Source organism: Pieris napi, chromosome 15 (assembly GCF_905475465.1).
Source record: "Pieris napi chromosome 15, ilPieNapi1.2, whole genome shotgun sequence".
In the NCBI taxonomy this organism is placed as follows: Eukaryota; Metazoa; Arthropoda; class Insecta; order Lepidoptera; family Pieridae; genus Pieris; species Pieris napi.
In genome coordinates, this window is record NC_062248.1 from 1,882,390 (window position 1) to 2,026,568 (window position 144,179).

Here is a 144,179-nt window from a genome sequence, read left to right on the forward strand (position 1 = left end):
CAAGAAAAGAGCGTACCTATTCTTAAAAGGCCGGCAACGCACTCGCGAGCCCTCTGGCACTGAGAGTGTCCATGGGCGGCGGTATCACTTAACATCAGGTGAGCCTCCTGCCCGTTTGCCGCCCGTTCTATAAAAAAAAAAAAATAAAAATAAAAAAATAAAAATAAAAAAAAAAAATTACGAGGTTTTATAATAAATTCTCGTTTTTTTCAATATAAAAGTTTTTGAAACATAATTTTTACGTCTGTTTGAAAATATTATAATATATACATAACGAATTTATATCCAACACACTAAAAATTATTTACAATATTCTTAACCTAAATAATTAAAAATTTATAAAAATAAAATTAAAAAAAAATAATTTCATCAGTCTACTAAGAGTATCTACTCCAAAGGAACGAAAATCAAAGCTTAAGGAAAGACAACAAGTATATATTAGGTGTATACTTGTTGAATAAGGCAGTGAAATAAAGAAACAACAGTCTGCGAATGCAAATATGTCGTAAACTGAAACATACTTCAGCTGATACTTCATCCAAATCACTTAACGCTCAACGCATAATATTCCTTATTTATATAACAATATAGCATAATTTTAAACGTAACACAATTTTCGCATGAGTAAAATTTAATTAATGTCGCTACAATACAATCATAGAGCTGTGAAATTATCATTAACAATTATCACAAGTTCATTTTATGCTTTACAAATATGTTAAAAGCAAATGTTTAGAATCTTGTTATAAGAACTGCCAGGTCTAATCTATATATATATATAATGAAAATGGTCTTCGTTTGAGGCTCAATCACGCCTAAACCACTGATCGTATCGACATGAAACTACCACCATTCGATGCGAAATTTTTCCTAGATGGTTTATGGCTATTTATTTATTAAACTCGTTCCTTCATTTTTTGAAGTTGTACTTCTTTAGGCGCGTTATGAAAAATTGATGAGAGTGAAATTTTACGATGCGCGCGCACCTGTGACACAAAATAGGGAGTGTGATATAGCGTGCGCGAGCGAGATGGGAATAAGACAATCTACAAGTAAAAAGAAATAGAATATGCGTGAAGCTAACTTCACGCATATTCTATTTCTTAGCTTAGCAGCTTAACAAGAATTTTGAATGAACATGACATCTGACATGACAATGACATTTACCTTTTAAACAAATAAAGGATTTTTAATTATTGTTGCAAATTAAAACTTAAAAGATTATATACCTAGTTATTTTCATTATACAAGTGCGAATTTTATATGTGCGTCTGAATTATAATCAGAAGTAATTTAAATTGAATATTTAAATCAATACTAATTAATATTATTTTACGACCCTATATATCAATAATTGAGAACAAAGATTTAAGCATTCGACTAATAAGGAGAAAATGAAGGCTTGGAGCGATAAAACAGAGAAGTAAACATTTTAATAAGTCCCTGCATCTCATAAATGGCCACATTATTTAATCAAAACATTTTTCAGATTTTAGTTAGCAAATATAAGGACAAGAGACAAAAAACAATTGATGAATCAGTGGAAGTGCACTAAATTGAATACAAAAAAAGAGTTGTCATCTTATCGCCGTGAAACATCAAAAACTGGAGGTGGAACAAAGCCACCATCACAATGGACATGGCAGAGATGATACCGCAACGGTTTGAAGTAGATTTCAATGAATTTGATTGTGATGGTATCGAGGTAGGAATGTTAATTATAAATATGATGTATGGTGATGTTCAAGGTTCAACCTCTCAAGCATAGGCACATACTTTATTCCCCTACAGGGTAGTTAGAGATATTGTAATACCTCAAAACATCCATGTTGCACTTGTAGTACCTAAACTCTGTCCAGCCAGAAGTGAGCCTATTCCCACTTATAATGGACAGTGGGTATAATACACCTTAACACCTGAGTGCGAACCACTCACCATGATACTTAAATTAATAGATGTTATTTATACAAAATTAAACTAATATTACAATATCTATAGTAATATAGTTCCTCTCAACGCCTGTATTATCAACAAACTTAAATCTGACCACTCTGGTCAATTGTTTGAATTTGAAATACTACAATGTAAAGATCAAAAAAAGAAAATATGCACAATTCCTATAACAGAAGATCGGTTAGACAGATTTAGGAAAAATTTGATATTTAAAATGCCATTTTTGCGTAGTAACCAATGCCCTAATAATTTATATAGCACATTCTTTGATTCATTTATTGGTGAATTCAAAAATGTGTTCACTCCAAAGACTTTTTTGGTCTCGGAGAAACCTACCTTTTGTGACTGGGCAACTCCGGAGCTACACAAAAAAAGGCTAAAATTGTATGAGTTGTATGATGAAAAACAGTATAATGACAGTGAAGAATTTAAAACTTATGTTAGGATATTCTCAAAAAGTTTTAGGCAAGAGTGTAGAATCGCCAAGGCGAAACACTTAAGTCTTAGAATAAACAACAGCTCTGATAAGATAAAGGCTACTTGGAAAATTATAAACGAGGAGACTGGAAGAACCTCCAAAAAGGATACTGAATTTAAAGTGAACATAAACGGCAAAGTAATTAGTTCCGACCTCGAAGTAGCCTCTGCATCAGCCGCCCTTTTATTATTGAAAAAGAATGTTCCTGTATGCAATCATAAGTTTGTATTTAGCCGCATTAGCTGCAATGACATTATAAAAACATTTAAACAGCTAAAAATAAAAAAAACTAAAGATCTTTGGGGTGTATCTGTTTTCATTTTACAATCAGTAATCAATACTATCAGTTCAGAGTTGGCTATAATATTTAATGAATGTATAGATTGTGGAGTCTTTCCAGACCAGATGAAGATAAGTAAAATCACACCGTTATTCAAAACGGGCAGCACTTCGGACCCCACAAATTTTAGACCCATATCTGTGCTGCCGGCTTTGAATAAAATCTTTGAAAAAATCATTCTTGAACAATTATTGATACATTTTAATAATAATAAAATTATGCATAGCCAGCAGTATGGTTTTACAAGAGGTCGCTCCACAGCAGATGCTGGCATTCAATTAATTTCCGAGATTTTAAATGCTTGGGAAAATTCTCATGATGCCATTGGAGTTTTTTGCGACTTATCAAAGGCTTTTGACTGTGTCCATCAAATCCTAATCAAGAAACTTCAACACTATGGCATTGGCGAAAAAGCGCTAAATCTTGTGGAATCATACCTGAGCGATAGAATTCAAAAGGTAAATGTAAATGGAGCTATATCACAGGGATCCTCTGTTACTATGGGAGTACCGCAAGGCTCCATACTTGGTCCCTTCTTATTCCTCGTCTATATAAATGACCTGCCATTTCTTGTAAAGGAGCTTCACGAGATAGTACTGTTTGCTGATGACACTTCGCTTTTATTTAAAGTGAAACGACAAAATCCATCACTTGATAACGTAAACAGTGCCATCTCCAGTGTAGTTCACTGGTTTAATACAAATAATCTTAAGTTAAACGAAAAGAAGACAAAATGTGTTAAATTTGTAACTACAAATGTAAAAAGTAGTCATTCTCAAATAATAATTAAAGACGAGGAAATAGACTTTGTTGATAATGCGGTGTTCTTGGGAATTACTTTAGATAGTAAACTCCAGTGGGGCCGACACATAGAAGGTCTTTCGAATAGGCTAAGTTCCGCAGCGTTCGCAGTAAAAAAGATACGCGATCTTACGAATGAGAACACAGCAAAGCTTGTTTATATCAGCTATTTTCATAGTATTATGTCATATGGTGTTATTTTGTGGGGTAATGCAGCTGACATTAAATCGATATTTGTGGTGCAAAAGCGGGCTATAAGAGCGATCTGTGGGTTGTCCCCACGGGAGTCGGTCCGAAGCAAATTTAAGGAATTACATATTTTGACTCTGGCAAGTCAATACATTTATGAGAATATTTTGTATGTGCGGAAAAATATAGATATCTTTAAGAAGAATAGTAGCTTCCATAATTATAGTACTCGTAATAAAGACAAAATTAGCGCACCAACAAGAAGGCTGCATAAAACGAGTAATTCTTTCCAAGGCAATTGTATACGTTTTTTCAACAAAATCCCTAGTGAGATACAAGCGTTGTCAATAAATAAATTTAAATCGTACATTAAAGTAAAACTGCTTGCTAAGGCTTATTATAATATAAATGAATATTTAAACGATCCTAGTGCTTGGATATGAGTTGCTCCAGTATGTATTATAGGTAACACGACTGAATCTCTCGGCTGCATTTCCAGACTCCGGGGCGATCGTCAACATCCACGACTGTTTTAATGTAAAGTGGGAACAAACCGTGATCCATGTGGTATCCAATTATTTCAGTATTATTATTATTTTCTTATGTAGCCAAGTCCACATTTCAAGGATCGTCATGCTCGCTTAAATGTCATTGCTTGTGGCGGCGTCCATGCGTCGGGTTGTCTCTCTCCCTAAAATATGGCGAAGGGGCCGATGGCTGGCCATGCGTCATACTCGTGAACGGGTGCTACTTGTGGTGACTGGTCGTACTTGAATTCGTGTATGCGGTGATGTTAATTATTTCGACTATGTGTTTGCGTGTTGTTCCCACGAGAATGTAAGTGCGTGCTCCTATTTCACCATGCCTCCTGCTGATAGGGGACAAGTCTTTGTTTTTATTTATGTTATTATTATTAATTACTTAAAATGTCATGTGGAACATGGTGTAATGGTTGCAGCTCCTCACAAACGTTGTGTAAAAAAAAAAAAACATGGCGATTAAAAAGAGTGGCGGAGAGTTTATTGCCAGTTCTTCTCTTCCGTTCTACGCCCTTGATTTGAGAACTGGCAGTAAATGTAAAATTAGAAGCATTAATATTTATTTCTTTAATGACGAATCACAAGTGTACATTGTGTTACCTACGTGAATAAATGATTTTTGAATTTGAATTTGAATATATATTTCAGGATATTACAAATAAAATCATTTTGGAAACAATTGATATCCCAAAAGGAAATAAAGCCAACAATGACAAGGTAATAAATCAGTTTTGACATAACTTGAATACTAGAAAAGCCAGACAAAGGTGTGCACAACAGTGACAACATAACTTAACAATTTCATTATTTTGTAGGATTAAAGAAAGGTTAAAGAAAATCATGTCAAACTGAACAACAAGAATCCCCTAACAACTCCAAAGAAACCTACAAGGAAGACACCGGTATTATATTTAAATTATCTCTATCTCTAAATAGAATAAAAGAAAGTTGCTATCCAGGTCTGTAGCATGTGCTACAAATTATATTATTAACACATTTCTATAATTATATTAATATAAATATGTTAAAAAATTTATAATATGAATTATAAAAAAAATTTAAGTATGCATCGGCAGAGCTTAGATTAATATTCCCTTATTTGTTGCAGAAAGCAAGTAGTAGTTTAAGTTTTGGAGAAGCCTTGTAGATGCACAACCAAGTAATCATTAATTTAAAATTACAAACCGAAATTATGTTGAAGACATTAGTCACTTAAAAACAAATAGTATAATAAAATAAAAATGTTTAAAGATAAATAGTGTTTTATTTGTTTAAATAACTTAATTGTTAAAACAAACTAAATTAAGAACTATCAAAGTTAAAAGTTTTCATCAATAAATATGGCTCTCACTGCTGCTCCACGCAGTGTATTTTGAGATGAGGGTACTGTTGGTAGTGAGGGCAGGGTCTCTTCATCATCATCAAAGATAGGTTCCTCTTTTAAATCAATTGCTATATTGTACAATACTGCCAAAGCTACAACATACATCTTAGTGTTTGGAAGAGATGTTCTAAATATATAATAATAACAATAGAATTTATGTTACACTTAATGTAAGAGAATAATAATAAATATTTATTTATTTAATTTTTCAAATGTAAACTGAACTTTATTGACTTTAATGACTCCTTTTCCAGTCTTTGATTATTTAATTGTAATTAATTATTTGCATGCAATCAAAAACTCTTTTAATAATGCCAAAGAAGTATAACTTCTTACGCGCGTACAAAAGTACACGCACCTTATTTTTTTATTGCTGTTTTACTTTTATGAAAATTTATCCATACGGACTTAACCGCGGAAACATTCGGGGAGGCTTCCTAGAACCTCTAAACGTCAACATCTGTTAAAAACTCGATTTTCGAAATATTTCAATTTTCTTAGCGGGAAGTTAAAAAGAAGAATAATAAAAATATGAAAAAAAATAAAATAATGAAACATAAAATTTAATAATAAGTACAAAAATAGAGGAATAAAGGGTAATATGAACAACGCATGGGCCAATCATAGTATTAATTTGAGACAGAGGTGCGAAGATCTGATTGGCTGATGATTTCGGCCGAGGTGATCATTTCATTCCAAGAAGTCGAAACAGCCACGTCGCCACAATAATAGAAAAGACTGCTGGAGCCCACGAACATAGGCTCCACTATCACGTGAATAGCCTGAGAAGTAAGAAGATTGAAAAGGACAAAACCGTTTGAACTAGTGAATTAGGGTTAGTGCACGTTAGTATTAAGTGCTACACTAAAGAAAAAAATAGTGCAGAAAAAAATAGAACACAAGAATAGAGTGTCTTCCCCTTAATAGAGACTGTAAGTAGTGTTTGGACACTTTCTTATATTAAATATATTTATAGTAAATTAGGTTAGACTTAAATTACTTAGTCTTAAGTTAGGCTAGATCGTAATGTTCAAAGATGTCTTAGTAAAGAAACATGTATAAAAAAGACTCCATAACACATTCTTATGTTATTTTCATGATATCAAATCAAATAAAAAATGAATTATAAATTTTATTCATAACTTTCAAAAACACTTCAGTTCAATTAGTCAAGTTTTAATTACGATAAAGTTTAAAATTAAATTTTGATCCACAATGTTTTAACTTAAATTCCATATTATCAAAATAACGCTGGTTTATAAATTCTAGTAACCACGATTACCAAGTAATTAATTGGTACTCGGAACTCGTCAATATTCAAGTTCTTCAGACTTGGAAATATACAGAGAAGATAAAAAGAAAAATCAGAACTTTTCATAGGGGCATAGAACGGAGCATGGATTAGAAAAATGAATAAAATAAGACTCGTTACCAAAGCTACTGATGCCCTAAAATATACTCTAAAGCTTAAATGGAGATGGGCAGGGCATGTAGCAAGACTATCTGATGATCGACGGACCATAAGGGCGACCCGGTGGGGAGGCCCTATTGGGAAATGAAACAGAGGAAGACCGCTCACGAGAAAGTCAAGAGTCAAAAATCATTTATTCATGTACACGTATGAACATCAAAATACGAAAAAAAAGAGCGGATAACATTACTAAATATGGAGGAGGCTTTTACCCTAAAAGGGGCCATACAAAAACTAGACAACTAAAAAATTAAAAATAAATCTTACTTAATTTTGTTTAAAACTCATACTAACTTTACTAATACTAATTTCTAAGGAATGTAAACTAACCAATTGTTGTATGGATTATTAAAGCTTTAATAATAATAATAACATTACTAAAACAGCTGGGTCGAGCTGGATGCAACTCATCCAATTCACGAAGATACCTGGAGATCCTAAGAAGAGGTCTTCAGTTGCGGAAGGGTTCTTGCAAAATAATTAGCACATAGATATAAAGGGTTTTTCAACAAGAACTTTGTTTTCTAAAACAAAATAAAACAAAGAATTTAGAGGAAAATGAATAAAATTTTTATTGTATTACAAAGAGAAAAGTTTGGCAATTATGAATGAAAAATGATATCTGGCAAATGTCCACCACGACCACGCTGACAGATGTTGATTCTTTCATCAAAATTTTTAATCACTTTTTGGCAAAATGGAGGGTCTATTTCGTTAATGACATCACGGATTTTGAGTTTTAAGGCTGCAATCGATTCGATTGGCTCCGTATAGACTCTGTCTTTAACATAGCCCCACAAAAAATAATCCAGTGGTGTTAAATCACACGATCTGACTGGCCACTTAACAGCTGAATTTCGCGAAATTATGCGCTCAGGAAATTTGGTTTGCAATAAATTGATCGTTTCATTGGCTGTGTGACATGTGGCACCGTCCTGTTGAAACCACATTTCAGTGATATCCATGTCATCAATAATAGGCCAAAATTTAGTGGTTAACATCTCGCGATACCGTGATCCATTGACTGTTACCGCATTTCGAGCCTCATCTTCGAAAAAAAACGGCCCAATCACGCCTCCAGACCACATAGTGCACCACACAGTAACACGTTGAGTATGCAAAGCCTTCTCAATAATTGCTTTAGGATTTTCAGAAGCCCAAATGCGACAATTTTGCTTGTTGACGTACCCTGACAAATGAAAATGGGCTTCGTCTGAAAAAATGATTTTTTCAGAAAAACCAGCAGGTTGTTCCTGAATGAACTGAGCGAATCTGCGGCGATTTGAATGGTCGATCAGCTTTAATTCCTGCACCAGTTGAATTTTGTAAGGCTTCAAAGCCAAATCCTTTCGCAAAATTCGCCATGTTGTGCTTTTGGATAACCCCAATTGTTGAGAACGTCGTGAAATTGACAAATTTTGATCTTCTTCAACACTGTGGCTCACGGCGGCGATGTTTTCTGTTGAACGACCCGGTCGAACACGTGTTGGTGTTGGCACATTTTGTACCGAGCCTGTCGACTCAAATTTCGCGACCAAATTCTTAACAGCGGTCTCAGAAGGACGATTATGCTGGCCGAAAATATCACGAATTTTACGAAATGTAACTTTAACAGAACCACCATTTTTATAGTGGATTTGAATTATTTTAATGCGATTTTCGAGCGAAATTGAATTCATTGTAATAATTGCCAAAGCACCTGCTACGAATACCGCCAAAAACTAAATGTCAAAACTATCACGTTCTCGGTGTTGCCACAATTGAAAAACAAACTTCTTGTTGAAATACCCTATAGAAGAAAATTAAAATATATATATGTACACAGTTTCTGTTACAATACATAAGACCGTAACGTAGATCTGTATTAGACATTAATTTTTACATTTTTTTATACGTTGTATTGAAAGACGTGTCATATATAACATCAATATTTAACTGTAAAAATCCAACAGAAATTCGAAATGTTTATGTTCAATAAAACGATCGTTTACTAGATGATAAAATGTTCAAAATTGAGTTGAGAAGCGCATTTTGAAGAATATTACTCAATTACACGTTTAACCGCGATCTATAAAACCCTGTAAGACAATAGAAAATTATGGTTGTACACACATTTAGAGATAGCTTCAAAGGGTTTTAATTATTATTTTCATTAAACATAAACTTATCAAACACATTATTTACATTTTATGTTAATCCTTTGGCTGCGTATTTTAATAACACATGATCAAGACCTGCTTCGTCTTAATTATGAAAGCTTCCTTTTTCGGTTCATCAATCACTCCAGTTTAGGCATATCGTATGTAAACTACACGCAAGATCAAGCAGTAAGTTTAGAAGAATTAATGGCAATCAAATATTTACGGCGTTGGAAAAAAGAAACATAACTTATTTTTAAACAAAATTGACATAAATGTTTCATATTTGACTGTTAGTTTTACTTTAGTTGTTATTAACTATAAAAAAATATGAGCCGTCACGGGACGCCTGGCAGATGTGAAAAATTTACATTATTTTGTAAAAGTAATATGAAAAGCAGAAAAGAACAGATCGTGATAGGAACTAAATATGTCATAATGATAAAATAAAATATTACGATTTTTTTCCAGATAACGATGACTATTTACTGAATAAACATTTATTTTCATTAAATACAATCATTTACGAATTTATTTTATATCGTGACTACTTAATTCGTTTAATCAGTGACTTCGAAATACACACACCGTACACACTACTGCACATAGACTGTATATATATATAACTATATATAGCGTGGCGACGTGTCGCCACGGTAGAAATCGGTTTAACATGCGGTTATAGATGTTTCACATCAAAAATCAATGACGGTACAACCTGTGCCTCAAATTTCTGTAAGTGTTTATTGATATTTCTTTACTTGATATGCAAGTAGTATCATCCTTCTGTGCCTGACACGCTGTCAGTTTTTCTTCAAGGTACGAGGAAGTGTAACACACATAAAGAAACATTACTCATCATCACTGATGCTCGTCCGATAGCGTTGGAAACCGGCATCTTTCAGTAAAACAGACATAGAAATGTTTCTACTTACAAGTCGCATAAAGATGTATAATCTAGTATGTACATACATCCGAAAGTGCAACGACCTTTATTATTAATAGGGATCGCAAACTTTAACTGTTTGTGACAAAACATTTAATTTTTATTACAAAATTCCGGGTAATATAGTGACTTTTAAACTTCTAAACGATCTCAGTTGGCGATATTTCGTCCAACTTCGCTACGAACTTGGCAAGTTTGTGATATGACGTAAATTCCGTTAGAATCCTTAGTTTTCGTTGTTCATGATTGTTTGAAATTTTTCCTCAACAATAGTCTAATAATAATTCTAAACTAATATTGAGGAATATATGAATGCTTACAGTGGAGGATCATGTTATAAATATACAAAATATATCTAAATTCGTCTTGTAATCGTTTCAGTATCGATATACATACAAAAAGGTTGTTATGAACTTTAATTAAAGCAACCAGTAACTTTTTAGGTAATTAACATTATAGAGTTAACTATCTGTGAAGAATTAAATCAAGCAACAAAATAAAGTTTTCGGTGCTTTTCTGACTCCAAAATCTAATATTCTTATGTTCATTTTAAATTCATATAAAAAACGTATCATAATAATAGTCATAACTTGGCAACAATCAATAGATGACGAATGTCCGACGAAATCAATTTTATTCTTAAGATATTTTCATAAACTAGTGTTTTAATCTGAAAATAATACCTGAATCGGTCCGTAAGTCTTAATTATTATATGGATTGTCAAAAAGCCTTGGACTCGTTTAATTATAATATTTTTTATTACCAATAAAGAACGATATAACATTCATCAAAGGGTTCAAGTTATAACTTTGAAGTCACATTTTAATTGTATGTTCATTACTATGGCATTCCCTTAGACTTTAGGAATCGCGTATGTACTGATTAAAATTATGTATACTTAGAATTTAGGAATCGCGTATGAACTGTTAATGAATAAAATTATATGGTACAATGCAAACGACATTAAAAATAAATCGGTAGCATCTTTACATCTGGGCCTCAGTTTTCTGTATCTGTTTGATGCTCATTTGTCAATCTATTAGGCAAGTGCCTGATAACTAAATTAATATTTTTTTAATTAACTTTATTATTATTATTAAGTAATTTACTTACTTTACTGACAGGAAAAAGAATTAAAATATTGCCATTATCAATGGCTATTGATTATTATTGATTCTATTATCCATTTTATGTAGCATGCTATGAAAGCTATGATAGCACTTTCATGGTAAAAACTTTATTATTATGAAATAAAATGTAAATACATACCTATATCATACATATGTATGATAGATAAGTAAGTTTAAGGTATGTGTATACGTATATACGTATACACATACCTTAAACTTACTTTAATAAATTAAGTTTTACCAGTCAAAGTCCAGCTTCAAAATCTAAACTACATTGAATAACCTACAAATAACTGAGCGTGAACTGTATCGCAAGATTAAATTCTCAATGTTTTTACATAAATCTCCTTTATCTACGGAATTTATTCATTAGTCTTCTTTTAAACTATGACTCATGCAAAAAATATTATAAAGTAGTGATTTATTACAATATAATAATACAATAAATATAGACCTAGTTGTAAGTACAATATAGCAATTGTATAGACGGAGCTTTCGCGCGCATTGAGTTTTGTAGCGTCTTGTCGCACGCACGTCCGTAGCTCTGCGGTCTCACGAAGTTATATCGACTTGAGAGCTTTTGTGTTTGAACTTTGTGTGTAATTGATATGACTTTAGTATAGTGTATTTTTTTCTTATTAGGTAAGTTTAATTAAATTTACTTTTAAATGCATTGTCTAATTTAATTTGCGATAAAGTAGTGTAAAAATTTCGTTATTACCATACACATTTATTATTTTATATATATTTCCTTTTTAATTTTAAGGAATTCTAATTGCATGTTGGACTATTGTATTGGCTTAGTCAGATGTGGATGTTTTATGATATATTATATGATATTAATAAGAAATAAACAGTAATGTGCTTAATTCATTTATTATATAAAATATTTTACAATCGTATGAAAAATTATAACGAACAACTGAAAATTCTTAATCGCATGTATTTAAATTCCTAACTTCTCATTGTGAATGATTTGTCTCTGTATTAAAATGTAAACTTAAGTTAACTGTTAGATGCAAACAATTATTTGTTTAAGACCAAATTATGTCAAAAATATCAAAATTTATTAAATAATTAAATAATATCGAGAGGAAAAACATTTTATTCTAAAACGTGTCATACTTTTAATTAATGTTGCGTTAGACGATTTTGTGTCACTTGGAATGACACGTTGTACACTCATTTACATAGTAACACTTCTCGAACATACATATATACAGTCATAGAAAAAGCTTCTTTATAATATCATATTTACTTGCAATATCTGAAATTATGGTTGAAAAATATTTTCATTTTAGTTTTTCGTTCGATGTTTTGATTAACTTTTGTTCGGAGTTTTGAAATCTTGGGTGTACGCAGAGCTTTATAGTGTCGTTACTGGAATTAGATGGAATTGAAACCAAAGTCAGTGCTACACATATATTTATTCCTACAAAGGAAAGTTTTATATACGTATATTTCATACATTGTGCTTTGATTGTATATAATAAAGTGGTCAAACATAATCAAATAAATTTTCACATTGCTCGTCAGTAACGGTTGATCACTACATAGTACTCATTTGTTTCTGCAATTAATTTAAACTTTTATAGGGTTAAATAAGGATTTTCACATAAATATAAAATTTGAAATAGGAAATCTTTTCCGATATTTGTTTTAAATATAACACTGGCATGAAACAATGGGGTCCCTATTTATGCTCGTACCTTAAAGTCCTTAAGGACTCTTCGACCAATAGGTGCCTTGAGCTTGTTGCTTTATACCTTAAGACGTCACGGATGCTATAATTTTGTTAAATGCCAGCAACGCACTCGCGAGCGCTCTGGTATTGAGAGTGTCCATGGGCGGCGGTATCACTTGACATCAGGTGAGACTCCTGCCCGTTTGCCCCCTGTTCTATAAAAAAAATATTGGGGTAAATAGAAAATTTACCAATACTAACCTAAGACTGAATTTTTACTAACCCATTTACTCGTAATAAGTTCTGGATCAATTATCTGGAATAAATTAGTATTTTTATAAAAAAATAATCGGCCATATCGTTTTCGAGCGATTGCTCCTAGGCAACTAATGTGATTAAAAAAAATTTAGAAGATGAATAGACCAGATTAGGGAAACGGTGGTATATGGGAGAAAGTGGACATGTGGGGGTCTGACACATGGGGGTGGAACCGCTTGCACCTATTTAGAAAATTCATGGCATTTTTGATGTTTTTAAACATGTAATAAATAAAACTTATTGTCATACATTGATTGATTAGCCTTTATTGCTGACACCCAGTACAATGTTATAACAATTATTTAAGTTACATAAAAAAACACTTAATTCTAACACATAAATAAAACTTGATCTAATACATCATATGACCCGTTTTTGGTAATCAGCGTGTCCTGTGACACGTAGCCCTCTTCCAGCTGTTTCCATTCTTTTCTGTTATTAGCTCTTCTTGTCCAAGTTGTGCCTCCTATTATCTTAATATCGTCTGCCCATCTCTTGCTCGGTCTTCCTCTTTTCCTTTTTCCATCACGTGGTTGCCATTCTGTAATTATTTTTGGCCATTTCAACCTGCTATCTCTCGTCATGTGCCCAGTCCAGCGCCATTTCAACTGCCTTATTTTCTTTATAATGTCTTCTACTTTGGTCGTTGATCTGATCTCTTCTGCTCTTTTTCGATGTCTCAGTGTTACACCCACCATGCTTCTTTCCATTCCTCTTTGGCATGTTCTCAACTTTAGAAGATGTTTCTGAGATAAAGCCCAAGTCTCGCAGCCGTATGTAACACATGGTAGGATACATAGATTGAACACCTTTTTCTTAGCTACTATTGGGAAGTCTTTACTTTTAAGTACTTCCTTGAGTGACCAAAATCTCTCCCAGGCGCTAGACACTCTTCTTTCTATCTCAAGATCCATTTGGTCATGAAATGATATTATTTGCCCTAAATATACGTAGTGATCTACATATTCGATAGCATCTCCTCCTATTTGTATCATAATAGTTTCTCTATTTGTCATTATTTTCGTTTTAGATTTGTTCATAGAAAGCCCAACTATCTTGCTTGCTTCTGTCAGCTGTTGCAGCATAGTTTGAAGCGTCTTTGCGTTATCTGAAATGATCACTAAATCGTCTGCGAATCTTAGTGGTGGTTCAGTTGTCTGCCGTTTATGTTTATGCCGACATTGTCATACATACTTTGTATAAATCGATAAACCCATAGCTTTTCGTGTGAACAAAAAAAATACCTACACTATACTAGTACAGCATTAATCAGGTTTATTTTTTAATTTTTCACTATTTATTTGATATTTTTTATGACAACATAATTTCTATATTTATGTATATATATTTTGTTCTGCGGTGTTAGCGTAGCGTCAACCAGACATAAAAAAATATCAATGTAACAAATGTAATATAGGAAAATTAATTCAAATAATCAATATAATTAACACGAAGATTAGATAATTTTTGTGGTTAAAATATTTTTAAGTATGCTATGAATTGAAATAAATTATCAAATTAATAATATAATGACCACAAAATTATGATAAAGAACAAACACACGATACAACATACAAATTGACGTACAAACTAAAATATGAAAAGAGCCGTCCCTACATGAGGACACGACCAGTGAAGTATCCTATTACTTTTGGCATTATTTTTATAGAGAAACTCACTAAGTTACAGTCATTATTATATTGAAATGGATTTATTTAACCCTTAATTCAATAATTAACGAAATTACGGTAATTCTAAAGGTTCAATCAATACAGAACAGAAAATATTGTTTCGAATTTCGTTGATTTCTTCCATCAAGATCCTGTCGGCGCTGAAAGTATAAATCAAAGAAAGGTCATGGAATCGATTTGACATACATGTAGTGTAAGAGCTGAAGACCATTTTCATATGGAACTTTTATATTATTAATAAAAACAATCCATAACATTATTTACATATTGGTATAATATTATTATTGCCTAACAGTTACAATAGAAAAGCATAATTCTATTTTTATTTCTATAGTGTTATTCGTTACGAATAGCTTATATATTTTAATAGCTTATAAATATCGACCTGAATTATTAATAAATCTAATGAGTTTGTATATTACCACTCGTTGAGAAACTAAAAAAATATTTGATTGTTTACTTTAAAACACAAATATACAGTACATATTCTTAAACTACATAGTAATAATAATAATTGAAAAATACAAATTTAAAAAGTTTGGTCCCTGAGTGTACCTTTAAGCATAAATAAAACATTTTTTTTCACAACTCATTGTATTGTATTGTTTTTGTGGGACTGGAGCTACTCTCACTTTGAATAAAGTAAAATAAGTTCTTAACGTAGGCCATAAACACTTGCATCGCCGATGGACTTACTAGTGTGTTGCCGGCCTTTAAGAGTAAATAAAAGTATAACTAGCTCCTAGACTAACTGACCAACGTCATTATTCTCTATATATTTCGGATCAGATGTAACTCAGTGGAAAATTACGTATAATTCAAGGTCATTTATAAGTTTCTGCCCTTGACAGCGACCTTCAATCTTATCCTTCCCTATTTCCTTTTATTTACTAATCAATTAATTAATTACAATCAAGGGATATAGAATCTTTTCGTAAACGTATTATTAAGGTTTAAGGGTCGATAAAGAACATAATTAATGTTATTGCACAATAAAAAAGGTTGTCTGTAAAGTCGGTTTACGGACGTTAGTTTAACGTCATAACAAAAAATTGATGAAATGAGTGCATACTTTTTTGAATAAAATTTAATATTTTTTATTGAATTATCACTATTTTGTATGGATGCTTAGGCCAATCGAGTTAAAGAGAGATAGATTCGGCGCAAACGTACAATGAGTGTAACGGGACAATGAGCGTAACGGGACAATCATCCATGCTTTTTCGTGCGTGCAGCCGGCGTTCATCGATTTTTTGTCACATCAAAATCTTAAGAAAAATAACTAAACAGTTCCTTCAGATTAAGTCCGCAAAATTAAATACTCCAGAATTCGCTTAACATTTTAAACTATATTAATACATTATTGTCAAGTTGAAGAGTTAGACGGTGAATTTAAGTATTCATTGTATAGACTTCTAACCGATTTAATAGTATTTTATATAAATCAAATAGGTAATTTATAAACGATACCATTTATTAATAAATACCTCCACCATTTTAAACCGATCTACACCGACATGTCTCCACCACTATTTTTGGCAACTATGTTATTTTACACAATGTATGTACAACACGATACACCTACATAGTTGGGATGGCATAATAGGAGCACGCACTTATATTGTACGGAGAACTAAACTATAATAATTAATGATATAAATATGAATTCCTAAAATAGAATTAAAGGAAACATAAAATGATTGTATTAAATATATTTTGCTATGATAACACAATCTATTTACAGCAGAATCCATCCTTTGCCTGCATTGATAAGAACTTTGATAAAATAATTTAAAAGCTGACGTGATTTCAACGCGAAGATAATAACTTTATATAAAACTAACGTGACCAGACGTCCCGTTTTGAACGGGACTGTCTCTTTTTCCAATTACGAGTCCCGGTTTCCCCGAAATGAGCTGTGGAACGCAAAATTGTCCCGTTTTCAGAAAGCGCACAAAAATTTAAGCAACGGAATATAAAAAAAGTGCCAAAAGTTTCATTCTTATTTGAAATATAGCTATATTTAAACAAATTTGTTCTTCTGATAACTAAACATTTTGGGTACCTATATTTTGTGATTCGTAACTTTTTCCAAATAAATAACTTTAAAAAAAATTTCATTGACTACATGTTATTTGACCTAAATTAAACCAATGTCCCGTTTTGAGTCAAAGAATAAATGGTCACTTTATAGATAACGGTTCGCATGGCAAGTGATTAATTATTCCATTTTCAAAATATTTAGCTTTTATATTGAAACCCAGATTGGTAATTATAGCTCGATATGCACGATTACTGACAAATGCGTACACTGACTTGACAGGTCCACTCAATCTGTGTGGTTCTTTCCTCAAAAGACCATTTCAGACTGCAATCTACATGGTCTTCACATGATCTGACCAAGATTATGTCTGGACCTTAAAAGAGACTGAGACCTCTGAGTTTGTTTCGGCGTTTCTTCTCAGAGTAGTCAGATAGGAAACGTCGAACTCATCTAGTTTAAAAAAAAATATGCTTGACGTGTAAAAGTGTTTGTACAAACCTACTTAAAGAAAATAAATCATTTATCATTTAATACTGAAAAACTTTTAATAAGTTATTTTTTATATAAAACACGAGTTGTGTCTAACATTAGTTAAGTTACTAGAAGCCACTAGGCCAACACTGCGCGCTGAAATGTAAACAGAAATTTATAGTACTTACACAAGAGACAAAACAATTACAACAACGATTTTAAGAGGCGCTTGAAAGCATTAGGGGAGCAGGAAAACATATCAACTTTAAATAAGTGAGTATTAGAGGATCACATTCTATGTACGGGTATAAAGTTCACAATTCCTCAGGTCCACGTTTTATGATAAAACAGTCTTAATCTTCATATATAAGTATGTGTCCATTTAAATAGAAAATTATAATTAATTTTTTTTCTTGCGTCCCTTATTTTCAGGGATATATTCGTATTAAAGAAATATAGAAAGTGAATGAGATAAAGCTGTGAGAGATCTTCAACTGACCAAATAGTGTATCTGTCACCGTAAAATTGTAAAAACCGTTAGATTGTAATCTATCTCGCGAGATTGTAAACTGTCGAAAGATTGTGAACCTCAACGAACTGCTTACAAATTAACGTATTATTATTCGATAGTTATAAGAAATTGTTGGGAAGTAAAATTAATCTGTAATTGACCAAAGAAGTTTGAATGATAACTAAGTTAGTGTAGTAGAATCTACCGAATAATAATACGTTAAATTGTAAGCAGTACGCTGAGGTTCACAATCTTTCGACAGTTTGTAATCTCGCGAGATAGATTACAATCTAACGGTGTTTACAATTTTACGTTAACATATCCATTTATTGAGGACAGCTTTACATCTAATATATAAAATTCTCGTGTCACAATGTTCGTTCCCATACTCCTCCGAAACGGCTCGTCCGATTTTTATGATTTTTTTATTGCATATTCAGTAAGTCTGAGAATCGGCTACTATCTATCTTTCAAACCCCTAAGTGAGTGTGTGCACCCCAAAATTTTATTTTTATTTCTATAACAGCATACAAAAATACATACAACCCTTAATTTTCACCCTTATACGATCAACCCCTAATTTTTAAGTATAGTAGATAGTTATTTTTATTGAACTAAATTTTTCCTAGAAATAATATACACAGCAAAACACCGTTGACCGGGTCAGCTACTATAATAATAATAATTTATTCACTAAATTAGACAATCATAAGTCCATTTGGTTATTATTGTGTTAGTCACAGTTTTGTCCTAAATATTATATTAGTAGGTTAGGTTAGAGAGTATTTAATCATAAAAATGCATAGGGTACATGCAGTCCATTGCAATTACCCATGTAAGGGCAATCCAGCCTTCCCGCTATTGCCTCCAGTGACGGAAAAACAGTCCACAACTTAACATCGTAGACGCACTGAAGTAGCGTGGGAACCCCATCAGCTTCCTGAACGAATTATTGAACTGAACATCAAGGGTGTTGTTCATCAACTATAATTTTGTACACGAAAGTGTAAAAAAAGGAAAACACGTGCTGCGCCGGAAAACCATCGGCGCACGAAGGGGGGATCCTTTCGACACGTTACACAAAAAGCAGTATACCATCGAGATAAAGCAGAGGCATATTCATCACCATTCTAAAAGATGTGTGATGAAGGTAATGGTGCCTTTTTTACCATTAAAAAGAAAAAAACACAGTTCAGAGCTAGTTTAATATACTTGTTCGATACATATGACAATGGCTATAATAAATAGTTAAGGTCAAAGTTAATGAAACTTCGGTTCGTCGCTGTAATTCCTGTTAATTAACACATAAATTAACTGCCGCGCCACTGATTAAGTGTTGATTTTTATGTATTAAATGCAAGTTCAAGGTTCACATGTCGATAATATAATTGAAAAAATGCGATTTACTAAGAGGCTAAAAGATATTGTCTTTGGTTTATTATTATGTCTATTTAAATACATATATAGCGAATTTACATTATTTATGAATCACGATGTTTCCAGTGCTTTTCAGCTTCAGAACTAGTTTATATTTATGAAGCTGTCATATGTACAGATGCACTCCTTGGCAACCAATATTTACTACAATGCCTGACAAAAAAACAATGGCGCTACAACTTTTTGTACTGGGCCTCAGATTTCTGTATTTGTTTCGCGATCATTTGTTTTTTATTAATATGCAAGTAAAATCTTCTGTGCCTGACACACGCCATGTGGAACCAGCTGTCCACTGAAGTATTTCCGAACCAATTCGGCTTAGTATCCTTCAAGAAAAGAGCGTACAAATTCTTGAAAGGGCGGCAACGCACTTGCGAGCCTTCTGGCAATGTGAGTGTCCATGGGTGGCGGTATCACTTAACATCAGGTTTCTACCCGTTTGACTGATATTTCATAAAAAAAAATTCCCTCACCATACGAGCGAGTGTTAAATGCGCACTTAGACAGACTGTCCATTGGTGCACAGCCCGGTTTCGAACCTACGACCTCAAGGAAGAGAGTCGCACGCTGTAGCTAGGCCAACACTACTATATGTCAACTCGACTTGTAGTCAATGCCTGACGCATGTTACATTCTTTACCAGCATGTAAATGCACTAATAATCACGCATTATTTCGACATTACGTCTTTAAGACATTAAAACTATTTCATTTCAAACTTCCATTGTGTCACATAGATGTACATTTTTAATTTAAGTTTGTTCCAAAGAAATTGCATTAACATGTTTTTGAAGTTGTAGATACGCCACCGCATGTAATAAGTTTGTTTGTCGAGGTCACAGATCTCTTAATAGAGGGTTGGTTATATTAGACCTCATTCGGATGATATCTTCTTTTGTATGGCATTAGTTTGAGTTTAGAAATATATACTTTCCATTGTTAGTTATTTGTTTAAATTAAAAATGAATGGAAATACACAATTTACGGCGCACATCATTTCCCTACCTTTCGTACTAACTGATCTAAAATTGTCGTGATTCATGTGTTTTTTTTCTTTTTCATGTGTCCTTTTTTTAATATTGTCCTGATCACTGTTTACATAGTTTTAATTGTTTTGTTTTGTTCCATTAGTTTCATTTAATTATGTCAATTGTGTTATATTTCTGCATTTGTGCAATTTGTGTTAATAAAATTTATCAAATTTTGAAGATAAAGATTCTAAGCATAACCTAACAGAGCTCGTATCATTTGATTAAGTTACAGAATTTAAATAAAGAATCGCTATTTATTGTATGCAATATTTACTTAAATTATGGGCAACGATTGTCAATAGTCGCGGTACTTCTACAGCTAGGGGTCAAACACGCCATCTTCTCAACTCGTGAGAAATACCAGCTGGATGACTAGGCATCTAATGCGAGCAGTACTTCTTTGCCTTTAAGTCTTAGGTCTGGGCCTCAGATCTTTCTATCTGTTTCATTATTTTTCTTAAGTAGCACCTAGATGAGCCCTGTGTTTTCACGGCGGTTTCCTTCGTATGTGTTACTTTACCTTTAGGGTCTGTTTCACAATGTACGGATAAGTTCTACATAAGTTCCAAATTAGCTATTTAATACTTATTGGTAGGATAAACACTATTGTTGCGTTTCACGACTGTCAGATAGCGATATTCGTCACATAAAGTCCATCATAAGTTATGAGTCCGATGAATGTCAAATATCACAATTTATCTTCCAAATAATTTATGTGTTGCATAGCTATTTGGTACTTTATCCATACATTGTGAAACAGACCCTTAGTGATGTTAATTGTGTTTATTATGTAGAATTCCATTGGTGCACGCCCGTGATTCGAATATGCAACCTCAGCGTTGAGAGGCGATGCTCAAGCCACTAGTGACTGCCAGATGGACCAATGTTAACACTTTCTACACTTTAGTTGATAAAATGAATCAGGCAAGGTGCCCGCCTATTCAGACTACAATCTTTATGTCTTACGTAAGAACCACGTGGTCATTCATCTATAAATAAAATTGATTGGACCATAACATTGTTTACATAGCAGTAATAAAAACCCCACCGCACGCGTTCTGTAAAATCAGAATAATAAATCATTATAAACGTTCTTGAACTATTTTTCGATAAAAAATAATCATTTTTGTTATTTTAGTAGCCTATTAGATCCATAAATACATTTATGTATGATATATTATCAAACGTGCAAATTAAACTCGACATGCCAGCTTTATCAAAAATAATTGAAGTAAAATCTAAAACAAATGTTTCTTTTTAGTAGTGTTTTTTATTTGCATTCTAATACATATTTTAATTGATCTTGAATATAATAATCCTTCTAAATGAAATTTATGATTTGAATACTTGTCGCTTTAGGGTTACCTGTCTAGATATTTTTTCCTATCGATATAATCATGTGCAATAAATAAAACCATAGAGAAAATAATCAGAACTCCAGTTCCTTAAAGGCTATTGACCCCAATTATACTTTGTCGGTCGTAATCTAGGCTTTCAGTGTAAATCGGTTCATTGAATCGTTTTATTGGAACAAATTGAAGCCTTTGCTGCGTTTGACAGGAACTGATGACGCGTCCTTATTTTGTTTATCATTTGTTAGGACATACTGTTTCCTGTATTTCATTGCGATATTTAGCTTTATTTTTCTAAGGTGAAATTAAAATGCGAAGTCAAAATCATTGCTAAAACAGAAAATTAAATTTCGTGCAGCTAAAGTGGTTTGACACACTCGTCTTCAGATCCATATCAAAACGTCTAAACACACACAAAAGTTGTTGCATACAATTTTTTTATATACGAGCCTACGGGAAGCCCAAAACAGGCAGTCATCGCAGCCCACAGACACCCAGTTTTAATGGGTGCGTTGCCGGCCTTTGAGGGAGGAGTACACTCGAATTTTGAATAGTTGGAGTTCATATCTCTAAAGGAAGTCCCCCACCGGAAGTCGATTCTACAGTTCGCAAAAGAAAATGCCTTGTGAAACGGACTGTGAAAGGTAAAAGTAAAAGTGAAAAATCATTTAATCACATAGGTAACATAATGTACACTTATGACATGTCAGTAAAGAAATGATTGATGTTACTACTACTATAGTAACTGTCCGTATCCCGACAAGTAAATAGGTACATATCATTTCAATTCTATTGTACAATTACATATTTTATCAAATGCCGATAAGATGCGAAACAGTCGAGGTAGGATGAGATTAACATCTCATGTAAAGTATGACTATTAAAAAAAACGCATTTAAAATATATTTGCTATTCGTACTAAACATTGAAATAAACTTTATTAAATTTTTTAATGGGCATAAACATGAATCTATTACCTTCACTACAAAACCTCGCTAAAACTTTACAATGATTGCAATCAAATCTATTTAGATTTACATGTTACATGTATATTGGCTAACCTTCGCCGACCTTGGCCAAACAAACATAAGATTGAGTGACGCAAATGTATCAGGAAGTGTGTATATCAAATTTCTACTGACAAGACAAAGATTACATATGAGGTCGAAATATGCCAAGATTGCTGAAAAGCACTAAAACAAATTAGGTAAATAATGTACGTATATAAGCACCACAGTACATTATGTACATATCTTTGAGTTTGAGTTTGAAATAGTTTACATTTAACTGGAACTTACATACCTATTAAATAAATAAAATAATTAATAACCTGTTTCCTTGTTTCGAAGCACGCTCAGGAAATACCGGCTAGAATTAAAACAATTGTGTTATCCATTTGTCGAGAATGACTAAAGCCTATATAAAATAAAAATAATTATTTAATCAATTACCGTCTAAAATTAGTAATATTAGCGCGTTTAACCAATTCAAAAGGGCATTAAAGATACATATCAGAATGAGAGTAGACTAAAATTGGGACGTCTAATGGCGACGGTCTCGTTCGTATATACATATTAAGTCTCATGTAAATAAAATACATTATTTTTGTAAAGAGAAATAAAGTTCCAACTTCGATTTTGTTCCCATTGGAGTAGAGACTCTTGGGCCGTGGGGTTCATGTGCACAGGCGCTTGTTAAAGATTTAAGATGGCACCTAGTAGATAGTACCGGTGACCCCAGAGCTGGCACTTTCCTGGCTGAACGAAAAAGTATCGTAATACAGCGAGGAAATGCTGCCAGCGTTAAATACACAGCCACAAGGACCAAACATTTTAAATTTGTTTTGATTTTGATTTTAATTTTATTTTTTTTAATTATTTCTATTATTACTTAGTTGTTTAAACATTAAAATACTATGTAAAATATAACATAGCGTAACGATCGAACAACGCGATAAATAAAAACCACATATAGTATTCAAATCAAAACAGTAACTTAATTTGATTTAACAGTCGCGTTAATGAAAAGTATAATATTATATAACTGCGCGAACGAGACAACTTAAATCTTTTCTTTAATAAAATATTAGCGCAAAGTTCTTGCGGTTCACCTACAGTCTAAGTTATGGAGGCGACAAATTGAATTTTTCCCTGACCGTAAAATTCCTTTTGTCTGATTACTTTAACAAAATACGTAGATCGAGCTAGCCCAGAGATTTATCTTACATCGTGAGACTTATCAGACTTTTATTTCGAAATATACATATTTTTGTTTAGAATAATTCACTAAACTATGTGAAACTATTACTTAACTATACAGCAAAAGTAATATGTAATAATAATAAACCTCTAATTATGTGCTTTTAAATTAATTGGTTTAAAGCCGCAAATTGTGACTGTCACAGAAAAGTGTTAGTTTTTTTCCCAACAATAAAGTTCACAAAAGAGAGTGCGACTTTACATGAAATACAATCAGGCCTAAACAATTATTATGGCTAATTAGTGATATTATGTTGACTTAATTTTCTACAATACTAGTGAATAGCTTAAACTAAGGTAATGTTCATTAACAGTCTTAGTGTTCTATAATATTTTGATACATACGTGTGTCCGAGATACCGCACATGAGGAACTAACCTAAAGACGTGAATATAAGATTCACGTCTTTAGGTTAGTTCCTAGTTCCTGTTATATCAAGAAGTTGGATTGACTCAGTATTCACATGGTTATGGTCCGAGAGCTGGCACCAATTTTTGGGCAGGTATTTGAGGCAAGCTGAAAACTTGTCACATACCTCTCCTATTATATTCCAACACGGAATTGCAGACCTGGCTGGTGAGTAGCGGGGCTAAATCAACCCCTACATTTTTGAAAATATTAATTTTTTTTTCCCAAAAATATATTTGAGGCAATACGCAATTTATATATGTTGCAGTGTAATACTTAATAAATACGAAAAAAAATAAGCCAGACAATTTAATCGGGGCTTTAACATTACCAGACGCGTGCAAATATTTTTTCAAAAAATTATAAAAAATGTTTTTGAGGCAGCTTGAAATTTTAATGGAGTGTTATTTATAACTATAAAATAAAATTCCCAAAAAGACAGATCATTTCGGTAGGGCTTTCTACCTGCCAGGCGATCAAACAAATAATGGATGGGTACGGGCCTGTACTACTATAGACAAGCTGTAGTGTGAGAGAGAGCGCATATCGACAGCTGTCTTCGTTCTTGCTTGCCGCGTTACTATTGGCTCTAGCGAGGCCACGTGACTTACAATAACCCATGAGGTTTCTAGTTAGAATTTGGGAGTAAAAAAATATAAAATTTTCTGAATTTGTACTAAATACATTTTGCATAAAAGTGATTGTATTGATTTATGGACGTTAAAGGGAGATATTTTTGTGATTTCTTTTTTATCTTAAAAAATTAGCCATTTTGCCAATTTTAATACGAATTTAAACGTAATGAATTGTTAAATATTTGATATTTCCGTAAAAATATTTATTTTTTGAAGAGAATTAAAAAAAAAATCAGTACAGAATTCATACTGTTGCCCCTACATTCAAAACTAAAAATTGTTTCCCTGACATTATTGCAAGTCAAAATTTATACGGAAATTTAAAACCTTTTTCATCTTAAAATTAATAAGGGTTACGTATAAAAAAAACCAATGATTAAAATACAAAATCGCAAAACTAGATTTATAAAAATATAATATTTCTTCAGTGTTTCAATTATTTATGTATAAAAAAAATTAGAAATAAATTAAATTCGTTTCACGTCAGATAAATTATCATTTTTCGTCTGTGGATCAGAATCTTCATCAGAACTACTTGAATCTTCGGATTCATCTGTATCAGATTCGGCAACCTCTTCATCATCTGCGAAAAGAAATAGATATTTATTTTTTTAATTAATCACAGAAATTTGAATGCAGCAGTTATTAAAAATAAACCATTTATTCTCACCTGTAGTATGATTTTCATCATCGTTATTTTTATTTTCCTCGTGAACAACAGCGTCGAATACTAATTGCGGCATACACTCTCCGTCAAACCAGTGAAAATCTAGCGTATCCTCATTAAGTGTCCATCCGTTTCTATTAGGTGTCAAAGAACTGGGGAATCGTAAATATGCATTTCTCCAAATGCTTGTTATATATTGCGTTCTTAAAAGATGTTGTTTTAATTCAGAAGAAAGAAGAGCTGTACTTAAATGCTTAATTTTATTTATCAGTATGTAATGCTTGAAAAATAATTAAATTAATACAATACCTTTTGTAAGAGTATAAATATTGGATTCAATCACAGTATTTTCACTATATTTTTTCATCAAAGCTATAAAATTCTTATAACAACTTGTAACCATCTGAAAGGTTAGGAATCACTGGCAAAACAATATGATTATATTTTAACCTATGATGTTTACGGATATTTAACACCTCCTGACTTTTTTTGAGAGTTTTCTCCACAAAAGCAATCACTTTAGCATCATTTTTTTTTACAAATAACACAAACTAACTTTTCACTAGACATTTTCTAATTATTTGAGTTTTCAATAGTGTAATAATACCATTAGTAGAATAATACGACTGAAAGTAACGACTCCGAAATTCTAACTAAAAACCTCATGGGTTATTGTAAGTCACGTGGCCTCACTAGAGCCAATAGTAACGCGGCAAGCCAGAACGAAGACAGCTGTCGATATGCGCTCTCTCTCACACTACAGCTTGTCTATAGTAGTACAGGCCCGTACCCATCCATTATTTGTTTGATCGCCTGGCAGGTAGAAAGCCCTACCGAAATGATCTGTCTTTTTGGAAATTTTATTTTATAGTTATAAATAACACTCCATTAAAATTTCAAGCTGCCTCAAAAACATTTCTTATAATTTTTTGAAAAAATATTTGCACGCGTCTGGTAATGTTAAAGCCCCGATTAAATTGTCTGGCTTATTTTTTTTCGTATTTATAAAGTATTACACTGCAACATATATAAATTTCGTATTGCCTCAAATATATTTTTGGGAAAAAAAAATTAATATTTTCAAAAATGTAGGGGTTGATTTAGCCCCGCTACTCACCAGCCAGGTCTGCAATTCCGTGTTGGAATATAATAGGAGAGGTATGTGACAAGTTTTCAGCTTGCCTCAAATACCTGCCCAAAAATTGGTGCCACCTCTCCTACTATTATGTCACTTGTTTAAGTAAGCTAAGGCAAACCGTTTCAGCGTATTTAAGATTGTATCCACATTAAGATTCTTGTGGATACTTTTATTTTAAAAATACTATGATGCATTAACAATGTCGCGAAGCACCTTGCTCTGAAACCGGTGGTTGTATTATTACTAAATTGCTCTTCGCTGTACCGCTCCAAAGCAAATACCATAAATCACCTAAGTGATGTTTTATTTGTTAGCTGTTTATAAGTAAAGCAATTCTGTATGCGATTCTCAACATTGGGGTCGCAAGTTGAACTCTGGCTGAGAATTATCGACCTATGTTACGCATAAAAATTGATCACCTACTTGTCTATGAAAAAATATTACCAATCAGTTGCTATCTAAGGCTCATAAATTATTGCAGCGCCACTGAACTATTATTATTCATATCTTTCTCTTATCAGGAAACTCACTTTGTATGTATAGCTAGCATATATAGGTTTTGAGTTTGCTGGAACAAAAACAATTCTGTGACAAATTTTCAGGTCATATTAAATTACATTGCTCGGATAAGAGGCCTCTACGTGCGCGTCCCGATCGGAATAGAAAAGTTACCTTATTTCATTTGCTATTTTTTTCTTCTATCTTAGCTCGCATTCTATTTCAGAAGGGTTCTTTAAATTTACTTTGCCTCTCAATATAAGTATGAGCAGTATTGGCCTAGTGGCTTCAGCGTGCGACTCTCATACTCGAGGTCGTAGGTTCGATCCCAGTGCAGCAATGGACTTTCTATCAATGTGGGCATTTAAAATTTGCTCGAACGGTGAAGGAAAACATCGTGAGGAAACCGACATGTCTTAGACCCAAAAAGTCGACGGCGTGTGTCAGATTGCCTATTAGATTTAAAAATGATCATGCAACAGATTCAGCAATCTTAGGCCAAGACCTAAAGAGGTTGTAGCGCCACTGATTTTTTTCTCAATATAAGTATAAGCCGTGCTAGGCGTGTGACCAATGTATGTTCGTATGTTTAACTTTTGCTCTCAAACATCACACATTTTAAAATAAAGACAATCAGATACTTATGAAAATATGTTATAGAAAGGATATACACGTGTAAAATAACATGAGAACTTAAGAAAGCGCAGCGATAACCAGATCCATGCAACTTCCATATCGCAGCACACAACTCTCAAGGGGACTCTTTGTATCGAAGAAGTCGTATGGGTCCAAACATCCGCGAATTTACACCGTAAATACATAAATAGCAATTATGTAGGAATTTAATGAAATGGCGAAAGGACTCTATGGAGTATATGCGCCGCTAATTAATTAATGTTCATAAGAAGAATGAAGACATCGCCTAACATCGACGGCGTATATCAAGTAGCAATAATGCTTCATACTTGATTTATTTGTAAAAGAAAACTTTTCTTACTTCATTACGTCAATTCTTGAATACCGCCCACAGCCATATATATAGATTAAGCTTATTTTAGTTGACACAAAAATGACCTTTATCGCAACTTGTATTATAATCTAGAGTGGAAATTTGTGTAAGCCACCGTAGCGTAGCTATGAAGGAGTTTGTATCTTGTCCCTAAGGGATAAGCGTAGCAAGGAAATACTGTCCGGTGGCTTCGTAGCATTGTAGCTACTCGTAGCCGCGTAGGCGGCCCCTGTTTTGTAGCGGGATAAGTTCATTTGCTGGTATGAATCATAGTGTTACAAAAGCCTTCATTGGTCCTAATAAATTATGGTTACAGTTAGTAAGTAAAGCTGGTTTAATTATAATTTATATTTATATGTCGTGTAAGCTATATATTTTATCATAATGATTTTGTTTCTGTAATAAAACATTCTGATTATTGTTTTAACTTCCGAACCTACATATTTTTACAAAGTCTAGGAAACTAGGGCTTAAGGCGGAAACACATTATTAAAACGCCACGCGACGCAACATGTCGACAACCGATGTGCATCATGCACATTACCAACACGCGCCACCGTGACACGCTTGCAAATTCAGAATTCATTTAGCTGAAAATAGTGAAGGTGTATAGCCGTGTGCTAATTGTGCTATTGATTTAATAAATAACGAGTCTGAAGAAGATTTGATGCAAATTTTGGGTACATATCTGATACTATGACCAAAACTGTCATAAAATGCTTTCAAACTGTACTTTTCATTCTGCGACTGTTCAGCTTCTGCTTCTACATCTGTATTTTCTTCTTCTGATGTTATAATGTGTGTGTATGTGACATTCATGCGAAAAACTCGACGACTGACGCATGGCATCTGGTGTTGTCAAGAAGCACACTGTGCGCGATGGATCGGATCAAGTCGGGTTACGGGTTGCGAAAACACATCGATCTGGAATGTCATGATTGGGTGACGTGTGCGCGCATGGGGTCGCGTCGGATGATTCTAGTCATAGAAAATAGTATTGTGCGTTGTAATAAAGTGTTTCCACCTCTATTGTTACTAAAATAATAAATTATCATCAATCATTTTTACAATTTATATGTCCATATAGAGTATTTTTTGTATTAATAGATTTTCATTCAATTCACTCCTACCCGTATTAATTAATATCAATTGGCAGAGTCCTGGAAAACTACATATATAAAACAAAATTAACAAAAAACAAGAGAATTAAATTCTAATTTGTAAGGTTCAAAATATTTAAGTTCTCGTAAATTGTTATGAGGCCATTACTTCTTCTCACCTAAAGGAATTAAGTTAAACATTAACTTGAAATTTGCTCTGGAGATAAACAACTTTGGGCAATTTACGCGATCAAGGTCAATTATATCGTAAACTAAGGTTAAGATGTTAATTGCTGCTACGTTTTACCTTTAATTATTTTCTTAATTTGTAGGGTTTTTTAAAATTATTAATTTTCCTAAAAAAAAAAAGGTTTTGATTTCAGGTAATACAAGTAAAATGCTACCAGTCGCATAGTTGTTAATTCAGTGTATTTGCGAGAGTTTAGAGTTTGCTTTAGTTTACTAGAGTTTTATCTCTAACTTGAGCTGTCAATGCTATATCTTTCTATATGTGGAAGTAATAGCAGTAGTGTATTATTATGAATTAATAGTTTTCAAGTTGAGGAAACTGAGTACTGACAAATTTGTTCAGTTTTCAAGATTAGCGACAGATATTTTAAGTTTTTATTCTTTTCTGATAAATTAATTATTTTCGGGAAAATTTATTTAACATCGTCGGCTGTTGGCCTGAGGTCGTAGGTTCTATCCCCGGCTTTGCACCAATGGACCTTGTTTCTATATGCGCATTTAACATTCGCTCGAACGGTGAAGGAAAACATCGTGAGGAAACCGGCCATAGACCCAAAGAGTCGACGGCGTGTGTCAGGCACAGGAGGCTGATCACCTACTTTCCTATTAGATAAACAAATGATCATGAAACAGATACAGAAATCTGAGGCCCAGACTTAAAAAGATGGTGCTACTGATTTTTTTTTCACGTGGAATCGCGTAATTTATAATAAGCATATAATGTAAAAGACATCAGTATAGTTTAAAAGTTTAAACTCTTGAATAGAAAATCCTTGATATTTCACAGCACTTGACTCGGAGAATACAATATTCCTTCCGTGGCAAATATTTGTAGAACATTTATTCTATTTGAGCAACATTTTATGTATTACAATGTTACTGCAGTTGTTTTTGCAATAAGATTTGTATACGTTTTATCGCACCTGCTAATCTTAATTTATACTAGCTTCTGGGTATAGTTTTTCTTGAGTACTTCAGCGAAAATTTGACTTTGGATTTTTCAATCAACTTCAAAAGTCCGAAACTGGATGTTAACAATTAGACATGTGATTTTTAATTTGATTCATTGCTCGTTGTATATGAACTATTAATAAACACTATTACATTCTTAAGCCAATAGAAATAAAATATATTATTGTAGTTTAATAATTTGTAGTACATTGTGGAGTCTAATATTTATAAAAAAACTAGCTGACCCGGCAAACGTCGTTTTGCCATGTATATTATTTCTAAGAAGCATTTTTTTAGTTCAATAAAAATAACTATCTACTATAATAAAAAATAGGGGTTGATCGGTGAGGGGTAATTAAGGGTTGTATGTATTTTTGTATGCTGGATCATAAAAAATAAGTTAAGTTTTGTCTAAAAAATCATAATTTAGGGGGATGAAAAAAAGATGTTGTCCGATTTTCAGACTCAATAATACTCATAAGAATCGGTCGAGCCGTTTCGGAGGAGTATGGGTAAAAATAGGCGTTAATTGTAGAGGGGTGACAATTAAGGGTTGTATGTATTTTTGTGTGCTGTATCATAAAAAATAAGTAAAGTTTCGTCTAAAAAATCAAAATTTAGGGGGATGAAAAATAGATGTTGTCCGATTCTCAGACTCGATAAGACTCATAAGAATCGGTCGAGCCGTTTCGGAGGAGTATGGCAACAAACATTGTGACACGAGAATTTTAATGATTACTCGTAGATGTAATTTGTGTTTTTAAATTGTTGTTTTCACTCATTGTTGCAGTTTCTTTGTTCTTTAATCTAGAAATTAATAAAGAAAATAAACAAAGACGATAAGGAATTAGCAAAATTATAATGGTTTTGAAAACACAAGGTTCATCTCCATTCTCTGATTAAAATTTGAAAAGAAAAGCTTGCGATTTGTTTTAGAGACATTTTCCCTAAAAAGGGACATGGTGTTTGTCACTGATTAATTACGTCAGTCAAAAGGAGGTTTATTGCATAAAACCTTTTTGAGACTTATTTCCGGGACAACAAATGTATTTTATATGAGCTTAATTTTGCTTTGTTAATCAGAGAACGGTGAATGTTTAAGCTATGATATGACATTAAAATAAATCAATTTTTATTTAGTATAGACTTTTTTGGTTTAACATAAAGTTATTAAGATCAATAAAATGACGTTTTTCATAACATTTTTGATAAACAATTTTTGCTTTTATATATATTTTTATAAAAAATATGCAGATACAATTAAACTAGCTTGTGTGTCAAAACAAACATATGGATTATTACTCGACACTAATTTAATAAGACACGATTATTTTATAATTTAAATTTGATGATATCTTAAATGTCTCCTTATAATGGTACCCACGATGCTAAATGGGGATTTACTCGAGCGTCGTAGAGACCTATTGGGATGCAAAGCTCAGATAATAAGAAGAAAAAAATGTTATATGATATATACCTTTTCATCGGTGGGGGAAGCGGCTATAGATTGTTAAATATGTAAAAAAAAAACTGTTGCATGGACATCCTCGAGCGCGTCAGATATTGATAGCATCAATGCCCTACGTATTTTTAATAATGTACGTATGTTAATCTGATCGTTTGCATGATGCGGGTGGTTGTATTTAAGGGTTGAAAATGAAAAAAAAATAAAAATTATCGAGCGTGTTAGATTTTCTAAGGGAGTGTTAAGTGCACCAAAAAAAAGCTCTCATTCACTAATCTAACGATTTCAATGGGACGCAAACGGCCATTTTCATAATTTGCAAAAAAAAAACGCAATTTTGAAATACTCAAGCACGTCAGATTAAGATATCGACGTAGGAAAGCATATTTGCTGTAAGTAGACAAAATACCTAAAGTGACTTTTTCCTGCCATTAGAATCAGAAAAAAAAGCCGCATCGAATGACCCGGGTCCTGTGTCTCTACGATGAAAAAAAAATTACATACGCCGTTGAAAACGCCCGTACTTATATTTTTTTTAGAAAGATTAAATGCTGTATGTAGACCAAAATCTAGTCATTTCAGACATTTTGTACTTACAGCAAAAGAAAAACTGCATTTTTTCTTTACAAATACTTACTTCTTCCCATTTAAAAACTTAACGCTACTTACAGCATTTCAACGGCGTGTGATTTTTACATTCGTTTACTTACAGCAAGTTTAGGGAACCTACAGTTTTAGTTTTTTTTTACCATTTACGACATTTTATTTCAACCAAACATTACATTACCAAATGACCCACTGCATTTCTAGATCTAATCATAATTATAAACACTAAACAGATAATATTACATCTTGAATTGCAATTAAAAGTACCCAAATACATAAATTTACTGCATACAGCATATTTACCGCCTGTAAATTGATAATATTTCCGCGCGTACATATTTCTTCCTTAGTTACAGCGTTTTAAAGGTTTGTGATTTAAAAAACTGTTTGCTGTAACTAGCCAAACACGTACTTATAGTAACTTTGGATAAAAAGTTTACATTGCAAATGGTGACTGGCAGTTAAATAAATATATGTTTCAAAAATGGTAGCAATATCATGGATAGGTCAGACACTATTAATTTTTTTCCGAAATTAATAAAGTTTTTTGGCTCTGGTGAACAATTGCAATATGTCTACTTACAGCAAATGTGCTTTCCTACGTCGATATATGTGGTTCATCTTTATGTTCTAAACGTACTGTCTCATAATCTGACGATTATCTAGAGGGATTCGCCTGATCTGACAAAAATTTTTTCGAAAAACGGTTCACCTAAAGGGCCATCCCTGCAACTTCCCTCTAATTCCATTCCTGGGCGCTTAAAATTGATATTTTGAGCTCGCTGAGTTCAAAGAAATAACATTTCTATGCATTTGAGCTCTCCCAGCTCGAAAGTCTGATAGAAGTTTCATAGAACACTATTTTTGGAATTTTCAAACCGCAATAACTTTTGAATGGATCAAGCAATTTTCACGCGGTTGGCGGCATTCGACGCAATTTTATCATTCTCATAAGTATTTTTTCAATTTTAATTGATCGAACCACAAATTTCGGAGTAATCCCGAAAAAACACTATTTCGGGTTTCTTTCGTTCACGATATCTCTCGAACGAATCAACCGCTTTTGACCAGCTTGGTGGCGATCGACGTGGTTTTTCAAGTTCAAAGGCGGATTAGTTTTTGAAGTTGATCGATAAAGAAACCACTTTAAAAAAAAATATTTCTTAGTTTTTTAAGATTTTTCAAAATTTCTCAAAATCTATCGGTCCGAATCGGTTCAAATTCACAGGAAATGTAATTTTGAGGGAAATATTTAGAACGCCGTTTAGTAGATTCCGATCGGTTTAAGGAAATGTAGGCATCACGCAGCTGCACGCATTTAACTTTATCGACGAATTTTTGTTATTTCGGCTTGCGGAAATCGTCAGATTATATATTTTTCATTATTCTTGAATTGATTATTATATTTGATTCAAAATAAAAAAAAAATTAGCTACGCTCGAGAATGTCGAGATGACGTTTTTTTTTACAACTTTGTTACCCTCCCCTTTTTTTCCGTCACTCTCAAATTGTCAGATTAGTGGAATATACACTTTTTAGGATGTAATTAACTCACCCTACCTTAATCTGACGCGCTCGGGAATCTCTGATGGTCAATTTTTTTTTACTAATCTGATCCTGTCTCCTTCACGGGCGGCCTTATATATGGGCCTCATATTTCGTGGAGGTACTTAACCGGGTACAAGGTATCCCCCTATATATTATTAATCTGCCGCGCTTCAGTAAATCCCGAAATCCCCTCTTGGGATCCCCTACCATAAGCTTTGTAATAATATATAGTTTAATATTTAATAAGTTAAGGTTCGTTCACCATAAACGTTACGAGCAGTTTTGGTCTAGGGGTTTGGCACACTTATCTCTAAGGTCGACTTTTCTTTTTAAACATCGTAAGAACTAGGCTTAGACCTATAAAGTCAACGGGTTACAGGCACAACAGGCTGATGACCCACTTGCCAATAAGAAAAAACAAATGATAACAGATACAGAAATCTAATAAACATTATTGCATCTGTGTTCTTTCCGTGCGGCTTGATCCCTTGGCGCTGCGTAGAGATGTGGGATCTCTCTGCATCTTCTACCGCATTTACCATGGAGAGTGTTCAGAGGAGTTGTTCGGTCTAATACCTGCAGCTGAGTTTCATCATCGGACGTCAAGGCAAAATACAATATACCATCCGTATCACCTCGACGTCCGTCGTTCCACAACAGAGCGTTTTCTAAGGCAGTTTTTGCCGCGCGCCACCACTATGTGGAACCAGCTGCCCACAGAAGTATTTCCGAACCAATTCGACTTAGGGTCCTTCAAGAAAAGAGCGTACCAATTCTTGAAAGGCCGGCAACGCACTTGCGAGCCTTCTGGCATTGTGAGTGTCCATGGACGGCGGTATCACTTAACATCAGGTGAGCCTCCTGCCCGTTTGCCTCCTATTACATTAAAAAAAAAAAAAATTGGAATTGTTTTTCTACGGGGAAAGATAGATAGATTTCCTTACATTGCACTGGGCACTTGTACCCCAGTTGTAACAACACTTTTTTAAACGAGATTGTTGTGAGTATATGCACGGAACAAATCAAAAGAAAAAAATCAACGCGAAATTCAAATCTCGAACGATTTGACTTGACCTAGTTTCAGTGAAATCTCAAGTTTTCTTCGCAACTAATTATCATAAGGTCACTTGAAACGTCACTTAAACTTAAGGGGTGAAGACCGATAAGTGCAGAACTCATAAAACTTTATTACTTTTAGTGATCAATTCTAAAACTAGTCTGTGAAATTTCTCTTGAAATATTCCGTTTTTATACTGAAAAATGAGGTCCTCATAGCTCCCATACAATCTTCTTTAGAGGGAATATACTTGTGCTGCGATTATTATTTTTCAGACGTGTATGTTTTATGTGGGGTAACTTTTAGTAGAAAGAAATAAAGGAAATATCGGGAAAGGATTGGAAAATAGTAGCGAAGTGATTGACATGGAAAAATTTGGAGGAGATCTTCACTCCGTTGGGCGTCATGTACTAATATAAAATAACATAAACTTAATGTAATGTTTCGTAGTACTCGAATACACCCTATTTTTATTTTATTACATTTAACCTTTTTTACATTAAAGAGCAGTGTTGCCCTAGTGGCTTCAGCGCGCAACTCTCATACCTGAGGTCGTAGGCTCGATCCCCGGTTGTGCACCAATGGACTTTAGCCTTTGTGACACACGCCGTCAACTTTTTGGGTCTAAGACATGTCGGTTTCCTCACGATGTTTTCCTTCACCGTTCAAGCAAATGTTCAATGCACACATAGAAAGAAAGTCGTCAGGCACTGGAGGCTGATCACCTACTTGCCGATTAGATTTAAAAATGATCATGAAACAGATTCAGAAATCTGAGGCCAAGACCTAAAGAGGTTGTAGGGCCACTGATTTTTTATTTTATTTTTAAACTAACCAAAATCTGTATGGATTAATAAAGCTTTAATAATAATAATAATAAAAAGTATATGTATAATATCTATGAAGTAAAATTGTTTTTTAGGTCACAGTTATACGCAAAAACACGATAAGATCATTGTACAAATTAAGTCTGTGTTAGTACTTTTTCTTGAGCACTTTGCCACATTAAGAGAGATGAGGCTTTACGTAGACTTAATACCTTAAGAAATAGAAGTTCTTTCTTGCCTTTGACACAAATAGAGGGACTACTAAGGGAATTACTAAGCTATTTTTTATCGTTTCACTCAAATTGGAATTTGCGAAACTTCTTTGATTTTTATATTATTAATAAGAAAGATACTTTTGTGGTTTAATAATCTTTATCAAATCGGAGTGTTCAAAACACAGAAGTTATTTTTTTTTTAATGATTAAAGTAGTTGTAAATAATACCTAGATAACACTGAAAATGTTTCAAAAATGAAAAACGACTTAATGTAGAAAGTTGCCAATACTTTTATTGGTTTTAGAAGTAATCTCCATTCCTCTCTACACATCGTCGCATTCGATGGCACCACTGAAAAAAGCATTGGGCCCACGCTTTAAATCGTTAAACCAATTGTAAATAGTGGCACGACATGGGGCTTAATTACGAAATGCTAATCGCAGCCTATCATAGCTTTGTTGTTGAGTATGCACACAACGAAAGTCATAATAAATCATTGACCGAAAATTTTCTCGCGTTAGGTTCATATTCACGTGTAACAAGAGTTTTAGATTTGGCGCCAATTCACTAAAACAAATGACAAATGAATGCAATATACTACATTAGGTTACCAAAGAGATCTAAAATTGAAATTAAAAAAAGTTTTCATTGGCAATGTTTCTAACTGGCCATTTCTAAACATTTTCAGTGTTACCCACGTATACTGATAAATATGGGCCCACTGATAATAATTAGTGTTGTTGGCGACAGGAACTTAAGGTGATTCGGGCCGCTTTTTATTAAAGTGATTGCGTTTTTATATTTCTTTTGTACTATCTTATAAATTACTAGTGCTATCTTATAAAGACAATTCATTCTTTCAAAATTGTTACCATAAGTCTTAAGTTGCACAAAAGTTCATTTAAAATTTGCATCGTCCATTCAAAAAAATAAACTGCACTCTTTTAAATTAAGTAGTCTTCCGTCTCTTTCTGTCAAATTGTATTTACGCTTTGATGGAAACAGACAGAGTTATTTAGTCAAAGATTTAGTATTTTTCTTCTCAGAATAAGACGTATTCATACTGTTGCCTCATGCCTGGGGGGTAAGAATGTAAAATGAAAGACGGAACGTCAGCGCGTTTTGTTTGATTGTCATCGGTCAAAAGCATCTCTAGTCCAACACGTGACGTGATACGTAATATTACGTTGATTTATCCAAACGCACGATTTTGCCTTAGCCGCGTTTTGGCATTTTTAACGCGATAAACAATTTTCTTGAATATCTTTTATGACTTTGGGAAACGTATTATGGTACGTGTTTTGTGCCTAAATTTTCCTGTGTTTTCTTACTAGGGAGTTTGTTTGTTAAATTTTTTGAGTTTTAGATTGAATCCTTTATAAATTATAATATTTCAACCTTAAAGAGAAATTATATAACATTCTGATTTTTATTTAATAATAATACATACCTCTTATAAAAATATATTAACGAATATTATGGCTTTATTTTAAACTCAATTACCTTGTAAACCTATCGTCTGTTGGATTGATCACATTTTCTGTTCCTCAATATTGAGCCGTATGCCCATAAGGTAAGGTTGCTAATCCTGAAAATATTTTCGAACAAAATTTCGTACCTTTATTTTTGAATAAATTATTAAATTCAGGGATTTATTGATAAAGAGACCTCTCATCGAAGGGCTTTTAACTTTGACGTTTAAATCACAAAGCTTTATTTTATTCTGAACCAATATTATAAAGAGAATGTGTATTTTGTTTATAAATTAACTCAAAAACAACGGATTAAAAAAATGGATCTTTTTAAATCGTTTTAAATATTTTAAAAAACCAAAAGCAGTGCGAAGCCTCTAGTTAAGAAAAAACACCTATTGTAGTAATATCAATTTTCTTTAAAGTGGAAAAACTACATTTAGTAGATGACTATTTCTTGAATAAGTAGTTAATTAAAATTCATTAAAAGTGAATTCTAATTCATTAAAAGTGAATTCTAATTCATTAAAAGTGAATTCTAATTCATTAAACGTGAATTCTAATTAAGAATTATAAATCTATTTCTATTGATGTTGTTCGTATTATAAATCCTTAGAACATTGTTACTATGGAACTCAAAACACAAAAGCCTCCTCTGGATCATCAACCTTCATATCCACATTCAGTTTTATGTTAGTTCCCAAGTCCATTCAGCGTGATATGAAGAATTTTTTCATGAATAGTTATTTGCGATAAATGTTTAGGGTAACAATCTACGGAAGGATCTTATAAAATATTATCATATTAAAATGGTACTCATAATGTTGTATTTATTAGACAATCCTGGTCTGATTTGTACATATCCACCAGCATGAGGATTGTCTAATTATAATTGTTATAAATTGTACGTTTTAACAAGATTTTTAGCGACCTCTTCATTAATGTTATTATCAAACGGACAAACATGCACAAAAGTTCTTCATGGGGTCATACGGATCTATACAATATTTAGACAAAAAACAGGGTTTTTGGGTCTGGTCCACAAACTTAAATATCTATCATCTTAAATATCGTCATACGTTTTACCCTACTACCTACACAAATCCCTTTTTTTATATCTAAGAATTAAAAAAAAATTTTTTTTAGGAATTATAAGTATGACACAACAACATTTGCCCAGTCAGCTAGTAATTAATTATTGCAAAGAAAATCTCGTTATATTGAATTGAAAATTTGCTGATGCAGTAAGATTGCATACAATTAAAACATCTTAAAACGTCGTAGTTTTAAAAATGAAGTTTTTACGTATAATAACGCTTTGAATAATCATATATGAAAATTCATTTCTGGTTCCGCAGGGAGCGCCCGTGTGGGCGGCATACAAATTCCGTAGTGTAATGTTAATCTTCTTTGACATAAAACGGTCAGTGCCTTTGAATTGCATTTTATAATCCCGAGATTAAAATTCTGAAGATTCGATGTATAAGTACTGAAGTGTATACGGCCTTATTATAAAACGTTGATTAAATTCCTCTTTTGTTTCCTTATAACAATAATTATTATAATTTTTGAGTATTTGATAAGTCATGTAAGTACGATATAATGATCGATCTGACGTTCATTATTAAAAAATGTCGCTAACCTAACATGTAATTTTTATAATATTATATATACAGTATACACATGGTATACACGCGACAAATACTGCTTCGGTAAGAAACACAGATTCATTAAGAGCTTATTAGTTGTGGTGATTATTTTAGAACTTAGGTTGAGACCTAATGAAGAATATCACTACAGAGTCTTTTAATTACCTGCCTTGCGATTATGTAGCTCACTTTTCGAACTCACACAGCGGTTTCGAAAAGTGAGCTACATAATCGCATGGCTGCTGTTATTCAAATGTGCAAAATTTTCCCGGATGGTTATTCAATATTGTTTCGATGCCGTATAGACCAGTGCAGATAGCCTTTAAAATAAATAAAAAGTGAAAAAAATTACAGTAGGATGAAACCCATTAGAAAAGGAGGGGAATATGATAAAAATGAAAGGAAAAATAAATTACGGTCGATCTGAGGTCGGGAAGGGGTAGGGGGGGGGAGGTTTAAGGGTAAAAAACGGTTTATCTCGATTTCCGGCAAAACTAAAAGTCCTATCGAAGAAAGTTAAATGGCAAAGTTGTAGGTAATAAAAAGATCTAAAACTTTTGTATTCACACATTTTTCACATCACCTCAAAATTTATGTAAAAAATTCAAAAAACCAAGTTTTTGGTTTTTTATTTTTATCTTTAACAAAAATATTTTTTATTTAACAAAATTTGGTAAAAACTTACCTTTCTATGTCCCAAATACACTGTAATTTATTTGATTAAAAATATTTATTTGTTCACCTTATTTTGTATTAATATCGAAAAAACAGTCTAATTTTCAATCGAAAATTCTGACGTCAAAATTTAAGCTTTTTTCAAAAAGTTGGTGTGCTTTCAGTTCGTTGAAATCTCTACTTTCCTATGGTAAAAAAAAATATATATGTTACCATAGTAAATCTTCTCAGAAAACGCAAAAAATCGTATGCAGTAACGCCCAGACCTGTCATCCACTTCCTTACTTCTCTATGAAATACGAAAATTTTAGCCCATCTAAAGGCTAATTTTTTTTTAGGTCACTCAGGCATATATAAGTTATCTTAAAATAGTAATAAATAGGCATCTGATTATAATTTTAAGAAGATTCATAGAGAAGTAGGGAAGGGGATGACGGGTCTGGGCGTTACTGCATACGATTTTTTGCATTTTCTGAGAAGATTTACTATGGTAATATATATATATTTTTTTACCATAGGAAAGTAGAGATTTCAACGAACTGAAAGCACACCAACTTTTTTAAAAAAGCTTAAATTTTGACGTCAGAATTTTCGATTGAAAATTAGGGTGTTTTTTCGATATTAATTCAAAATAAGGTGAAAAAATAAATATTTTTAATCAAATAAATTACAGCGTATTTGGAACATAGAAAGGTAAGTTTTCACCAAATTTCGTTAAAAAAAAAATATTTTTGTAAAAGATAAAAATTAAAAACCAAAAACTTGGTTTTTTGAATTTTTCACATAAATTTTGAGGTTATGTGAAAAATGTGTGAATACAAAAGTTTTAGATCTTTTTATTACCTACAACTTTGCCATTTAACTTTCTTCGATAGGACTTTTAGTTTTGCCGGAAATCGAGATAAACCGTTTTTTACCCTTAAACCTCCCCCCCCTACCCCTTCCCGACCTCAGATCGACCGTAATTTATTTTTCCTTTCATTTTTATCATATTCCCCTCCTTTTCTAATGGGTTTCATCCTACTGTAATTTTTTTTGGTTTCAAAAATTATCGGCACTGGTCTAGTATGAATGACAACTGAGAAAAATAAGAAGATTTCTATCTCCTAATATATCTAATGAACGAGATATTACGTGTGATATAAAATATAGTACAAATTGGAAGGTAGTTCGTTTGTTACGAAAACATTTAAATATCAAAACGGTAAATTATACTTTCTATTTAAACAGCGTTTTTAATACAAATCAATAATTAATAATTTAAATGTTAAATTAATTGGTTATATATTAATTTCGCGTAATCCGTATAGCTACTAAAATGTATTATTTCGCGAAAGTAAATGCATTAACGACTTAAGTGATTATGTTAGATAATCCGGCGGTTCCGTCGCTTAATGGTATTTGATGAAAATCTTAAATAAACATCAAAACATAAGTATCATGATGGTGTTCTGTTATAATCCTATAATATAGTTTTATATAAATACATAAATAGTTAAAAGATACTATTCTGGAAATAATGTTATAAAGATACACGCCGTCATTTATTTTATTAAAATGGCAACACCACGCCTTGTCATAGATTGATGATTTTTAGGTATCACTAGGAAGAGTGACGTGTCGATCGCGTGGTTGGTAAATCAGTTGACGTTTGTGTCCCGCGATGCACAAACTTTCCCCCACTCCTTTGTGTAATGCTCAAGAAGTTCGGTATCTGTACCATGAAAACAGGCAAGACGCAAATTAAACAAAAGACACATAAGTAAGGCCCCTTATAAACAAACCGTAATTTAGGCATTGAAAAAATAGGCATAGTCTCGAGACCGTGCATAGTCTAGAGTCTAGAGTCTAGGTGTGAGACTCCTTTGCTTTCTAGCCCCGCATTGCTCGTAGAGAGGAAGATGGATGGATTCGGCCGTCTTTGCGTTGATTATCAGATGTTGATGGGACAGTTAACTTTTTCCATTGATATCTGTTGTTTCGGACTCGTACGTGTAGGCGATTTGGAAGAGGCTCGTTCAATTTACAAGTTAGGTGAAGGGTTTTATCTCATGAGGAATCGCTGGAGTTTGTTTGGATGATCGCTGCAGAGCGGTGAAGGCGTGAGTAGCTGGTCTACTTGGGTTGAATCTGGATCCCAATGAGGCCATAGACGCGTGGTTTTGTTTCGTTGTAAAGCCAACTGTTTTCTTCCTGACGTGCACAAGTGTACATTAAGTTAATAATATATTGATTTTTTCATTGGTGATTGGTTATTTTGTTCCTAACTTGGTAACGCATAAGTCCTACACTCTTGATCGAGTTTTTACGTTTACGTTTCATTGAATTACTCCCCATGAATAAACTCTACTCTAGAAATAATCCTTATATTTCGATAAATTTATATAATAAATTGTGTGATATGATGACTAGTGTGCAATAAAAAATATAAAAATCAAATAAATGAATACTATTAGGTTTCATTCATTATTTTAACCTCACCATATATTTTAACTATATTCATTACTATTTATTGTTAATTTTTTTATACATTTATAGGTCCTTCACAACTAAGCGCTAATTAAATACTTGGAACATGTTTCGTCAAGTCTACAGTAATCATATTTGTCGTCGTTTTTGTTGACTGAGATGAAAGGGCTTTCATCAGTGCTTTTAATTTAATTTACAAGGTCCTCGCGGTAACCCTATCATCACACAATCTGTATCAAAGGGCCTCGACAAAACAATGCTCGTTCCCATACTCCTTCGAAACGGCTCGACCGATTTTTATTAAATTTAATATTCGTATTCAGTAAATCTCAGGGTCGGCTACTATCTATCTTTCAAACCCCAAGTGATAAGGGGTCTCCACCCCATTTTTTTCATTTTTATAATACAGCATACAAAACTACATACAACCCCTAATTTTCACCCTTCTACGTTCAACCCGTATTTTTATTATTGAACTAAAAAATAACTTCGTAGAAATAATATACATAGCAAAACAAAAGATTGTCGTGTCAGCTAGTCTTATATAAAAATACTTGTATCAAAATTATAATTTTGTATCTACGGATACTATAAATCCTTTATGCTGCTCTGTTTGGCTTTTTAAAGCCCCATAACTGTTCAAAGCATGGGCAAATATACTTTTTATGCTTATCGTCATCTTAAGGCAGGGTGCTTACAAACTGTAAATTCTTACTTCCGGGCATCAAATATACATATTGACGTATAATCATCATTCTCTCAATCAAAGCATCAATATCAATGTCAATATTTGAAGTATAATCATATATTTTTAGGTTTTTTCATGTTTGACAAAAGAATGTAAGGCAAGACAGGAACGACCTTAATTGTAAGGCTCAGTGACATGTCGCTTTTGAATATTTCCTGCAGGCTTACGTTATTGTGCCAGGTCAGCGAACCTGGAATAAATACTTATTCTCTGTTCGACGTCAAGGAAAGAGCTAAAATAACATTAATATTTTTTTTATTTGAATTGAATTGATTCATAATCTGAAATGTTTATAGTATGTTTTTACTATGTAATTAACACCATACGGTAAATAGTAACAAAATCGCGAATTTTTTACACATACACAATAAGTATTTTTCACCGAAGTGAACAAGTTCTACGCCATGAAGTTGACAGATTACTATTGGATATGATACCATTTTTAAATGACCATGAAAACGTCCGTCAGTCGGTATTGTGTTTTTTTTTAATTTTGCAATAGTAACACCGTTTAATGCGGTAAATTTTTACCAAAGTAGACTAATTTGGTCCTCTTGTTTTAGTGTCACACCTATAAAATATAGCTAAAGATGTTTTATTTCAATGTGTTTCGAGACAAGTTGAGTACTAAATTTTTACGTTCTACGCCTAACGTAGGGAAGGCCATACATTATTTTTATGGCACCACAACCGTTTTCAGAATGAGTCTGGAACCTAGACACGTTATATGGGATCGCCCGTGCCTTTATCGAAAGCATTTCGTTCTAGTATCCGATACAAAGTGAGGGAAACCTAAATCGTTTTATCGTATTGGGGTTACGATGCTATTTCAATCCTAAACCTCTTGTACGAACAATTACATTAATTGGAAAATATATATGTTAACACTTATTAATACAGCAAATTAACCTTTGTATAGCTGATAACACTTTTCGTGCATCCATGCACAAATGCTTTTTTATATGCACAGAAAGAAAAAGCTATAATTTTATTTCTTCTTCTTCTTTTGGTGTCCTGTGCCAGATGCAGCAACTCTTCCTCAGTCGCAATACGTGTCCTAACGTTGCGATGCCAAATACATTTATTTATTGGAGATCAAAGTTGTGTAGGGAATTCTATAAACAACTTATTATTTAGTATAACATTATTTGCGGTAAAATTATAAATTATCGTAATTAGCTACTACTTATATATATTAATTATTTTAACACAGTTAACCTTTTGATTGGTATTTAAATTTTTGTTTATACATATTTTTAGTTTTCTATAGATTTTATTTTATTGTAGTTATAGTTACGTGTTATCTGTAGGTGTATTTACCCTATGTAGGTGTTTCTTTTTTATTGTTCCACATTAGGGTTGCCTGGAAGAAATCGCTTGTTAGCGATAAGGCCGCCCGTTGCCTTATAACTTATATAACCTGCTTTTTAATTTTTTTTTTTTTGTTATATGTATGTTTTTGTATATAAATCAATCGGTATTAAAGTATAAACAATAATAATAATAAAAAAATTATATAAACGAAATATAACTATATTAAACTAAAATAGCTATTAATATCAACCTTTTTTTATTAATATTTAAGTGTTAAATCTCCATTTTGATATGCAATATACGATTGTTCACAGATAATAAACAAAATGTGAATCCGGCATGGAAGAAGTCTGTGACAACTGCAGTCTATACATAGACGAGAATGCAACTCTATGGAACAGCACCCAAAACGTCACCATCAACAAGTTTTATTTCTATCAGGTTAGTACCAAGCTTTTTATTTTAAAGTTTCCAACGGGCATTACAATAGAAATTTCATATCTAGAAACAAACAAAAAAAACAATTAAACTAATTACACAGCATAATCTATATATATAAAAGAAAGTCGTGTTTGTTACAACACTTATAACTCGAGAACGGCTGGACCGATTGCCATGGTTTTTGATTTGTTAGATTTGTTTCCGTCCCGAATAGCAGAATAAGCAATAAAATATCGGATAAGTTATCGAATAACAATAAATTAATTAATTAATTTTACGAATGCAAAAACATACGTCGTTTACAAACATTACGTCGAATTCGTGTCAGTTCAAGAAATTCCGATCTTGAGGTGAATGAGGAGATGCATAACCATGCTTTGATCCTGATCAAAAGATGTTGGATATCAGAAAGTGCTTAACATGCAGTATCGCCATATTGACGCTAGAGAGAAGATGCCTAATGTGTAAAACTGCCATTCTTCTTTCGCAATGGCAAGCAATAAAACATTTCTGTATTTGCAAAAAAGTTGTATTAATGTAATACTTAACATTAATGAAATCCTAAAATAAGTTAAATTAAAGTAACAACGATATTATAAGGTTGTAGGGCGGAACGAAGTTAGCCAGGTCAGCTAGTTTGTATTAAATTAAAGAGAATTCTTGCAAACTATAAACTTGTTTCAACGCACCCACTAAAAATGTGTGCCATTTTTGGGCGTCCGTAGTCTCGCCCCCCTATTCTATAAAAAAACACAAATAACTTATTATATATAGTCAGAGATATATTCTTCGAGATATTACTTGACAATAATCTTTAGAATTCGTTATACAATGGTCGTATTCAAAACCGTGTAATGGTTAATAAATTCATTACATATTAATTAATTTTATTATCTCGGTACTACAAGACCAATCAATAGAAATAAGAAATATTGTAATTTAATATTTATGCGAATTTTGAAGCCGGCTCTAATTTTTTTAAATAATTTATTTTATTTTCCTAAATGCTCTCAAAAATTTTAAATGAAAAACAAACTTTTTAAACAAGCATACCTATTCTTAAAAGGCCGGCCACTCGCGAGCCCTCTGTATTGATAGTGTCCATGGGCCGTATCACTAAACATCAGATGAGCATCTTTTCTGCCCACTGTTCTATTAAAAAACGACATGATATTGACAGGCGTAATTATGAAGCGCATGGGTTCAAAGATAAATTGAAATGAGAAATATAATGCTCAAAGCATAAACACTGAGTTCGGTTTTGTTACAATTTATCTTAACTTTAATCATACCACTCAAAATCTACTAAAATCTTACAAATCGGCCTTTCAATCTCAAGAATCATTATTAACACAGAATTTGTCACTTAATCCAAAATGTACAATAATAAACCTTGTGTTATAAATCACAGGACTTAAATTTGAACAACACATTTAAGTGTGCATTGTAAGTGGATCTCTGTTGGTAATTTGACTTTTATGCTGTAAGCATAAAGTTTAAAATTGCTTGTCACGGCAAAGTAGAGATACTTGGGTTTCAATTAATTGTTAGAGGACGCTGAAGGATGGGTCTAGACGCAGTATTCTAATGGTGTTTAAATAGGAACAAGTATTATTTCTGTTTAAACCGTATTTGACGTCATTAGTATCGAAATCGTTAAATGAATTGTTAATTTTTATTCAAGAAGATGAGTTCAGTGACCTAAGTCTTACGCAAAATAATCAATCACGACGCGAAGTATATATATATCTATTTATTAGTAGTCTTACAGCTACCATACATATTATTAAAAAATACTTAGACAAACAAAGCCAAAACGGATTACATAGAAAATCAATATATATGAAACATTAAACAGAAGTAAGTACATTAATACACAAAAAGAAAATAAAAGAAGACTGAAATTTAACATTAATCTAATCTAATATTTCAAAGAAAAAACTAAACTGTTACTGCGAAACAAAGTCAACGCTATTAAAAACAAATTGTTGTTTCCGGATCCCAAGAAACTACATCTATGCAAAGAAACATTACAATAATAATAATAATAAACAAATCTTAAAATGTATTTACAAAAAGATAAATAAATAATATACACAATTTTTTTTTATTAAAGACTTATGAGGCTGATAATAAACTCAAGCTCAAAATAACTTTATTCATATTGGTAAACAAGTACACTTATGAACGTCAAAAAAAAGAAAATATATACATGAAATGCTTTTTATTTTACATTTACTGCCAGTTCTCAAATCAAGGGCGTAGAACGGAAGAGAAGAACTGGCAATAAACTCTCCGCCACTGTTTTTAATCGCTGAGTTTATTTTTTTTAACACAACGTTTGTAAGGAGCTGCAACCACTACACCATGTTCCATCTTAAGTAATAAATAATAATAAAATAAATTAAGAACGAAGATTTGTCCTCTATCAGCAGGAGGCATGGTGAAATACGCACTTACATTGTCGTAGGAATAACACGCAAATACATAGTCGAAACAACTAACATCACCGCATTCACGAATTCAAGTACGACCAGTCACCACAAGTAGCACCCGTTCACGAGTATGACGCATGGTCAGCCATCGGCCCAGTCACAGCTATGTCTCGTTTCTGATTATCAGAATAAGTTTCTGTACACTTTAACACATGTTACAATGTTTTGCCTCACCCCTATGTACATATTCTACTAGTACTATTGACATGTCATAAGATTTCAATGACCCATGAAAAGGTTCCCGTCAATTTATTCCTAGAAAATTTCTGCATCGAGGGCGTTTATGCAAAATGTATTTTAATTTACAACAAAAACCCATTAGTGATGCCTTGTTATTCAGAACTCTCAACCGCTTTGCATTATGTTATGGATTTAATATTAGTTTTTGCTTCTTTATAACTTGATGCCCGATAATATTATTAATTCATTTCGAAACTAAATTTAAGTTTAAAAGTATTAGAAAGTTGGTTAACGTTCAACTTTATAATTGACCGGGCAGTTTATTAGTCGCAGCAGTCATATTTCTCCAGTATTTCATGCAGCGATGTTCCGATTGTTATTCGTCATTTAATTTTACATTAATCATTTTTATAATATACTAGCTGGCCTGACGAACATCGTATCGCCTAACAGTCGATTCTTAATTTTTTTAATACTTATACTGCTATTCGGGACACCAGTCTAGCTATTAAGATAAAAAAAGAAAGTTGATAAGACAACACATACATTATGTCAAAAAATAAAAATTTACCTTCCCGGAACCCATCCACTTACACTTGAACTTTATGATATGGTATTAAAGTTCAAATTGACTTTTAAGTATTATTACGAATATTTTGTATCGGAATATAGAAAAGGGAATTTTTAGACTTTTTCACTCAATTTTTTTTAATTTTTCTGTCCGTAAGAACCATCCTCGTACTTCAAGGAATATTATAAAAAAAGAATTGGCCAAATTGGTCCAGGCGTTGTTGAGTTTTGCGCTTACCAACACATTTTGCGATTCATTTTTATATTATAGATATTAGCCAAGTCATATTTAATTCCTAATATCCCTGAACGCATTTAACAAGTAAATTTTTCTTTTATTTTAGACAGCGCAACTCGCAGTTCTATGGGTACTTTTGGTGGCAATCGTCGCTGGCAACGCGACAGTCATCCTTGCTCTTCTCCTCACAAAGACCAGGAAAAGTCGGATGAACTTCTTTATCATGAATTTGGCTATAGCTGGTTTGTATATTTGCATTACTAAACATTTTAATAAAACTAAGAAAATTGATTGGCACGCCAAGTTAGTTAAGAAGAGCTTCTCAGCAATCATGGTCATTATCTTGTAATTAAAAAAACTCTTAATTTAAATACGTATTATATCTATAGTATATCATAAATCATATGAATATATATATGTCGAACTGTCTACTTGGACTAGTATTTTAGAACTCAGCTTTAAAATGCTCCTAAATCTATATATATATAAAAATGAAACCCGTGTTCCGTTGTCACGACATAACATGAAAACGGCTTGACCGATTTGTCTGATTTTTTTTAGTTGTGTTTGTAATTGTCAGGAGAAGGTTCTTATAAAAGAAAAAAAGAAAAAAATTGCGCGGAAAATTAGAAAATTTAAGAATACTTAACCACCATACAATTCTAACTTTTTGATGTAACCTTATGGCGTTTGACATAACATTGACAGAATGCGTGCTGCAAATATCGTCAAAGAGGATGTAAGAAAAATGAATATCGCTTAAAATAAATGCTTCGATCGGAGTTATTATATTGATAATATAATAATATGCGAGCCAGAAAAAGAAACAAAGAATGTTGTATAACATAAAGCATTAGAATAATAAACATTTTGTTTCTGAAATATTTTTTAATTAATTATAGCAATTTGAAATCAATATTCATAGTTAAGACAGGACAACGTCTGTCGGGTCCGCTAGTGCTAAAATAAATATCATCATAACAATTTAAATTCAGACTTTAAAGTAAACTATTTTATTCATAAATACTTTAGCTACACAAAGAATAATTACATACAGCTGTCCCCTAACTCAGTTAATTACACTTACACTTTTGTATCATTTATTTTGTGTAAAAGAAATATTCTTGTTTTATAAAGCATATAGAGAGATAGATATATAGAAAATGAGTAATGTAATTTACGAGTAATTAGCCTTAGACTATACATCTTTAAAACTCTGTCGGCGTGCAATAAATCATTTGCAACATTAGTTAACTGTCTTAGCTTCTTGGGATACAGTAACAATTAATCTCTGAAATTATATTAGCTTACAAACTTTAAAATGATTTAAGAATTAAAAATAATATCGTGAAAAAGCTAAATAACCTTTAAGGAGAAGTAAACAGAAGTAAAGATATACTAACATAGCAACTAAGACTGAATTGTTACTAGCTCTAACTATAACTACACATTGATATCATCTGAATTAAAGAAGTTATTATTATGATTGTTCTCGAAATCATTTTGAATTCAGACTATATTTTTGAGGTACTTAATTTCGAAGTTTGTTATTGCATAACTCGCGTGGCTTGAAGGACAGAATTATTAAACGTGGTATATTGTAAGATCATGCTTTGCTCACTGCCTGCTTGTCGCATACACATATACAAAATTGCCAACTTAATATAGATTGTATGTATATATATACATATGGAGTTTACGTATAGCTTTTCGTTCGAAAAAACGCTACTTATTTTAATTCGATAGTTTGTTAGTCAAACAAGGAAACAACTACACCAACGAGGAACGAATAAACAAAGTAATACAACGATTCCAGAATATATTTGTTTAGTTAAGAATGATCATTGCGAAACTATATTTGTTTAGTTAAATCTAAAATTGGATTTCACTTTCAAGTACCTTCTAACACGTGCCAATATGTGCCAATTAATGCATGCCATACGCTTCGATAATTCTTGAGTGCGCAAAGGTTACGCGTTAGTGATACACTGAAGGAAACTAATTAAATTAATCTTTGATCTTATTTGATACATTTTAGGGTTATTCAAGTAAGTTTGGTTTTTGATATCGTGAATCAATTGAGTTGCCTTTCAGTTTGTACATTAATGTATAGAATATTTTTAAACATTTAAATGTTGATTATGGGTCGTTTCCACAACCTTGAATAAAAACAAATGATAATGAAACAGATTCAGATATATCAGGTCCAGTCTTAAAAAGTCGCGTAACTGGTTTTTTTTAAAGATAAATATGCTATATGAGCAGTGTTGGCCTAGTGGCTTCGACGTGCGACTCCAATCCCTGAGGTCATAGGTTCGATCCCGGGCCGTGCACCAATTGACTTTCGATCTACATAAAGTCAACGGCGTGTGTCAGGCATTGGAGGCTGATGACCTACTTGCCAAGTAGATTGAAAAATGATAATGAAACAGATTCAGAAAACTGAGGCCCAGGCCTAAAGAGGTTGTAGCGCCACTGATTTATTTTATTTATATGCTAACCAATTCTGAGCAGCTTTGTATAATGTTTTTTCTAATTTCTTTTCCACCTTGGGTGAGTCGTAAGGGTCCGACCGAATGGTCTAGCATGATGGCAACAGTACTCATAATTCTTGAGCTCAAATACGTGTTCGTTACAACCAACTACAATCATTGTTCGTCTTGAAGATTCCTTAGATCAAATGCCTAAAGTAATCCTCAAGAGAATTTAATAACTGCCGTAAAGAACTTTTTTTAGAACTTATGTAACAATAACGTTTGTTTCAGATCTATGGGTGGGCCTTATCAGTGTTTTGCCCGATTTAATACAACGGGTAACAATTTCTTGGTTCGGTGGCTCCATAGCGTGTAAATTAATGAAATACTTACAGGTAGGTTATTTTAAGCTTATAATCATTGTCTATTTTTATAGATTAGTATGTCCGGTGTAACATAGTGGACCTAATAACGATGTGTTCCTTCCTATTGCGCACAAAAGTACACAAATATTTTTTACGGAACAAGAGGCTCCTTTGAATAAAGGGTGTGTCTTTGAATATAATTATAGCCACTGCCCATGGACATCTGTAACAGGGGCTAGCGGTTGTGTTGCCGACCTTTCAGGGAATGGTACGCTCTTTTCATGAAGGCCCCTAAGTCGTATCGGTCTGGAAATGCTTCTTCTGGCAGTTGGTTCCACAAAGAGGTGGTGCGCGGCTGAATGGGCCTTAAAAACGTCGAGATGGAAAGGAAATTTTCAATTTTCAAAATTTTCTGTCCGTAAAAGAAAATTAATTCTTTGATTAAAAATCCAAACTGTAATTGACAACATATTGTTACAACAAACAATTATGCTGAAACATTAAACGACGTCCAGCCGTGCCAAGATATAAATTAAGTCACCATTGCTCTGTACTGAAATCTGCAATTGATTTATTTCATTGAATCGTCTGTTTATTGAGCAATGTATACCAATTTAATTGCCAATCGGTTATTGGCCAAACCCGTTTGTTCTCTTTTTATATTGGAAATGAATTATTATTCAGGGATAGTTTCATACATTTTCGTATGAAATTTTGAAATCGGTGTAATATTTTTGATTTAATTTTTTTAAAATCTTTCTTACTTGTAATATTAGTTTAATCATAACGTTAAGTGGATTGGTTGGACTTAAAATTTCTGCATTTTTTTCCGGTATTGAGTGTACCAAGTTTGTATAAATACCATTCTGTATATAGAGGAGTCTAGTGGCTTCAGCGAACGAGCCTCATGCCTGAGCTCGTAGGTTCAATCCCCGGCTGTGCACAAATGGACTTTATTTATATGTGCGCATTTAACATTCGCTCGAACTGTGAAGAAAAACATCGGAAATGCGGCTTGCCTTAGATACAAAAAGTCAACGGCGTATGTCAGGCACAGGAGGCTGATCACCCATTTGCCTATTAGATTACCAAATTACCATGATACAGAACTCTGAGGCCCATACCTAAACAGGATGTAGTGCCACTGTTTTATTTATATAAAAGTTAAATGTATTGTTTTAGGGTGTAGTAACGTATTCATCAACGTATGTACTGGTCGCGCTAAGCGTTGACCGATGTGATGCTATCACGCATCCCATGAACTTTACAGGAAGTTGTGAGTACTTTTTTGCTTAGCCATAAGAATCTTACTTATTATTATCTCATTATAGTATTTATATTTTATTTTCATTTTTTTGTAACATTTATGATAATATAATTGTCATATATTTTAGAAAAGATAGGTTCTAACTTGTAACATATACATTATACATGCATTATCTATGATGTGGTGAACTTCAATTAATAAATTAATAAGTACTCTACATCAACATTCCATATTTATAACCATATTAAACCAAGTCAAGCGACATTGTTGATTATTTTAAAATGGTAAATATAACTTTTGTTTTAATATATATTTGTATGTTTATTCGTTGCAATTTCTAATAGTTCTCAATGTGACTCCTGATCTTCTTAATCTCATGGAAAACATTCAGTGAGAAGATAGTTCTTTGCCATTACTTTCACTATTCAAACCCACTCAATATACAAATACATCTTTAAATACTCGCCGCATCGAAGTGATACTGCTTGTATAGAAGACACTTATAGAAATTATATGTCCGGTGTAACATATTGGCGTATTTTACACAAATATGTGAATAATTTATTTTCAATTTTCACAGGGCGTCGTGCGAGAGCCTTGATTTGCGGCGCTTGGCTTCTTAGTTTTTTATTTTGTATACCAATGCTTATACTGTTCGACGAAGCTGATATACAAGGTAAACTGTACAGTACATATGTGTTTTAATTTATAAGCCTTGTGTGACACTCATCCCTATGGACGAGTGTTCGAACCAATGGAATTTTCTTCTCAGGCCAATTTCTAGTGTTTGTATGGTGAAGTCAAACATCGTGAGGAAACTGGAATGTCTAGAACCCAAAATCTATGACATGTGACTGACACAGAGAGACAAACAGGTGATATTTGTCTATGAAAAAATGTTCAAAGCAACAGATGCAATTTGAGGCCCAGACCTATATAGGGTTGTTGCGCCACTAAATTGTAATTATCTACGAGTATATGCTATACTAGCTGACCCGGCAAACGTTGTTTTGCCATGTATATTATTTGTAGGAAACATTTTTTTAGTTCAATAAAATTAACTATCTACTATAATAAAAATAGGGGTTGATCGTAGAGGGGTGAAAATTAAGGGTTGTATGTATTTTTGTATGCTGTATCATAAAAATAAAAAGACTAATAATTTTATCTAAAAAATAAAATTTAGGGGTGGACTACCCCTAACATTTAGGGGGATGAAAAATAGATGTTGGCCGATTCTCATAGATACCGGATAAGCACAAAAAGTTTCATCAAAATCGGTCAAGCCGTTTCGGAGGAGTATGGCAACGAAAACTGTGACACGAAAATTTTATATATTAGATTAGTATTTTCTGTCTGGAGTAGAAACAATAGGGATAGCTAATTTCAGTCAAAGGAAACATTCCCATATTTTCAAAAATAATTAAAACTACTTTACGTCCGGGAATTGCACCAGTTCGTATCTATGTTGTGACATACATAGAGTCCAGCCTTGCGATTCTGTAACTCACTTTTCGAACTCACACAGCGGTTTTCACAGCGGCGGTCGCGCTCAAATCAGTCGTAAAACAGTCATTTTACGATTTGGCATTCTGATAAACAATAAACTACAAGCTCCCTCCTTATCGCTGTGAAAACCGCTGTGTGAGTTCGAAAAGTGAGTTACAGAATCGCACAGCAGGTACTGTAGTGTGTATTAATCTTTTTTATTTATTTTGGTATATATATATATTAGGGCCTTACATATGTAATTGGCGTTTTGTTGTTCTGACCTCAAATATCTCCTCTTTGGTTAGGAATTCCAAATTCAATTTTTTACAGCTATTTTACTTGTGCATTTGATTTTCGAAAACCTTGATTCATTTTTTTCTTTGCCTCACTTTATTTATAATATGGAAATCAAGAAATATCGCGTATCACGGCTCGGCTATATTTATAACGACTATATTTTTACGTGAAAATACTCAAGCATACCCTATATCTAATTGGTTCGACTGGTTCGATGCTTCAAGAAAACAGCGTACCAATTCCTTAAAGCCGGCAACGCACTTACGAACCCTCTGGCAATGTGAGTGTCCATCGGCAATATCACTTAGCATCAGATGAGCCTACTGTCCGTTTGTTATACTAAGAAAAAATAGTAAGGCAAATTTTGTTTTAAAATTAATTTAAGAAAAAGGTTTGTGTTGACCAATAACAATCCAACACCACGTTTATGTCTAAACCCTTATTTTCTGAGACACAAATAAAAATGATATTCAGACGAACAGGTATCTAAATATCCGTGGGTAAAATTCTCGTTTACAGTTGATTGAATAACGTCTATTATTACTGAATATTTTTCCTAATATCAAAGGATTTCTTGCATGTTCGTTCGTGTTGAAATTCGATATTGATAATCCCTCTGAAGTATCGTTTGAATAAAAATATATTATTATGGGTTACGGAAAGTTTGAATTATCTACTTTTATCTACTACTCGGCAAACGTTGTTTTTTTTAGTTCAAACATTTTATTTAGTTCGATAAAAATAACTATCCACTATAATAAAAAATAGGGGTTGATCGTAGAGGGGTGAAAATTAAGAGTTGTATGTATTTTTGTATGTTGTATCATAAAAAATAAAAATCATTTAGTGGTTTGATAGATAGATAGTAGCCGATTCTTAAACTTTCTATATATGCATAAAAAAATCCTAAGAATCGTCAAACCGTTTCGGAGGAGTATGGGAACGAACATTGTGACACGATATTTTTTTATGTAGATTATCTATAAAACATAAAGAAAAAAATATGGCGCATAATCTTTGTCTATTAACCTTTTTATATCGACTTGAATTATCATGGTATTCTAAATAGATTCAAATAATTTGCATCCAACTTGGAAGTTCATATGTGGAAGCTAAAAGTTTTGAGTGAAAACACGCGGTTGACCTTTGTATGTCTTTTTTCAATTAAAAATCGTACTTCCAAGAACTACATATTCTAAACGTTATGCAGACTATATATCATCTACGAGGTATTGTAATGCCCAAACGTACCCCTTTTATTGAAATTTATCACCAAAACCAACACAGAATGGGACTTCAGTATTTCTCAGTTAAGCCACGTAAAGCCTAATTATTTTCTCATGTTACATAACTAAATGCTATTAAAATTAATGTGTCATATTTATGTTCTATCCTCCTAATGGAGTCGTTCTTCGTTCCCGTGTACGTAGAAATCATATTCCACGCGGTACCTACTTCTTTAACAGACATTTTTAAATGATTTGGTATGAATAAAACACCAGCCATTCTTTCTGTTTTATGAAAATATTCTGAACCAGAATGGCAATTGTACGAAATTTTGGATAGTGTTGTTGGATTAGCACAAGTAATTTCTATTTACTTATACAGTATACACATTATATATACCAAAAAGGCCGGCAACGCATCTGGCAATGTGCGTGACCATGGACGACGGTATAACTTAACATCAGGTGGGCCTCCTGCTCGATTGGCTCCTAATACATTTTTTTTTGTTGAGTGTTATATAGTTGCGTTTAATTCGGGAAAATTGTATATATTTATGGGCTTATGTTTTTAATTAAATGTAAATCTAACTAAACTCTTTTCAAGAAAAAAACCGGCACCTAAGAAAATTTACGTTCTAATGTCTGTTTCAGTTAATTAAAGTAAATGTGATATTTGGAGTGGAAAAAAAATTACGCAATTACTCGTGTATTATTGTACACCTATAAGTATACAGAAAACTTCATACAATTAAAATTCATCATCATTTAATTAACTGAAATTGTCCTTAGAATGTAAATTTCCTTAGGTGCTTCCGTATAGAAGGCTACGCACTTCAGACTGTTTGGTGTCTAGCACGGTTGCAGTACTTGTAGTTCGAACATTACTTTAATGAACATTTTTTAATTTAAATTTCATACTTTAATTGGCATTCACATATCATTTGTACATATTTATAAAAGGGTATCAAATGCACTTTTGATAGAAGGAACAACAAATTTGTATGGTTATTTTTAAGACATAAATTCAATTAATTTTTTAAAATTATCTTTATTAATAAAATGTTACTTTCAGGCACGCTACAATGTTGGTCCGGTATCAACCAAACACAATGGCGGATATGGATGACTAGCGTCTTCATGTCACTGTTTGTTGCGCCGGCGCTTATAATATCGGCATGTTACGGCGTTATCGTCGTTACGATACGACAAAAAAGCCGTCGTGTGCTTGGTAAAAGAAATGCTACACGCCAATGTAAGTATTACATACTATTTATTTTTTACACTTTGTTACTTTAAACATACCTATACAAAATAGGTTAAATGTATAAAATAACAGTGTTGGCCTAGTGGCATCAGCGTGCGACTCTCATACCTGAGGTCGTAGGTTCGATCCCCGGCTGTGCACCAATGGATTGTTTTCTATGTGCGCATTTAACATTTGCTCGAACGGTGAAGGAAAACATCGTGAGGAAACCGACATTTCTTAGACCCAAAAAGTTGACGGCGTGTGTCAGGCATTGGAAGCAGATCACCTACTTGCCTATTAGATTTAAAAATGATCATGAAACAGATTCAGTTATAAAAAATAGGTTGCATATGTAATTACCAACTAAAACTAAACGAAACGACGCCCATGGACACACTTAATGCCAAAGGGCTCGCGAGTGCGTTGTCGGCCTTTTACGAATTGGCACGCTCTATTCTTGAAGTTTTAAGTCTTGAGTCCCTAAGTCGAATTGGTTCCGAAATACTTCAGGAGGAACAAAAAGTAGTTTTTTTTTTAAATATAATATATTTAATTAATCAAAGTATGTACCATTGCTATCTATACACTTTTGTTATGTTATAGGTTGTTATGTCATTGATCCCTTTACTAAAAAAATGATTCGGATGGGAATCAATAAAATCTTTGAATCAGCACTGGCCTAGAGCGATAACTGAATTATAAATATAAAAGCAATAGTACAAATGTCGAAGAAAAACTTGATTCTCTATCTTTCGGTAAATTAGGGCGAAAACGATCGCTAAATTAATGGTAATGTGAGAAGATTGTAATGTCTTTGCTAAGCAGTTTGTCTATTCTATTTTTGGTGGCTCCAAGTTCTTTTATAAGGTCATAATAAAAAATAAAAAAAAATTTGTAATAGTTTTGTCAAAATTTTTTCATACATTTTGAAAAAGATAGCTTGTAGCATGATAGTGCTTTAATAAAATTAATAAGTATGTGATCAGATATATACTTGGTGATTTTCTCACAATCTTTTTTCACAGTATGAATGCTTATTGTCCTAGATAAATACTTTGATCCACAACTAAATTTCGAACAGCGTTAAGAGTCGCACGCCCATCTGCTAAGCTACTAACTGCTATATAGCGATATAGATATATTATGTTACCCAGTTTATATATATGTAATTATATTTTATTCGTTACCTTTTACAAAAACATACATACATATTATGTAGCCCAGTAAGTTTTTGATTTCAGGACACACTATTTGACGAAAAACAAATGAGCACTAAGCTATAAAAATATATTAAGACTGATTTAGTCTATTTTAATAAATATGTATGTTGTTAAGCTCTGAGCTAAAAATCTATGAATATTTAGATATAAAGACCCGATTGAACCGAAAATATGACGATGTTTTTTTATTTGATACACCTGGGTAAAATACCTATCAAATATAAAAATCATTTTAATGAAAATGTTCAAGCCGTTTCAGAGGAGTTGACTTGAATAGGAAATTACTCATGTGTATAAAAATATACAATTTTGTTTTATATGTTTTTGACAATTTTTTCTTGGATTTTGCATCATAACATACCCCAATATATTACCCTTATTCGACCCACATTTAAAGATCAATATTCATATAATAATATATGTACTCTGAAACGCTAAAGGTAATTTAAAATGAAATTCAAAAGCATCAAAGTCTTATGATTTCATATTTGTTCACATGTTTATTATATGGATTCGTTTTGTATTTGTTTAGGCAAGAGTATCGTGTTTCGTAATTGAAAATGCTCACAACAAATATGAATTAAATTAAAAATTAGTTCATTTCTGTAACCATTTGTTTGAACATTTGTTGCTTTCTTCAAGCCACAGGTTACATTCTATCTCTTCTATTCTACAGCTGTATATATTCCATTATAGGCAAGTTTTCTAGTTACCTTCTATAAAATACATGTTATTTCAACCAGTCATATTTTTTCTCTCAAGTCTAACTTCCTTATTGACTTTGTTCAAGTAACGTATTTTTTGCCAAGAATTTCTATGCTATTCAACCAAAAACATGTATCGTCCGGAATCGAACGCGTCCTCCAAATACATACTCCATGTTAATCATGTGCAAGCACTGAGCGATTAATGTAAGTATGATATTTTAAAAGTGTTAACAGCTTGATATATAACACATATACGTTTTTATACATAGTCTATGTTTTCATATAAACATAATTTAAAATTAATATTTCATGACAATTCAACGTGATAATAAAATTCTAATGAATACTCTACGTGATTACGAAATGGATTCGTAATAAGTATCACAATTTTTAAAGGAAATATCATTTTTCCTTACCAATCATCTTATTGAATTCCTTTACTCTCAAAGGATTTTATTACCAATATCTGTCATGTGACGGGATTGAATTTCAATAGGCTTCGGTTATAATACCTTATTATAATTGTACATTTTTCAAGTGTACACATTACAATATATGAAACAAAAACCGTGTTAGAAGTATATCAAACAATGGGTGTTTAGAGAGATTTTTTTTTAGACAATTCACACCAATTGACCGAGTCCCATGCTAAGCTGGTGAAGCTTGTGTTATGGGTACTAGGCAACGGATATACATACATATTATAGATAGATAGACATATAAATACATATTTAAACAGCCAAGACCTAAGCACAACACCAAATGCTCATCACATCGATGTTCGTCTCAGCCGGGGATCGAACCCGGGAGCCATGGATTCGCAGTCAGGGGTACTAACCACTAGACCAATGAGTCGTCAATATAATAATAAAAGCCTTTTAATACAGATACTTTAAATTTAAAAACATTTATATTACTATCATCTCAATCTGTATGCCCTTTTTTAGCAAAAGTCTCCTCCAAATCCCGTCATATCTGTCTGCACTGTGCCACTCTCTGCCATAACACCTGCTGTGTCCCTAATCCGCCCTGCGATTCTGTAACTCACTTTCCGAACTCACACAGCGGTTTTCGCATAGGCGGTCGCTCTGAAATCAGTCGTGAAGCAGTCATTTTATGATTTGGCAATCTAATAAACAATAAACTACAAGCTGCCACCTTTTCAGAATGCCAAATCATAAAATGACTGCTTCACGACTGATTTCAGAGCGACCGCCATGGCGAAAACCGCTGTGTGAGTTCGGAAAGTGAGTTACAAAATCGCAGGGCTGTTATACATTCTAAATTGTCTTTCTGTTTTGCGTTTATTGTACCTTGGGTAGCTGTTTAATACTTTACTCCTTCACTATTTTGTTCATCTTACCATGTGCCTCGCCTATTTCCTGATCCAGTTGTGGTAGAGACAGTTATAGAATACAACAAATCTTATGTATTATTCCATGTTTAGGATATCGCTAAAAACTCTTTTATATTCGATTCACATTAGGTGTTTTGTGTACTATTATGTTAAAACCATTTACAGGAAACAAATATTGAAATCGTAAAGTTTACTTCCTAAAGTATTTTTTGATATATTTACCCTTGTAAAGAGTAAGCCAAGAGGCTTGAGGTCGTACGTTCGAATCACGGCTTGCACCGTGCACCAATAGACTTTTCTTTCTCTGACCACCTCTGACACTCGCTCATATTGCGAAGAAAAACATCGTGAGGAAACCAACGTGGCTAATAACAGCCACAGAAGAATGCCAGCAACTCCTAGAATCCTATTATGAAAAAAATATCGAGAAATCTGAGACCAAATTCCAGGATTGGGTAGGCAGATAGGGCACCACTGGTTTATTATTTTATAGTATATATTAAGAAAATGCAATATTATTTGTTGTAATAAAATATGTATTTCAGATAGTGATGATCTGGACAGCAGACGTGCGAGCAGTCGCGGTATCATTCCAAAAGCCAAGATAAAAACCGTTAAAATGACCTTCGTTATAGTTTTCGGTAAGTGTTTTATTTAATACCCGTTCTATGTATCAAATATGTCTTTGTAAATCAAGTGATCAGGCCACCAACACAAAAAAAAATTCGGTGTTAATCGAAACAAGAAATCGAAAAATTGTGTTAAGCGCGGCGCAATGAACTTAGTGATAATTTTAAAACTTAGTCACCGTTATAGAAAATATTATAACAATTATTAACACATTAAAATATATAAAAATGTTATATTTGCGTGCTTAAGGTAACGTGTTGAATTTTCATACTTATCATAACAAAGTTGGTTAGAAATGAGATTACTCGATAAGATTTTAGTTTCTCAGTAGAATTTATGTCGAAGTTGGTTTGAAGTTATATTAATATTTTTCGTAAGTACTATAATATTTAAAACTGAAGTTTATTACCGTCATTATTGTCTTCATATTTTTAATCAAGTCAGTGAACAAAATTTAATCTATCAATTCTAAATTCCTTTGTGACTTCATTCGATCATATGACGACTTTCGAACTAATCTGACGAACGAAAGAAAAGGTCATTTCCTTTTTCAATTTGTGAAAAACTATAAATTTTACCCTGTGAAATCAAAAGTCAAATTCATCACACTAAAAGCATTCATCAATGTTAAAGAAATTCTAACCAATATAAATGGAAAATTAATAAGCGTCTAGAAAGTTGACGAGAAAAACAAAATCATGGAAACGTCAAATAACTCCCCACTATTCGTATGCGCTTCATTTTCTCAAAGGGCCCTTTGTGTAGATTTATTGATAGTCAACTTATATACGACCCCACCGTTCGGAATTCGCTGACATCAATTATTCGTTATTATATTTTGTATTTATTGTATAGACATGTTGCCACAGAAATTCGTTTATATTTGTATTAAAAAAAAGTGCGTGCGTACAAAGTACACATGTCAGAAGTGAAACTTCTTTGTACATTAATTATTACTAAGCTAAAAGCCTCAATATATGATCATGTACCATTATATGATAGCTCCATGTATTTGTATACCTATATATATTTGTGGAAATACGAAATTCTATTCTAGAATTTATGGAATATTAGTATTTTATATTTATATATTTTTTAATATTTTATTCGTCATTTGACGTTTAAACTAATTATTTTGCATAAAATATAAAACACTAATATTTCATAAATTCTCTTTACGAAATTTTTATTTTAAAAATAGAATCTCGAATATTTCCGTATATTGCTAGGTTCGCCCTTTCTCACTTTCTCTCGATCGGTCTCAATAGCTCTCTCCCTTTTCTTCGACAAAAACGCTGCACATCTTCGTGACGCTAATATTATTTTTATTGCGTTTCATCCGTAAAAATTTTACCCTCATGCGCTTATAGAAGGTTCACTTCAAAAAGTAGGCCTCATACCTGTGGTTGTGCGTTGGAACCCCTATGCATCAATGACGCATCTATGTTCTCGTACTTAACACCAGCATAGTGAAGGAAATCATCGTCAGGAAAGATAGTATGGTGTCTAATAATACAAAATTTAGATGTAGTCACTCAATAGGGCCCTGTAAATTATAAGTTTTTGTATAGTTTAATAATAAACGTAGAGTTTTTTAGCATATAATTGATTTTATAATTTGTTACTTTTTATTCATCAACAGCTTGTGAATGATGTTATTCATATTTTATTTTAATCAAAATTAACTGTAATCGCTTGTGTAGATAAACCAGTAAAGTTATGATATATCTAATTTAATTAGACGAGTATTACATCGTTTATTAAAACCTAACTACAATTTTCTTAATGTACATAGTAATAATAGAAAACTAAATCAAATTTTAAAAGTATAGTACCTGATTCTATAAGCTAATGCAGATAATAAATTAAGAGACATTTGTAAATACTCAACAACTTATGTTGTTCTCACCATGTACAATTAAACCTGAAGTTTTTATTCTTCTATTGAAAGGCAAGCCTTTTTATACTTACCTACAATAACGATAATAAAACGACATTACCTAAAGATCCAAAGCTTTCTTCGAAATATTAAAATCTCAAAATTCAATGGCACTATCGCAGTACCAAAAGCAATTTTTCAGTTTAGACGCTTAAACTTTTATCCATTATACGATATCTTAATCGCTTGACAAAATAATATTATCGCCTATTTTGAAAACTTATAAAAGCTATGAAAATAAACATGAAAAGCTAAAGCTCAGCCATAAAGCCTTTACGATCGCTTCCATTATGTCTAAGTGGACAAAATTGTTATTCTTACGGTTTTACTATGAAACACGTCAAATTAATTGAGCCATAAAATTTATTGATTCTTAACAAATGGTCTCTTTAGTTGTATTTGGCACTTAATACGGTATTCGGTTAATGCCTGTACATCACAATAATTTTGTGATACTACTATAAATACAAAAAAGTATGTATTTTGACGCGATCAACACATATCTAAGTATGTTAGTTAATATGTTTGATTAATCTTCTAGTATATCTTGGAATACTTACGTAAATTATAATTGTTATAATTAATTTACATAGAAAAATTGCTCTTCTAGACTAAACGTGACATTTTTTCTCTCTGATAAAATCATGATTTCAATTATAAATGATGTTGATGAATCGGAATGACCATGCTATTGAACGAACGCTGTTAGCAACAAAATTATACACTTAGAAATCTTGTGTCTTTGGTTTAAACTAGGCATTACATTTTAAGCCCACTGGCGGTCACTTCTAAGACTTAAATAACATTTGTATTGTATGTCTCGGTATTCCGATATATTGAACCCTTTTATGTCTTAAAAACGTCGAAGTGTGCCTGAAGTCACTATACTCACGTACTCACATAACGTTGGGTGTACCGCGAAAGAATCTTATAAATTCACAATTTCAATCGTGACTCGACTTTTCATTTAACCCTTGAATACTTTTCTTTTAAATGACAAAAATACAATAGTGAACACAAAATTTGATCTAAACATCTTGGTATTTCAGAGTAGAAATTTTAATGCTTTCAATGTAATCTGTTTTAGCTTTGCATATTAAATGTTTTCTTTATTTATAATATGTGCAGCTGTAAGATTACTTATAAATAAATTAATAATTAATTTTTTAATTTTTTTACGTGTCTATACGTGCACAATTTCCTAGAGAATCGCGACGTTCAATTACATCAAAAATTCACTTGTATTTAAACCGTTTATAGATATTTAAGGAACGAATTAAATATAAAATTGAGTATTATAAGAAATACATACAAACACGTAGTGCAGTTGGTGGCTCTATCCCTGATAAGTGATCTCATTTTTAAGAGGATTTAAATATAACACACTATAGTCGAGTAAAAAATAAACTACAAAATTGAATACCGCATTTAAATTTAATTTCTCATCTCTTTTACAAACTTATTGTAAATCATCAAAAAAAAATTTATCTATTAATATGATTGATGATATTAGACGAAATTTATATTCAGTACTTTAAATACGACCGTGAAAATTAACTTCTGATACAATTCTATATGGCTTTCATTTCTCAGCGAAACAATATTTGTTTTTACTTTAATACAAGGTTTAAAAATCGGTCAGAGAAATAATCAGTATGACTATAAAGTAAGCTTTAAATGTTTATTTATTTTCAGTATTCGTACTATGCTGGTCGCCATACATGATTTTCGACCTGTTGCAAGTGTACGGATACGTCCCAGATACACAAGGGAATATCGCAATCGCTTCATTAATCCAGAGCCTGGCACCACTCAATTCAGCTGCGAACCCTGTCATCTATTTCATATTTTCTAATCGGATATTTCTTAGCCTAAGGTAAGAGATATATTGTTTTCTTAATTTGGTTTACCTGTAGCTGAGTTTCATCATCGAACGTCAAGGCAGAATACAAAATACCATCCGTATCACCTCGACGTCCGTCGTTCCACAACTGAGGGAGTTTTTGCAGTATTTTCGAACCAATTCGACTAAGGGTCCTTCAAGTAAAGACCGTACCAATTCTTAAAAGGCCAGCAACGCACTTGCGAGCATTCTGGCAGTGTGAGTATTCGTGGATGGCGGTATCACTTAACAGCAGGTGAGCCTTCTGCCCGTTTGGCTCCGATTACATGAAAAAAAAGAATTACTTGTATTGATAATAAACAATCAATCTTATTTTGTTAACTTATTTATTGGCAAATCAAACAATTTTTAAGCTATGTATATTTTTAGTAATTGTTTAATTGAAGTAGCATTAAAGACTCCAAAACCTACGAATACCACATGAAGAAGCATAAAATATAGGCGTAATGCCCTGGCTCTGACACATTTAACAAAAAAAATAACCTTGAAGTCATAGGTCACTGACTGATCGACTAATGTCTTCTTTAACAAAATAGACAGTTCCTGACAAATAAACAATTCTAGCGTTATAATATTAATACAGGCATATTTTTGTATTATTAAAATATTAATTAATCTTACTTCTTAATCAATTCCTTCCCCTATCTCCGATTTAAATGATTTATTGTTAATTGTTGTGAACGGTTTTATGGTTTCATTACCCGAAAATCCATGAAATATTTTTGCCGATAAAGAAAAGTTTCTTACTGTTATTGAAAATTCGGGTTAATGAATGGAAATTAATGGTTTAACTTTGTATTAAGTTTAAAATTATAAAGTGCTATATTACGAGTACAATTGTTTTATAAGTAATTTTGTTTAGTTTTGAATAAGAAATTCGTATATAAGTTTCTTATAGTACTAATATAATTATTATACGTACTAATGAAAATTTACTTGTAAAAAGCATTTAGAAAGAAATTATTCTTCGAGTGCGTTGTACTGACGAAATGATTTAACTATATATGACGTAAATAATAGTCTATTATTATTTGTATATATTATTATTTATATTTTTTTTTTCATAGAAACATTCCACCTTACAAGTGGGTGTGGTGTTTGATGGCTCGCGGAGATAGCCCGGCTGGAAATGAGTCGCGTGCGCACACCGAGTTGCTGACGTCATCCCACCGGCGCACAAGACACGATCTTACTATACGGGTAAATTTACCACATGAATTAATTTCGTAATTGAAAAAAAATTGCTTTTATGTACTTTTTGCCCCGCATTGCTTGTATAAATAGTAGCATTGAGCAGTATTGGGCTAATGAGGTTCATGGTTCGATGCCCGGCCACTGGACTGTCTGTCTAGTGTCTGCTTAACTCGCTCGTACGGTAAAGGAATCCGGCATGCCTTAGACCCAAAGAAGTCGACCGCGTGAGGCAGACATACACAAAAACAAATCTTAAACCCAAATCTGAATGGTTGTAGCGCCATTGGGTTTTTTTTTACTTGTACAAGTATTATTAAATCAATTAAATTATCTCTTAATGTCTTCCTAGAAACACGATATTAATTTTTACACAGGGCTCGGTTTCCGCACTCCAAATATGACCAATACCGTAACATATAGTGTAGAAAGCGATTTGATAAATTGGAATGTTTACCAAACGTTTCCATGTCACAAGCTTGTTCCTTGGGATTATCCCGACGTCAAGCGTAATTTGAATATTTGTAGAAGCGAACTCATTACATATTTATGAAGCAGTTATTTTTATTGCCCATTATCCTATTTATTACTTAAGATGCGGTAACGTGCTTAATATCATGTAAAAAATATAATCCAACGGATGTAAATGTGTCCTACTTCCTGTAACCATTCTTTCTATAAAGCACTCGAACATGTATTCTTTTACAAGGGAAGATTTAGATTCGAGTCGCGCTAATCTATTTTGATATATAGAATATCATAGCATAGTCCGGTTAAAGTCCCGGCTTTGAATATTTCCCTCACACATGCTTCATGGTTTCCTCACGATGTATTTCTTGAAAGGGCAAATGCTAATTGCGTGTATAGAAAAATCTGTATGTAGAAAAAGCTTTTATGAAAAACATAGAACACTCTGGCCTTTTGTGAGCCTTAATAAATGGTATGTCTTCCGTCGTGACATACTTAATTTATAAAAAATCTCTGCCTCTGACAAAATATTCTAAAGCAAAACATTCATGTATTCTTATCACAATCGTATGTGTGAGAAAATGTATTCAAATAAAACGGGTGACCATTTCTTTTTAGAAATATTTTTCTTATTTTCAAAGTCTCGTAAGTGTAGACTGTTTCCCTTACTTTAAATAATCAAGTATTATAACCAAACACTCTTAAATATCTTAATCTAGAGAGATAACAATTGTTATATTTTACAAGAAAAATATATAAGAATAGGTTCATATTTCAGTAATGTTTATAATAAACGTGTAATGGGCCGTTCAGGTATTACGCAAGCACTATAGGGGGTGGAGTATTTGGTGATCATGTCTACACATTGTCTATGCTTGAAAACGAAATGCATTTTCGAGGATTCCTACAAAAATTAATACGTTTACTATTATTTTAAAGAGCTTTGCTTACTTTTGCTGACAAGAGGAAGGGTGGGGGGATATATTGCAGTAAATATGCTTACGTAATACTTGAACGGACCCTAAGAGGAAAAATTAAAGTGAATAATTGTATATGTCGAAGATTCAACGCGAACAAAGTTGGTATCACTACCGTCGTCCCACATTATTACTTAATATTTTAAACACAATCAGTGCGCACGTCCGGCGCAGGCGCCGATCGGAAAGCAACTCTAGCACTTCACGACCGATTCTACGCACTACTGACAGTTTGACTTTGACAATTGACACATTGACACTTTATAACCTGTAAGATGTCCATGATGTTGCGTGGTGTTGCCATTGTAATCAAACAAATTACACCGTGTTCTATTATAACCAAATCTCTGATATATATTTTTTATAGAATACACACCCACTACATTACTACGATTCCTTAGGGGTAGACTTCGCATACGTTAACACACTTTGCCGTTTTTACGCCCAAGACATGTTGGTCCTAAGGAAGTTTTTAGTAAATGGTGATGGCACACATATATAATAAATGCTTCTAAATTTACATTTACTGTCTCAGCAATATGTATTTCCATCTCTATCTATAAATATAAATAATATTTTTAACAGGTAAAGGACGACAGCATTAAATATCCAAACCAGCGTCTCCAGTCCAGCAATTCCCGCAAAGTTAGGCTTAACTTGCCCGATCAAATACAAATTAACAACAACTGTCATCAGACATTACGCCGACGGGACGACACCTTTCTCTAAAGGTAGATTAATTTGTTCCACATGATATCCATAATAATTACGAAAGATTTTGATTTCTTAACTTGTAGAATCCATTGTATTATTAGATTTTTTATGCAATTTAGCTACGTAATGTTATGTCTGATATCTTCCGATTTAATGTTTCAATATTACAAAAAAATCAGTACCCATGTTTGTGTATCAAAAGTATTGTATAACAAATATATCTTATTTGAAACTCGATTTTAAAAATGACTCGCTACCAGCCGAATGTATGTATTTTACAGACAATTCAAATGTTGCAGTTAGCTTGTAGATGCTTTCTAAGTACACTGGTCACAATGCTTCTTTATTGAATTATATTAAACACATTCATGAAACAGTATTTAATTTTATGCGTGAGAGTATAAGTTAATTTTTTTTGCACAAAACAAAAACATATATATACATAATAAACATAACTTGCTTTTCGTACAGACGTTTGTCCACAGACTAGGGCTTCCCTGTGTTGTGGATAACTACGTGCTACCAAAGATTAAAGAGTAATTTAAAATTTATTAATTTTCACACATTTAATTCAATTTTTATTCACTTGATGATGCTCGTTTCTGATCCTCGAAATTGTTGTCACCCTACGTTTAATCTACATTTTACACATATATTCATGTATGTTTACTAATGTAATTACCGTTAAAAAGTATTTGTTAAATTTTATATAAAAATAAATAGATAAACTATACATTTCTGAAATAATAATATATTATCATAGAGAAATAAATCACATAAAATTGACGAAAATTATAGTTTATTATGGCAAATAGCGACTATGTAAGTCGTAAACAAATTATATTTGTTATCAAATTTATGGTCTCATAACTAGGCAATCCATACTTATTTGTATAAATGTTAGGTTATTTTATTTTTTTAAGAATATTGCTGGTAATTTAAAAAGCCAAGAAGTATTTTCAAACTATTATCCATTTGTGTAATATATCTGTACAAATCATCATGGTATTAAATTAAAATTATAAATAATGGAGATAGAGTTCCGGGAGTTTTTTTGAGTTGTTTTTTATTGGAAATTTCCTCTTCTTTCAGAATCTTTTTTTGAAATTTCTTAAATATAAATAGTTTATTAAATATTGGCAAAAAACTAAATGACATTTTTTTTTCATCTTTAATTGTGTATAACTTTTGCAATTTTTTATGTGCTAATACACGCTTTTAGCACATTTTTCTAGACGTCATTCCGGATCCAATGAGGTATCGCACATAATTTTAAGAGCAGTATCTCTATTTTGTACCATTTTCAACTTGTCGACTAGACTATAATTATTTAAATAACAATAAAAATATTCAATTAAAAATATAAAAAGTTGTACCTATGTTGCTTCTAGAACATGCTACAAATGTAATCAATTTTTTTTCCTTCGCTACGAAATGCCTGAACTACGCGCTGCTACGATCTCGTTGCTACGAAGTCGTAGAACGCTACGAACTTAACATTTGTATGTAATTAGAAATATCACTGTAGTATAAAAATTAAAATACAGGGAATTGTTATATGTAATGTAATTAATATTTTTCACATATTGTCTACGTTTTGTACGGCAAAACCCACTATTATTATCAAAAATGCATGTAGTTGATAGTATATAAGGATGTATCTAGCAGATAAAGTTAATGTCACCATACAGATAAATGGAACTTAAAAACATTAATAAAATACAAAGTCATTTAAGTATACTATAGGCCATAATGTTATTGAAATTTGTCGTCTTTCTATATTGCCATAAAAATAGATTTTTTTTCTATCTATATATCGAACAGCTTTTGAATATATCTTGTACTAAAATTTCCTAATTTCTACCTTTTGTCTAGTTATTTTCAATGACTTTTAAATGTAATAAACCAATGTAAATATGAATCAACAGTGCCAAACTATCAGGAGTAAAACTCTAATGATTTGGTCAGAATATAATTGTTTATTAAATGTAATATTGTGTAATAAATAAATGTGTAAAAATTATATGTATTTTATTTGTCTCCTTTTTTTCTTCTTATAAATTTACTCTGCACAGTGACACAATTTAACATTACAATATAGCCTAACTTAAGACTAATAAGTAATTGAAGTCTAACCTAATTTACTAAAAAGAATATTTAACATAAGAAAGTGTCCAATAACACTACGAGTACTTACAGTCTCTATTTCTCTCCTAAGTTAATTTCTAGAATTGTAAAATTTAGTTTCTTTGTATATATAACAGGCAAACGGGCAAAATGCTCTGATGGATCTGAGGTTCAATCATACCAGCAAGCTCGCGAGTGCGTTGCCGGCTTTTAAAGAATTGGAGCGTTTTCTTAAAGGACCCTAAGATGAATTGGTTTTAAATACTTCAGTTGGCAGCTGGTTCCACATTATCAAGAACTATTAAACGTTTTTTTTTCTGTATAAAGCTAGACCGAGGACAGGACTTAATGAGATTGTGATTTTAGTTACGTACTAATAGATAATATGGACTTATGTGAGCTATGGAATGTAGAGAGCACCCGTGTTTGCGTACATACTTGTATAGAAGAATTCTCCTGCATAAGAAAGGCTTAATATATTATTGCTTAGATAATTTTAACTCCATGTACATATAAAATTAGTTTTATCTTGCCACGGTACCCAATATGCGATTTCCAAGTAATTATTAAATAAAGTTACAGCCATGAATCTCAGCAAATCCAGATTCGTCTCCACGATAAAAACTATCTAAGAGTGTAAATAAAGACAACGGTCAATGGTTTATGTCTGGGAAAGGGATAAGTTTGAATTTTTCATGTCTTATTCAGTTTTACTAAAAGACGGTCTCTCGGATTAAGCAGATTAGTTTGCTTGAATTTATATATTAGGTTTCTTAGCTCACACGTAACTTTATTTTTAATTTGTGGAGAGTTTATACATAATTATAGCTAAGAAGCTAATTAAGACTAGCTGTACCACGCTTCGCTTTGACACATTGTGACTGAATGGTTGAGAAATGAGAAACAAAACAAAGTATACATTTCATATAAGTTTAATTTGGCAATACTTGTGGAAAAAATAGATAAAAACAATCCTTAATGCGGATATATATATCATGCTAAAATGTCAGCTCGATCGGTGCAGAACTTTTTGAGTTTTTGAATCGTACACAAACCAACATAATATTTTTATATATAGATGAATGTTTGTGTACAATAAAATTAAATTCAACAATAGTATAAAAAACTACTACTCTTTAAAAAAACAACGAAGTATGGTTAGCAAAACATTCACTTAATCAGTTATCTCTCCGAAGAGGCTTTGGGCTCCAAAACTAGAAACTTCCTGTGCCTGCCCTGGGCCACATCCCGTCCGATGCTAGCTTTCAGTTGCAGCTGGTCTTCCTCGATACTGTTCATCCGGTAGCCACTGCACACTACAATTAAAAATAAAACGTAAAAATATGAATCACAAAAATTCCTTTATTAAGATTTCAGCACTCAACACCACATAGAAAAGAAAAGGAATTCAACACATATTTTTAAGTTGAATGTAGAAGTCGAAGTAAGAAGTAGATATGAGGAGAAATTGGCTGTGCCAAAAATCAATCTGGAACTGTTTAGGAAAAACACCTTTTGTATGGCAATTAAGGTTTGCAATAAATTACCAAAAGAATTAAAAGATCTTCCGACTAGAATCTTTAAAAAGAAACTTGGTGTATTACTTTAAAAATGTACTATTCAATAAATGATTATTTGTGTGAGACCCTGTTATTTAATAACATATGATATGTACGATACAAATAATATAAGAACTGACCAATTCATATGACTAATAAACAATAATGTAAAATAAAAATTCCTCTAAAGACAAATTTGCGCGCCATTGTGTGTGGCACCATATGCGAACTTACTATTATACCACCTTACACATTGTACCATATTCTTTCAATAAATAAATTATTATTAAATAAATTAATAATCTTTATTCAAAGTTATCGTATCTTAAATAGAAGTAATTACCAAATATCGACAAAGATAAACCACTTGCTAATAACAAGGCGGGCACTTTTTGAAGGGAGAGTTAACCCTTCTCAACAAACTTAATCACTAACTTGTATCTGGTAATTATTTGTTATTGATCATACTTTGACACTTTCATTAACGAGCAAGTATTTTGGTGGTGTAAGTAATGGAATGACACGTTAATGGTTGTTTACTTATCAAAGTAAGATATCTAAAGATTAATAACAATATAAGTCTATTGTTCTGACCCGATGTTTTGTAACTTGATTATTGAAGAAATTGTTTGCTGAGAATCAATTCGAATATGCGTGATATACGATTGCAATGGTAGGCCGTAAATCACTATTAGTAAACACCGTATACACTATAGTTTACAGTGTAAACTATACGAGTATGTAACTATATGTATGGTTTTGTGTCAAAACTTAATAAAAAAATTTAAACCAAAGAGATGGGACCTAATACTACAGCTATGGAACACAAATTTCTAATTATTAAATATATGACAACCACGAGACAATTTTTTATTTCTAGAAGTACAAAAGACATCAAATCCCAGCTAGGAACAGATTTTTTTGTAAATTCAATGGTCGTGTTTGGTATTGTTCTTTACATATTTTACGTTTAAACTTTCCCTGAGCTTCCACAAGAACAGCAATTCATATATAGATGTAACTATAGACAATGCTTTACACTACATGAAATAAAAAAGTATGTATACCAAAATATACAAGGGCAGTTAAACAAAATATTAAAAGATCATGTTTATAAATACATTCCAAATTAATTCTGTACCGAAGCTACAAAATCGTTTCAATATATTTAAAACGAGGATTAATTGTAACGAGCTGACGTTTATTGCTCCGAAAGATTGATTGTCAAAACCATGAATGGTGAATTTCTTAAAACAAAGCTAGTATATATAACAGGTCGCTTTTGTTGGTTTTATTGACTGGTTTTTGTTCGTTTTTTTTTTGAATGGCTCTGGCACGATTTGTGCACTAGCCAGCGTCAAGTATAGGATTTTTTATAATTCGTGCTTGTCTTTAGAAATTTGACCGTGTCCTCCATGTACGGTTTAAGGCACTCGCCCGGTACCGCACAACGCTCCCAAAGGCCGAAAACAAATTTAAATTAAATTAAAACTTGCCCTCGAACCGGGAATCGAACCCGGTACCCCTCACCTAGCTGTCACCTAATAAGACCGCTAGGCTATGAGGCTTTTTTGATCGTTGTGAGATATGAATGATTTTCTGCAAATTTAAAAATAGAACAACTCGGTTAGCGACTTGTTTGTCATCAAAGAGAAGTGTTGGCCTAGTTGACTCCTCTCATACCTGAGGTCAAAGCCGGCTGTGCACCAATGGACTTTCATTCTATGTGCACATTTAACAATCGCTCGATCGGTGAAGGAAAACATTGTGGGGAACCTTAGACCCCAAAACGACGACGGCGTGTATCAGGCACAGGAGGCTGATCGTCTACTTGCCTATTAGATTGACAATAAAATGATCATGAAACGGATACAGAAGTCTGTGGTCCAGACCTAAAAAGGTTGTAGCGCCGCTAAATTTTTTGTTTGTTTGTTACCAAGGTTCTTCAGGTTTAGCCACCTTTTAATAAAGTATATTTTATTTTTATTCTGTATAATTCCCCCACGTTATCATTTTATATATAACTGACACAACTCTGCATTCGTTTTCTTGATGTTTTTTTTTCTAGTCAAGTAGGTCAATTAAATGTACCTAACACATATCCAGCCGGGTTGGTTTTAACACACAACTTTGAGTTAAGAACCTCAAAAGTAGCCATGTGTTAAAATAGCAATACATACATATCATCTAAGCATATAATATAAATAAAATAATCTTTCACGTGAATAAATCCTTAAGTTTCACTTTAAATGCGCTCATTCTTCGCAGACACCATACAGACACGTCATAGCTTATAACACGGGTAAATAAAATAAGAGGATTTATGAATCAAGTACATTGAAAATAAAATACTTTTCTCCTTGGTTTCTTTATCATCTCTTTGTTGTTTTGTTCATATGCTATTTATACAGAATCTTAAAATGCTCGACGTCGCGATTGTGATAAAAAAGCAGTTTTGCTAGATTTATTTATACTATTTGCTACACAGGTGGTCTCACCGTTGTAGCAGAATATACATAAGGGGCTATTTTTCGAGGCCGTCATCAAATTCGCGAGCATTGAGTGTCCATAGGTTGTATGAGAAAAAACGGCGGTTGTAAAAGAGTGGTGGAGAGTTTGTTGCCAGTTCTTCTCTTCCGTTCTACGCCCTTGATTTGAGAACTGGCAGTAAATGTGACATTAGAAGCATTTAGCATTTAATATTTATAACTTTATTGACGTTCATAAGTGTACATTGTGTTACCTAAATGAATAAATGATTTTGAATTATTGTATCACTTGACATCACGTGAGCTTCCTGCCCGTGATTAAATATATTTGTTCTAAAAAAATATATTAAATCACGAAAGAATTTTATAATAACGAAATGACGTATAAAGGGTTCTCGAAGCGGATCGCACTACAACAATTTAACTTAAAAACTATCGCCTATTTTTTATACAAATGTATTTGTATATAATGTATAAGAGTCGAAAAATAAATATGAATAGCAAAAGCTGGAGGAGCCCTACACTAAACCCTACCCTAAACTTTATTTAATTTAATAATCTGAAGTTGTTTGCGTTTAAAAAAATATAAATACCAATCCTATCTCATTTAAAAGTACAAAAAGTGAAGCAGAAGTGCGTAATCAAGCAGTGGAAGTGTTAACTCACTAATTATATCACAAATCCACGAAATTTTAACACATGTACAACGCTTCGTCAGTTGCTTTTAAAGAAGTTTTACACAACAAAGAAGATTAAGAATTAAAACGAAATATTTGTGTATGTACTGGGATTGCTGAATGTGTAACCAAGGAACTATCAAGAAACGTGTAGAAAATCAATGTGATGAAATAATTTTATTATTCGTGAACAAAGTGCACGCAGTAAACAACTGTGAGTCAGCTTTAACTTAGCGCGACTTACGAAGTCATATGAACATTAATTTCAATTGATATTTCTAACGACGCGTGGCTCGGAAAGACACGTAGTGGTTACATGCACTCCGAAGTCGGGGTTCCAATCCGTCTTAGTCCTAAATTTATACTTTTATTTTTTTTATTTTTTCATTGTTTTTATACAATATTCCTAAATAAAATTATAATAAAAATTGGAACTGAAGAATTCAAAACAAAATGGAAATTGATATGAAGGAATTTTTGAGTAAGATTAAAGAGGAAATGGCAACACAAACCAAAGACATTACAATAGCAGTAACCAAAAATATCACTGAAATGCTAGAAGAAAAATTGCAGATATTGATAGATGAAAACAGTTTGCTGAAAACTCAAGTAGATAAGTTAGAAAACAAAGTTAAACATCTAGAAGAATACGAAAAACGGAATAACCTTATAGTATATGGACTAAAAGAAGACCAAACCCAAAACTCTACAGTAGAAACCATCGTATCCACCCTACGTAAAATAGTTACAATAGAAAGTAACGAAATTAACAACGCTTTTAGAATCGGAAAAGAACAACGGCAACGTGATAAACCCAGGCCTATTCTTGTCTCATTTGTTACATGCTGGAAAAGAAATGAGATAATTAAGAATAAGAAAAATCTACCTCCTTTTATATATATCGAAGAGGACTTTACACTGTATAATAAACGCTATCATATTGTATTTTAAACGAAGCCAAATGTTTGGCTAACCAATCTGCTCCTATTGAGCAGATAGATAATAGTACCTTTTCTCAAGATACCTTGGAATTTGTTCCAAGTAATTATTTAAATTAGATTTTAAGACAAAAGAGGTGATCTCTGGCAATAGTTCTAGTCATAGTTGTTTATTAGGAGATCCATCAAACTCCTTAAATGTCAATAATAAAATCAATAATAAGCATATTTTAAATTTAGTACATCAGAATATTCAGGGTTTGATGGGTAAAGAATTGGAGTTGGAGTTGTTCATGAACTGTAATAACATTGATATCTTATGTATTACTGAACATTGGTTAAAGGACCACCAGTTCATGTTTAGCTTCAACAATCATCTGGTAGCCAGCTCGTTCAGCAGAGTTAATTTAATACGTGGAGGCTCTTTAATTATTGCTCGGAATAATCTTAAATTTAAAGAACGTACCGACATAGTGAGCCTGTCTGTTGAGCGAGTTGCTGAGATAGCATGTATTGAGCTTGAGCAGTTCATTGTATTGAGTGTATACAGGCCCCCTAGTACTTTATACGATACTTTTGAAAAAATCCTAGAAGATGTATTAATAAAAATATCTAATACTAATAAAACAGTTGCCGTCTGTGGAGACTTTAATATTAACTTATTAGATAAATCTAGTATTGTTAATAGATTTTTAATCTTATTGAAATCATATAATTTATATAATATTTTCCTTGAGCCAACTAGAATAACTGCCACCAGTGCCACTTGTATTGACAATGTTTTTACAAATGTGAAGCCAACTTTCTACTCAATTATTAATCTGTTAGATTCAGATCACTGTGGCCAGTTGGTTTCATTTACTAAGGACATTGTTAAAGCAAATCGAAAAAATGTTAATTTTGTTCCAGTAACCAGTTATCGTTTAGAACTTTTTAAAAATAATTTAAATGAAAAACTGCCTGGTTTGCCTTATCACAATAACCCTGACCAAGCTTACTCTTCATTATTTAACATGATTAATTCTCAGTTTAAGAAGGTTTTTACATCTAGATCAGTTTCTGTTAGTGATCGAGTTTTGTTTAGTGACTGGGCAACACCAGGTATTTTTAAAAGCAGAATAAGATTATTTGAATTATATAATGAAAGGAACCATGATCATAGTGAAAGGTTTAGGGAGTATGTTAAAAATTACTCTAAGACTTTTAAGAGAGCCTGTGCTGCCGCAAAATCTTTACACATTAAAAACAAAATACGATCTTCTGCAAACAAAATTAAAACTACTTGGAATATTATTAATTCTGAAATAGGAAGAACCACAGTCAAGAATAATGATTTTCATCTTAAAATTAATGATATAGATGTTAGGGCGGATTTGGAGGTGGCAACCGAGTTTGAATCTTTTTTCACTAATATTCCTGTATTAACAACTCAAACTTTGTTGTCATCTTCCGGCTCCGCATACAACATACTTAAAGACTGTGTCGCAGAATGTGGGACAAGTTTTGAATTTACAGTTGTTAGTGCTAAGGACATTCTAGATGCATTTAAAGATTTGGAAGTAAAAAAGTCCACCGATCTTTGGGGGTTGTCAGTTCAAATAATATCCTCAATAATTGAATGTATTTCCCCATTTCTGGCAATTGTGTTCAACTCTTGTGTCGCATCTGGTGTGTTTCCGGACTTAATGAAGTTAAGCAAGGTGATTCCACTCTTCAAATCTGGTAGTACAACCGATCCTACGAATTTTCGCCCTATCTCAATTTTGCCTACACTGAGCAAAATTTTTGAGAAAATAATTTTAAAGCAAATGCTAAAGCATTTTAACAGACAGAATCTTTTTCACTCCAAACAATTTGGATTTACTAAGGGTCGGTCTACTGCTGATGCAGGTGTGGAACTACTCAAAAATGTATTCGAGGCTTGGGAGAATTCACAGGATGCTTTAGGCATATTCTGTGACTTGTCCAAAGCTTTTGACTGTGTTTGCCATGACACACTTATCAAGAAACTACACCACTATGGCATTAGAAATAAGGCTCTTAGACTTCTCAGTTCATATTTAGACAATAGAATACAAAGTGTAGATATTAATGGCAAAAAATCAAAAGGATCTGTGGTAACTATGGGTGTTCCGCAGGGTTCAATTCTAGGTCCTTTCTTATTCCTTATCTATATCAATGATTTACCTTTTTGTGTAAGGGATGATCACAAAATCCTATTATTTGCGGATGACACTTCGCTTGTTTTTAAAGTTAAGCGTCAACTTGAAAATTTTGACCAAGTTAATTTGGCACTATCTAAGGTTGTCCATTGGTTTAATGTTAATAATCTGCTTTTGAACTCAAGTAAAACTAAATTAATAAAATTTTCTACGCCTAATGTGAGGCAGTTAAGCACCAATGTACAACTGAATGGAGTAGAGTTGGACCCTGTTGAGTCAACTGTTTTTCTTGGCATTACTGTTGACGCCAAACTACAGTGGGGCCCACACATTAACAAATTGTCTGGAAGGCTCAGTTCAGCTGCTTATGCTGTAAGGAAAATTAGACAAATTACTGATGTGGATACTGCCAGAATTGTTTATTTCAGTTATTTTCATAGCTTGATGACGTACGGCATTCTCCTTTGGGGAAACTGTGCGGATATTAATACAATCTTCTTATTACAAAAAAGGGCTGTCCGCGCTATATATAAGTTAGGTCCTAGAGTTTCTCTCCGAGAGAAATTCAAAGAGATAAACATTCTGACTGTAACTTCACAATATATTTTTGAAAATTTACTTTATGTTTACAAAAACGAACCGGATTTTGTCAAATTGTCTGATCTTCACTCCCGAAATACTAGGAACAAAAATAATTTAACAGTTCATGCTACTCGCCTTCATAGAATAAGCAACTCGTTCATGGGTCAATGTATACGCTTTTACAATAAACTTCCTATGGATGTTCGTAAACTTCCCCTTAAGAAATTTAAATTTTTTATTAAATCAAAATTATTAACTAAAGGATATTACAGGATATCCGATTATTTAAATGATAGAAACGCCTGGGATTGAGCTGCTCGCTTATACAGCTATCGCTTATGTTTTTGTAACCTGTCTTTCACTTCTTTTTTTTTTTTTTTTTTTTGCATGTTGTACATATTTACAATCTGACATGTCTTGTGCTTTTGCATATGCATTTTATTTTATTCTATTGACATGTTTGTGCTTAGTGCATATTCATTTTTTTACATTTTTTTTTTTTCTATATTACTGACATGTTTTGTGCTTAGTGCATATTCATTTTTTCTTTTTCTACAATACTGACATGTTTTGTGCTTTTGCATACAATATTTTACACTTTGACATGCCAAGTGAATAATGATTATATTTCGATTATATTTTTCAATTTCATTATTTTTTCCTTGCTTTAAGGTACACCTTCAAATACACTACATTTTGTATCCATTGTAAGTGTAAACATTATGCGGGTATATCATAAACTCTTTTGCTTGATTTATAATTTGATACATTTTAGTCTATAGTTATTTTGGGCTGGCGATCTGAGTGAGTTGTTGCCCCACATATTTTTATGGTGCCACTGGCGGTATTGTTGTGTACCGGGTTGTGCAGCTCCCTTAAAAATGGTTGAGCTGCATGAGCTATTCGGGGCATGCTAGCCGTCTGCTGGCACAGGCTTGCTCAGATCGATCTGGTTCTTTCTTCCAAAGACCAGTCCAGTAAATACTCTGCATTTGTTTACACCAATTTATTAATTTATTATTGTATTATCTGGACTATAAAAGAGACTAAGACCCCCGAGTTTGTTTCGACATTTTTTCTCAGGGCAGTCAGTTAGGAAATGTCGACTTCATCTAGTTTAGGATGACATTGTAAAAGTGATTTATATAGTCCTACTTGCAAGAATAAACTATTTCATTTCATTTCATTTCATTTCACAAAAGAAACTTTAGAAAAAAGAAAACAACTTTTGCCGAAATTAAAAGAAGAAAGAAGGAATGGGAGGATTGCATTTCTTAGGGGAGATAATCTCATAGTAAAGGACTTCGGCGGTGGAAAAAGGAAAAGAAATAATTCTGAGTCGCCTCCTAAACAACTAAGCATATCTCCAGCGCCAACTGCAAAGAAGAAAAATAACCAAAATTTACTCAACTTTATAAGGAGAGAAAACGTACAAACCAATACAGAACGACCAAAAAACTAACAACTGAAACCATTATCAATAACAACAAAAAAATAAAGCTACCTCACTCCCCCAACTAATCTTCCAAGCCGGCCGGTCACCGAGGAAGATCACGACCAAAACCCTCCAGAGAAAATAAAAACAAACAGTACAAAAAACAGTCATCATAATACCCTATACATAATAACATACAATGTTAAAACTTTGTCGACATACTCACGATTATTGGAATTAACAGAGTGTTTGAAAAATATAAAGTTTGATATTATTGGTCTATCAGAAACTAGAAAACTTGGAAACAAGATTGAAGAACACGACGAGTTTATTTTATACTACATTGGAGAAACGCCAGGATTGTATGGAGTAGGATTTATTGTCAAAAAACATCTAAAACGATACATCATAAGCTTCACAGGACTATCAGAAAGAGTAGCGTTGCTAAGGATGAATATCAATAACTTAAAATTAAGTATCATTCAAGTTTACGCTCCAACGGAGGCGTCGACCGACGAGGAGTCGGAATTTTTCTACAGTACTGTCGACAAAGCTATACAACTCTCAGATAACAATATCATAGTCATGGGAGATTTTAACGCCAAAATAGGACAAACCAATCCTAATGAAGCCGCTACTGGCAACCACGGCTACGGAGATAGAAACTGTAGAGGAGATAGACTCATTGATTTTGCGCACGAGAATAATCTGTCTATCATGAACACCTTCTTCAAAAAAAATAGTAAACAAAGATGGACTTGGAGATCTCCTAATGGCAAAACAAAAAACGAAATAGACTATATCTTGACAACTTTACACAAAAACATATCCAACATACAGTCTTTAAACATCACTTACCCCTCGGATCACAGACCTATGAGAGCGACACTTAACATTCTTCCCATAACAAAAAGTCGGTGTATGTTCGGCCAATGCTCCAGATCCAAATTAAAAAACGAAGAAGAAATACAAGCCTACAAACAAACGCTGAATAGTTGCATAACAAACTTACTTAAGAACTGGAGAGACGAGGACACCGTTCAAAATCACTACGATAATATTATAAACGCAATAGACACCAGCCTAAAAAAAGCCTACGAGGTTTCACCCAATACAAATCAAGAGAAAAACCAGATACTATCAGCACGCACAAAGGCCTTAATTTATAGAAGACAAGAATTACAAAAGACAAAACCAAAATCAAGAGCCATGAAAAACGAACTAAAAGCACTCTACAAACTCATTAGTAAATGTATCTACTTAGACTACAAGGCGCACCGCACAAGAACCTTCGAAAAACACCTTAATATTTCAAACAGCGTCAAGAAGGCATACAAAGAACTGAGAACACATAAACTATGGATTGAAGAGTTGAAAGATAAAACAAAAAATACCCAAAATAGATCAGATATACTGAAAATAGCAACAATATTCTATAAGAAACTATCAGCACACCGAGCCAATATGGATATAAATTACCAGACACAAATAGAGGAGAGACGAGAGCAAGCATAGAAGATTCTGAAGTGATTAAAGGGATTAAAACACTAAAAACGGAGAAAAGCCCAGGCCCCGACGGTATCGCCAACGAAATCATAACAACTGGATGCGAGTTCCTAGCAAAACCACTAACTCTACTGTTTAACCAGATACTGAACAGCTCAAATACACCTCGGCAATGGTCAGAGTCTAACATTATATTGCTTTATAAAATAGGAGACCCTAATAGCATAAATAACTACAGACCGATAAGCCTACTACCTTCACTATATAAACTGTTCTCCTCAATAATCGAGAAAAAGATAAAAGAAAGCACAGAAAAATACCAACCTATAGAACAGGCCGGCTTTAGAAGAAATTTTTCAACAGTGGATCACATACATTCGCTAGAGATGTTGATAGAAAAATACCAAGAGTTCAAAAGACCACTCTATATCGCCTTTATCGATTACCAAAAAGCGTTTGACTCTCTGTTCCATTCATCAATTTGGGATACGCTACTCTCTCAAGAAGTACCACTAGACTACATAAAAGTCATAAAAAATATCTATGATAACAGTACTAGCAGAGTCAAGCTAGAGACTACAGGACCACCCATACAAATAAGCAGAGGTGTACGGCAGGGAGACCCACTCTCGCCAACTATCTTCATAGCGGTGCTACAGGCCATCATTGGTAAACTAGTTTGGGAAAAAGTTGGCATAAATATAAAAGGACGTTACTTGAGTCATTTAAGATTTGCTGACGATATAGTCCTGCTCTCAGAAAATACAAACCAACTACAAGGAATGATTAACGCTCTACACGAAGAAAGTCGTAAAGTGGGCTTGGAAATCAACCTAACAAAAACTAACGTCATGACGAACCATACTGAAAGACCAATATACCTGGAAAACTCACCCCTAACATATGTAAACGCCTACATTTACCTGGGAAAGCAAATTTCATTTAGCCAAAAAAATAACGAACAAGAAGTAGAGAGAAGAATCAACATCACATGGAAAAAGTTCTGGAGCTTCAAAGAAATACTCAAAAGTAAAATGACTATACGAATGAAAACGAAAGTTATGAACGCCTGCCTACTGCCCTCATTAACATACGCCTGCCAAACTTGGAAATTTACTAGAAAAGTAAAAAATAAAATTATATCCAGCCAAAGGAGTATGGAGAGGAGCATTCTGAAAATAAGGAAAATCCAAAAGATCCGCCACACTCATATAAGACAGAAAACTCAAGCCATTGACGCCCTCAATTACTCACAAAAGCTCAAATGGCGATGGGCGGGTCACGTAGCGAGGCTAAGCGATAATAGATGGACAAGAGAGACAACACAATGGACAGGCCCACTAGGACAAAGAAAGAGAGGAAGACCAAATGCACGCTGGGTAGACGACATCACAAAAGTGGCAGGCACTCATTGGTTACGAGCGGCAGAGAACAGAGAATACTGGTCTTCTCTGGAGGAGGCCTTTACCTTTCATGGAGAGGGTTCTTGCTAAAAAAACATTAAATTAAGTATTGTTATGAAATTGTAATACTTATAGAAAGCAAGAAATAAAAGGCTTTTTATTTTATTTTATTTATTTATTTATTAATAATCTGAATAATTCTGAAGGCATTTATAAATATGACAACCAAGAGACCATTTTTTATTTCTAAAAAGACAGAATACATCAAATACTTTTCAGCTACGAACAGTTTTTGAAAATTCATGTTTCCCACCGTTTAAACCTTCCCTCAACTTTCACAAATACTTCAAGATCATAATTAGCCACATCAGTCCAGCCATTTTCGAGTTTTAGCAAGACAAACGAACAGCAATTCGTATATATCATACATATATATAAGACTAGTGGACCCGACAGACGTTGTCTTGCATGATATTTCAAGCGATAAGTAAAGCAAAGTATGAAAGTACCGACTGCAGCGCCATCTGGCGGGCTGATTTGTGAATCTAAACCATTCCCAGATCCCCTTGAACACACACACAAAATTTCATCAAAATCGGTCCAGTCGTTTGAGAGAAGTTCAGTGACATACACACTCACAGAAGAATTATATATGTAAAGACTAGCTGCTTCCACGAACTACATTTCACCTTAATATGTTTATTACTTAGCCTACCTTTTCAATACATACCAACACTACGAACATTTTGCTTTGGTACCACATAGAGACAGATCCCTTTTGTAAGAATAAAAATCAAACCTAAATTATATTGTTCCAATTTCGCCACAAAATCCTCCCTGAGCAACATATTTAAACCTTCATTTTTATTAACATATATTTTATTAAAATACATATCAATTAATTACAAGACAGAAATAAAATTTAATATACCATTTCGTTATAAATAAATCATAACAACGTCGCCAAATCTTATCTCGGCTCTCTCGTGTTTATGAGTTGTCGAAGACAATAAAATCGATAAAGGACTGCAAATAATCGGTGGTGACCCGATTTGGAACGGGTCACGACATTGCATGGGGTGATAGTGTGGGCTATAATTTTTGCTACAAACGTTATGCGATGGGATGTTAAGCTCATACGACACATGAATGAAAAAAGCCTTAAGCCGGCTTTTCTTGGATAAAAGAGCAGAATATTACTCAGAGATATAATAATGCCGAATCTAATATTTGATATAGAGTAAAATTAAGGCGCTTTTCAGAAATTGGAAATCGTAACCTTTTTTTATTTTTATAGAAAATACTAGCTGACCCGGCAAACGTTGTCTTGCCATGTATATTATTTGTAGGAAACATTTTTTTAGTTCAATAAAAATAACCAGCTACTATAATAAAAAATAGAGTTGATCGTAGAGGGGTGAAAACTAAGAGTTGTATGTATTTTTGTATGCTGTATAATAAAAAAATATTTTTTTCTGGGGTCGACACCCCTTATCACTTAGAGCTTTAAAAGATAGATAGTAGCCGATTCTCAGACTTACTGAATATGCATAAAAAGTTCATAAGAATCGGTCAAGCCGTTTCGGAGGAGTATGGGAACGAACATTGTGACACGAGGATGAGCGAGCAGCGAGCGTCATGAATAAAGACATTTTTATTTATTTATTTATATACCTTCAACAAATAAAAAATCGGGGCTCTTCGTAAAGGGGTGAAAATAAAGAATTGTATGTAAATATAAAAACAAAAAAGTGTGTGTGTGTCAGCTACAACGCACGATTGGAGTTTACTCCTTACGAACGATAATTTTGATATATATCGAATAGAAAAAAAATAGAAATGGGTCGTAATAATTTAATATAAGTATTATAAAATATTATATAAATATAAAATATATTTAATCAATTATTTAAAAATAATAAACAAAGGCGATAATGTTCTGTGGCTATCGACCATATTTTCATACTAAAGGTGGTAAGAATATATGTTTTTATAATATAAATGTTTGTAGTAGTAATAAAACGTACCTACATCATCTATGCCCAAATAGGATTTTTTTTCTGTGACCAAAGTTACCTTTATAGTAAGAGAAGAATAAGAATGAACAATCTTTTTAGTTTTAATTTCACTGACCATTACTATTGACAAAACTCTATGGCACGCTAGAAATCTACTTTTATTTTTTACACCTGTCAACACTGACAATGTTGTAACGTGGCTGTCAAAACGTTAATTTAAAATAGAAAAGTCCGTGTAATGTATTCCATCTCATTCTTTTACACGTTCAATCCTACAGATATATATGTTTGTCTCTTTCTACATAACGCCTCAACTTTTCGTGTTACACTTGCACTTCCGTACCGGGCCTTATAACTCAAATCGTTTCTTAAGGAGTAAACTCCAAAAATGTTGAAAATGTGACTAAAAATAAAAAAAATAGGGGTGGACCACTCTTAACATTTAGGGTAATGAATAGAGGTTGTCCTAACCTAACCTAACCGATATGCACACAAAATTTCACGGAAATCGGTCTAGCCATTTCGGAGGAGTTTAATTACAAATACCGTGACACGAGAATTTTATATATCAGAAGTAAATTGATAATAATAAAAAAAAGCTTACCCGGACTGTTATGAACACCTTTTTATGTACAAAACAGTAACGAAATAGTCTTGACTTAATGAATACAAATGTTTAATATAAAGCCTAGAAAGAAAAGCCAATGAACCAAATACTTCCTAAGGTCAATATTTCATAGTGCCCGATAACTCTGACAGCTACAAATTACTCCACAACTCACTATCAGCAATCTTTATATCTAAAATATATATTATACTAGCTGACCTGGCTAACTTCTTTTCGCCCTACAACCTTATAATATCGTTGTTACTTTAATTTAACTTATTTTAGGATTTCATTAATGTTAAGTATTACATTAATACAACTTTTTTGCAAATACAGAAATGTTTTATTGCTTGCCATTGCGAAAGAAGAATGGCAGTTTTACACATTAGGCATCTTCTCTCTAGCGTCAATATGGCGATACTGCATGTTAAGCACTTTCTGATATCCAACATCTTTTGATCAGGATCAAAGCATAGATATTTTTCTATCTCCTCATTCACCTCAAGATCGGAATTTCTTGAACTGACACGAATTCGACTCGAATTCGAATGCGTAGTTTTGTCAACAGGTGGCACCATATGGTTTTTGCATTCGTAAAATTAATTAATTTATTTATTGTTATTCGATAACTTATGCGATATTTTATTGCTTATTCTGCTATTCGGGACGGAAACAAATCCAACAAATCAAAAACCATGGCAAACGGTCCAGCCGTTCTCGAGTTATAAGTGTTGTAACAAACACGACTTTCTTTTATATATATAGATATTAGGTATAAGTTCGTGACTGTTTCGAATATCTTCTCACATAAAAAATTTGAATCACAACTAAGGAAACTGGTTAAAAACTTCCAGTACACAATAGAAATTGCGAAAGTGTTTCTGATTTCAATATTTTCTTTTTATACCTTGTCATTCTAAGTGATATCACACTGATATTAAAAGAACTAGGACAAAGTTGGATCGTTAGGTGACGTCATTGGGGTTCTTTAGAGTGCGAATCCCAGACAATTGTTGTCTATTTATAGAGTTCATATATATTTTTTTATACGGAAGCTGAGGCTACAGAGTGCGACACCAGTGGTTCATCATCAGTATGTATACGGACGTTCAGACGTGGTTAAACTATTTATTTTTTACTTATTAAGCATTTTACGTCCTACTTCCAAAAAAAATACTAAAAAGTGTAAATTATATTGTAAAAATTTATAGGTTCTGGGCTGGAACTCTTTTTTTTTTTTTTTTTTTATAAAACAGGGGGCAAACGGGCAGGAGGCTCACCTGATGTTAAGTGATACCGCCGCCCATGGACACTCTCAATGCCAGAGGGCTCGCGAGTGCGTTGCCGGCCTTTCAGGAATCGGTACGCTCTTTTCTACTCTTCCGAAAATCCTGGGTATAGGCCAGAGTTTCATCACCCTTAAAAGCCGTCAACACACCTGATGGGTGTCTATGGACTGCGGTAGCTGTCTTTTATGGCTGTGCCATAGACTCGTTTGCCCTTCATCAAATAAAAAGGGAAATACCATTATATCCATTGCCTGCTTGGTACAGATATGTTATCATTAAATAACATGTGTTTAATGAAATATAATAGATCATTAAATATTATTCCGACAATACATTACCTATTTAGACTATCAATTTAGTCAGCCGCAAACATTACCAGCATCGAGAATTGTGGGATGCGATTTTTATTCAAATCGTGAGCGGACTTAGTGACTATGCCTTTCATATAATCCCAGATACTTCACTGAAACTTTAATGTATAGTATTTCGGTTCTATATGAACTTAATAATATTTCTAACACATATATGTAATATCCAAAAATTCACGCAATTTTTGATTAAAATCGAAAGGAAAGTAAAGAGAAAAAGTAAAAAATGATTTTTTTTTCTGGGATATTTGAGTCACAGACACGCGACAGCCGTTTATTCATTTGACTAATCATATCAATAAACATCATAATTATTTTAATATAACAAAATACAAAAAGCCATCTTTAAAGGTACACTGCCAATGGGACTAAACTTTTAACATTTATTTTAATTTCAATAAATCTATTTAATCACTGTTACTATTATTATAACTCCAGGCTAAGAATATTATTAAAACTGTATATTTGTGTGTCGGAAATATACAATACATATACAATTATATGCGTTAAGTATGCCACGGAGTATACGTTAACTGCTAAAACCCATCATAATGAAACAAAATAAACTAAATTGTTTTAGATTTCGTTTCACATTCGAAGCCAACCATGGATAGATGATCAACTGTATCTTGAAGGATGAAGTGCACAGTCATGGGAGAATAGCTCTTAGAAGTAGGTATTTTTTTATATAACAGGGAGCAAACGGGCAGGAGGCTCACTTGATGTTAAGTGCTAGACATTGCCAGGGGGCTCGCCATTGCGTTGCCGGCATTTTAAGAATTAGTACGCTTTTTTCTTGAAGGGTCCTGAGTCAGATTGGTTGTGAAATATAAGTAAAAGAAAGAAAGAAAAGAAAAAACTTTATTATACACATTATACAGGATGTTTAGATGAGGTAAATTACACTGGCCCCCACACTAGGATTCCCTGTGTTGGGGGCTGCCATTCTCTTCCTTTTTGTATTTTATTCCTTTTGTATGTATATGTTAACGTAAAATTGTAAATACCGTTAGATTGTAATCTATCTCGCGAGATTATAAACTGTCGAAAGATTGTGAACCTCAGCGTACTGCTTACAATTAAACGTATTATTATTCGGTAGATTGTACTCTATCGAAGTGAAACCGTCAAATTGCTATCTAAAATTGTCAACTGTCCGAAGGTTGTCCCCGATTGGGCGGCTTTATAGTAGACCGTTAATTAGTAATACGTTAAATTGTAAGCAGTACGTAGAGTTCACAACATTCGACAGTTTACAATCTCGCGAGATAGATTACAATCTAACGGTGTTTACAATTTTACGGTGACATATATAGTATTTTATAAATCATATTAATGATTTCTACACCTTTATATTTACACTTCTTTTTGCACAATCAGAATATTTTCAGTATCAGCATATGACAAGTTAACAAGATATTGTTTGAGTTGTTTAGTAAATGTATGAAAAGCGATTTTTGAAATACTAAGAAAAAAGTAACGCTGCAACCTACTGCATCTTCAATACAGAAATTTTACTTACACTTTTATGATAAATTCTTTTCCATCATATAACCTTGAAGCGGTTATTCCCTTATCATGTTCGTTAGATTTTTTTATATAGAACAGGGGGCAAGTGGGCAGGAGGCTCACCCGATGCTAAGCCCATGGAGGCTCGCGAGTGTGTGCCGGCCTTTTAAGAACGCTTTAAGGACCCTAAATCAAATTGGATATTTCAATAGTTAAATTTTCTATTTTATGGTTATCCTAACAAAAGCAAACCGTGTTTAAAACTAGACAATAGCTCACAAATAGTACTGCACATAAATCTATGTAAATTTCGCTGGACCTGAATATAAAGAATACGCGAGCTTAATAGTAGCTTTCATAATGTATTCCTGCTGAGTTTATTATTTAAGAATTGAATCAATTTAAATAATAAAGAGATCACATACACAATTTAACAAGGTACAAGAAAGGTCCGTTTTATTTTTGGAATGTTTTAAATGCTGAGTTGGTATAGCTGATTCAAGGTCCAGAGTTTCAGTACTGGTGAAACGATATTTGATTGGGGTGGGCCTAGAAGGCAGATCTCCTATAGACGCCTATAAAGAATGATCATCAGAAATCTTAAGCCTATAAAGAGACGTAACATCACACATGTATCGTACTAGCTGATCCGGCAAACGTTGTTTTGCCATGTAAGTATATTATTTCTAGGAAACATTTTTTTAGTTCAATAAAAATAACTATCAATTATAATAAAATAGGGGTTGATCATAGAGGGGTAAAAATTAGGGATACAGTATTTTTGTATGCTGTATAATAAATAATAATAAAACAACGTTTGTCTTAAAAATAAATTTAGGGGTGGACCCATAACATTTAGGGGGATTAAAAATAGATGCCGCCGATTCGCAGACCTAACCGATATGCACACAAAATTTCACGAAAATCGGTCCTGCCATTTCGGGGGAGTTTAACTATATCACCGTGACTCGAGAATTTTATATATTAGATATAGATCTACAATATTATCTATAATAAGGTTATCTAAAAATGCTTAAGCTACAAAGGACTCTCATAGTGCTTACGAAGTATATTGACAATCTCCCAAAGGGCTAAAAGGTCAGAAACGGTCACATAAAGTGTGTAAGTTCCTTTTATAGAACGTAAAATATAGCCTAAGGGCGTAGGGTGATCTGCCTTAAATATTATAGAATTAATGAGGAATATTAGAAATAAATAATACTTTGTTTAGTTTGTCGTCATCTCCTTATGTCACATTACTCTTTGTTTATTTTTTTATAGAACATTAGAGGCAAACAGGCAGGAGGCTCACCTGATGTTAAGTGATACCGCCGCCCATGGACACTCTCAATGCCAGAGGGTTCGCGAGGGCGTTGCCGGCCTTTCAAGAATTGGTACGCTCTTTTCTTGAAGGACTCTAAGTCGAATTGGTTCGGAAAGACTTCAGTGGGCAGCTGGTTCCACAAAGTGGTGGTGCGCGGCAAAATCTACCTTGAAAAACGCTCAGTTGTGGAACGGCGGACGTCGAGGTGATACGTGCATATATGATATATTATAGATATCAACCAATTGGTTATTTATTTATTATTTATTTAGTGACACTTCGTTGCATATACATTAATATAGTACAATTGACATAATTAAATAAAAAGGAGAGCAACTGGCGGCCTTATCGCTTTCGAGCGATCTCTTCCAGGCAACCACTGTGAGAAAAAAAAAGTATTAAATTACATAAGAAAGGCAAGAAGTGCAAAAATACATGTATTATTAGTAATAATTGTTTAGAAAAGGAAACTTATCAGGAACAAAAAACAAACTAAACTAATAAAGAATACATGAAAAAATAAAATAATAATATTAATAAAAAGTGCACATAAATCATTTTTAATTTAAATTAAGGTTGGTTTGGATTGGTTCTATGTAAGCATTTTATTTTTCAAGCTACGTATGAATTTATTTACGCCATTACTTTCCATTGATATTTTTTTTTCAAGGCAAATACGATGTCTTCTATGTCATAAAAAAAAACATTATACAGCCGAAGCTCAAACGCACGATATGCAGAGTTGCAAATTACAACATTTATATCGAGTGAACAGTTGATTTGACGACACAGCTTCCTGACTACTAGTATAAGATCCCGCTATACAACGACCTTCACCGAGATGCTTATTTAATGAAACTTATTTTATATTTAATTTAATATGTCAATAAATATAATCCATATGGGTTGCCTAGCAAATTTCAGTCCAGAGTATGTTTAATGAATATTTAAAAAAAAATTTTTTTTTATAATTTGCATGTAGTAAATTTTTTGAACTTTTTTCAAATCAATATATTTAATCAGGGTAGTATTATATATGTATCACTAAAACCTTCTTTTATACTAAAGATGTATATATACTTTAGTGTCACATAAAAAATATACACATAAATAATTAATTGATTAAAAACAACCTACTACATACGTAACTATTTATTGATCGAAATCGTAGAAAAACAAAACATAATAAACCTTATTTTAAACAAGTCATTACAATAAAAAAATCTAGGCCACCAACAAAAAAGTAAAGCTTTAGACATTCTAAGTTTAAATTTATTTGCATTCTGTTCACGACAAAACATTCGGCTTCAGTATTCAGCACAAAATCAAATTCAAAATGTTTATATAATCTAAATATTTATTATACTTAAATAGCATGGCCAATTAGCAAATATTTCTATTACTTTCTACGTTACAAATAGATAAAAAATAACATGGATTCTCAACGTAAGTAAATTTTATTGTAAATAATAAATATTGTTTTATGACCTTAGCTTGATTCCGTAGGAGAAAAATAGCTTTAGTTTCTAGATAAACTGCTCTTTTTAAACATTAATTTAAAAAATTATTGAATATCTTAGTCAAAATAATTTTAATTAATAATACAACAAATGTAATAGATACATTAGGGTTTACTCAAACGGTAACCTATTTCTCGCTTTTACATAAGATTTTAAAATGTTTTTTCCTTTCGAAAATATTTGGACCTTTTTGTATATATTATGTATTCCATTTTTGGATCTATCTTCAGTATTGTTTTTGTTATATATTATTTATATAAGCATTACGGAATATATAAAAAAATATGATTTACTCGAACATCCGGGCCTTGAGAAAAAAATGACAAACTAAGTTCGACAACACGACTGATGACGTCATCCTTGACTTTTAAAAACAATTTCAGGATAAATGTATATTGAATGAAATAAAATTTAGTCTTTGGCTCTAAACATGTTTCATTCAATAATAATAGTTTTCCTTGATTTAGCTGTCATACAATATGGCAAGTAACTGCTTGTAATTATATACTTATGTGTACTGGTTGTTGTATATTTGATTAAAGGCTTTTATAACAGTTTTTCCCCTTTTACGGCTGCAAGCCACAAGTGAATCTTCTCGGACTACTTACTCTACTCGATAAAAACCCAATTAAATTTTTTTAGTAGGGGACTGCATTATACACAAATATACAATTCTCCATATTCCAGAGAGCTCATATGGAGATCTTTTAGACCTGACAGACACCGCATCATCATCGTCACATACAGGACTATTTGAAACTAATGAAAATATTGTGCTAGAGCTTCACGACATCAAGAAGGGAGGCCCTACACCCCAAACGGACACGGCGCAGACAGACTCGAAAAAGAAGAGAAGAAAGAAGCGAGCCCAACCAGCAACTGATAAAAGTACTACTTCAACGTCGAGTGCTGCCTCAGATAGTGGGCCCAAGATCGAAGATCAGGGGAAAGAGGAGTTCTATGATGCCAAGGGGAGCGTGCATGCCCTACCAGGTTAGCAGTCTGCACTAGTCTGCACTAGTTATGTTTAGTAATAGTTGTTTTATGTATACGTACCTTACATCCGCTGGGAATCACTGATCTAATTGGTGTACAATTAGATCAGTGATTCCCAGGCCTACAGGGGGGCAATTTGATAGTTAAGGGGGGAAATTTGATTAAGGGGCAATTTGATTGTTAAGGTCACTTAAATTTGATTATTACACGAGACTTGAGACTGAAGTAACCAAATTGGAACCTAATAGAAAGTCTCTGTGCAGCAAGCATGAAGCGGAAATATCTCCACGAAATTTAAAAATCTTTATTAAAGTTTCTGTTTTAAAATTGATTTCTTCTTAAAACCTTTTAAGAAGTTTAATATTCTTAAATAAATAATTAGATTTTTTATATTAAAAAAATTTTCATTTGCAAACATTGAATCCGAAATGAAATAGACCATTGTGCAAAACTGATGCCTGCTTTGCAGAACCTGCTATTATTATTATTAATATTTGACAGATATTTTATAGATATGTAATATATTTAAGACATCAAATAAAGTTTTATTATTATTTAGAGAGTCAAGCAAAGCCTGCTGCACCTTTAGTTCTCGCACAAGCACACTCGGAACATGGACAAGATCCGAAAGCACCCGTAGCCGAGAGAACGTCTGCAACGCAACGCCAGCCTTCCACTATTACGGTAATACCTCATTGTCACTCAGCTTTTACCACTATGCCGCTGCCGGAATCATAACCCTAAACTCGATTGTCACCACTTTACTCTTCTACCGAATTACTCGCAACTATGGCAATAGCAGTGACGCGAGCAGTGGCTGCTCACATCCCTTCAATGTTTCCTTCTAGGTACTAGACTCGCAAAGTAATTGAAAGTTTTGTCCTTATTGTTCTCGTGATGACAATAGGTAACATGTGATGTGTACAACTGTACAATAGGTTATACACCCTTGTGTTAGACACTTCTTTGAAGATTTTGCTTTAAATATTTTTGTTATTAGATATATATACTATTAAAATTAATTGAACTAATAAATACATTTTGTATAAATTCAGTCCAATTTCTTGCTCAGCTCCATGAAACTTCAATAAAAAAATAAAAAAATTGTAAAAGAATACTTTATCAAATTAAAATATTACATTTTGAAGTTTATTTAAGATATTTAATAAAGATTAATATTTTACAGAAACCTGTAGCACCACCCGATTCTTGATGTGTGAAGGTCAAAGATATAGAAGATCTTAAAATAGTTACACAAAGAAATGCCACTGATCACATATTATTAAAGCTCTGCTGTTCCCTTAAAGGTCACCTAAATTGGATTATTCAATAAACCGAAGTAATTAGAAAAAAGTTTTTTATTTGGGTTTAACCTATATTTAATTATAGGTGAAATTGCATAACTAGCTGCCATTGCAACTTTCACACATGCTGTCATCTTTTTAGGGTTTAGTGGATCTTGCGCCACTCTATAACTCAGGTTATCTTAGACCATTTCACCTTTTAGTTAATAATATTTGTTAATAGTTACGTCTTTAATTTATAATTTTATCGTGAATGTTTTGTGCTTTTTGTGAAGCAAGGTATCATCATCAATCTAACCTATCTTTGTTCCCAAACTATTGCAATTTCTCTAAATCCTTACGGCTGACAATATTGTGTGTTATTATTCTAGTATCAGTATTATTAGTATTTTATTATTGTGTATCGACGGCCACCTAACCTTTGTGGTACAATAAAAATAAATAAAATAAAAGTTTGTTCCCGGACTTATGTAAAAATACCATAGTATTTTTATACACTACTAGCTGCCCCCGCGAACTTCGTTTCTCCTCAATGCCTGGCCTACCTTTTTAGTACATACCAACATGGAACGTTTTGCTATGCTACCCCAGAGTGGTATTCCGGAATGAAAACATTTTAGGTTTTTCTGTGATTTTTCTCTAAATAAACCTCAGAGTTCAAGTCATAATTAACAAATAAAAAATAGGGTCTTATTGTAGATGAGTGAAAATTAAGGGTAGGTATGTATTTTTGTATGATGTATCATAAAAAAATAAAAACAAACAATTTTGTCTAAAAAATAAAAAAATTGGATACCCGTTCCCTTATCCCTTAGGGATTTGAAAGATAGTCGATAGTCAGACTCACTGAATACACAAAAAATTTAAAGAATCGGTCGGAGGTTTCGGAGGAGTATGGAAAAGAACACTGTGACACGAGAATATTATATATTAGATTTATTATTATTACCACTTATCACCATGTCTCGCGATAAAGGCCTCCTCTAAATATCGCCATGTTAACCTGTCCTTCGCTATACTGTACCATTCTACCCCAGTTACTTGTATCGTCATGCCAACGCCTCACCTTTCTTCCAGTGCTTCTCTATTTATCCCTTAGGTACCCCGAGATCCCTTCTTTATCCCTTTTTCCGTTCTCTTGTGTTTATATATATTGCATTTTATTCTATAATTGTTTCTGTCATATAAATTTAATTGTTTCATATTCTGACATTGTTGACGTTGTCAATTATTAAAGCCGTGTGGTTGTTTACTTAATTTATTTTTTAATTTTGTTATTAAACTCGGGAGTCCCTTGGTGTGGGACATCCCGGGATTTTTCGGTGACTTTTTTGGTTCATCTGAGACATGAAAATAATAAAAATCAAAGGCAAAATCCCAAACAAGTTTTTGTATAGTGATGGAAAAACCTACTAGACCGAAAAGTAAGAATAAGACTTCTGCAGCAAAGCCAAAATCTGCGAAGAAACGAAAAAGTGATGGTATTTATTTTTATACTTATACAGAATAGTATCAAAAATGCTTAAGTCATATTTATCAGAATCATACATACATATGGGGATTATCTACTAAATTACTATTTTACAAAACACTTACGAATAGTATTTTTTTAGTTGCATTAAAATTCTTACGTTTGCTTACTTCCATTTGCTACTATCATTTGCAATATTGTTCAGTTATTGTTAACCAAAAGCTTTCTTTTCTATATTTATAAGTAGATCGCGAACTTGTTTGGTTTCTTTATTCAGTTTAGAGGTCTTAGGACCTTATTCAAATAACAGAAATAAAAAATCGGTTTAGATCGGTTTAGCTGACAAAAGTTAGTAACAAATCAACTCGATTGATAGTATAATATTACGTGAGTGTGCCCATACAGTGACATAACTTGTTATATCTTGATAATTTCTCCGTATCATGTCGATCATAATTAATCCTTTTAATGCACACCACAAAGTACGGACTGCCCATAATATTTTTAAAATACTGTTTTAAGATCCTTTAAAAAATAATTGTGCCATCGCCAGATAACAGTCACTTAACATTAGGTGAGGTTGGTCTGTATATTTTTTTGAAAAATCCCCAGACCTCGCCACAAGGCACTCTTTCTGGTGTAAGTATCCAAGATAAGTTGACCTATTGGAATCCTAATCTAAATAAAACATAATTGGAGAAATTCTCTGTTTGTTTAGGACCCACGTGCTCAATGTTCTTGGCTGATTTAACGAGGAAATTAATGTTGAAAAAGAAAGAGGAAGCCGAAGCACCCACAAACATAGTCCGTTAGTGTTACTAAATTATTCATTTACGTTTCTCATTGTAATGGATTTAAGCAATCGAATTTTTGTTTTCATAGAAACAATAATTGAAAGCCTCACTAACGCACTACCGGTGAAACTGTCCAGAAAAACACCACCTAGAAAAGATTCGCCTATGAAAATAGAAGCGTTACAGGAATACGCACCCGAATTACTTTCTAATGACACACTTGATATACCTAGACCGGTAATTATTATTGCTGATGAACCATCCAGTGATACTCTTGGTTTAAAGAACAATTTGAAGATACCAAAAATGCCACTAACAAGCAGTGATGTGTTCAAAGCGCCGGAAAGGAAAATTAGAATTCCAACTGAAGATGTTGCCGTTAATACTGGAAGTGATAAGGATGTTGCGGGTGAAATTGCCAAATATGTAAGCACGTTGAAGAGGATATCACTTATTGCTGAAGAGTTTAATCAGAAGACGGGTAAGAGAAACATATTAAAAGGCATAGATAGTTAATATGTTGCAACATGTGAAACTAAGTATGTGTATCTTTATAAATACGGAAAAAGCTTTTTTTATTTAACCCTTTATCTACCAAAACAAAGCCGAGGGACATCAAATAGAGATAGGAACATCGCGTACTCACTCACTCTGCCAGACAGCGTGTATAGTCACTACGATTGTTGTTGTTACCATTAGTAACATCACAAAGGATGATAAAAAAATCTATTTCTTTCTTTCTTTATTGTCTCATATTATACTACTCATTATTACTGTACTCATTATTTGTTAGGTGTAATTGGAATTAATTGTTTCAGCCAAAAATCTTAAAGAAATCGTGGATAGTGTGCAAGAAGATCTTATAAAAAAATTGGAAGAAATTAAAACGGAACAAGGAGCGAATCCAGCCAGTAAAATAAACCTTCAAATTGAAGCAGCGACTGCATCTAAGAAATGACGTCACAGAAAAATAAAACGCTGTCAACATGTGTCAAAATGTTTGATCGGCTTGACAAAATTTCTCGTAAATAAATCCGCAAAAATTTCACAGTTGTTTTACTAAATCTTACGTGTAGAATGTAGGCTTTCAAACACACAGAAAAAGGTATTATAGTAAGTAGTACAGCACGTATTTTTAATTAGTATATTTAAAAATCAATAATAAATTTTACTCTTACATTGCTTCTTAGATGAATATTCATGACTCCCCAAAACTCTCCAATTCAAAAGAAACAAAAATTGCTTTTGGGCGGATGACGTCACGAAGTAAGATGACTAAAGGTAAAGTTTGGTTCATAACGATTTTCAGATAATTGAGGCCTCGTATTGTACCTAAAGTGTGAAAGACATCTGTACAGTTTGCCGGCTAGTGAACTGTGTGTTTAAATTTATATGTAATAAAAGTCAAGTGTATCGGTTTAATATATTTTGTGCAAGCTGCATAATGCATACCCTGCCTCCTGCTGATAGAGGACAAGGCTTTGTTTTTAATTTATGTTATTATTATTAATTACTTGATGTCATGTGGAACAAGGTGTAATAGTTGCAGCTCCTTACAAACGTGTAAAAAAACATGGCGATTAAAAAGGCGAGGAGTTTATTGCCAGTTTCTTCCATTCTACGCTCTTGATTTGAGAACTGGCACTAAATGTAAAGTTAGAAGCATTTCATATACATTTCTTTTTTTGACGTTCATAAGTGTACATTGTGTTACCTATATGATTAAATGATAAATATATGAGAGGGTGAGACCTAACAACCCTATGGGTCCCGAAGCCATACAGATGTGCCCTGACACATAATAGAACAACCAAGTGAGCCGTGTCAGCAGTTGGTCAATGTTCAAATGATCTTTGAACAACGACTTTACGTAATTAGCCATGTGTTTAGTCTGCGAAATATATAATATATCAAAGATATATGTCACATTTTCAATTTCACAGATCTAAAACATATAACGCATGAGGAAAAGAGAGAAGAAAAGACAAAACCTGTAAAAATACCAATTATATATCTCAAGAAAAATAACGCACAAAGCAGCGGGCATCTTGATATAGCAGGTATAGTTTATATTTAAATGAGTATTAATGTCATATTATATTAATCGATACAATTTTATTATAATAGGCTATTTGATTTTATATAAACATTTCAGATGATTTATTGACTATAACTTCAGAAATTGTTGTTTTTTATTTTTCCATTCATTCATTCATTTAAATACCCTTCAAAACGTTTATATATATGTATGATGCTATCGCACCAGTCCCTATTATGTAACATTCATGTAAACATTAGTTTTTAGTGCGGTAAATACCATTATGCGATTTTGGTTAAATTTTAATAGTGTATTCTGTATAAAATGAGGTATAAATGATGTGCAGAGGCAAAATATTTCAAATACATTAATAAAATTGCAATTTACAATGAAAGTTAAAATACTATGAAAACAGACAACTTTGTACCTGATACATAAATTGAAAGAGTAGCATTACCATGCCATGATAAATTTCTCATTAGGTAATATTCTATCGTACTTAGCAGTAAATACTGTGTATATCGGTGAAATATTCTCTAAAGAAATTAAACTTTACAACAACGTATTTTCATACTGTCAAATAGCCTATTTAGACCAGTGCAGATAGCCTTTAAAATAAATAAAAAGTGAAAAAAATTACAGTAGGATGAAACCCATTAGAAAAGGAGGGGAATATGATCAAAATGAAAGGAAAAATAAATTACGGTCGATCTGAGGTCGGGAAGGGGTAGGGGGGGGAGTTTTAAGGATAAAAAACGGTTTATCTCGATTTCCGGCAAAACTAAAAGTCCTATCGAAGAAAGTTAAATGGCAAAGTTGTAGGCAATAAAAAGATCTACAACTTTTGTATTTGCAAATTTTTCACATATCCTCAAAATTTAGGTGAAAAATTCAAAAACCAACTTTTTGGTTTTTTATTTCTATGTTTTACGGATTGTTTTTTAGGGAAGGGGATGACGGGTCTGGGCGTTACTGCATACGATTTTTTTGCATTTTCCGAGAAGATTTACTATGGTAATATATATATATTTCTTTACCATAGGAAAGTAGAGATTTCAACGCACTGAAAGCACATCAACTTTTTTAAAAAAGCTGAAATTTTGACGTCAGAATTTTCGATTGAAAAATAGGGTGTTTTTTCGATATTAATTCAAAATAAGGTGAAAAAATAAATATTTTTAATCAAATAAATTACAGTATATTTGGGACATAATAAGGTAAGTTTTCACCAAATTTCGTTCAAAAAAATAAATTTTTGTAAAAGATAGAAATAAAAAACCAAAAAGTTGGTTTTTTGAATTTTTCACATAAATTTTGAGGTTATGTGAAAAATGTGTGAATACAAAAGTTGTAGATCTTTTTATGACCTACAACTTTGCCATTTAGTTTTCTTCGATAAGACTTTTTGTTTTGCCGGAAATCGAGATAAACCGTTTTTTACCCTTAGAACTCCCCCCCCTACCCCTTCCCGAACTCAGATCGACCGTAATTTATTTTTCCTTTCATTTTGATCATATTCCCCTGCTTTTCTAATGGGTTTCATCCTACTGTAATTTTTTTTGGTTTCAAAAATTATCGGCACTGGTCTAATTGAATTAGAGTTGAAGTGTTATCTAATATATTAACATCAACTAAACTATCTTGTTTTTTCCTCTTGATTTAAAATCTAATGCGGATATTAGAGTGTATTTAGATCTGTTGTGTGAGTAATTATGAATTGCCCATAAATTAGTTTGCTTCCATCCATCCTGTATCATTCTTCTAACCCTGCATTATAGTAGATCGCGAATTTATATACCTTTATAGTAATATTTTTATTGTTTACTAGCTGGCCTGGCGAACATCGTACCGCCTAACAGTCGATTCTTTATTTTTTTTAAATACTTATTCTGCTATTCGGGACACCGGTCTAGCTAGTAAGATAAAAAAAAGAAAGTTAATAAGACAACAAATACATTATGTCAAAAAATAAAAATTTACCTTCCCGGAACCCCTCACTAACATTTGAACTTTATGATATGGTATTATAGTTAAAATTGACTTTTAAGTTTTATTACGAATATTTTGTATGGGAATATAGAAAAGTGTTGTTTTTAGACTTTTTTACTCAATTTTTTTAAATTTTTCTCTCCGTAAGAACCATCCTCGTACTTCAAGGAATATTATTAAAAAAAAATCAGACAAATCGGTCAAGCCGTTTTCATGTTATGTCGTGACAACGGAAAACGGTTTTCATTTTTATATATTGTTTATATTAATAATAGTTTGCACTTCTGTCATAATTTTGGTTTTAGCAGATTCTCATAAGCGTCAATACCTTTTAAGTTTCTTTAAACCTTTAAAATCTAGTGTGCTGTGTAATGTGAATATTAAAAATATCATGTAAGGAATATATATTTATTGGATATATAGTTAGCAATGTATACTTTTAGGTGAACCAGCGACAAGTAGAAAAGCAAAGACCGCAACAAAGAAGCTCGAATTACCAAGTAAATATTGGTTTTATTTTAATGTAACGTAGTATAAATAAATGAATATAGCAATAATTAAAAAAAACCATAAGCCAAGCGATTAAGTGTAGGTCTTAAGCCTTTTGTGCTTTAGAACTTTACGTAATAAACTGTGAAACAAAACAAAACATCGTGAAGAAACCGGCACGTCTTAAACCCAAAAACGCTGACTTGCTTGCTCATCGAAACAGCATAGGCCCAGTTTTAATATCCAACATACCGTTGATAATTGCTAAGAGTCATAAATATTTCTATAGAGTGTACAGAAAAAAGTCGTTAAGATATAGAAATCTGTCGTCACATAAATTTTTCAGTACTAATTCAATATGATTACAGAACCAGAAAAGCAACCCAGCAGAATACCAAGGCGGAACATAAGTTTCATAAAGAAGAAGCCATCTAAGGATATTGACCGCGTTTTCCTGCAAAACCAAAATGTTCAGAGAGTACAAATATTTAATTCGCCAGGTATATTTTTTTTTTACGGGGGCTATCGAGAAAGGTAAATTATAACAAAATGTTAATGCCCATGGATAACACATGGGGTCTTTCAAGTTGGCATTACCAGCCTTTAAGGAAGACTCTTCTCTTGAAAGCCCCTAAGTCGATGGAAATACCTGGTAGCTGGTTCCAAAAAAAGGTAGGGCACGGCAAGAAGTGTCCTTAAAAGGCTCTGTTGTGGAGCGTGTGTTGCTACGGTCCGTTGATAAAACGTTCAGTAAAACATAAATATTTAGTTCTGACGAGTGCTAAATATATTCTAAAAACAGATGTTAAATAATCAGGCAATAACTTTTATTGTGAAGTGAATATTGTAATTTAAACATATACTTAGAAAAGATTAATGGATAGTAAAAATATTTCCAGTAATTTTATAAAAATCCCTTAATTGTATAATAGGTACTCATTATAAACTAAATAAAAAAATTGGTTAAGATACACACATAAAACAAAAATAAAATAAAATAAATAAAAATAAATTTATAAAAATAAAAATATTTAAATTAATAATTTTAGGTTTAAGAGATGTGGATGCGCCGGTTTCTGTTACTGCGACGAGGCCAATTCCAACATTAGGAATCATTTATGGAAACTCAATATTCAGCAGTGATGTTTACAATGGTTATAAACTAATACATTTTTACATACATTAAAAAATATTATATATAAATAAATATGGTATCAGCTATGAACCTTGCATGATAATTATGAATTAACCAAACTTAATTTCACTGTCATAAAAAAGGGACAAAAATATTTTATAACAGTTATCTTTTGAAAACAAAATTATTATTAAATCCTGTAAAGAATCTCGGTAAAAGAACTGGAGAAACTTGGGTTCCCAGTTATAGTTAATTTGAGGGTTTAAAAAGAATTCAGATTGCAAAGAATATTTGATCAATTCGGTAAATTTGTGACGATTGAATGTAATGAATCACGGCTTCAATTTTTTTTCTACGTATTTTACTCGGCAATGGTGTATCATGCAGTAATGTGGTGACACATGCTCTTTAACCCCATAGAAATTAATTAAAACATCATAATTTGTAAAATGAACGACAGAAGGTACAAATTTTCGACTATAACCTAACCCTTGAAGTTAAAAGTAAGGCTAGAACCAGAATAAATATATGTGACTACTTATGTCTCGCGCGTGTTTTTTTAATGTTAAAATATTGCTTTTAGATTATTTCCTAGGATCAATAGAACAACACCGTGACCAGTTTCGCCCACAAGAAGGTGAAATTGCCAATAATGCATCGAGTGTAAGAAGCAGTTCATCAAAATCTGGTAATATTATTTATTCACAAATATACATGATACCGGCATTAAACAAGGGAGTGGGGGAAAGTTTTCGCATCGCGGCACACAAACGTCAACTGATTGACCAATCACGCGATCGACACGTCCCTCTCCCGCCGCCCCCCTCCCAGTGATACCTAAAAATCGCTTCTGCGCAGGCAAGGAGATTTGTTCAAGATGTTTGCCGGTATTTATACATCGAAATTAAAAATAATATTAAATACATAATATAAGCAATATCGGTAACGTGAAGTCACTCTGCGAACATTTAAAGACGTTAAAGATTCGGAGACAGCATTCAGTAGGCGCAACGTCTTAGCGGGGATCTGTGAACCGCCTGGTTCTAGACCTTGGTTTCGCAAACAACCATGGCACGCACCATCGCAGATATACCCTAGGCATTTTTTTTTTATTTATTTTTTTTATATACATGTGTCTTTACTAAGACATCATGGAACATTACAATCTAGCCTAACTTAAGACTAATAAGTAATTTAAGTCTAACCTAATTTATTACAAAGGATATTTAACATAAGAAAGTGTCCAATAACACTACTTACAGTCTCTATTAAAGGGAAGACACTTTGTTCTTGTGTTCTATTTTTTTTTTAATCACTGTTTAGCACTTAATACTAACGTGCACTAACACTAATTCACTAGTTCAAACGGTTTTGTCCTTTTCAATCTTCTCACTAGGCCCGTGGTGTCAAGGAGTTGAATAGCCTCGACATTCACGTGATGGTGGAGCCTATGTTCGTGGGCTCCGGCAGTCTTTTTTATTACTGTGGCGACGTCCTCTACATTAAGGTCCCGATGGAGGTCGTTATTGCGAATATACCAGGGAGCATTGACTATTCCCCTGAGCACTTTGTTTTGGAATCGTTGGATTACTTGGATGTTACTATTACTGGTACAGCCCCACAGCTGGCAACCATAAGTCCATACAGGTGTCAGGACTTGTTTGTAAATCAATAATTTATTTTGAACTGATAGCGCGGAATGCCTTCCGAGCAACCAGTACAATTTAGTGTAACGGAGATCCAACTCTTCACGCTTCTTTTTAACATGGACCTTCCATCGGAGTTTGGTATCCAGCGTCATACCTAGGTACTTAGCTGAATTTTGGAACGGCACTTTGACGTTATCAATATATACTGGCTGGTAATTTGATGTTTTGTTGGTAAAGTTTATGTGAACTGATTTAGACTGATTTAATCGTATCCGCCATTTTTTGGTCCACAAGCCAACAGTATTTATGGCTTTTTGTAGTTTTACTACCGCTTCCTTTTCAGTATCTGCCGTAGACATGATAGCAGTATCATCGGCAAAGGTAGCGATTACGTTATCTTCTAATTCAGGAATATCCCATGTGTATAAAAGATACAGGACCGGACCTAATACACTCCCTTGCGGCACCCCAGCTTTTATTTCTTTCAGTTCTGAATAATCATCTTCTTGTCGTACCCTAAACATTCTTTGTGTTAAGTATGACTCAAGGATATTTAAAAATTGACGAGGCAGTAGTTTCTTTAATTTATAAACAAGTCCTCGGTGCCACACTTTGTCAAATGCCTGAGCTACATCCAGAAAGACCGTGGAGCAGACTTTTTGTTCTTCTAGTGCTTTTTCTATATTATTTGTAATTCTATGAACCTGCTCTATGGTAGAATGTTTTTCTCTGAAACCAAATTGGTAATCCGGTATGAGCTGCTTTTTGGCAATAATAGGGTTAAGACGTTTGAGAAATAGTTTCTCAAATAGTTTCGCTATAACAGGTAACAGTGAGATTGGTCTGTAAGACGTTACTTCGTGTGGTGGTTTTCCTGGCTTGGGAATCATTATAACTTCTGCAACTTTCCACATATTGGGAACATATTGAAGTCGAAATGAGGCATTAATTAAGGTTGTCATTTTAACTACGGCTTTACGGGGAAGGTGCTGTAATACCTCACCCGTAATTAAATCAAAACCTGGCGCCTTTTTTTTATTCAAACGTTTAATTTCACTGAAAACTTCTATTGGTGTGACTAGCCGGATGTTTAGCTCTTCTGGCGATATTTCCCCGAAGTCAAGTAAATCTTCTTCATCGATTTGAAATATATTTTCTAGATGTTCAGCAAACCTCCTAACTTTTTGTATGTTACTTGCAGCCCAATTCCCATCAGACTCTCGCAAGGGAGGAATATGTGTAGTAGGTTTTTTGATATTTTTTATCGCTTTCCAGATGGAGTAATTGGTGGAACCATCAGAAGTTAATTGGTTTAGGTATCTCTTTATTGAAGTATCTTTATGTTTTGTAATCTCCCTCCTCAGTTGTTTAGTGAGGTTATTCAGTCGTTTTTTGTCTTCAGGACATCTTGTGGAATGCCACCTTTTTCTTTGAGCTCGTTTTGTCTTTATCAGATTTTTAATCTCTTCTGGGAAGTAGTTGTTTTGTACTTTTTTCTTAAATTTTGGAGTATTGCTCCAAGCAGCTTGCTGGATGTTGCTGGATGACCCTAGGCATAAATAACTTTTTTTACTGATAAATCGGCAATAGCTAACAATATTTATAAAAAACTAGCAAACTCGGCGAACTCCGTTTCGCCACCAGATGGCTTCGTTTTTTGTAACATTTCGTTTGGTGATCCCGCTTTTCTGTTGAAATTTTTCCTGAATTTTCTCTGCTATAAACCTCACGGAGCCCGAGACCTTTCCAACGAATGCAAAACCGTGGAAATCGGTTCGTGCGTTCTGGAGTTATAGCGTCAGGAAGGAAAACCCGACTTATTTTTATATAGTAGATAACACTTACATTTTACTAATAATATACGTCGGAGAAATATCGTCACTCTATTGATATTTAATTATAGCTTAGGGGTTTGAAAGATAGATAGTAGGCTATTCTCAAATTTACTGAATATGCATAAAAATTTTATAAGAATCGGTCGAGCCGTTTCGGAGGATTATGGGAACGAGCATTGTGACACGAGAATTATATATATATATAGAGATATTGTTTTTAGAAGATGTGAGCCAAATTCAAAGGGAGCAATCGAAAAACACTGTTATAATAAAGAATTTTTTTAAAACAACAAATGAAAATGTTAAAGAATGGCTTTCGTCTGAACTGGAAAAACCTACAAGAGATAATGAATCAGGTAAAAACTATTCATAAGATAATGAATTGTTTTCAAGGGTAAAAATCGCTCAGAAATATTTCAAGTATCGATCTATATTTTTTATTTATTAACATTACCGTTATTTGCCGTATATATATAGCCATTTATATTAAAAATACATTAAAATACGGAGCTGTAAATGAATATATATCGACATCTATAATCTGCGCCTACACTAGATAGGACTTGGATCGATGTAATAAAGTTAGTCCCACTTACTCATTAGGGCCTTTGGGCTGGCCAGTCAGTGGTTAGGCTTGTTGAAGATCCTTCCTATATGTCGGAGGAAGAGCAGCCCTCTTCCACAACACGTACCAACAAGCCCTGTGAATTAGTTTCAGGTTACCATTCAGTTAACTCTCCAAGGAATTGTACTGACTCACCCCAAACAAGCTCCAAAGAATCCAAAGCAGATATAATAAGAAAATATTCGATGCTGTTTAAGAAACGCCGCGAGCCAAAGAAGTCTGTCTCAACAGCTGATATATCTAAGAAAAGTAGTACTGGTATAATAATTTTCTTTTGTTATGTATTTCTTTAAACTACAACACGGAAAAGTATGTTATATATTTAAAGGCCTCTTACTACAAATCACTACATTTTGATTGTTTATAAACAATGAATACAGAAGTTTCAAGTTTAAGTGTGTAAAAGAAGTATATTATATTATAGCCTCTTTTCTGACATGACAGTATTTATTCTTTATTTTTCTTAGATTGTTCTTTTGTTCCACTTTTGCGTGTCCGTTTGCCAGGTGGCAAAGGCCTCCTCCAATCTTCTCCATTCTGGTCTTTCTATGGCCACTCTACCCCATGTTGTTCACGCGACTTGTATAATGTTGTCGTCCCACCTTTTTTGTGGTCTACCTCTCTTTCTCTTTCCATCTCTTGGGATTGTGTGATTATTGTGTGATTATTTTACTCCATTTGTCCTTTCCCCTGATAATGTAGCCTGCCCATTTTCACTTTTGTCTTCTTATTTTCAAAGTTATGTCCTGTACCTTAGTCTTTCTTCTGATGTTGCTACTCCTTACTTTGTCTTTTCTTTTGATCCACACATGCATCCTGCCAGTGATGGCTTACGGGAGCGAAACAGGGGCTTTAACAAATAACTCTCCGTATGTCAACATACCATGGAAAGAAGCATGACTGGGATCAAAAAAAAAGACAAAGTAAAAGAAGTAGTAATAAATTATAAATAATTAGAAGATTTAGAACACACCAGGCTGATTTGGTGAAAACTGCTTTTCAGGGACCTGTAATTTGTCACGTGTAAATTACTCGAAACGATTTATATTTTCCAAGATGTCATCTCATCCGACATTTTTATTTCATTTTAAAAACAAGGTCTATGACCAACTGAACTCAACGATCGATTGAACTCACTACTGAAAATTTGACTTTGACACATTGACAATTTACAACCTGTAATATGTCAGTGATATTGCGTAGTGACATTCTAATAAAACAAATGACATCGTGTTATTTTGTTACATAATCTCTGACATACCTAAACCATAGTAAAGTAACATCTATCATAGTTTTGTCATTTTATTTTCTTAATTATTAATTTTCTCTGAGGGTCGGAGATTTGGATGTTTGCTTAATGGCGCTTCTAAACGGGCCATGTTTTGCTGCAATTGATGGCTGCAATACTGTGGCCCGGCAACATTGGAAACAATAGCAGGCACACTATGCAATATTGCAGTAATGTCCCGGCCATATAGCCAAACATGTTTTGTATAGCCACATATGGCCGATGTTGCCCGGATGGGTAGCTGGACGATCGCTAGGCTCTCGAATTCAACTGCAATATTGCAGCTGCATTTTGACGTTGGGTTACTACGTAAAAATGACTGCTTTTGACATTCTAGTAAAGTTCTTGAATAATTTATTTTTTATCAAGGCTTATTTCTAGACTCAAATTATCTACAGTTTCACGCCTATTTAAGTAAGGTCGAATCCACAATCTCTTCTTTTTCTGTTTCTTTTTTAAAACAATATAAGCTGCTGCGACAAGTTTGATTTCGTCAGCCATTGTTGCCGGTTTGTGTTGCCCGTTTAGGAGTCTGCATCATGGGCCCTACTATTGCAGACATATTGCAACACATTGCCCATCCATAGATTGTTCGGTCATCAGATGCATTAAAATATTTTTGGCCGGTCAATTAGTTGCCAACAGTGCAGCCATCAATTGCAGCAAAACATGGCCCGTTTAGAAGTGCCATAAAGTTTGCCTATTTAATTTTTCCAGCAAATTCAGTCAAATCAAAGACTACAAAAAAAACTGACAACCGGGAAGTAAAAACAAAGAATCCTTTACCTAAGATGAACACTGATATTAAACCTCTGAAGCCCTCGAATGTTGGTAAGTTTTGAACTTAATGTTACTAACTTTATATTTTGCTTACATCCAAACATGTTACCGTAAGATACTACGTTTTCAAGGGTCGTTAGACTAAAATATATATATACGTATAATACAATGTAAGCTAATGAACGTTTGATGCTATGTTTATTACTCGACTTTAGTGGGTGTCCCTTGTCCATCCAATGTATCGTTTTTGAAGTTATTGAAGTTATACTTCTTTAGGCGCGTAATGAAAAATTGATGAGGGTGAAATTTTACGATGCGCGCGCAACGTGACACAAAATTAACAGAATGAAGTTTCCCACGGTAGATGCTACGGCATTGGATATAATTTAAAAACAACATTCGAATAATAATATAATTTATGTTACACTTAATGTAAGAGAATAATATAATAAATATTTACTTATTTAATTTTTCAAATGTAAACTGAACTTTATTGACTATAATGACTCCTTTTCCAGTCTTTGATTATTTAATTGTAATTAATTATTTGCATGCAATCAAAAACTATTTTTAATAATGTATAATTGACCTATTCTTTTATTGATAATTGTATTTTAATTTATTATAATTGACAGTGAAAATAAAATGGCAGAGTGACAGCACACTTGTTCTTTATTTTACGTCTTCCAAAAAGTAAGTTTTAATATGGCTGGCTTTGGCTTATATAGACTCATCCCCTCCAAGTGGCTGGCATTTGCGGTTGGCAGGCATGGTGGTTGGCTGGAGGGTTGGTCAACATGGCATGGCTTGGCTTTGACTTTGGCATTGGCTATGGCTTTGGCTATGGCTTTGGCTATGGCTTTGGCTTTAGCTTGGCTTTGGCTTGGCTTTGGCTTGGCTTTAGCTTGGCTTTGGCTTGGCTTTGGCTTGGCTTTGGCTTGGCTTTAGCTTGGCTTTAGCTTGGCTTTAGCTTGGCTTTGGCTTGGCTTTGGCTTGGCTTTGGCTTGGCTTTGGCTTGGCTTTAGCTTGGCTTTGGCTTGGCTTTTGCTTGGCTTTGGCTTGGCTTTGGCTTGGCTTTAGCTTGGCTTTGGCTTGGCTTTAGCTTGGCTTTGGCTTGGCTTTGGCTTGGCTTTAGCTTGGCTTTGGCTTGGCTTTAGCTTGGCTTTAGCTTGGCTTTGGCTTGGCTTTAGCTTGGCTTTAGCTTGGCTTTGGCTTGGCTTGGCAGGATGTGACTGGCGACGTCACGTCCGTTACAAATGCCAAAGAAGTACAACTTCTTACACGCACCCTTTTTTTTCCTTCAAAAAACGACAACTCTCTATAACGCTAGAAAATGCAATCTCTTGAAATAGAATTTACACTGTTATTAGATAATAAATTGTAGTAAACGGGAGATCATAGTAAAAGTGAAAGCCATCCGAATGTTGTTCTTACGCAGGTTTTTACGCAACATTCAAGTTTCCGTCAACACCGAATCCAACTAATAAAAGAGAACATGGCACCAGTGCAGGCCCAAGTGTGCCTTCGTATGTTGAATGTGCCTCGGAGGTTCTGCAGAAAACCACCAATTTCGAAACAGAAGGTGTGTTAGACGACCAATAATTTTATAACTCCATTGCGAACATAAAACAAAAAATATTGCAATATTTCAAGTATTATACATTGGTTTATATTACGTTTTTATTAAAACTCTGCTTGCATTGAATTGGCTAACAATAAAAAGGTATTGTCTCACATATGGGAACGTTCAAGTTACGTTATTATGTAACGCATACTTTGACTTGTACCGCGTCGTAACGTCTTCCAAACCAACCAAAAGACCATGTTTTACAATTAAGTACCGTAACGTCTCTAAAATTCCTTTTTTATTACTTTAATCGAGTTATTATATTTATTCATTTCCCCCCTACCGCCCGTAACGCTTCGTAAAGCTTAAGTTTCCTAGAAAAGCGGTGCCGTTATCCAACGGCCGTAATGTAACGTTGGGTGACGTCACCCATACGTTGTCTATAAATAACATCGGAGTAGGTTTTCTAGAGAACGTTGAGTGTCACCGTAACGTCAAATAGTGGTGCTGTCATTTGCATGACGGCCGTCATAGCGGTGATAAACATTAGTTCAACGTTTTTCGCGTGTAGCGATGCCCATATTTAATTAATACTATGAGTGGAAACGTGACTTGGACGAGCGAAAATTATGTTTTTTTGCATTATGTTAAAAGTAAAGACGGCCGTTATTAACAACCGTAAAATGACGGCCGTTAGTTGATGGCACCGCTCTTCTAGGAAACCTAAGCTTAACGCGTCGTAACGCTTTAACACCCCCCCAACTTACCTTACGTAATACTCTTACGTTACTAAACGCATATTATGTGTAGTCTTAAAAATCTCCTAAATAAATATCCTATATTTACGTCAAATATTCTGAATTAAAACAATCTATCTATGTTATCAGGACGAGACACACCCAGCACATTGAATGGCAAAGAAAATCTGCCGAACTCAAGCCAGGTGCTAGATGTTTTAAGCGAGATAACTGATCAGTTGGACTGGAGATTACCAAGTTCCCAATGCAGTACTATCTTCAAAACCTCCAAGGAATCTGAGACGACTGTCAGTACTTGGCACGGTCAGAGGGAATTATCAAGTGATTATTCCGCCTTTAAATATCCAGGTACAGGTTCAAAATGCTTTATAAAATACACAGTATTGCTACAAAATTTACTCAAATCAAAATTATCGAAATAGCGACGGCGTACTGTATGCCTCATTTATTTTAAAAAAAAAAGAAACATGATGCGTGCGAGAAGTGCAGAATCCTTAATCTAAAGTAATACAAAAAAAAATTAATAACAAACTAAAAACTTAAAAGCTTATCTTACAAATACATAAACAGCGAATAGTGATGTAAAAGGAAACATAAGAATTATACAAGTCACGATTGATGAGGATAGGATAAGGTTAAGAAATGATTATACAGAAGAGTTTTAAAAGATGACAAAGAGGTAGCCAATCGTACGGAGTCAGGCAGCGTATTCCACAACTTAATGGCGGAGATCGTAAATGAATTGCCTAAGAAGGATGAAGTGTGGGATGGAATTTCCAATAAACATCTATTAGAAGACAAGTAACATATAGTTTTATAGGTGATATTCATGAAAGAAATATCGATTGATCTGGATCCAATTACACCAAGATCTAAAGTCAATCACAGAAGATACGCTTGATTAAAAAATGAGGGCAACACTAAGACTAATATTATCTATGACTTTAATAGAGTAATTACGAATAAATTGTGTTCGGATTAATACCTGCAGCTGTGTTTCATCATCGGACGTCAAGGCAGAATAAAAAATACCATCCGTATCACTTCGACGTCCGTCGTTCCACAACTGAGCGTTTCTTAAGGGAGTTTTTGCCGCGCACCACAACTATGTGGAACCAGCTGCCCACAGAAGTATTTCCGAATCCATTCGACTTTATGCCTTCAAGAAAAGAGCGTACTTCTTGAAAGGCCAGTTACGAACTTGTGAGCCTTATGTTCTAACATAAAATTCTTTATCTTTTGCAGTATTTTTTTACAATCAAAATACGCGAGTTATATTATAAATTACAAAATTACTAGAATTGAAATAAATTATCAATTTTGGTATAATATTTCAGATAATTGCAGCTATCACGAATATTTCTACCATTATTGTTGGCGGAAGGAAGTGATTGGACGTGACAATGATCGGCGAAACCTTCGTGACTCGTATGGGAGATGCAAAAAGTGCCATAAGTATAGGAATTATCCTACCAAGAGAGATAAAAGTAATTGTTCCATAATTTAGTCTAAATTGTTTAAAAATTAATGGAGTTGAGTGGCAGTTCGTGATATAGAATTGAATCTTATCTACATACAGACTAAAATAGTACGTTGGTTACCATAGCAACACGTACCATTTTAAGCACACATTCCATAATAAGGGCGGGAAAATCTAGGTGTAGGCGTTCAAATATCACATTTATACACGAACCATAATTTCGTAAAATATTTCGAAAGTTATTGCAGAAAATATAATATCCATTCATTGATTATAAGACGTGTGCTTGTTTGACACAAAATTTGTTGCTATTTATTATCCACATATTTTTGTCTAAAAGCCGTTTGTTGCTTTTGGGTCGTAAATAGTTTAAATTTGACTTCGACCAATTTAAAACATCGAAGAAGTGGCTTAGGCCTTATGACCGAAAACAATGAAGACGTGGCTTCGGTCTTTAAAACTACCAAAATTCTTCAATTACTACCAAGAACAAGACCTGGCTGTATGGACTAAAGTCCTTTGCCTTTCCTATTAGATATAAATTAATATCAACATCATAACTAGTTTAAAATTGGAACAGCTAATTTACTAACGGCAATAATTAAACATGAGAAAATAAATATCACTGTCATTTTAAATATAAACCTAAGTTATAACTTAAACGTTTAATAAAAATGCTATTATATTCAAATAGAATATTATAGTAAACGTTCTCCTGCAGTTTCTAGAAGATTAGTGAAATTGAAAAACCGAATTGCACTAAGCCGCGTCTGCAAACATCGCTTAAATCGAGTGTGGAAGAAAACTACGCAGAGATTTTCCGATTGGTCTAAGTCAACTAAGTATACTAAATGTAAGTTGTATTTAATGTTAATAATATGTATAAGTGTGGTTTCGACACTCCCATGTTATAGTGTTTGCTATATATAAAATCTATTATATAAAATTCTCGTGTCGCGGTGTTTGTGGTTAAACTCCTCCGAAACGGCTTGGCCGATTCTTATGAAATTTTGTGTGCATATTGGGTATGTCTGAGAATCGGGCAACATCTATTTTTCATGCCCCAATTTTTGTTTTAATTTTTAGATAATTTTTAATTTTTTTTTTATGATACAGCATTAAAAAATACATACAACCCCTAATTTTCACCCCTCAACAATAAACCCCTATTTTTTATTATAAATATGCATGGAAAAACGATGTTAGTAGTATAATATAAAATTCTCGTGTCACAATGTTCGTTTCCATACTCCTCCGAAACGGCTCGACCGATTCTTACGAATTTTTTATGCATATTCATTATGTCTGAGAATCGGCTACTATCTAAATTTCAAACCCCTAAGTGAAAAGTCCACCCCAAAACAATTCTTTTTTATGTTTTAGAATTTTTTTTTATGATATGGCATACAAAAATACATACAACCCTTACTTTTCACCACTCTACGATCAACCCCCATTTTGTATTATAGTAGATAGTTTTATTAAACTAAAAAAAAAACGTTTGCTGGGTCAGCTAGTTTATATATGTGTATATCTAATGGTAGACTAAACAATAATACAGTCGTACTTGAGTCAATGTTACAAAGATTAAAAATTTATAGATTCAATCGATTGAGGTTTTTTTACTCTAAAGAAACTAAGACTAAAGCGGGCCATAGACGGACCGCATGTTGCAGTCAAGACCGACTGCAATATGCGGTCGCCGCACGGCGATCTGCAGTTTCCATACTAAATTCATATTCGCAATACACGGACCACACGAGCAGTTCCTGAGCAAACCGCATATTGCAGTCGGTCTTGACTGCAATATGCGGTCCGTCTATGGCCCGCTTAAGAAGGAGTAAAAATAGAATTCCTGAAATTAGGCGACTCAACAAAACACAAACTCTTCATAATCTCATTTATATTATTCACAATATTAAATAGCCTGTCTTGACTGGTGAGTTCAGAAATAATTTAGCATTAGAGCACATATATTTTATAAAAAAAAATCCTCGTTATTGAATTAGTATAGCTTAATTATGAGCAGTGTTGGCCTAGTGGCTTCAGCGTCCGACATTCATCCCTCAGGTCGTAGATTCGATAGGGCTGTGCACCAATGGATTTACTTTCTATGCGCATTTAACATTCGCTCGTACGGTGAAGGAAAACATCGTGAGGAAACCGGATTGCCTTAGACCCACAACGTCGACGGCGTGTGTCAGGCACAGGAGGCTAATCACCAATTGCCTATTAGATTGACAAATGATCATGAAACAGATTCAGAAATCTAAGGCCCAGACCGAAAAAGGTTGAAGCGTTAATTTATTTTTATAACTTAATATTACGACCAAGTACGATTGTATACTAGTTCAATGTGTCGTGAATTTCCACAGACTCCTATAGAATTATACACGTCAAATGTAGTTTCTAAGAAAGGTGTCTCAGACAAAAACCACTCGAAATGAAATTTTCCCTACACAAGATTTCTGATCTTATTTACGCGTTGAAATACTGAATTCGAATAGGATTTTATTTGAAATTGATTTTATTTTAGTTATCTTTGAGTTAATATAATAAATTATTGTAGAATAAACAGTGCCGGATTAGCCATATAGCAAGAATAGCAAATGCTACGGGCCCCGCGAACTTAGGGGCCCCGCGCTCCAACGCCTGTCTGACCGTAATAAAAAAGTATTAATTTAGATAGTAGCGTAAAATATCTTGCATACCTTTAACGCGAAGCGCTTAGTCTATGCTTTACTTCCACATAAAAATAAACTTGACTTTGTCAAGTATAATCGTAAAAATAAGTACGTATTTATCTTTTTAACGTTAATTTTCAAATTTTAATTATAATCGATATACATATTTAGACTAGCATGTTATTTGTACCCTTCAGATATTTATTTTTATATAGGTATACATTTATTTTGCGAGTTTACGTAGCCGAGATTGTACTTTTCTAATCGATTTTAATATAATATCGATTATAAGTATTTCGAGGAAACAGGCGAACTATTTAAATCCTAAACCCTTGGTTAGGGCCCCTAGGCAGAATTTGCTACAGGCCCCGCGCTTGCTTTATCCGGCACTGAGAATAAACCAAATTTAATTATTTTTAAATTCAAAGTCGTACACGCTTGTTCCCTCCTATTTGTACCTTATTAACTATAGTAGTGGTTTCCTGTTTCTGCCAAACTGTACACGCAAGTCTTGTCTTATGTGTGTAAACACAATTTGACAGAGACAGACAAAACACATGATGAAACATAAGTACTTTAGTCAAATCTTAAATCTAGTGTCAAGACTAATCGAACCATTATAAAAATTTGTTTCTAGAGTTTTATTTACTCAGGTGACAGTTGCCTAATTTTTCTTTCAATTTAATGTTATTTTTAGACTAGATCAATCTGGCTGGGTTAAATTTAAGTTACTACAGTTATTAATGATTTAATATATTACGAATGTGGTTCAGCTGAAATGAAGGTAACTTTCAAGAGTGAAACGAAACGTTACTGAATCTTAAAAAAAAAAAATTCACCCGCACCATGCCACAGCGCATATTATATAGGGTGTTTTTAGACTTCTAATTATTTTATTGTAAGCAAAGAAGTGTAAATAAAATAAATATAAGAATTATAACATAGTTTTTAAATAATTAATTTGTTTCAGTTCGAATGTTGCATTACCTACAACGGTATCATTTCGATAATGCCGACGTTCAAACGACAATGCTTGTCTATCATGAAACAGGTAACCAATAGTTTAAATCATTTCATTAAAAAATTCATTCATTTATTTATTTTTTCTTTAAATATTGAATTTAAATGCTTGATGTTTATGGGTAAGATTCAGAAACGAGACTTAGCGCGGACTATGACTTCCATATGTCAAAATCCAATGTAATCTGATGTAAATACCGCTGCCCACGGACACCCACAATACCAGAGCGCTCGCAAGTGCGTTGCCAACCTTTTAAGAATTGGTCCGCTGTTTTGGATGACCCTAAATCAAATTGATTCGGACATACTTCAATGGGCAGCTGGTGCTACATGGCGGTGGTGCGCGGCAGAAATTGCCATAACGCTCACGGCTCAATTAAAGAACGACGGACGTTGAGGTGATACGGGTGGAATTTCGTATTTAGTCTCGACGTCCAGCGCGTTTAAAACCAGTTATAAGACATAAATTCTGGCAGAAATGCTTTTCAATATATTAGATTATCTTAAATTTACTTCGAATTAAGTTTCAGTAAGACATTTAGATAAAAATTATTTAAGTTACTAAATTTTTCTTCTATTCACATACGTTATTTAAACGTATCATTTATCTCACGTAGAAGAGCGTAAGTTATGATAAAAAATGAATAAAATTTGCCATTTATATGAGTTATAGTATAATAAGTCTTAATTCGGTGCCTTTTCAATAACTTACCGAAAGCCTGAATTGATACTAGACAATTCAAAATAATTTATTCATATAGGTAACAAAATGTACACTTATGAACCTCAAAAAAGAAATATACATTAAATGCTTCTAATTTTACATTTCCTGCAAGTTCTCAAATCAAGGGCGTAGAACGGAAGAGAAGAACTGACAATAAAATCTCCGCCACTCTTTTTAATCGCCAAGTTTTTTGTTTTACACAATGCTTGTAAGGAGCTGCAACCATTACACCATATCATTTTTGTACCATAATCTTGCAATTACATTATTATTATTAACAATTATATAGCATGATTCTCCATTCATCAAAGAATTTCTGCCTGTGAAAAATATCTGCATATATGAAAAGTTTATGACTACAAAAATGTATTACAATTTTGTGTAAATCGCCGGAAAATTCGACTTAAAAAGCTTTTACGTTTTAGGTACTGACGCACGGGCGATGGCTCAGAAATCAGCAGCAATTACTACGGAAAATGTCCAAGTAGCTACACGGAATGAATTAGGTTAATATATTGTTTGGATTTAACCTTTTACAAGCCTTTATTCTAGGCTATGTTCTTGATAAACTAAGCCTAACAAAGCCTTAAAGCCGTATTAAATGAAACAAACTCTTTGGCTTCATAATACTAAAAAGCAGTCGCGGCACATGTCTGTTTGTGTCTGTGCCAAGTGTCAACTTCTATGCCATTTTTAATAAGTATAGAATACTAAAAATATTTACAAGCGAAGATGTTAGTTGTAATTTTAATAAGCGTTTTTCACTTTCATTTCCTAACAACCAGTTTTACGTTTAAGATAAGCAGGAATTTAGAACTAATTTTCACTTCCTGAAGTATATAAAATATAAATTAGGGATAAAGATTGTTTCTATTATTCGTACAGAATATACCTCTTTGTAGACCAAATAGATTGGATATATATAAAAATTATTTGATCTGTCTTTATAAAAGACAAATTTCTAATAAATGCTGTATGTGTGTTATATTTTATAAATTATATGAGCTTAGGCCGTACATATTATTATATCTAAGTTTTATAAGCGTGGCGATTTCCTAAATCATCGGAGTTACGCCCCGAAAGTATAGCCTCATCATCGGGGTGATTAAAATAACAGAATATCTTAGTTTTACTCTATATTGAGCACTCGCGTACAACAATACAATATAAGCGAAATAATGAATTGATAATTGGTATGTAACGAATGAATGCAATGTAACAGTTGAAGAGAGTGCCTACGGCTGGCTATACTCTCGGGGCGTAACTTCGAAAGAAATCGCCACGCTTATAAAACTACAAAATCCTAATTCAGCAAAATGTACACCCTTGGCAGATAAAATATAAAATATGTGTATAGGTATAGGTCTGTATAACTACTTCATGAAGGTTTTGTCTGAATATATTTCTTTTACAGTTGGATCGAATACTTCCACTGTACCTAAGAATAATCACGTGAATGTTGGACCTTCTATATTTCCAATGGTTGTCGAGAAACAAAGTAAGTTTGTAATCGTTTTCTTTCCAAAAAGAGTGGAATAGCTACGACATATTTTTACGCGTTAATTATCATTTCTATTTTTCACAGACATGTTTTTTTTAAATAGTGATTTGTTACGCTTTTTCCGTTTCTTTCAACTTAGCAACACTGGACAATTTTTTTAATTTAAAAAAAAACTGCATAATTAATTAAAAATATATTTTAGAACCACAAATGATATCTGAAGCAATATCGGTTCAAAAATCAAAATTTTCAACGGAACCTAAACTTCGGGGAAGTGAACTTATGAAAAACTCTAAATATATTGAAACTGAAGGTTTGTATAAGAATTTAAGTTAAATAAAGTACTAGAGACTTGATCAAAGATAGGATTTTTTTACGTCACGTATTTTCCTTCCGAGATTTAATAAAAACTGTATCATTCGATGCCTCTGCGCATCTGCCAGAGCTAGTTTTACACCCAATTCCCTACTTCCTCTTACCTACGCCCCCTACTTTGGGCGGTCGTTCGTAAACCAAAAAAGTTTGGAAAATCCAAAAGTGCACGCCTCATAGCGGTCATTCACATTTAAAAAAAAAATCTAAAATAAATGTATATTAGTATACAAATACACAGTCGTTTTTTAGTTTTTTACAAATTATAATTAAACGACAGTACTTAGAACGCTAATATTAACTAGGAATCAGCCCATAACTTTATATAATAAGAAAAAAAAATATTCTGGTACGATAAATTTTTCGACCAATTTCTCTGCCACATACATGGATCCATAAACACAGACTGACGGACGTCCAAGAATGATTGATTTTAAAGTTATTATTTACTATGTTAAACAAAATAATTGTTCATAAAAAATACCATATGTGCTTGATAGATTATTTAACTCGATTTTAGTGCACTCATATTATCCTGTAAGTGTTATATTAGTGAGAAAAAAGTCATTCAAGTTTCGAAAGACTGGGTTTTTTGACATGTCAAGAGTAGATAAGGCGTGCAAAATCGCTAAAGTTATTAACTACGGCACATGCTTATTTAAAGATTTTGAAAATATATTTTTTTTGTTAATTTTTAGTTTTTTTAATAAATAAAAATATAGCTAACACTATTTTTGCACTATATAAACGCCAATTATAATTTCAATAACATAATGCACTTTTTTTAAAATTTGCATTTCCTTGTTTTGGTGTTCAAAAGACCTACCTAGAGCCTGTAATCTTATTTTATTTCTAAAAGCCACTCAAGCAAGGAAAAGGTCGAATACCCCTCGACGAAGAAAACTCAAAAATGTTTTTTTCTTTTGTCCCTTAAAGACATCATTATAATACTAGACGCTCTCGCGAAATCTCTTTATATCCTTATATTTATTTGAACAAAGATTCTGAAGTAAATGAGGCCTTTGAATATAACTTGGGCATACAAATATGAATAATTGTTATCATTAAGGAAATAATTTTTACCAAAAATTTATTTATTTATTTATTACAGAAATACATACATTATCCTTACAGACTATGCCAATACGATAATGTCGTGAAACATTAAATAAAATATAATAAAGCAGGTACATTTATAATATTAAACACATAATATACACAACATCGCTACTGTGAATTCACTCTGGGAACATATAAATATGTCGATAGTGTCGGAGACAGCATTCAGTAGGCGCAACGTCTTTGATAACGGGGATCTGTGCAACAGACTGGTTCTCTACTATTTGTATGATGGTACTTATATCAAACTATAGAATCACTATGTAGTATTTGTTTCTAAATGAATAGCTATGGTTTAATTTATTGCTAGCGTAACCAAAACGATCAATATTTTTATTCAGTAGTTCATAGGCAAACACAGATTTTTTTTTAATTGAATATGATTCGACTATTCAATATAGTTTAGAGAGCGATACGACGATTATAGAGGTTATAAAAAATTAAAAAATGTATTTAGCCTCGAAATAGGCTTTAGTTTTGGCGATAACCTCATCATCAGCATGAATTAATAAAATAATTTTAAAAAAAAATTAGTACCAGAAAGTGTCGCAGTAAGGAGTTTCTAGCTTTCCTGGGAAGGCAGTTAATGGCTATACTTAGCATTTATACTTACAATTACTGTATATTAATAAAAGTTGCTTGCATATTTGACTTAATATTATATATTTCTATTCTAGGGGCCTGCCTTAAAAGTACGTCTACAAATTTAGAATGTACATTGATTCAAAAAGTAGATCAGTGTTCAGGTTTGTTGATTTTTTTTTTGTCGTCTTGACTATAATCGAAATAAAATTATAAATCACGTATAAAGAGCCTAGCCTAAGGATTTATGAAGTATTTAAAAAGTAATATATTTAATAATTAGCTCAGAATATCATTATTACAAGGAAACATAACTAAGTAAAAATTATCTAATCTGGTTTGGTTCGGTTACACAAAGAATTCGAATGATATGATATTTTTTTGTATCACCTCTATTTAGTGTTTAAAAAAATTATAATTTTTATCTAACGTTCATATATTAGCCATTGATGTGTATTTTCTTTAATTATATTTCACCAAAGTCGTTTTAAGCTTATATGGGGATACAAATATATCATGAACGCTAATGAGTGTTAGGTGACTTTGGGACACCAGCCCGTACATTCCTGTACTACATAGATAACTGATGTAGTTCTGTTTCAAATTTAAATATCATTCATTCATATAGGTGTCATAATATTAGGTATTATAATAAACGAAAATAATAAAAAAAGGGTGCGTGTACTTATGTACATAAGCGCGTATGAAGTTATACTTCTTTAGCATTATTAAAAATAGTTTTTGATTGCATACAAATAATTAATTACAATTAAATAATCAACGACTGGAAAAGGAGTCATTATAGTCAATAAAGTTCAGTTTACATTTGAAAAATTAAATAAATAAATATTTATTATCATTCTCTTACATTAAGTGTAACATAAATTCTATTATTATTCGAATGTTGTTTTTAAATTATGTCCAATGCATCTTCCGTGGGCAACTTCATTCTGTTAATTTTGTGTAACGGTGCGCGCGCATCGTAAAATTTCACTCTCAAAAATTTTTCATAACGCGCCTAAAGAACTTCAAAAACTTTAACTACTTGTCAAATCAAAGGCGTAGAACGGATGAGAAGAACTAGCAATAAACTCTGCTACTTTCTTTTTAATCACATTAGTTTTATTTTTATTTTTATAAGGAGCTGCAACCCCACATGAAATCTTGAAACTTTTTGCTTTTTAATTAATGTTTTAACTAAATTTTAACTTAAACATTAATTAATTAGTTAACTGTAAACATGAATGACAGTTCGCGCCCATCACAGATTACGTAGGTGCATTAACAAAACCATAGTATATATTATTTAATATTGTGTTTTACAGATACAATGTGTTTGCCGACAAGTACTGTCAGCGCACTGGTTTTTAAAAACGAAATCCCGCGTCAAATTTATCCGCCGAATATGATGATCACATGTCATAATGCAGGTAAATTTACAGCTTTGATCACTATTTGTTCGCTAACATGTCAAAATAGGAATCTAAAAGGCATGATTGTTTAATACATACGGTGACCGTCAAATTATGATCGATATTTTAGATCAACATTTCTTTACAGTATATAATATGTATAGACGATATACGGTATTTCAGAATTGTATTGTAACATACAATACTATTTCCTTACAAAGATATACAAGCTATTAGTCAAAGGGTTATATTGCGAAGCTTCCAACTCATAAAGCTGTTACTTAGACCATTCTAACTCTTGATGTCATAATCTTGAATTTATTGCTTCGATGTCATCGTTACGACTGTAATTGTATGAAGAACTCTAAATTACTTTTAAAATATAACTTGATATTACACGTTAATGTTCACTGTAATTTGAAGTTATTAATAAAATTAAAAAAATATATAAAACTTAATCAGTCGCACTACAACCTTTGGGCCTCAGATTTCTGTATCTGTTTCATGACCATTTGTCAATTTAATAGGCAAGTAGGTGATCAGCCTCCGGTGCATGACACACGCCATCGACTTTTTGGGTCAAAGACATGTCGGTTTCCTCACAATGTTTTCCTTCACCGTTCGAGCGAATGTTAAATGCGCACATAGAGAGAAAGTGCATTGGTGCACAGCTGGTGATCGAATCTACGACCTCACGGATGAGAGTCGCATGCTGAACCCACTAAGCCAACACTGCTGTGAAATAAATAAACTTTTAATAAATAGTAATTTCAGCCACCGAAATTACATTTAAACCGACGATAGAAGCTCCTCCAATTAACTCATCGAATATTTGCCAATGTAATCTGCCAAGAGCAAACAACTCTTCAAATACAGGTAATTAATTTATACTATCAATGGATAAGTAGTGTTTCCGATCGGGTTATTAATTATATATTTTAAATAAGGTATTTAAAATGGAATTGAATTAAACTATAATTTTGCAACAAAGTAGCGCAATGCTACGCAGTGAGACCACCTGTTTGATGTTGCTACGAGATAGCTACGATAGCATACTACCACAGATTTATAATTTATTTTCTATAAATTCGCTTGGAAACTAAATCAATGATAATCAATCATTTATTGGAAGCAGCATAGAAGTCGAAAAATAAAATAAAGATATGTGGCGCTACTACCTGTTTGGGTTGGTCTAGGCCTAAGATTTCTGAATCTGTTACATGATCTTTTTTCAATCTAATCACGCCGTCGACTTTTTGAGTCTAAGACATGTCGGTTTCTTCAATATGTTTTCCTTCACCGTTCAAGCAAATTTTAATGCGCACACATAGAAAGAAAGTCCATTGGTGCACAGCCAGGGATCGAACCTACGACCACAGGGATGAGAGTCGCGCGCTGAAACAACACTGCTCAAGTGTTCAAAGAATTTTTCTCCAGTTACGCAAATCTTAAATACTGTAGGTATAACAAAAAATATACCGATTTAATTGTGAAGAAGGGGGTATATATTTTATTCCTTTATTAATAATAATACATCGTTTATTTGCATAGATAGTGGTACATTTAGATCGATTTATTATAAAAATCCGCACAATCAGCCATTTAAAAATAGCATGCAAAAGTCATATTAATTTTTATAATTTAATTAAATGGAACTCTTATAAAACTCGTTGCTTTTGACACAAGGATTTTGAAAAAAAAATACAAAAACAAATGTTGAATAGAAAGAGAAAGAAGTCGCTTCATTCACATTCCGTTCACGATAATATTAGTATAAGATTATGTTTCGCGTGGAAAAATATAAGTTAATTTTATTTCAGCTGGAGAAATAAAATGCAGTCCGACGAAAGTGCCTCAGGCTTATTGCGATTGCAGCCTTTCAACAAATACAGATTTGAAAAATACATACAGCAATATAGGTATTTAATTTAATTTATTGTAATACATATACGGCACTAAGAAATGAATAAACTTGTTTAATTCTTGTCTTTTGCAATTATTTAAAAATTTCTTACAATATAAGTATAAAAAATACACAAACACGAGATAGTAGTTCTCAAATAATGTTCTAAATTTGAATGTACTTTTTCAAGTATAGATACAAACATAATGGTCTAAGATCCCGCTATACAACGACCTTCACCGAGATGCTTATTTAATGAAACTTATTTTATATATAATTTAATATGTCAATAAATATAATCCATATGGGTTGCCTAGCAAATTTCAGTCCAGAGTATTTTTAATTAATTTAAAAAAAAAATATTTTTTTAAACATTTCACCGGTATGATTATTAGATAAATTCTATACCAATCGAAAGTATGAAGCCCATAGAATATGCAAAAGTTAGGTTGTTTTTAATCAATTAATTATTTATGTGTATATTTTTTATGTGACACTAAAGTATATATACATCTTTAGTATAAAAGAAGGTTATAGTGATACATATATAATACTACCCTGATTAAAAATATTGATTGAAAAAAGTTAAAAAAATTCACTACATGCAAATTATAAAAAAAGAATTTTTTTTTAAATATTAATTAAACATACTCTGGACTGAAATTTGCTAGGCAACCCATATGGATTATATTTATTGACATATTAAATTAAATATAAAATAAGTTTCATTAAATAAGCATCTCGGTGAAGGTCGTTGTATAGCGGGATCTTATACTATAAAGCCAACCTTTTGTCATTCCACTTCACGAACAATTAGCTCCATACAAATTGTTATGAATACATAACTAGCGGCCTGTAGTGATTTCGCATGACTGCGACTTTTTAAACTATTCTAAGAATATAATGGACTATATAGTCCAAATAAAATATCGTTGTTTTTCAGGTACAGACATGATCATAAATACTCTACCAATTTCTCCTACCGTTACCATAAAGGCTGAGTCAATGCTTCCCAGCGATAACTCCAAAAGAAATGATTCCATCCAGTTGATCTCAAATAAAGGTTAATTTAAAGTTCCTTATCCCAGTTAACTATTTAAGGTAGGTAGGTGGTCCAGTTTGGTTTAATAGAGCTCTTTCAACACATCATCTCTCAGTGCTTCCATATTGAATTATTGTGTAAGTTCTGTCTAACCGTTAGAGTTTTCCCCATTACTTGGACCATGACAAGGTAGTGATCTAAGTCCACATTTACTCCTCTACATGTCTTAACGAAGGCTAGGTCGATAACGAGCAGTGTTAGCCTAGTTGCTTCAGCGTGCGACTCTCATCCCTGAGGTCGTAGGTTCGATCCCCGGCTGTGCACCAATGGACTTTCTATGTGCGCATTTAACATTTGCTCGAACGGTGAAGGATAACATCGTGAGGAAACCAACATGTCTAAGACCCAAAACGACCGACGGACGACGGTGTGTATCAGGCACTGAAGGTTGTTCACCTACTTGCCTATTAGATTGAAAAATGATCATAAAACAGATTCAAAAATCTGAGGTCCAGACCTAGAGAGGTTGTAGCGCCACTGATTTTTTTACGATCGATTTGGTTGGTAAATTAACCATGCATCCTGCCAAGGAAAGATTTTTTGCAATCGTTATAATATAAGAATAAATCAATCGATATTATAGTCCAAATAAAATGCCGTTGTTTTTCAGGTACAGACATGATCATAAATACTCTACCAATTTCTCCTACCGTTACCATAAAGGCTGAGTCAATGCTTCCCAGTGATAACTCCAAAAGAAATGATTCCATCCAGTTAATCTCAAATAAAGGTTAATTTAAAGTTATTTTTCCAGTTAAGTAGGTAGGTGGTCCAGTTTGCTTGAATAGAGCTCTTTCAACGCGTCATCTTTCAGTGCTTTCATATTAAATTATTGTGTTAGTTATGACTGTTTTACCTTTAGAGATCCCACCCATTACTTGGGCCATGACAAGGTAGTGATCTAAGTCCACATTTACTCCTCTAAATGTCTTAACGAAGGCGAGGTCGATAACGAGCAGTGTTTGCCTAGTTGCTTCAGCGTGCGACTCTCATCCCTGAGGTCGTAGGTTCTATCCCCGGCTGTGCACCAATAGACTTTCTTTCTATGAGCGTATTTAACATTTGCTCGAACGGTGAAGGATAACATTGTGAGGAAATCGACATGTCTAAGACCCAAAAAGTCGACGGCGTGTATCAGGCACTGAAGGCTTCACCTACTTGCCTATTAGATTGAAAAATGATCATGGAACAGATTCAGAAATCTGAGGCCCAGACCTAAAAAGGTTGTAGCGCCACAGATTTTTTTTATGATTGATTTTTGTTAGTAAATTAACCATGCATCCTGCCGAGGAAAGAATTTTTGCAATCGTTATAATGTAAGAATAAATCAAACGATTTCATAGTCCAAATAAAATACCGTTGTTTTTCAGGTACAGACATGATGATAAACCCTCTACCGATTTCTCCTACCGTTACCATAAAAGCTGAATCTATGCTTCCGAGCGAAAACTCCAAAAGAAATGATTCCATTCAGCTGATCTCAAATAAAGGTTATTTTACATACTACTCCTACATAAGAAAACAGATTTTAAAATTTATATTTTAAGCTTGAAGTGTTGAAGCATTTTTAGTTGCTATTTGTTATTTATGAATCTTCTAAAAATATTAGATTGAAAAACTTTTCTAATTTTAAACAAAACTCAATCTTTAATGGTAATATTTGAACTTTGAATGTCTAATGACGAAAGCACAATATCGAGAATAAAAATTAAAAACGCTATTGCTCAAACAAAATAAGACGTCATTTTCAAAAAGTTTGTATCACCAAATAGTTTTCATTATTATTTTTGCTTGAAAGTGCGCTTTGCATACTCTATGCGCTGTTATAATGACACTAATCTGTGGCTGGTTTGGCGCCATTTCATACGTCAGTCCCTATACATTACTATTAAAATCCTCGCCTACTTTTATTTGCGAATTATTTTTTTTACTTTTGTGTCGGTTTTAAAATAAATTAATAGTTATTGTATCATTTCCAGTTTCAGACAAATCCAACTTATTACGTGCAACAGCTACTTCTACTCATTTCACTTTAAAGGACAAAAGTAAAAATGGTAAGTGTATTAATTGAGTAAGTGTAATTTTCTATAAACATAGAAGCTTCAAATAGTTGTAAAATGTTTTGTCTTTATCACTTTGTAAATAAATACATGTGACAAAACATTCATTAATATGGAATTTTTGTACGTGAGTACTAAAATTCGTAATAAATGATTTTAAGGCAATACTTACATTTCATACCATGCACATTGCACATAAAATAATTAAAATATTCTATAGGTTTTTTATCCTGCTTAGTTAATGAAGTATTTAGCTATTTTTCAATATTTCGAATTAAATTATGGTAATGAAAGTTTTTTTTTTTTTTTTAATAATTTTATGGCCTGGTAACGAGACCTTTAAGCCAAGTCTTATTTTCGGTCACTAAATTTCACTTATTTTCCTTCATTTAATTTCACATGTTATTCTTATTCCACATTCCACTTGTTTTCTTAAAGAAAGTTTTGTTGAATTTATGTCATAGACAACTTATGCAACCTTTGGGGCTTATCATTAATTTAAAACTCAGTCCGGGGTTTGGTGCTCCACCGAAGGTTAATAATAAAAAAGACATATTGAGAAATGAGATTGATTAATATTATGCTATTTCCATATGTATATTTTTTGTGAATTTGAATAATTTTAGTTGCTAAGTAAGAACACATTGTTATAGAATCAAATGCGACGATGGCAACACCAAATTATACATCAAATATAAAAATATCTACGGGCACACTAACCACAGAATCAAGCTTTCAAGATACACCAAGTGTTATTACTGGTAAATACAATTGATATATGAAATGTACATGATTCAACATAGTTGGCAAACATTTAAAAGAAGTCAAAATTCAAGTAAAATTTATTGAAATTACTCTAGCTGGTTACAGTTTTTAAGCACTGTGTCTATCTTTATTATACTCTAATTTAAATTAATGTTAAGTACCGTCACCGATTGGGACATGGACCAGACACACTTTTGGCGTCTATTGTATTTATGGTTTATTGACAACTATACTATGATTTTTAATTCCGTAGAATTCTGACAGCTATAATTTTTTGACATGTCAGAGAATACAACCTTTTTGGCCGGACACATTTTTCAATTTCAATACGAGTCAATATCTGACTCTATACATACATTTTATTTGTTAGTGAATGTATCCATTTGACGATCCGTTAAATTTTAAAAGAAAGTAATAAAAAGAAAACCGTCAAACACCATCACATAACTCACTCGTCACTTTTCAATTTCGCTCATCACTACGCAACCAGTTCGAAGGGCGACCGCGTAGTTTAGTTTTAGTTTATTTAGAACGTATTCAATAAAAGTTATTTATTAATGCGTGTAATAAATCTAGAATGTGTATGTTAGTTTCTCTGAAATTTGCGACATAAAGTTTCACATTCTTTGTTTGAAATTTAATTACTCATTTTTTTTTGTTATCTCTAAATTAATGACTTTTCACAGATACATTAATCCCTTGTAAACGTCTAGAGAATAGAGGGTTGGCTAAACTAAAAACCCCTAAAGGAACAGTATTGTCTTGTGCAGGTAACATTGGAAAACCCATACCTATCTTCTTTATATATATAATTCTTCTGTGAGTGTGTATGTCACTGAACTTCTCTGAAACGACTGGACCGATTTTGATGAAATTTTTTGTGTGTGTTCAAGGGGATCTGGGAATGGTTTAGATTCACAAATCAGCCCGCCAGATGGCGCTGCAGTCGGTACTTTCATACTTTGCTTAACTAATTGCTTGAAATATCATGCAGGACAACGTCTGTCGGGTCCACTAGTAGATCAATAAGTAATAAATAAGAGTAGTGTTGGCCTAGTAGCTTCAGCGAGCGACTCACATCTCTGAGGTCGTAGGTTAGGTCCCCGTGCGCATTAAACATTTGTTCGAACGGTAAAGGAAAACATCGTGAGGAAACCGACATGTCTTAGACCCAAAAAGTCGACGGCGTGTGTCAGGCACTGGAGGCTGATCACCTACTTGCCTATTAGATTTAAAAATGATCATGCAACAGATTCAGCTATCTGAGGCCAAGACCTAAAGAGGTTGTAGCACCACTGATTTTTATCACTATAAGTATAAGCCGTGCTAGGCGTGTGACTCTAACTCCGAGGTTCAAACTCCGGCCAACCAATGGAGATACTTATGAAAATATGTTATAGAAAGGATATACACGTGAGGTATAAAATAACATGAGACCTATTAGATTTAAAAATGATCATGAATCTGATTCAGAAATCTGAGGCCAAGAACTAAAAGAGGTTGTAGCGCCACTGATTTATTTTTATTTTATACCTATCACGTAAAAGGATTAAAAATACTCTACTAAACGAATGGTTTTTTCTTCTGTTGAAGTATTTGGGTACATTTTCAAATACTTATTGCTAAGTAATGAAACTTACTGCCTAAGTTGCTTGATTTTTGGATAATTATGATAGGGCTGTCTCTGCCATGCCTTACTTACAAAATTTAAAAAAGTTCACTTAAAAATTCATTCATAGTTATTAAACATTCTAGGAACGAAAATAACTTCAGTGTCTTCAGTCAATCTTCAAACCCGCTCCGCGTTCTGCAAACCAGCTAGTACTATAAACACAGGTAATTTGACAAGTTGATTTTGTTAGTAGTGACATCTGCGGCTGCAATTAGAAGGATGACGTCATACTCTGAATCGCAGTTGGGTATGTTAGACCTTTGTTCTTCAACATTCACTTACATATTACTAAAAAGCCTAGTGTAAGGTAATTAATAATAATTATAAACGACGTCCGTAGTTCCACAAGTGAGCGTCTTAAGGCAGTTTTTTGTTTCGAACTAATTCAACTTAGGGTCCTCGGGATAAGCGTACACTAATTTTTAATAGGCTGGCAACACATTGGCGAGTTTTTCTGTCAATGTGAGTCTCCTTGTTAGTTTTATAAAAAACAGGCAACAAATGGGTTCTCTTTTCGTACAAACTAGTACCAAACACACTTCCTTGAATCATTTGCAGGAAATTAAGTAAAAATGCGAAAGAAGAAGATGATAAACTTAATTTGATTATTATGTTCAAATATGTTTATTATGGTTATTCACAAAACATACATACTACATTTACAGTATTAAACAAAAACAAAAAATGAGAAATATAATATTAAATACATAAGATATTTGAAGATAGGGATGTGAACACGATCTATAGAATTGGCAAAAATAACACAAAAAACGGAAAAGAAAGGCCTATCCTCCTAACATTCGTGAACGCCTGGAAGAAAAACGAGATAGTGGTAAATAAAAAGAAATTGAAAAACTTGTATTTATCTGAAGACTACCCGAAAGAAATATTGGACATGAGAAAGAAACTACAACCAAAAGTGGAAGAGGAAAGGAAGAAGGGCAATTACGCATACATAAACTACGACAAGCTAATTATTAAACAGGGCAAACCAGGTAACGAAAAACGCAAAAGGGAAACATCAACCTCGCCTAACGCAATAGAGCACCCTCACAAACAACAACTGTCAACAAAAACAGCTCGGTTAAATGCATTCGACATAATGAGGAATAGAAGTAATTCCTTACCTTCTGCCAATGTGCCAACCGTTCAGAATCTATAAGATATTGCCATCAGCCACCGGAACAAAACATTAAACAGACGAGAACTAATAGATAAAAGAAACAAAACATTCCCCAATCCGACTTGTCATCGTGGGGAATCAGACTACAACCCTCCACCAAATAGAGAAATAGATCATGGTATGAAACAAACACTCAAAATCTGCAATTATAATGTAAAATCGCTAGGATCAATAGAACGATTCCTTGAATTGACTAATGCTCTAAAAAATATTAACTGGGACATTATAGGCCTTGCAGAAGTCCGAAAAATGGGATGTAAGATAGAAGAGCACAGCGACCTTATATTTTGCTATATTGGCGAAACTAAAGGACTATATGGAGTGGGATTCCTTATCAAGAAAATGTATAAAAATAACATCATCAACTTTATAGGAATCTCTGAAAGAGTAGCACTTCTACAAATGAAGTTTGATTGCTTCTCTTTTTCAATAATCCAAGCATATGCACCGACAGAGAGATCAACAGAAGAAGAAATTGAAAATTTTTACAAAGACATTGAATTTGCTCACACAAAGACAGAAGGGAAGGTCATTGTCATGGGAGATTTCAACGCGAAAATAGGATGTCCAAAAACAAACTACTATCCAGTAATGGGAAAATTTGGTTACGGAGTGCGGAATGATAGAGGGGAACGGCTCTTAATTTATGCTCATCAATACAAACTATCCATAATGAACTCATTTTTCAAAAAGAAAGCAAGCTCTAGATGGACATGGTTATCACCCGACCACAAAACTAAAAATGAAATAGATTTTATTATGATAACCCACAACAAACTTATAACTAATATTGAGGTACTTAACAAAGTTGAATTCTCTTCCGATCATAGATTAGTGAGAGCAACATTACTTTTGAGTAGTCCAGTAAAGAGCAGAAAAACCTATACAACACCAGCTAATATCCCCAAGACAGAAACAGAAATAAAGTGCTACATCGGAAATCTACAAAAACATACAGAAAATATAAAAACAGACAGCATTGATATCCAAACATACTACAATATCCTGGAAAAAGGCATAACAGAGAGCTTAAAATACAAAACCAATATGTATCCCCACCAACACAATATCTTCTCAAAAGACACAATGGAACTTTTAAAAAGGCGCACGGAACTACTACACACAAAGAACAAAACTAAAGATATGAAAACAGAACTAAGCAGAATATACAAAGAGACTAATAGATCAATCCGTAAGGACTACAACAACCACAGATACGAGATTATTACAAGGAACATTAAACATTTTAGAAGTGCCAAAAAAGCATACAAAGAACTAACTACACACAAGTCCTGGATTCAAAAACTTGAAAATAACTCACTAAAAACAAAATCCAGAAAAGATGTAATAAATCACGCTACTAACTTCTACAAAAACTTATATAGTAAACAAAATAACCCCGAAATCATATCGCAAACAACCCATACGAACACGACAGATCACATCAGACAAATTGAATACTCCGAAGTTTATGATCATATGAAAAAGCTGAAAGCCGAGAAGAGTCCCGGACCAGACGGAATATGCAATGAGGCACTTAAAATAGGAGCACCCATTTTAACATATCATTTTACGCGATTGTTCAATAAGATACTAGATGAAGAAAAGGTACCAAAACAGTGGTGTACATCGGATATAATCCTTCTCTTCAAGAAAGGAAATCCCTTAGATATAGGGAATTACAGGCCCATAAGTCTGCTGGCAAGTATTTATAAACTATTTTCATCCATAATCTTAAAGAGAATATCTGACGATATTGATAAGCAGCAACCAAAAGAACAGGCAGGATTCAGATCAAGCTTCAGCACAATGGACCACATACAGACATTAGAACAAGTCATAGAAAAATACAGAGAATACAATAGACCTCTGTATGTGGCGTTCATTGACTATAGCAAAGCTTTTGATAGCATTAGTCACTGTGCAATCTGGAACGCTTTACAATATTCAAATATCAACCAGAAATACATCAATGTTTTGAAATATATCTATACAAAAAGCACGAGCAGAGTTAAATTAGAAACTAGAGGTGACGAAATAAACATAGAACGCGGAGTTAGACAAGGTGATCCTCTTTCCCCGAAGCTGTTTATAGCAGTCCTTGAAACTATCTTCCAAAAACTAGACTGGAAGAACAGCGGAGTGTACATAAACGGACAATACTTAAACAATCTGAGGTTCGCAGATGATATTGCTGTTATTGCTGAGACTGCAAAAGACTTAGACGAAATGATGAGATCACTGGACTGCGAAAGTTCCAAAATCGGCCTTGAAATGAATGTAAATAAAACGAAGATACTAACGAACAATCGGGAGCGCCAGATAGTGATAAAAGGTAATAATATAGAATACGTCAGGCAATACATATACTTGGGCAAACAAATTTCCTTCAAAACTTCAAATAACGAAGAAGAAGTGACAAGGAGAATCAACACAACTTGGAAGAAATTCTGGGCATTAAAAGAAATCTTAAAAGGCAATTACAGCTCACACATGAAAAGGACAATATTTGATACATGCCTGTTACCTTGCTTGCTGTATGGCTGCCAAACTTGGACCTTTACAAATAAAATAAAACAAAAAATTAAAAGTAACCAAACAGCAATGGAAAGGAGTATGCTGAAAATTAGGAGAATACACAAAATTAGGAGCGAAGAAATTCGTCAAAAAACCAAATTAACTGACGCTCTCAGGCACGCACTCTTACTCAAATGGAGATGGGCTGGACACATCTCACGATACCGAGACAGAAGATGGACCATTGAAACCACACGATGGAAAGGACCCATGGGGAAGAGAAATGTTGGTCGACAATTAAGACGGTGGGCTGATGATATAACACACGTCGCAGGAAATGACTGGATACAAATAGGCAGAGACAGGGAGTCATGGAAAAGGATGGAGGAGGCCTTTACCCAACAGGGATCCAAACCTTGTACATAAATAATAATACTAACGGTAATTATAAGTAACCATTTTAAATTTAAGCAATTAAGTACTAACAACATTGTAAAACATAAGCAAGTTTTGGAATAAATGGCTTTATTATTATTATTATTATTATTACATAAGATACATATTATCGCTACTGTAAACTCACTCTGAACATAGAATGATGTCGATAGTGTCGAAGACAGCATTCAGTAGGCGCAACGTCTTTGTTTACGGGGATCTCTGCGACAGACTGATTCTGGCTCTTGGTATCGCAAACAACCTTGGCCTTCACCGTCACACATACCCTCTAGGTACAAAAAACCCGAGTTTTTGGAGAACACTTGTGTTGCTTACAACCCCCCGCAAGACTTCAAGCAGATAATAGGCCAACTGTACTGTGTACTCTCGCGTTTTGTTTCTAATTTATTGTACCTCACCATCCCCCACCACAATACAAATAATGTTGGGTATATTAAGGGATACATGCCAGATAGACTATAATAAAGAAAATGTTTTTTTTTCAGCAATGACCACAAATTTGGTTTCCACAAAAAATACACAATGCTTTACAGCGCCATCTCTGTTCAGACGACGACAAAGGGATACATCTATAGGTATGTTTGAATAAAAGGCCGATGGCTGGCCATGCGTCATACTCGTGAACGGGTGCTTCTTGTGGTGACTGGTCGTATTTGAATTCGTGTATGCGGTGATGTTAGTTATTTCGACTATGTGTTTGCGTGTTGTTCCCACGAGAATGAAAGTGCGTGCTCCTATTTCACCATGCCTCCTGCTGATAGAGGACAAGTCTTTGTTTTTAATTTATGTTATTATTATTAATTACATAAGATGTCATGTAGAACATGGTGTAATGGTTGCAGCTCCTTACAAACTTTGTGTAAAAAGAAACATGGCGATTAAAACAGAGTGGCGAAGAGTTTATTGCCAGTTCTTCTCTTCCGTTCCACGCCCTTGATTTGAGAACTGGCGCTAAATGTAAACTTGGAAGCATTTCATACACATTTTTTTTTGACGTTCAAAAGTGTAATTGTGTTACCTATATTATGATTAAATGATTATGACTTTTGACTTTTAAATAGTTAGCCAAGCCAATTTTACGGCGGACTAGTTATGTACTGAAGTAAGCACGTGAGAATAAGTGTCTCAAATATATTACTCTGATGGGACGAATGATGATGACGGATATCAGCAGGCAGCGAGAGCAATTGTAGGATAGGTTTAAGTGCTTATTCCAGATAAGGAGGTTCAAACACCGTTTTCTCTCTGAGGGTTCTTCGACAATTTGAAAAAAAATCTTATTCTGAAACTGAATATTATACTTTTTTCTTAATAATTCAACATTAACCGGCATTTCAATCGTGGTGATGTAATGTATGGTCGTGTTTGAATAAAGAGAAATCAGTTGCGGTTTTACAAGTTTTCAAGGTATAGGCTGTAAAGTTTTTGCCGCCCTTGCCTCTACAATTGTCATGTCCAAGATTATTTTTACAATCTAAGTATTTGGTGAAATTGCACTTATAATAATGATATTGGGTTTTATTTTTTATATACAAACCATCCATTTTGCAACCTCCTCGAACATATTATGGAAGTTTGCTTCACCAAATTTACAAGTGAGAGGAGAAAGTCAGTAGCAAAACTTGTTACAAAATCTGTAAAACGTCAAAAACCATCATTCATATTTTTTTTTTGGATGTAGCAAAAAAAAATCCCCAAAAACCTGCCGCCCTAGGCCTACTCAGTACTCAGCCTGCTGGTATATCGACCACTAAGATAAATATAGAACATTTATACGACTTTATACTATCGGAAACTATAGACTACTACTGAAGAAACTTAATAAAAATGATAGCTGTTTCTTTTTTTTTAATGAAAAAATAAATACTTATTTCTATAATTTATAGGTTTAGACGTGACATGGGAGGAAATGAAACACGACGGTTCGACTTCCACTAACGACATTAGAGATTTAAAATGCGATATTGGTAAGCGAACTCTTGTTTACGTCTACTACCCTAGTTGGTACCTCAAAAAAACTAAAATGTGTTCAGTTTTTTTATATAGAACAGGGGGCAAACGGGCAAGCTCACCTTATGTTAAGTGATACCGCCGCGCATGGACACTCCCAGTGCCTGAGGGCTCGCGAATGCGTTTCCGGCCTTTTAAAAACTAACTTGCCTAATACGAAATTGTTATATAATTATAGTAACCTAACATTAGTAACGTTACATAATATATATATATATATATATATATATATATATATATATTTTAGTTAATAATTATTAGAAGCGTAAACTTAACTTGTAGTCAATAAATTTTAAAACATCAGTTTTGGTAGTAATAAAATGAGCCGCTTAGTTTTTTTTTATACCCTCATAAAATGGATTCTCTCGTTCTCGGTATAGAAATAAAAATGATTGTTTCGTAAAATGTATTCTCGTTTTACACCCGTTACGAATAAGTACATATGTATATCTCACACTACCTCAAAGTCGTGGTAAAGCTACTGTAGTCCAGGCATAATCTTGTTAGTGTTAGTTAGTAACGTTAGTTCACAGCAGTACACCCATACATCTGGTGTTTACTATAGAAATACAGTGCGATACTGTTCTTTAATAGAAGGAATTTCTAATCCCTGTTCCTCTACTTTAAATATGCAAATATATTTATTATTTGCTTTCCTTCAGCGTTGTCCACGACAAAGTTGATTGACACAGCGTCTTTCAATTGCGGAGCCCAACTTTCTCAACGAAGTTTTAATGATGGTTCGTATATAATGTAACTAAAATTGATTATTTCGCATTCTAAACACACATGATTACATACATTAATGAGTATTATACTCAAATCATGGCATTTTTATGTAAGTAAGAATTTTAATTTGTATGTAAGCTGTTGGTTACTTAAATATCAAAGATTAATCCGTTGGCAAACATTATTTGTGTTGATGTTAAAAGTCCATTGGTGCACAGCCGGGGTTCGAACCTACGACCTCAGGGATGAGAGTAGCACGCTGAAGCCTGTTAGGCCAACAATACACGAAAATGTCTGTAAAACATTGCTTATAAGCGATAAGGCTTTCTATAATACCTTTTTTGCAATTCATAAACTTAAATGTAACGTAATAGTACCCCATATTTACTTATTGTAATAGAGAAATTATCATTTGGCTCAGTTTATTGTGGATTTGAGTTCGCTAAAGCTCACGTTATACGATGCTATAAACTTGGAGATAAGTAGCTGAAAATGATTTCAGTAATCTCTTGACATTTTTTATGGTTTTGAATCTTTATTGGTTGAATTAAATTTTAAGTTGAAATAATTTTAACTGCGCCTAAATTTGGGTAAATTGTAAGCGCTGTAATGAAAACCAAATTTTATGTAAAATTAATTGAATTCAGACGTAGTCTCGCTGTGGTGTAGTGTTTACACAAATAGCGTACCTGTACTTGACGCCCTGGAAAAATAATATATATGATATAAAAGCAACGGACATACAAATGTGTCCATTAGTTAAACACAAAAGCATCTTTCTAAATTGATGTTTTCTTGTTTAATATATAAATAAAATAGTCTATACTTTATTGACTATATTTTGTTTATATGAGCAGTGTTGGCCTAGTGGCTTTAGCATGCGACTCTCATCCCTGGGCTCGTAGGTTCAATCCCCGGCTACCACCAATTAATTTCTTTCTATGAGCGCATTTAACATTCGCTCGAATGGCGAAGGAAAATATCGTGAAAAACCGGCTTGCCTTAGACCCAAAAAATCTACGCGTGTGTCAGACACAGCAGGTTGATCACCTACTTGCCTATTAGATTGACAAATGATCATGAAACACATACCTAAATCTGAGGCCTAGACCTAAAAAGGTTGTGTTTTTTTAAAATATTTTGTTGATTTTAGATTTTCGCCCGACTACATCAACGGTTTGCACCAATACGGAAGTGGAAGTGACGGAACCTATAGTGCTATTGAACGCTTCTGTTTTAACAGATCGAAGCAAATATACAACTGAAACGTGTGCACAATACAGTAATAAAGACAAGAATGGTTAGTCTTTCTTATATATCTTTTATATATTACTAGCAGATCGGCCAAGCGTTGCTATGGCTAAGGTTTTTGTTATATTACATAGTAGCAAACTATTCAAGGGAAACGGTACGAGAACACCCGACATGGGGACCACCATGCTTTTGGTGGTAATGTCATTAAATTGTAGCTTATGTGAAACGTTGGTACTTTCAACACAGCGCCATCTGTTGGAATTGTGACTATCAAATAATAAACAAATATTTTGCAATAAAATAATATTGCGGGTATAAATTGAGATGTAAGCTTATCCTATCTTTTAAACTAGATCAAACTGCACACGGTATGCAAATTTGATTGAAATCGGTTCGGTAGTTTAGGAGTCCATAGCGGACAAACAACGTGACACGTAATTTATATATATTAAGATATATAAAGGTGTTTATCTTGACTTGAAAACACTCCTCTCAGATTAAAAAAACGTATTTAAATAAGGGTATCTTCGAATCGACAAGATATATCCACAGTATTCGGAAAATGGCGAAAGTACGCATAAAAAAGACAAAAAACAATATTTCCCATCTAGGAACAGTTTTTTTTTAAATTCAATAGTAGTTTTTAGTATTTTTCTTTACAGATTATTTATGTTTCCCATCGTTAAAACCTTCCCTGAACTTCCACAAATATTTTAAGATCAAAATTAGACAAATCGGTCCAGCCATTCTCGAGTTTTAGCAAGACAAACGAATAGCAATTCATTTTACTTTTCATTGTATTACTTTCATAAAATCATAAATAGAGTTCAGCTTATCTGTAACACGACATTCATTTACTATTAGACTGTCCGTTAGTTATATTAATAAACACATACACAGATTATAACCCATCGTTTTGTCTTTCAATATGTTGCGGGTTTAATTAATAATAAGTGTTTTAAGTGGCGAGCAGTGTTGGACAAGTGGCTTCAGCGTGCGACTCTCATCCCTGAGGTCGTAGGTTCGATCCCCGGCTGTGCACCAATGGACTTTATTTCAATGTGCGCATTTAACATTCGCTCAAACGGTGAAGGAAACCGACATGTCTTAGACCCAAAAAGTCGACGGCGTGTGTCAGGCACTGGAGGTTGATCACCTACTTGCCTATTTTATTGAAAAATGATCATGAAACAGATTCAGAAATCTCAGGCCTAGACCTAAAGTTGTAGCGCCACTGACTATTATTTATTTTATTTGTTTTAAGAGGCGGTAATCGGTAAGAAATATTTAATGGGCATTGAACTTTCTAGATTCCTTAGAGTCCGAACGTATAGGCCGCAGTCAACTGATGTCTGTTCGTATGCTTGGAGACTCTGTTTCCGATATGTCAACGCAAGCTCAACCCTTATTAATAGATGCAGGTATTTACAATTTAGTTTTTTATTATTGTTACACTGAGTGCATAAAAAAATGGATTGTCTATAGCTTGCAAGTTAATAAAAAATAGGGATGCATCCGATACCGATGCCGATACCGATATATCGGCGATACTTTGGGTTTGCCGATATATCGGTATCGGCGATATTTTAATTGCCGATTGAACGATCATTGAGACTTGATTGAACGTAGATTTGAAGATCATTTATTTGGCTTTAACTGCTGCTTATGATTGTTAATTTTAATTATTAACAGTTTTTTATTTTAATTTAATTATTACTCTTTATTCTTAATTTTACTAACTAAGCCTTTAATTATTCAAAGTGTGTGACTATTAAAAAAAATATATATACTACAATATATATTTTTTTTTTAAATAAAAATTATAAACTTTAACTAAACTTGATATATTTTTCCTTAATTTGATGTTAATTCAATATTTGGTATCGGTATCGGTATCGACGATATTTCTATAAGAGTATCGTAATCGGTATCGTATCGGCAAAATAGCGTATCGATGCATCCCTAATAAAAATATTATGTATATTTAAACGAAAATCCAATATTGCCTAAGGGTCAGAAACATATAATAAGATTATTTGCACTGTCATTTGCAGAGACCCGAACAATGCCAAAGGGAATAACTTCGGCCGCTGTTTTTACTTCACGCTTCGAATTGGATCGTAATCCAAGAGATTCTAAAGAAAACGCTATAGGTAAGAGAAAATATGGCATTATTAGAAAACGTACCGTATCAAATTATAAAATATTTTGGAAAAAAATATTTTTATTAATTATTATTTGCCTCTCTTACTCATGTATAATGTTGTGTTCTAATAGTGAAAGAAGTTTTGGAATCTGTCCAGTAGTTTTTGAGTATTTAATACAAAAACATTTTTTTTTGAACGAAGTTCCTTATCGCGCGTTGTGAAAAGACGGAAAAAATTCTTAAGGTGCGCTTACACGGGCAATTAAAATTGCTCAATTCCAGTCAATACTCGTCAATTATGACGTCACGACTACATCAAGCAATTTACGGCAACGGCAACAAGCATCAATACTGCGCAATACAATATTGAGCGATATGGCACAACTTCATCAACTAGGCAATACTGTCATACACGAGCATTTCAGTATTCGCTCGCTATGGACGACATTCTTCTTGCTGCGGCGGCTTGTAGCGCTTTTTTTAGTATTAATCAAAAACAAAAAAGAAAGAAAAGGAAAAGGCGTCTGGTGCGTCAAATCTGGGTGCGATCGTTTTTGGCAATGAGGCCGCAATTTTCATTGTGAAAATAAAATTAAACAATTAATTAATCAAATTAATTTTTCTTTAATTCTTTAATTTAATTGTTTTTTTTTTCAAGAATTAGATAATATATTATTCAAAAAGTTTACTAGAATGTCACGAACATACTTTGAATTACTTTTGAATAAAGTAATTAAAAATTATTATTATTTAGACCTCTCGCTGTCCCCGCGGAAGCAAGACGGCAAGCCGCAAAACAAACAAGTGCGAATGAGACATATACAAAAATTGCTAGGAATTTCCAAGTCCATTGGATATTCGTCAATTCGTATCTGCGACATTGAGCGATATGAAATATCTGGAGCAATTAGAAGCAATATCGCCGAAATAATTTATGGAATTTATTGAAATTGCTCCATTAATTGCTCCAGATCGGTCAATTCGTATCGCCGAGCAATTATTGCCCTCGTGTAAGCGCACCATTACGAAAAGTTGTCACGAGACTTTTTTGCTATTTGCTATTGTAATACACCGGTTCTCGTTCGATCACCGAAGTTAAGCAACGTCGGGCGAGGTCAGTACTTGGATGGGTGACCGCCTGGGAACACCTCGTGATGTTGGCTTTTTTTTTTCGTCGTAAGATTGGTGTCGAGAAAATCTATCATACTGTTATGATACCAATTAACATATAATAAATTAATCGAAAGGAATTTCGTTCAATCCGGGTGTCCCTTGACACCTCTAAAGTTTTTTTTATCTTTTTCTATAAGTGTTATGTGGTAGCTTTATCAGGTCGCAATATTTTTTGTTTCTGCTGCCGTTTTATACTATCCATATTATTATCAATATACAAAAATAAAGCTGAATTTCACTATTTATAGAAGTTACATAAATAAAGGAATTTGTATGTGTATTTTTTAGATCTAGAAACAGCTGAGGTAAAAACTGATATCAAATCAAATAAGGAGATGCCAAGTAAGTGAAATATGAATTTTCTTTAATAATTTTTAATATTAATTTAAAATTACTAAATAATTATATGTATTTTGTTGCTGCATACTTAATTTGACGTCTATAAACTTAACTTGATGTCAATAAAACAGGTGGTTTACACGCAGTTACACTAACTTTATCAAACATAATATTTAAATTACTTGCAATTTCTACTCCAAACTCTTTTTTATTCACATTTCAAAGGTGTATAAATTGTTACGCATAGTTTCAAAACGTGTGCCAAGTTTGTTAATTTACTTACTTGTTTAATTAAATCTATCCTATGAACTTTGTAACCACTTAGATTTTCAAGTCTTAAACCTTGTAGGCTTTTCGCTTCTTAAGCTTAGTAGAAATCTGAACTTTTGTTCATTCATTAAGCTAATTAAAACTTTTAAGCATTTGTAAGTAATCTACTAAAGTAACATTTGTTAATAATAATAAAACCTTTTATTTATTTATAAGTTCTAAAACAACGTATGCATAAAATTATACAAAAAAAATATTGGTTGTTTGTAAAGTAGGTTTACGATCGAGATGTTTACGTGATAACGTCTTATTGGTGATATAAGTTTTTGGGAAGTAAGGAATTAATGAAGATAACAATTTTTTCAAATTTTAAATTACATCTATCGTTTTATTCACACTTTTGATGATAAATTTCGGGTGTAAAATGACAAGTTTACTTATTCGACTATGATATACATTTTTCTTCATACATTCACGGAATGACTGGCAGCGCTCGAGATGAGACGGGAGATCGGTCCGTCTCTCTCTCGTTATACCTGCGATCGCGCTCGTGAGGTTTTGGTGTAACACAAGTTTCTGAACATGTCACCCGACTAAAACGATTTTAAAGACGTTATCACGTCAAAAAATATGACATCACAAATGACACTTAAGAACGTCAAAAAAAAAATGAAATGCTTCTTATTTTACATTTACTGCTAGTTCTCAATCAAGGGCGTAGAACGGAAGAACTGGCAATAAACTCTCCGCCACTCTTTTTAATCGCCAAGTTTTTTGTTTTACACAACGTTTGTAAGGCAACCATTAAACTATGTTCGACATGACATCTTAGGTAATAAATAATAATCAAATAAATTAAAAACAAAGATTTGTCCTCTATCAGCAGGAGGTATGGTTAAATAGGAGCACGCACTTATATTCTCGTGGGAACAACACGCAAATACATAGTCCATAGTCGAATTTATTCGTATAATCGATTAATTACAATATTAGGTCTTTTTATAATGATATAACTACCAGCTCATTATCCGCTTGCCAAGTGGAAAAGACCTCCCCCATTCTTCCTCGTTTGCTTTCATTTCATAAATTTTGTTAAATAAAACTATGCATACGGAAGTTAAAAAAAAATCTAAATGATCGTGATTAAACACTATAAATTATTAGTAACAAGCAACGGTTAACCCAAGTCCAGAATATCCTTAAAGCGAGCGAGACTAAAGTGTTTTATATTTGATTTATGTAGAACTTTGTGAATGTTATTATTAAAGAGTTTATTTGCTGAGTTATCCTTGTAAAATTACAGCCACTAGCCAGCAAGAGACGCCACCAAAGCAGCAAGTAGTACCCTCCCAAGCTGAGAAATCGAACCCGGTACAACCACGCCATCCAAGTGTGGTTATATCCAGTAACTTAAATGCTGCCAAATGGATGAACGGGTGTACCAAAGATGGTAAGGTTTTCGTTTGGTTATAACAATATTTTTGTTTTTTTTTTTAAAGCAAAATAATAGTAGGTTAGGTTAGGTTAGGTTAGGTTAGGTTAGCAGACCCTCTGCCTTTTTTCCCTTTTTCTTGTAAGTTTTTGACTTTTAAAACGGATATAAACGCAAATTTGTTATGTTGGCCTAGTGGCTTCAGCGTGCGACTCTCATTCCTTAGGTTTTAGGTTCAAACCCCGGCTGTGTACCAATGGACTTTGCCTTTATGTTGCGCATTTAACATTAGCTCGAATGGTGAAGGAAAACATCGTGAGGAAACCGGCTTGCCTTATACCCAAAAATCAACGGCGTGCACAGGAGGCTGATCACCTACTTGCCTATTAGATTGACAAATGATCATGAATCATACAGAAATTTGAGGTGCAGACCTACAAAGGTTGTAGCGCCTCTGGTTTATTTTATTTTATAAACACAAATTTATAGTCAAAGTCTATATTTATTGATTACTAGTGTTATATGTCCAATAAAGTATAAATAAATAGTCTTGCGATTCTAAGGACCGTGTTTTTTGTCATTACATAAGTGAGTAGGTAGGCTTATATAATTTTTATTTTACATAGTTTTTACGGATTTAACAAAATGTAATTTCTCTTATTTTCAAACAAATTTTAGTAGCTTTTCTATTATCTTTCAGATTACCAATCAATTATAGATATTAGCGAGATAACTGTATCAGAGTCTTTAGAGAAAGCCACTTTAGCTGTCGCTACCTCTAATGCCTTCAACACGAATTTGAGTGCGAATCCGGAACCAGCTGTTAATTGTAGTAAGTTTTGATTATTTTCAATGCAACATTGTGTTTACTTCGGAATGAATGCGAAATGTATTAATTATTTGTTCATTTGTCGATGGCCTGAACATTAAATAGTTTATCTTTATATATATAATTCTTCTGTGAGTGTGTATGTCACTGAACTTCTCTCAAACGACTGGACCGATTTTGATGAAATTTTTTGTGTGTGTTCAAGGGGATCTGGGAATGGTTTAGATTCACAAATCAACCCGCCAGATGGCGCTGCAGTCGGTACTTTCATACTTTGTTTTACTAATTGCTTGAAATATCATGCAGGACAACGTCTGTCGGGTCCACTAGTTGTTAAATAAACTCACATGTGATGTGATTTCATGTAACAAATCACATCACATGTAATACATTTGACCTTATACTCACATGCACGTAATAATTACGCTACCATAGAAATTGTTAAAAAGTAAGGTGTCCTTTTATTCTGTATTCATAGGCCGGGAGATAGGGACACAAAATAGTGGGTCATTTGTTTGGCCAGTACAGCGGTTCTTCAGGGGTCTTATTACGAAATGAAAAAAAGAAAAATGATGGTCAAAGCGCTGGTACCGGCGGCCCAAGCGCGTGGGCGTTAGTCGAACTCGTCGGATTAATTACCCACAAAAAAATGGAAATTGCCATTTGGAACCGTGCGAATTCCGGTCCGGTGATTTTCGTAAATGGCTGCACGACGATAATTAACTGTGCAAAAATTAGCCTGACATATGGTTGAATTTTTTTTTAACCAAATTCAATTCGCATTTGAATTTGTGTTCCATGGCTTTTCCAATTCTAAACCTTCCCCAGAGTTCAAGGAATAAGTCTAAAAAGTCGTCTTCGAGCTTTGCGTTAGGCTGTTTCTCCACTGCTCCGGTCCGGCAAACGTTAATTACCGATCCGATTTGGAAACTCATAACAGTACTTACGTAC

The 144,179-nt window shown here is 33.1% G+C and overlaps 5 protein-coding genes and 1 long non-coding RNA gene across 9 annotated transcripts in view; 5 read left to right on the forward strand and 1 right to left on the reverse strand.

The window, feature by feature from the left end:
- The first annotated feature begins 11,890 nt into the window (after positions 1-11,890).
- Positions 11,891-68,280, forward strand: LOC125056763 (cardioacceleratory peptide receptor-like). The gene is made up of 11 exons (XM_047660043.1): positions 11,891-12,012; positions 45,182-45,308; positions 48,898-49,033; positions 51,557-51,660; positions 52,813-52,906; positions 53,478-53,573; positions 56,984-57,163; positions 60,987-61,082; positions 64,706-64,886; positions 65,981-66,113; positions 68,135-68,280. The coding sequence occupies exons 2-11, from the start codon at positions 45,207-45,209 to the stop codon at positions 68,276-68,278; spliced, it is 1,266 nt and encodes a 421-aa protein (XP_047515999.1). The 5' UTR covers positions 11,891-12,012; positions 45,182-45,206; the 3' UTR covers positions 68,279-68,280.
- LOC125056764 lies at positions 25,656-26,896 on the reverse strand. 2 transcript variants are annotated; one of them, XR_007118110.1, is made up of 3 exons: positions 26,484-26,896; positions 25,880-26,116; positions 25,656-25,792 (listed from the first exon to the last, which is right to left on the reverse strand). It is a non-coding gene; the product is annotated as an uncharacterized LOC125056764 (long non-coding RNA). The 2 variants fall into 2 exon arrangements; XR_007118109.1 differs by having other exon boundaries at positions 26,186-26,894.
- Positions 68,281-91,524: 23,244 nt separating the features above from the next.
- LOC125056706 lies at positions 91,525-94,125 on the forward strand. Of its 2 annotated transcripts, none has more exons than XM_047659983.1 (4): positions 91,525-91,702; positions 92,464-92,769; positions 93,332-93,456; positions 93,959-94,125. In XM_047659983.1, the coding sequence occupies exons 1-4, from the start codon at positions 91,690-91,692 to the stop codon at positions 93,983-93,985; spliced, it is 471 nt and encodes a 156-aa protein (XP_047515939.1). In that variant the 5' UTR covers positions 91,525-91,689; the 3' UTR covers positions 93,986-94,125. The 2 variants fall into 2 exon arrangements, with proteins under 2 accessions (XP_047515939.1, XP_047515940.1); XM_047659984.1 differs by having other exon boundaries at positions 91,528-91,702; positions 92,557-92,769.
- A 1,180-nt stretch (positions 94,126-95,305) lies between these two features.
- Positions 95,306-97,387, forward strand: LOC125056825. Its single transcript, XM_047660125.1, has 4 exons — positions 95,306-95,557; positions 96,266-96,355; positions 96,430-96,822; positions 97,160-97,387. The coding sequence occupies exons 1-4, from the start codon at positions 95,476-95,478 to the stop codon at positions 97,297-97,299; spliced, it is 705 nt and encodes a 234-aa protein (XP_047516081.1). The 5' UTR covers positions 95,306-95,475; the 3' UTR covers positions 97,300-97,387.
- On the forward strand, positions 97,315-139,345 carry LOC125056863. The gene is made up of 36 exons (XM_047660180.1): positions 97,315-97,446; positions 97,532-97,622; positions 98,285-98,401; positions 100,812-100,868; positions 101,226-101,357; positions 101,907-102,011; positions 102,576-102,680; positions 105,698-105,832; positions 106,189-106,359; positions 108,107-108,220; positions 109,608-109,751; positions 110,624-110,842; positions 111,832-111,981; positions 112,696-112,827; positions 115,629-115,709; positions 116,828-116,908; positions 117,817-117,900; positions 118,106-118,216; positions 120,072-120,140; positions 121,302-121,406; positions 122,163-122,264; positions 123,209-123,307; positions 124,235-124,354; positions 125,004-125,123; positions 125,764-125,883; positions 126,373-126,447; positions 127,107-127,214; positions 127,905-127,988; positions 128,974-129,054; positions 133,532-133,621; positions 134,933-135,013; positions 135,719-135,796; positions 136,939-137,085; positions 138,350-138,460; positions 139,094-139,192; positions 139,317-139,345. The coding sequence occupies exons 2-36, from the start codon at positions 97,532-97,534 to the stop codon at positions 139,343-139,345; spliced, it is 3,747 nt and encodes a 1,248-aa protein (XP_047516136.1). The 5' UTR covers positions 97,315-97,446.
- Positions 139,346-140,649: 1,304 nt separating this feature from the next.
- Positions 140,650-144,179, forward strand: part of LOC125056939 — a 15,546-nt gene continuing 12,016 nt past the window's right edge. For both annotated transcript variants that reach the window (XM_047660309.1, XM_047660310.1), the window contains exons 1-3: positions 140,650-140,700; positions 142,271-142,417; positions 143,100-143,231. In XM_047660309.1, the coding sequence (XP_047516265.1) occupies positions 140,694-140,700; positions 142,271-142,417; positions 143,100-143,231 (286 nt within the window). In that variant the 5' untranslated portion in view covers positions 140,650-140,693. The remainder of the gene's footprint in view (positions 140,701-142,270; positions 142,418-143,099; positions 143,232-144,179) is intronic.

Coding starts and splice junctions, on each gene's coding strand:
- LOC125056763 (XM_047660043.1), top strand. CDS start 45,207: ATGGAAGAAGTCTGTGACAACTGCAGTCTATACATAGACGAGAATGCA. Junction 49,034..51,556: donor CATGAATTTGGCTATAGCTG/GTTTGTATATTT, acceptor CGTTTGTTTCAG/ATCTATGGGTGGGCCTTATC. Junction 51,661..52,812: donor AATTAATGAAATACTTACAG/GTAGGTTATTTT, acceptor GTATTGTTTTAG/GGTGTAGTAACGTATTCATC.
- LOC125056706 (XM_047659983.1), top strand. Junction 92,770..93,331: donor GAGCGTGCATGCCCTACCAG/GTTAGCAGTCTG, acceptor ATTATTATTTAG/AGAGTCAAGCAAAGCCTGCT. Junction 93,457..93,958: donor GCCAGCCTTCCACTATTACG/GTAATACCTCAT, acceptor AATATTTTACAG/AAACCTGTAGCACCACCCGA.
- LOC125056825 (XM_047660125.1), top strand. CDS start 95,476: ATGGAAAAACCTACTAGACCGAAAAGTAAGAATAAGACTTCTGCAGCA. Junction 95,558..96,265: donor GAAGAAACGAAAAAGTGATG/GTATTTATTTTT, acceptor CTGTTTGTTTAG/GACCCACGTGCTCAATGTTC. Junction 96,823..97,159: donor AGAGTTTAATCAGAAGACGG/GTAAGAGAAACA, acceptor TAATTGTTTCAG/CCAAAAATCTTAAAGAAATC.
- LOC125056863 (XM_047660180.1), top strand. CDS start 97,532: ATGAATATTCATGACTCCCCAAAACTCTCCAATTCAAAAGAAACAAAA. Junction 100,869..101,225: donor AAAGAAGCTCGAATTACCAA/GTAAATATTGGT, acceptor ATATGATTACAG/AACCAGAAAAGCAACCCAGC. Junction 129,055..133,531: donor AGCTAGTACTATAAACACAG/GTAATTTGACAA, acceptor TTTTTTTTTCAG/CAATGACCACAAATTTGGTT.